The sequence below is a fragment of the Furipterus horrens genome, unplaced genomic scaffold, assembly GCF_987537825.1.
Source record: "Furipterus horrens unplaced genomic scaffold, mFurHor1.1.pri manual_scaffold_7, whole genome shotgun sequence".
Classification (NCBI taxonomy): Eukaryota; Metazoa; Chordata; class Mammalia; order Chiroptera; family Furipteridae; genus Furipterus; species Furipterus horrens.
In genome coordinates this window covers 132,896,013-133,013,247 of record NW_028327177.1, presented here as the reverse complement: position 1 = coordinate 133,013,247, position 117,235 = coordinate 132,896,013, and the positions used below count along the sequence as shown (strand labels likewise).

The 117,235-nt window shown below is 45.7% G+C and overlaps 1 protein-coding gene across 1 annotated transcript; it reads left to right on the top strand.

The window, feature by feature from the left end:
- Positions 1-12,059: 12,059 nt before the first annotated feature.
- TRANK1 (tetratricopeptide repeat and ankyrin repeat containing 1) lies at positions 12,060-83,752 on the top strand. Its single transcript, XM_090284478.1, has 23 exons — positions 12,060-12,245; positions 16,987-17,113; positions 21,856-22,006; positions 22,963-23,081; positions 25,385-25,468; positions 25,688-25,823; positions 27,612-27,743; positions 39,173-39,343; positions 46,584-46,745; positions 49,513-49,767; positions 51,278-51,454; positions 52,117-54,999; positions 57,601-57,800; positions 58,409-58,546; positions 62,842-62,988; positions 64,113-64,269; positions 67,059-67,147; positions 69,598-69,701; positions 69,810-69,942; positions 74,089-74,234; positions 78,018-81,061; positions 81,917-82,015; positions 83,151-83,752. The coding sequence occupies exons 1-23, from the start codon at positions 12,115-12,117 to the stop codon at positions 83,249-83,251; spliced, it is 8,886 nt and encodes a 2,961-aa protein (XP_090140604.1). The 5' UTR covers positions 12,060-12,114; the 3' UTR covers positions 83,252-83,752.
- The last annotated feature ends 33,483 nt before the right edge of the window (positions 83,753-117,235 follow it).

Here is a 117,235-nt window from a genome sequence, read left to right as displayed (position 1 = left end):
TTTTTCATTAATATTTTTCTTATTACCCTTGAAAAAGCTGTGTTTGTTCCCTCAGGCTGAACAGATACGGGTTATTTTATTCCTGTGTTAATTTTACCTATAAACATTAAATTGTAAAGCAGTGTGAATATAATTTACCACCCCAGGAGTCCTCTTTCTGCTTTTCTCCACATAGTGAAACGTTCCATTTATGATCTAGAATTTAACAAAAAACATGTTTTGAAATTCTGGTTGGTTGAGGAACAAGAGTGAGTCAGTCTGAGGTGAGTCAAGTCTTAATGTGAATACCCAGGAGAAGCTGGCTGTACCGAAAATTCTAAACAGTTATTCAGCAGGGATAAAACTGGAAGAGTAGAAGGAGACTATTTTAACCCCCTCTCAAATAAAATATCCGAGTTGCTTTATGACATCATGTCAGGGAATTTTCTTCACGCTTGCTTTACAAGGTGGTGCTTTGATTTCGCAGGTCTTTGCTCTGTTGGTGAAGGGAATAAGTAGAGAAACTTCATGTTCTGTGTTTATGGGGAGGCTCTGGAGCAATGAGCTCGTTTCTAGCTGTATCACCGGGGGCCCTAGACCGGATGCTGGGAGGAAACATGGCCGGGTTCACTCAGCACAACCGGCGACGCCACATTTTATCCAAAACACAGTGCAGAAGCAATTCCAAGAGAACTTAGTCCCTGACTGCAGGTCTTATTAATCTCTATGTGTTAGATGGTGTGCGGGATGGAAAGACGACAGGGTGCTCAGTGGCGGGAATGGGGTCGTGCAAGAAATGGGGACACTCAGTGCCTGGGCAGAGAGCCTGCACACCAGCATTTGGGGCAACAGCTCTCGTGTCTACCACTCGCACATACAAGGGATCAAAGGCTCCATTTCTCACTGAGTAGAACAACAGTATTTCAGGGGTCGCACCCACGTTACTATGCTACCGAGAACTGTACTCTTCCAGTAGAACTCCCTCAGTGTCGGCGATGTTCTGTACCTGTCCCCTCAGTGACCACTGAGCACTGCAAATGTGGCTTGAGTGACCGAGGCACCGAAGCTTTTGGTTGCACTTAGTTTTCATTGGTTTAGATTAAAATGTAAATAGCCAGGTGAATAAGGCGGGCGTCGGAATTCTCTCAATCCAGGGGCTCCCGCGTATTTTCCTGTGATTCCCACTCAGTGCCGGCTTCCTCGCCAGGCTGAACGTGTGGTGTCTAGATTCACAGCTTCGCTCCTACACTGGACAGCACCCCAAGTGACAGAGAGATGTGCTTCTGGAAGCTTATTCAGAAGAGTGAGAAAAAAATGTCCCCAGACACCTCCAACAGACATCTCTATAAGTTTCAAGGGCCAAAATGGAGTCCCACACCCAGTATTGAGCCAACCCCTGGCAGGGAGACAGGATTTCCTCATCAGAACCCCCTCGGGAACTAGGGGTGGAGTCAGCTTCCCATAGGGCTAGAGGCTCTGGGGGGAAGGGGAGGTACCAGAAACAACTCGGGTGCAGTTAGGTAGGAGGGTCCTCTTTAAGGCCCCCAGGATGGTTCATTGTAACAAAATGGGTAGTGTCCGAGCTTTCTGAGTTATACATACAGTTAAATGATGTTCAGGGCCAGCTTTCAAGTTTCTGCCGTTAAGAGCTTAGCCTGTTTTTAGTTTTTACTGTGACACCATGCTATCACTATAGAATCTAATGAGATCTTGTTAGCCACTTATTTGTAAAGCCTCTTTAGGAAATTTATTTCCTGAGCTCGTTATCATTTGTGTGCTGTTTCATTGAGTAACGGTCGTTGGGTATCCGGGTCAGAGTCCACCACTCTCCCTGCTATCAAGTAGTGATATTATTGCTTAAAAAAATGAGCTAAAGTGGGTCTGGCATGTGGTCGCCTGGTGGTTACTTATTAAAAACAAAACAAATAACCCTTTACTTTTAGGATTGGGTCTGTTTAGCTAATATCTTTATATAAAAGCACACATTCTCATTAATCATCAGGAAAATGCTAATTAAAACCAAAATGAGATAACACGTTGGTTAAAGTTAAAAACACTGATAGTACCTAATATTGACAGATGTTGGCAATTTATACTCCCAACAGTGCTATTGAAAGTATAAATTCGTCCAACCACCTGAAAAGCTGGTAGTATCTACAGGAACTATACAGTACCCTGTGGCCTAGGATTCCACCCCTGGGCTATGTACTCAAAAGAAATGCACACATATATTTGCTGGTAGACATATGCAAGAATGTTTATAGCAACTTTATTCATAATTACCTCAAACTAGAAACAACCCTATGTCCGTAAGTGGAATGTATAAATAAATTGTGGTATAAATCATGCAATAAAACTGCACAGCAAAAAGACAAACAAACATAGGTGAGTCTTACACATACACTCTTTAAGGAAAGAAACCAGACTTGAGAATTCCCACTGTGTGATTAGGAAGTACAAGAACAGACAAAACTAATCTGCAGTTTAGAGTTCAAAATAGTGATGAAGGTATGTTTATACAAGGCAGGGGCAAGAGGAAACCTTCTGGGACCTGGGAATGTGCTATATATTGATCTGAATGGGGGGTTTACATGGTTAACAATTCATTGATCTGAGCACCTAAGATTAGTGCAGGTTACGCACATTACTGTGTTTTACTTCACTGAAAAAATGTTAAAAGAAAAAAAATTGGGCCTTTCCAAGGTAATGAGTTAGGACCTCCCTGTTACATATATCTTTTCATTAATGTTGTATTTAATTGTTGATATACATTGTCTGGCAATTTGACTATAAGCCCAAATACATTATTTGCATAATGTCCTTTTTTTTTTTTTTTTTATGGTCATAGAAATTACTCTTTGAGTACTGTAAACCACTTCCACATGATGCCTCTGGAGGATGTTTTCCCCGCCTCAGCTTTATGGAAGTATAATTGACAAATAAAGTGGTTAGATATTTAAAGTGTACAATCTGATGATTTGATATACATATACATCGAGAAAGGATTTGGAGGATGGTTTCTTAAAAATAATTTTTAATTTTTCAATTACACTTGTCATACAATATTATATTAATTGCAGGTGTACAACATAGTGTACACCTGAAACTTACATATGTAACTTATGAAGTGATCACCCTGACTGAGGATGGGTTTTGATTGTCACTGCCTCAGTGGGCTCCGCAGTGGGCCGGACTTTATAAGTTAGTGTCTTGGCCACTGTCCCTTTCCTGGATATGCGTGCAGTCAGTGCCACCGTGAGACGAGGAGGTTTTGGTACCCTGAAGTATTTTGGGTATCTTGGCATAGCATAGCACACATAGAGAAAATAAATACTTTTGCTGTCAAAGTTACAGTAGAAGTACAAGTCTGGAAAATATCCTTCCTTTCTGGGTTTTTAGTTTGTTTTTTACTTTGTAAAAATTTTGATTGTGACGAAAATCACATAACACGAAAGTTGTCATTTGAGCCATTTTAAGTGTGCTGCTCAGTAATGTTACGTGTGTTCACATTGTTGAGCAACAGATTTCCAGAGCTCTTTCATCTTGCAAAACCAACACCCTGTCTTTATCAAACAGTAACTGCCTCCTTATCCCCCCAGCCTCTGGCAGCTGCCCACTTTCTGTAGGTGGCAACCGTTCTACTTTCTGTCTCTATGGATTTGACTCTTCTAGGTACCTCAGGGAAGCGGAATCCTACAGTGTTGGTCTCTCCGCGACCGGCTTATGTCATCTGGCTTATATATGCAGGATTTATCCACGTTGGCAGCCTGTGTCAGAATTTCCTTCCTTTTGAAGGCAGAATTCTGTTGGATGTGTCTTCCACGTTTTGTCTACCCATTTATCTGTAGATGGATCTTTTGTTTACTTGTTAACATTTCTTTATCCCTCAATTTCCGCTAGCGTGATGTTTTGTAACAATTTATTTTTCATTGTAGCCACCCTGCAACCATGTAACCTTTATTTTTCCTAATACAGTTCTCCCCCCCATGAAAATTTCACACCACAGATACATTATGTATCTGTTTGTAGATATATCTGTGTTTTGTACCTAAAAAGAATAAAAATTTTTACTCTAGAGCCATTTTTCACCCCTTTGGGGGACAATGTAGCTCTCGTGAGAGGGTATGCTATAGAGAAAATCACTTCCAGACTAACGCATATGGAGGGAGCCCCACATTTGCTAAAGATCCTGGTAATGAAAGAAATGGCACTTGAAGCCTCTCCCATCGTGTGTCCCACCCTTTAAACAGTCAAGCGAACAGAAAAAGGCAACATTCTGACTTTGGTTTGGTTGCAGTAGAGAAGTATCTTTTCCAGTCCTGGAGTAGGGACGGCGTCCTCTGTTCTAGATGCGAGGATGTGTCTCCTCCAATTGTTGCCATTGCTGGAACACTGTAAAGGGTTCATGACGCTACCTTTGGCTCGCAGGATATCGTTTCCTACAGACTGTATTTCTACTTGGTGTATATCCTTGACAGTCACAAGTGACCCATTCTCAGCCTTGCATGTATTTCCCCAAGTTATTTACGTCATAGAGCATATACAATAGCCCATAGATGCAGTGGCATCAGAATGGTTATTCTCAGAGGCAGAGGCAGATTTAACCGCGGGCGCACCGGGCACGTGCCCTGGGCCCTGACTTCTGAAGGGCCCCGCAAAACCCCAACTTTACACTTTTTTCTAATGACACCAAGTTTGGTTTCATATGTGCAATTTTTTATTTATTTAAAAATACGGTTAACATGTATTTTTATTTTCCTTGTCTCTTTTTTTTTAAGGGGCCCCAAATTTTCTTCTGCACCTGGGGCCTCAACTGACCTTAATTCGCCTCTGCTCAGAGGCTAGGCTGTGCGTGTGTGCGCGTGCGCGTGTGAAAGTTCTATATTGCATGCATTTGTATTTGAAAGCAAAGCTCCTATTTCTGTAATGCAAAGTAAACTTTGACTAAAAGCATTGAAAGTAGATTTTTCCTGCCCTTTACTCCCATGTAGTCCCATCAGCAACTCTTATTGACTCTGCCTCCTGAATTTGTTTTACGTTGGCCTATTTCTCTCCATCTGGCCTGCAGCCAGTGTAAGCCAGTTCTTGTTAATCCCCAGATTGAAACCCTCTAGTGCTGTCCAATATGGTAGCCGCTAGTCACACGTGGCTATGTCAGTTAAAATCAGTTAAAATTAAATAAAATGAAAAATTTAGTTCTTCAGTTGTACCAGCCATATTTCAAATGTATACTAAACCACAAAAGGCTAGTGGCTGCCGTATTGGATAGTACAGAATAGATCATTCGCGTCATCACAGAAAGTTGTAAAGGACAGTGCTCCTTTCCCAGTTGCATTTAAGATGAATTCCAAGACCTTCTGATGGAACCTCAAGATCCAAGACCCTCTATCTAATGCAGCCCTTACGTACTCCTCCAGCCTCGCTTCTGTCCTCTTCCCACCTGACAGTTCTTGAATGGTGAAGCTCAGAGTCTTTGTATATACTGTTTCCCTTGTTTGGGCACCATCTGTACTTTTCATTAAAAAAAAAAAAAATAAACTATTCTTTTTATTTTAAGAGAGAGCGGAAGGGAGGGAGAAAGAGAGAAAAACATCGATGTGGGAGGGAAACATCATTTGGTTGCTTCTCGTATGCACCCAACCGGGGACTAACCCACAAGCTAGGCATGTGCCCCCACCAGGAATTGAACCAGCCACCCTTAGCTTTGTGGGACGTTGCCCAGCCAACTGAGCCACGCTGATCAGGGCCTACCTGTACTTTTCACTGAGCTGACTCCTGACTTTCTGGATCTTAGTGTAAATGTCACTTCTAAGAGAAAACTGCCTTGCTCCCCACAATTCAGGTTGTATTCTCGTTTTGTATGCTATTTTTTTAAAAAACATTTACTCTTTCTGTTTTTAAAATTTTTATTTATTTATTTTTAAATAAATAAACTGGGGACCTGGTGCACAACCCAGGCAAGCGCCCTGACTGGGAATTGAACCAGCAACACTTTGGTTCGCAGGCTGGTGCCCAATCCACTGAGCCACACCAGTCAGGGCTATATATTTTCTTAACCATCTACTTTCTCGTCTTAGGAAAAATCTGTTAACTATAATATATGTGTGATTGTTTAATGTTCATCTCCCTAACAGACAATAAGTTTCTCAGAGATGGGGATAGTGGGTGTCCTTTCACAATCAACCCCCCAGTGCCCAGTACAGAGCTTAGCACAGGGTAGAAGCTATGGAATATTAAAATTGAGGTGCTTTGAAAGTTACGAATCTTTTTGAGAGGCACATGTATGTTGGGCGAGTGTGTGAAAATTTCATTAAAAGAGGCATAGATTTTAAAACAGTCAAGAGACCCTGTATATTAGGTAGATAGTTACTTATGATGTTTACTTTTTACTGGGAATATGAGTTTTTGGATATAAATTTTACAAGGCCAGTTCAGAGCTGGACTCGTCCACTGGTTTTAAAATCACCATGTTGGCTTTGGTGTTCTGTGTAGTTGGGGGTTCATGAGGCTATAAATTGGGGCAGAATAATTTCAAGTTGATAGACGAAGGAGAGTGGATGGACTGCAACAGCCCCGGGTTGATGGCAGGCTGATCAGAGAGCTGTGGTGAGGTGTCAGCATGGTCTCTTTTTCCTTGTTCTATTTTGACATCCAAGTAGGAAAGGTTTGGGCCTAATACTTCATACTTTTCCAGAGAACTTTTGATAGATTTTGAGAGAGTTGCCTAAGAAAATCCCTACTCCTCTCCTGCTTTTTCCTCCCTTTCCCCTAAGAAAAAGAAAAGAAAGAAAAGCAGAGAAAACAAATTGGAGTCCCCAGAATGAGCCTGACTTTGGATTCTTATTCTGGCTGACTTCCTGTGGGGCTTAGGAAGGAGTCGGTTTTAAGAATTGCTCTCTCTGGCCTCAGCTTGGAACTGCCTCTCCCCCCGAGCATTCCACAGTTGGTCTTGGATCATTGACTGTTTTTAGGGTCTTTTGGAAGGACTTTATTTTTAAAAACAACAACAAAAAAACAGAACACCAAAAACCCAAAAAGGAAACTAATTTGCTTTCAAGATTTCAAGTAGTACCCAAGCCTCCCTCTGCCCATTCCAGCTGCCCCGAGCCCACTCCTGTTGGCAGTGTTTTCTCTGTTCCTGTAAATCAGTTATATGATTTCATTTTCGTGTACACAATGAATAATAAAAACTACAACAACCTGGATCTGCTTTCCTTCAAACTCACTTGTGTCAAAATCTCAGTGCATTTGTATTTTTCTTACTTCTGCTTCTTTGGGTGTAGCTAGGCAGCCCGTGACACATCCCCAAAACTGGACCTTGAATTCTCGGAGGGGCGTAGTGAAACTGACTCAATGCTAACACTGCAGCTGTGAAAATGTCTCTTACTTATCTTTTGGCTTTTGCACCATTAGCAAAACCGAAAGTGCAGGGGAGTCAGTGCTCTGTGCCAGCCAAAATATCACGCACTGGAGTGATTTGATTGGGTTGTGACCTTTAGTCTGTGTCTTCGCCCTTCCGAGCAGAGCTGAGCTCTTCAAGTCAGGCCATCTACGTTGGATTCCAGCTCCGCCACTTTCTGTGTGACTGTAGTAAGTAGCGTAACCACTCCTTGCCTCAGTTTCCCTGTCTGTCAAATGGGGACACAATCATGCCTACTTTGTGGAGCTTTTTGCAAGAATAAAATCACTCAATGATGGAAAGCCCATAGTCAGTGCTCAAGCATATTGCCATTCTGTTAAATTATTACCACTTGTGTTTAATAACTTCATATTAAAAATAGGCCACCCAGTTGTTTAAAAAAAAAAAAAGACTCAGCAACTGAACACTCCGCGTTCTAAGGCAGGGATAAAGAGCATTCTTTCCTATAATAAGAACATAGCTGTCAATAAAACCTATTAAGAAGCAAAAAGCCTTCTGTGCAATTGGCAGTTCACTTTCCCCTGTGACATGTTGGTACCAACAAAAACCAGAAACATAAGTGCATGAATACATGTGATATTTTCCCATATAATCTTAAGAGCTCCCTCTTGTTTTCTAGAGGTGTATATAAAAACCCCAAAGACTCTGACGTGAATAGTTTTTATTATATTTGTAAGCCTAGTGCAGATGTTTTGTGTTTAAGTTCTTCAACACTGATTTAACAACATCGGTTAAGTGTTATTTAAAATAGTAATTAAAACAGTATGATATTGGTGTAAAAACATGCATATAGGTCAATGGAACAGAATAGAAAGCCCCAAAATAAATCCATGTGCACAGGGTCAATTAATATATGACAAAGGAGCCAAGATATACACTAGGGAAAAGGACAGTCTCTTCAATAAATGATACTGGGAAAACTGGACAACCACATGCAAAAGAATGAAACTTGACCACTGTCTTACCCCATACACAAAAATTAACTCAAAATGGGTTAAAGGCTTGAATGTAAGACATAAACCATAAAATTTCTAGAAGGATTTAGGCTCCTTCATATAGATCTTGGTGATGAGCATTAGAATCTTATACCAGAAAGAAAAGCAACAAAAGCAAAATAAGGAAATGGGACTACGTCACACTAAAAGGCTTCTGCACAGCAAAGGAAACCATCAACAAAATGAAAAGGCAACCTCCCGAATGGAGGAGTGAAAATATTTGCAAGTCATATATCTGATGAGGGGCAAATATCCAAAATATATGAAGGACCCATACAACTCAAAATCGGAAAAAACAATAATCTCATTTAAAAATGGACAGGACAGAATGTCTTATTTTTTTCCAAAGAAGACATAGAGTCAATAGGTACATAAAAAGGTTCTCAGTATCACTAATCATCAGGGACATGCAAATCAAAACCACAATGAGAGATCATCTGTTAGAATGGTGATTCTTAAACAGATAAGAAATAACAAGTGTTGACGAGGTGTGGAGAAAAGGGAACCCTCTTGCACTGTTTGCAGGAATATAAATCAGTGCAGCCACCAGAGAAGATAGTATGGAGATTCCTCAAAAAATTAAAAATAGAGCTACCACATGATCTAGCAATTCCATCTTTGGGTATTTATCCAAAGAAGAAAAAAACACTAACTCAAAAAGATGTGTGCACCCCCGTTCATTGCCGCATTAGTTACACTAGGCAAGATAGGGGAACGACTTAACTGTCCGTTGGTGGATGAACAGATAAAGAATATTATTCACCTATAAAAAAGAGTGAAATCTTGAAATTTGCGACTTGGATAGACCTCAAAAGCAAAGTAAAATAAGTCAGACAGAAAGACAAATACCATATAATCTCTTATATGTGGAATCTAAAACACACCAACCCAAGGTTATAGATACAGAAAATGAATTGGTGGTTGCCAGAGTTGGGGGTGGGGATTGGGAAAAATGGGTGAAGGGGGTATACATTTATTTTTAAGAACTGAAATGTAGCCGTGACTGCTGTGGCTCAGTGGGTTGGGCATCATCCTGTAAACCTAGGGGTCGCCAGTTGGATTACTGGGCAGGGCACATGCCTGGTTGCAGGCCAGGTTCCTGGTTATGGGCATGGGAGAGGCAATCAGTCCATAAGTCTCTCCTCTTTCTCCCTCCCTCCCCTTTTCTATAAATAAATAAAATATCTCTCTCTCTCTCTCAAAATAAGAAAACTTAAATGTAAAATAGCCACGTGGGGCTAGTGGCTTCTGTATTGGACCATACCAGCCTAGAGCAATTGGGGGGGGGGCGGATTTCTATTGAGCTAAGCTCACTCTGTGCATTATCGCTATTTCATTTAACTCCTAAGTCAGCCGCCTTTTGCTGATGAAGAAGCTCAGCAAGGTCGAGTTATTTGCCCACAGCTTCACAGCTAGGAAATGGCTGAGTGGGAACCAGGCAGGATGCTCTTATCACTATGAGATGAAGCCAAACCACAGGCAGGACCAGGTTAAAGACTGTAAAACAGTCCTTTGTAGTCTGATTATTAAGGCGGAACCTTGTAGAGCAATTGGAAGTTGGAAAAGTGAAAACCCTGCCTAATCCCAGTGGTGTGACTGTTAACAATATTGGCATGTTTTCAATACCTTACATGGTTCTAAAATGGAATTTTAGATTATACACCTTTTTATGTAGCTCGTATATTTTTATTTACTAACTTTGCCTATCATTAAATGTTCTTTTACAACATGATTAAAAAAATAACTGCATGGTGTTACACCACGTGGATATTCTACAACTGATTCTAATCCATTGCGCATTATGGAGCATTCAGGGTTATTTCTAGTTTACACTGCGGCAAACATCCACGGGCCTAAATCTATCCATGATACAGTATGTTTCCCCTGTAAGCAGAATATGACAGCACCCAACCCTTGGGGCCATTCTTTTAATTATTTCCCAATGATACCTTGTTTTAATTTTTTCTTGCTCACTGGTGAGGGGGATCCTTTTTATCTTCTCTTTATATATTTAGCCATTACTTGTAGTCTCTGTGAATTGTCTGTTTAGGATCTTACACATTTTGGTCAGGGTGTTGGTCTTTTCTTGTCATGGAAAAGTATTGACCAAAGAAGGCTTTTAACCATTTGTCAGTTGTTAATAGTGATTTCCTTTTTCTAGTTGCCCATTCATGGCCAGTTTCAAACATATGTATGGGACATATGGCTGACAATACTTGAAAGAGAGTATCTAGTCAATCGATTCTTTAATTTTTTTTCATGTTCTTAGTCATCTCTGTGTAAATGCAAGCCGTAAAATTGAGAGGTAGTTTCATGGAAGGCGTGGGTGGACTTTTGCCTTCTGACGTGTTTAAGGGTGTGCCTCATTCTGCTGCACTCTGCAACGCAGCACCGTTCAAAACAAAACAAAACAAAACAAACCAACCCATTTCCAATAAGCTCATACAGGCTTAAAATAAGCCACCACTTAGATCTGCGTGGGTCTGCCTTCCCTGACCAAAAACCCCTCACCGAGATTGGAAACAATAAAAACAATAAGAATTATATATCCAAGAACTGTGTTGGTCACTGAGACCCCCAATAGATTGAATGACCCCATAGGTACATGATATTTGCAAACACCTGAATCATCCTCATATTTAAGACCTTCTCCACCACTTTCCCCTCTTCTCTGCCATCTCTGGAGGAGGAAATCCTAAAGGACATCTCTGCCACGGTTCTTCTACTCCCCACCTCCCAGAGGCTCTCCAAGGCGGTCCCCCGAGGTCCTGATGTGGGTGGGGCCACAGTACCTCTCTCTGCCTATCCAGGCCACACCAGAGAGAATCAGGAAGAGGCAACCTCTGGGTCTGGTATCCAAATTTGTTACACCACAAATATTTAAGTACCCATTATATGCTAGACTATAGGGGTACACAATGAATTAAAACAGAAGTCATGGCCTGAAAGAAGCAAGTGTGTCTTGGGGAGCACATACAAGAAAGCAGGCAATGGCAAATTCAGGGACAAATCTCAGGGACAAATGCTCCGAGGCTTATTTTATAGTGTTTTAGGAAGGGAGGCGGGTGGGTGACGCAGTGACTGTGGCCCTGTGACTTAGTCCCTTGTGTGTTGTGGCCTTCAGAACTGCACCTCCCCCCGACCCCGACCCCCACCTTCTGAGTAGGACTATCAGCTGAGTTTTGCTTGTACCAATAGGCGATGGGATACCGTGGTCAAGAGCAGAAACCTGAATTTGGGGTCTGAACCCGGAATGCCATTAGCAGATCCTAAGGCAAGTGACACGAACCTCCTTGAGAACTGTTTCCAAATCTGAGTTGTGCGAACGATGACTCCTTATGGGCACGGCGAGGGGGAGATGAGAGTGCAATACAGTGCCAGTTACAGGAACTGCTGCCTCTTCTTGAACCAAACTACCTGCCGGCTTTATCTTGTGCAGGGAAGCAGCTACCTTGCTCAGTGCCGAGCAGATCATTAACACAGAATAAGTGGAATTTTCTGGCCTCTGTCCTGAGGTTAGAAAAGGACTGAGGAAGACATGACCTCGTCAGACCCTTTCTCGGGTCCCAGGGTGGTGAGGGGTGTTGTAAGGCTGTGCCCTGGACAGGTGGGCGGGGCCCGAGTGGACAGATTGCCTCTCCAGACTCAGCAGTGCAGATGTGAAAGGGGCCAGGCCTCCTGCAGGTCTGGCAGCGAGCCTTTCCTCTCTCTCCTCACAGGATGGACCCCATAGCTTACGCTGAGCTGTTGAAAGAATCTGGCAACCAAGTTTTTAGGAATGGGAACTTCTCTCTGGCCATCAGAAAGTATGATGAAGCCATTCAGGTTCTCCTGCATTTATTCCAGTGGGGGTAAGTGTTTGCATTTTCTTCCCGCCTTTTTTTCTTCCAAGTTAATGGGAATTCGGTTATGTTTTCTTGTCATTTCTCACCACATTGCCTAATTTCTGTTTTCTTTCTCCCTCACTTCCTGTTCTTCTCAATCTTGTCAGCTCAGAAACTGAACAGACAATGCTAGAGTAATAAGGGAAATAGAAAGTGAAACCTAGGGGACTGTTGATAAATATTACAAAGCTTTCGCTTCTGTCTGGTTATGGGATCAGAGTTTCTGGGATGACCAAAGTCCCCAAACTTCTTCGTTGTCATTCATTTCATTATCTTTTTTATTTTTATTTTTATTTATTGATTTGAGAAAGAGAAGGGTGGGGGAGATATCTGTTGTTCCACTTATTTCCACTTTCAGTGGTTAATTCTTGTATGTGCCCCAATTGGGAATCAAACCCATAACCTTGGTATATTGAGATGATGCTCTAACCAGCTGAGCTATGTGGCCAGGGCCATTTCATCTGCTTGAGTACCTTTGCCACTTACCCCCTGGCCACAGTGCACACCACTCAGGAACTGAGTCTCACCTCTTCCTCTATCCCTTCTACTCCTGGTAGACCTGTTCCCAAACATTTTAGTATCATGATAATGCTTAAATATTACGGAGGACTACAAAGAGCTTTTGTTTATGTAGGCTTTTAGCTGTTAATATAGTCTGTATCAGAACTTAAAACTGAAAGAAATTTAAAATATGTATTTATTCATCTACTTAAAATATCAATAAGAAATCCATTACATGTTAATATAAACATATTTTTTATATTTATATATTATTTATTTATTGTAGAGAGTGGGGAAGGAAGGGAGAAAGAGAGGGAGGGAAACATCAATGTGAGAAAGAAACATTGATCAGTTGCCTCTTGTATGCATCCCAACTGGGGACCAAACCCTCAACCTAGGCATGTGCCCTAGCTGAGAATTTAACTGGTGACCTTTCACTTTGCGGGATGATACCCAGCCAACTGACCCACACTGGTCAGGGCTAAGTAACATATTTTAAAGAAAAAATAACTATATTTTCCAAAGCAAACAATTTGGTGAGAACACTGGCACATTTTACATCTTTGCAAATCCCTTCTCAGTAGAAGATATCAGGCTTCTCACATCTGCTTTTGCATTAACCCTTTGAGTGCCATGCGTAATTCGAAATTTAGAGCAACATGAGAAAAATTATATCAATACATAATCTGAGGTACAGAGAAAGAGAATGAAACATAAAACACAAATTATTCCATTGCTATTTATTTACATTTATAGCCATCAAAAAAACAGTTGCTGAGAAAGACGCTGGCTCTTTTGGGGATATTTGTCAGCGTCACTCACAGAGATGTTGGCACTCAAAGGGTTAATCTGTTGTGAATCACATGTCATGTAGCCTCTGGAAAATCTCCTCAACACATGTGAGAGAATGAGTGTGAAAGAAGTATACCGTCTTAGTATTATTATTGTATTAGTTTCCTGTTGCTGCCGTAACAAGTTACCACAAACTTAGTGACTTAAAACAATACAGATTTATTATCTTACAGTTCTGGAGGTCAGAAATCAGAAATGAGTCTTAACAAGGCTAAAATCAAGGTACTGAGCAGGGCTGGTTCCTTGCAGAGGAAAATCCATTGTCTTGTCTTTTTGAACTTCGAGTGGTTGCCTGTTTTCCTTGGCTTGTGGCCCCTCCCTCTGTCTTCAAAGCACATCATTCCATTCCGTGTCCGTCATCACATCACCTTCTCTTCTGCTATAGCCCAGTTTCTCTCTGTCTCTCGTTCTCTCTCTCTGTCTCATAAAGATGCTTGTGATTTTATATAATCTCGTACAATCTCTTTTCAAGATTCATAAATTAAACACATCTCAAAGTCCCTTTCACCATAAAAAGGTAACATTATTTGGGGATCATTATTCAGTGTACATACTGCAATTGTGAAAATATTTTGACCTTGTAGGCCACCTGAAATTGTCTTGGGGACCTCCCAGAGGTTCCAGTAGAAGCAGAACTTGGCATTTGTGAGGTACATGCAGCCTAAACTTGTACTTAGAAATGGCACTGAATTAAAGTACTGAAACGTGGCTCCCTCCCCTACCTCCCTATTGCCATGGTGTCTACACTCTAGCTGGACTTGAGTTGAGTGTAATTGGCTTGAGCCTGTATTCCTGTCATTCTGCCCCCTTCTGGTTCAGCTCAGAACTGTGTCAGAGCTGGATTTAGAGCTCCTCACTCAGGGCAAAACGTCCAGCTTTCTTAAAGAGGTAGCATTGGAAAGTGGTTACGGCCATAGACTGACCCCACGCTGTGAGTGTTCATATCTCAGCCCCACCACTTGCTATCAGTGTGACTGCTGATGGGATTTCTGCCCAGAGTCTCACATGTCGCCTTTTGTGGACCTTTCCAACACTGTGTGTCTTGCCCATCACCTGCTTCCTGCCTTCCTGCTGACATAGGGATTTACAGAGCCAGTGTTCTCAGAAGGGGACTGGGAGAAGCAGGATGGGGCAGGGGATGACCCCAAGCAGGGATGTTGTCTCATCTGGAGTCCCCTTCAGCCTGATCCCCTCGGGGAACTTGGGAGTATGAGTTGTGCTGCAGAACTGGTCCTACTTCGGGGCAAGGGGGCTGACCTTTCGATTCCCGTGTTAGTCCCTCATTGGTTGTAGGCTGTCTGGCCCCTGGGAGTGGTCCTAGGGGGTGAGGCTGTATTAGTCTGCTAACAGAATACTGCAGACTGGTGGTTTAAACAGCAGGGATTTGTTTCTCAGTTTTGGAGACTGGGAAGCTGCTGGCCAGCTCAGTTCCTGGTAAGAACTCTTCCTGGTCTGCAGGTGGCCGGCCACCTTTTCACTGTGTCCTCGTATGGGGGAGAGGGAGAGCAAGGAAGGTCTCTGGTGTCTCTTGTTACAAGGGGATTAACTCCTTCATATACGCACCCCCCCCATCACCTCATTTAAACCTAATCACCTCCCCCCAACCCCCATCTCCAACACCATCATGTTGGGGGGCTAGGGCTTCAACATATGAATGGGGGTTGGGGCACAATTCAGTTCATAGCAGGAGCATAACTTCCCGTGGAGAGGCTGCTCCCCTTAGACTGAGGGTAAATCACTGGAGCCCCTACCTCTGCAGCCAACACTCGTTGCAGAGGGGGATGGCTGCTCTGGCCAGGGTCCCTGGGCTGGACACCAGGACATCTACTACACTTCAGGCACAGCTGCCTTGCCAGTCACCCACTGGGTGCCCCACTGCCTCTTCTGTGCTTCTGGGTCTCATCTATTGCCCTAGAGGGAGTGGTGGATGCTGAGAGAAGCCAGGCACACGAAGCATTGGGGTGGGGAAAGGAGGAGAGGGGATCTTTTTTCTTTGCTTTATTTTTGTGCTTATCTGCATCACATTACTTTTCTATAGTGGTTTGTATCATTTTCACCATTCAAAAATATTCCATGAAGAAGTGTAAGCCTTGCTTGCCCCTCCAACCTTACCCCATCCCATGTGTCTTAAATTCAAGGGCACCTGATCTGTTCACATATTGTGATATATATTGTGTTTTCCTTCTTCTGACCTGACTTTAGCACGAACCTTGCGGTTGTATTGCCGCAAGACCCAGTCAAGAGGGGCTGTGCCCTGCCGCACTTCAGAGGGACCCCTTTACCTTCCCCCGGCCGCACCCCCCTGTCCCCACAGGAAGGAGGCTGCGGGCCAGGGGCTTCATCCACTCAAGAGCCCTTCAATCCCCTTTGGCCCACTCCGTGGGCACTGGGACCCTGGAACTCCTGCCCATGAGTCCCGTTCCCAGGCTCTGCACAGGCTCCTACCTGTATCCATTCTTCTGAGGACTGGCCAAGGTCAAGGGTGTGGACAGAGCTTGGAATTGTGCCTCCTGCAAGGCAGGATGAAGGCGCAGATGGAGAGAGAGGGCAGAGTGGCAGGAACACAGGCCTGGCTTACCCTGCCCTGCCTCAGTGCCTGAGCTCATAAATTTGAACCTTGCCTTCCCGTTGTTATAAATTACGAGGGTAGAACCTATTTTATTGAGCAGTGTTAAGCTTGAGTGGTGGCCTTCACATATTTAGACAAGCACTGGAGTACTGAAATGGGGCTAATACAACGAAGGAACTGAATTTAAAATTTTATTTCATTTTAGTTAATTTGAATTTAAATAGCTACATGTGGCTAGTGGTTACTCCGCTGGGCAGTGCAGATTAGCCACCTGGGGTGTGGGCCTCTCTGCACTCTGGTTCTGGGTCCTGCCAACGTTAGGGCGGCCCCGCCAATATAACAGAACAGTGCTCGTCCCGTGCCTCTCACGGTAGGTCCGTGGGGATGGGGTGCTCACATGCCTGTGAAAGGCCCCTCCTGTGATAAGTGCTGCCTCCATTCAGCAGGAAGATGCATGTGCTGTGGTTCACACCACGTCTGGACTCTGCTAATGCTCAGTGGGCAGCTCCCATCCTCTCCATCCTTAGGAACAGTCACCACTTTTTCCAAGGTGACCATTAGTGGTCAATAGGGTAGTGGAGGCTTTGGGAGTGAGGAAGGACAGATCCGTGCCTTGCAAGCGCCCCAGGATCTACAAGGGTCAGCTCCGATAGGCACCACTGGGACATTTCCTGCTGAGACCTCATCAGGATGGCAGCAGCCAGCACCAAAATGGTGCCTTCAGTGACTGTTTTCTGTATTTGCAGGAAGACAGTTTTATGATCCCCAGCGTGTTCTTTCTCACAGAGTCCCCCCCAGGGAGCTGGCTGTGCTGCTGTGCAACAAATCCAATGCGTTTTACAACCTTGGGAAATGGAAGGAGGCGTTTGCAGCTGCCAAGGAATGTCTGGAGTGGGATCCATCCTACGTGAAGGTACGGTGCTGGGGGCAGCTGCCGCCTCCCTCCCCTGAGCCTGCCTCCATCCCTCCCTTCTTTTTGAAACAAGAGTGCTTCCCATTCAACTCTCTTTGATTTTCACACCGATGCCCGTGGGCATGCGAGTGGTACCCAGAGGAGAGTAACATCCATGATGGCCGAGTGTTGGAATGCCCTTGGAGAGGAGAGCAGGGCTGGGCCTCTCGGCAGGTGGAGCGCAGTGGAGATACTCTTGGAGCTCGTTTTGTCCTGAAGGAGTTACACCAGAATTCATAGTCTGTTCGTGTCCTTCACGGCTCCCAAGTTTCCTTTTAGCAAAGCTTTATTTCAGACGCAAGCTGGGTGGACGACATATGCCGATTCTTGAGGTAGCATTTCTTACAGTAGAAATAAGGCTCTCGGAGGGCTCAGGGAAGTTTGAGAGGTTAGTAAGACCCTTTCAGGTTGTTAACAAAGGTCAGTAAATAATTACTTGATTGTTTTTTCAGCTAAAATGCTTTAAGTGCCCTCTCTGCCAGGCACCTTCAAGTTCTTGGTGTCAAGGCAGACAAAAGAAGTGGAAGACACCATCCCAGACCTTGAGTAATTCACAGTCAGGCTGGGGAGAGGACAAGCATGTGCAGAATCAGAGGCCTTAGCTTACATTCTGGGACTGTCTGAGGCAGTAGACCCTGAAGTGTCAAAATAGCGAGATGGACAGATTATAGAGAGGCTCCCCGAGAAAGTGGGGGGAGCCCAGCCCTTTCCCCCTTGTGCTCGCTTGGACTGGTTTCAGACAGTTGGGATGAGTTACTTTTCCCTCTCTAAGCCTTCATTCCCCTACTGTAAAATGAGATGATACCTATGCCTTAGACTTGATTCAAGGATTAAGGACACGGGAAGTTTAGCTGTTGGCACTCAGTAAATAGGGGTCTGCCTTCTGTCCTCAGGGGTCTACATTTTGTGTACCACCGACTGCTAGAAACAACGCAGTGGGAAGTGGGCGGGGAGGTTCAGCCTGCAGATTATGCCAGCCTTGAGGGAGGGATTTGTGTATTTACAGTAAACCTCTTCTCATGGAGGGTGGATACTTCAGGAATTTTTGAGTATTTTTTGAAAATGGTAGTGCATTCCTGAGGAATTCTGCCCAAAGACTTTCTGGGATTTTCCCATCCCATTCTGCCCCTGGGGTAGGGTAGGGAGTATCTGGGGTCCACCTGCGTTCCTGATGTTGAGCCTTGGCAGTGGCAGGTGCGGGGCGGCCTGGATGATGCTCTGGGCTTTTCTTTGAGTGGCTACACCTGCAGCAGCCCCTGAGCAGAGCCACCAGGACCAATCCCCCATTTTTACTCAGAGCTTCTGGGTGTTTCTCTCTTTCTCCATTCTTTCCCTCTGCTCATTTCTCCCCCCGAGTGTTCCTCATAGTACAGGAAGAAAATGACCTTTTTCTTTACCCTCTTTTGGTTCAGTGGCTCAGGGTCCTGCAAATGTGCCTGATATGAGACAGACAAACAAGAGAAAAAGCAGACAGACTTTAAAAAATATATATTTTATCAATTATGCTATTACAGCTGTCCCAATTTTTCCCCCTTTGCCTCCACCCGGTACCCCCATTCCCTCTAGCAATCCCCCCCCCTTAGTTCATGTCCATGGGTCATGCATATAAGTTCTTTGGCTTCTCCATTTTCTGTATTATTCTTAACATCTTTCTATTTTGTACATACCAGTTATGCTTCTTGATCCCTGCACCGTTACCCTCACTCCCTCCCCACCCCCCGCCCCCCAGCTGATAACCCTCCACATGATCCCAATACCTATGATTCTTCTCCTGTTCTGGCTATTTGCTTAGTTTGCTTTTCAAATTCATTGTTGATAGTTGTGACTTTGTTGCCATTTTAATGTTCATAGTTTTGATCTTCTTCTTTTTCTTAAATAAATCCCTTTAACATTTTATGTAATAATGGCTTGGTGATGCTGAACTCCTTTAGCTTTACCTTGTCTGGGATGCACTTTATCTGCCCTTCCATTCTAAATGATAGCTTTGCTGGATAGAATAATCTAGGTTGTAGGTCCTTGATTTTCATCACTTTGAATACTTCTTGCCAGTCCCTTCTTGCCTGCAAAGTTTCTTTGAGATCAGCTGATAGTCTTACTGGAATGCCTTTGTAGATAACTCTCTGTTTTTCTCTTGCTGCTTTTAAGATTCTCTCTTTATCTGTAACCTTTGGCATTTTAATTATAGTGTGTCTTCATATGATCCTCTGGTTTAGGACTCTCTGTACTTCTTGGCCTTGTATATATATTTTCTTCACCAAAATCAGGAAAGTTTTTTTCACCGTTTTTCCAAATAAGTTTTCAATTTATTGCTTTTCCTCTTCTCCTTCTGGCATTCCTATCATTTGGATGTGGTTATGTTTGGAGATGTCCTAGAGGCTCCTGACACTATCCTTGTTTTGTTTTTTTTTTTGAATTATTTTTTCTTCTTGCTATTCTGATTGAATGACTATTTCTAATTTATGTTCCATATTGTTGACTTGAACCTCGGCTTCATCCCCTCCGCTGTTGGTTCCCTGTAGATTTTTCTTTATTTCACTTAGTGTAACCTTCATTTCTCCCTGGGTCTTTTTTATGCTGTTGCTGTACTCAGTGAGTTCTTTGAGCATCCTGATAACCAGCGTTTTGAACTGTGCTTCTAATAGTTGGTTATCTCCATTTCGTTTAGTTCTTTTTCTGGAGTTTTGATTTGTTCTTTCATTTGGGCCATGTTTCTTTGTCTCCTCTATTTGGCAGCCTCCCTCAGTTTGTTTCTGTGTATTAGGTCGAGCTGCTCTGACTCCCTGTCTTAGTAGTGTGGCCTATTGTGGAAAAGGCACCTGTAAATTGTGTGCAGCGAAGCCTTAGGTAGTTGCCAGGGTTGGGTAACCTGCTTCACTGTTTTGTGGCTCTGTATGTGGGGGGAGGCCTTGGGGAGGGAACAGTGCTGCTGCCTCGGTTCTGGAGGTTTGTCTCGCACTTGCCCTGTTTCCAGTCACTTCCCTTGCTCCCCATATACGTTGGTGCCCTTCCAGCTGTTGCCTGTCGCTGAATCCCGGGGTTGGGGTGGAGTGGGAGCATCAGCGTAAGTTCTAAGTCTGTGTGGGCCCTTTAAGAGGAGTCTCCTGAAAATCCAGCAGTTTCTTCCACCACCCCAACCCCCACTGGGCTGGGTGGTCTGATTTGGGGCTGGGACTCCTTGCTCCCCAGGTATCCCTCCTGATTTTTAGCCACCGCATGTGAATGTGTGACTGCCTCTTCCCCCCACCTCTCAGTCCATCTCTGTGTCTCCACCCCTCCTGCCTGTCTGGATGAATGTGGCTTCTTTAAACCCTTGGTTGTCAGGCTTCCATACAGCTAGATTATCTGCCAGTTCTGGGTGACATTTGTGTCGTGGTCTAGTTGTAATTTTTTTCTGTAGTTGTGCAGGGAGGCAAAGCACTTTTACCTACGCTGCCATCTTGACTGGAAGACTCATCAAAAAGCACACAGAGTTTATTTGATGTTAATTTTTACGTGACATGGGAGCCTTCTGAGAAGAGACGTGGGTAGGCTGAAGAGCTTATATGCCAATTTTAACAAAGAGAGATAAAATGTAGAGACACAAGAAGGCAGAGGACAGTGTTTTAAGGACTTTTAGGGGCTGCAAACTGTGGAGAAGTATGTATTCGGGGAAAGGAATGGAAGCCAAGGGCTATCTTAACGAGATTTGTTTCTGCAGGCGCATCTCAGTGCCGACTTTCTGTCTCCTACATGGCCATAAAAATTCCTCAGGGGAGGGGATTTATGCAGTCCTCCTTTCTCATATTTGGCGGTGGCATATTCAGAGCCTCCTCACCCCCCTCTAAAATAAAAATATGAGACTTAAATCTGAAGAAGTCAAAGAAACGGGAAATCTACCAGCTTTTCTGGTTAGGGGGAAAAAAAAACAACTCTTTTTCTTTTTGTGATTGTTATCTGAGGTTTAGACTTTGAAATGAAGGTTAAGGCAAATTAACAAATAATCAAAGATTTGGTTTTAAGTGGAACTTTAAGCGCCAGTGCAGTTGGGTGGTCAGAGGTGGGGGAAGGCAGTAAGCATCGTTTGGTTCTTACTCAAACCGCAGTACAGGATGCGAGGGGCCCTTTTGCATCACAGACCATTTTTCTGTATTACTCATTATAATTTTCCTCTCTCTACAGAAATACATTTTTTTTTCTTTTTTTTGGTCTCTGGTATATATTGCCTATGATGTGGAGCTCCATAAATCTCAATGCTTGTGATTGCAATTTTCCCCCCTACATACCCAGGGCAGATTCGGCCTCCTTTGATTGAAAGGATCAGGGAACAACCTCTGTGTTTACACGACAATCTCGTCCTTTCCCAGAACACTGGAGTGGTGGCATTTTTTTCATTCCTCTCTTCTTGCTTAGGCTGTGATGTGAAGCATGGGTAAATAAACCACCCAGATAATTGGAAGCAGCTCAGCTCCCTCCTGTCTCTGTATCAGATGCTAGATGCCATGTGCGTCATAGATTGGAAAGTGATTATTTTCTCAGCACTTAGATAATGGCAGGAAAAATGCGGCCCAGCATCTAACGTGGTCATCGTGTGTGCAGCACCTGCTAGAAATCCGTGTTTACCCAGAAGGGAGATTCTAGAGCTCATTCCCCATGGCATTAATCTTGCTCTTCCCTTCCGCAGAAGAGAGGGGGATTGTTAAGGTTTTCCTTTCTCGCCTTTCCAGGGATACTACCGAGCTGGCTATTCCTTGCTGCGGCTACTCCAGCACTATGATGCTGCTCGCATGTTTTTTGAGGGGCTTGAACTTTTGCAGGGCAGCAGCGATCAGACCCAGTTTGCCGATTTCCTTGTCGGAGTCTTCACCACTATGGGCAGTAAGTCTGACTTGAGGAACCCGATGACCTGTTCTTCCCATCCACTTCCTCATTGTCTTCTCTGCATCTTCTGAAAATCATTGTTTTGTCAGAAGCCAGGCTGGCCAAACAACTTCTCTTGGAGCCTGTCCCTTGAAGAAATCTGGACGGTTTGCATTCTTTCCCCATCATTAAGAGGGAGCAGTTAACAGGACTTCTGAGGGCCATGCATACCCTACTTTTCTACCAAAGTACTCCTGTTTGGAGCGGGAAAGTAAGCCCATGCCCAGTTTCTAAATTTTGAAAAATATACTTATGGGAATGTTGTACCCTTTCACATAATATATGATGGTTTTTGACATTTATTTATTGTTGGAAATTAATAACCCTGGATGAGGTGCCACGTTATTCTGTCTGGCCTGTCCCCTTGGATGTTCTTGTCATCCATGGGTCTGAGAAATGTGGGTCACAGGATCATGAGATGCAAGGTTGACAGGACACCAGGTTAGAAGAATATACGTCGATATGTTGATATGGGTTCCAGTCTTTATTTTTGTCATGAACTAGCAGCATGATATGCATTGGAGCCTGACTTCATCTGTGATAGTTTCTCATCTGTTGGGTGAGAATAGTACTTGTCATTTTTTTTCTTCAAGGAAGTGGATTTTGTAACTTCCCTTAAGCTTCCATTTTCTCCGTCATAAAGGGAGAGAATAGGCACTGGCCTCGTGGCTTGTTTGAGGGATTAAATATAAACACCTATCACAGGACTTGGTGACTAGAAAAGCTGAGTGAATGTTGGCTCACCTTACGCTAACGCCTAGGGGATTGCTTGTCACCCCAATTTAAAATGATTGCAACTTCATGTATATTTAATTTATCATGTGTCTATGTGCTGTCTTCATTGGAAGACCTTTTCCCAAATGTTGTAGACTTCCCCCAAGTTAAAGTATCTGAACTATGGAACTTTCTTTCAGGTGACCCTGTTGTGTTGCAAAGTTTCATGCCCTACTTTGATCACATTTTCACTACTGGATTCTCAACAGAAGTGTGGCAAGCTGTCATAGAAAAACTGGCAAAGAAAGGATTATGGCATGTAAGTAGAAGCAGACAGCTCCCTTGGGGGAAGAGCACATGCTACGTTAAATGGCTTTTCTCTGCTGGCCCTGGGGGATTGTCATTTATTATCTGTTTTATCTCTTATGCCAAAATAACTTTTTAACTCTAACATCATTAAAAATGGAAAGTCATTGAGATATATTAATTAGCTAGTTTACATTTTTAAAAAGTAATAGGAAGTATGCCCAGTTTGTGGCGCCCGCACTCCCTGGCCTGTGTTGCCATCATCATCCTCAAAGAAACGTGAGGTCCAAATGCGAATGGTGGCATGGAATGAGGAAAATAAACAATACATGTTAATCTTCCTGATCTTTGCACACCGCATTCGCCAGTGGGGGCCTACATGACCTGCTTGGGTAGCTTTACAGTACTGCTACCCAGAGGTAGCCTTGGGGGCATAGGACCCGAACCCAGAGCCAGGCACCCAGGGAATGGAGGAGCAGAGTGGCTGGTGAAACCTGGCTACAGCGTCACAGCGATGTCTCTGTGACCCCTAATCCTCCACTTTCTATTTTGGACTAACTACTTCCCCTCTCAGCCCTACTTCCTCATTTGTAAGTTGCAGGATATAAACCTCTTTCCTTGGGGTTCTGGTGAGGTTTAGAAATAAGGGACCATGAGCACCTAATAATAATATCAGCTAATGTTTATTCAGGGCTTACCATGTCCCAGGAACTGAGCTAAAGGACTTTCATAATACCTGGCATGTGCTGGGTGCCCACTGAATAGTAGTTATAGTTGATGGTGGCCTGTAAGCGCTCCTGAGAACAGGCTGGCCAACACTGGGAATGTCATTAGAAAGGGCCCACTGGGCTTTCTAAAGCTGGGAAGTCCAGGAAAGTCACCAAAGCAAGGGCAACCTGTCAGGACTCTAGAGCCAGGCAGGCTGACTGACTTTACAATACAGAACTCTTCACTCTGGGGGAAGGGCATGGATTCTATTGGAAATCTAATGAAATCGATGGAACTCTCTTTTCATACACACACAGTTATGGGTATAGTTTCAGGGTGTTCAGCCACTAGTTCCTGTAATAAAAGGTCTTGAGAAGACAGGCAGCCAGGAAAACCTAGGAATCCAGCCCAAGTGGCAGGTCCAATATCCTACTAGCAAATATTTAAAACAGAGGCGCTTATTTAAAAAAAACCCAGAACTGCCAGGCTAGCCATCAGGACTGTTAGAACTTCAGACCATCATCTTGAATTGAGTAGCAGCAGTGTGGCCTGTCTAGAGCAAGCCGGTAAGAGTGGGGACCAAACTGAAATAAACTGGAGGCAAATGTGGTTACAGGCTCAGTTAGTGGCAAAAGGACATGGGAGGGATGTTGATTTTGAGACCAGGCCTCCAGTCGTGGCCATACCAGAGCCTGGGACTCTTAGACCTGTTGACATGCCTGTGTGATCTCAGTAAAGGGCCTCTCAGCATGTGCTACCTGTGTGACCCAGGAAAACTAACTTAACCTCTCTGGGGTGCTGTTTCCTCAGGGGTTTCACAACTGGCTCTGAGAAAACAAAATTCCCGATTTATAGTGTTTGCCAATTTCTGTGGTGTAAACACCTCGACCATGGCCAATTCCAAGCTACTAACACAACTAACAGGACTTGGAGATGGGAAGAGAAGTGTGCAGTCAACTCTCACTATCTGCTGGGAGCCAGCTCCAGCCCACCACTCGGCGGGGTCTCATGGACCCCAAAGACTTGGTGCTTATGTGCCAAAGAACTAATGGGGATGTTTCCAAAGGACTAGATTGTTCTGCTTGCTCAGCGTTACGAACTCTGCCACTGTGCTCTCTGCAGTCCGGCATGACGCCCACTGCTCCTGTCCTCAGCACGCTTCCATGCGGAGAGAGTTTAACTCTGGGTAAGAACAAGAAGTTGGCCAGAGAGACTTTGATTCTCCTGTCTCGGGTTGAAAAGCTTGGCAGGTGGCTTTTAAAAAAGAGGGCCAGAGGGTGTTTTTTTTTTAAAAAGAAAAAAAGATTTTATTTATTTATTTTTAGAGATAGTGGAAGGGAGAAAGAAAGAGGCTGAGAAACATTGATGTGTGAGAGAAACATTGATGAGCTGCCTCTTGGCCCACCACCCAGTCGTGTGCCCTGACTGGGAACTGAACAGGCAACTTTGGGTTCGCAGGCTGGCGCAACAATCCACTGAACCACACCACCCAGGGCTGCTTTCTTCTTTTTTTGTTTGTTCGTTTTAAAGCTTAAGATAGCTTTTGCTTTAATAACCTCTGTGGAGAACATCATTATTCCCAACCTTTTCTTTTTCTCCCCTTGTCAGTCATTTCTACTTCTGTCAGCGAGAAAAGATCGGCTACCAAGAAATATCTATGTCCCAGACTTATCACTGAAAAGTCTCTTCGAGGTAAGGTGGCTTTTTGAAGTACATGACTTTACTTCAGGCTTGCATTTAGGACCTTCTTTCTCATCTGCCTACCTGCAAGTTTGTTATTTACGATAATATTATGTTCGGGCCACAACAAATCCAGGTTTTACCGATTCTGAACTGTATGGGTGAAGGAGTTTGAAGTTTCATATTGATATAGTGACTTCTGTGAGTGTTCCCGTGTGTTTTCTTTTCCAGAAATATGTCATTGGATTTTATGAGAAGATGGAACAGGTGCCCAAGTTAGTCCAGTGGCTCATCTCCATTGGTGCTAATATTGAGACTATAGGACCGTACCCCCTTCATGCCCTCATGCGGCTCTGTATCCAAGCAAGTGAGTCTTCTCCCAGTTACACACCCTCCCAGGGGCCCTTCCCGCTCAGAGCCCTGTCTCTCTGCTGAGCTCAAGCGCCAGCAGAACTTAGCCACCTGAATGGGGACCATTCAGATGTTTTGAATATTCAATGATTGATTATTCAGATGAACGAAGGCAGCAGGGACACAGCATCATTTTTATTTCTCTGGAGACCTACTAGCTACAGAAGGGCCAGACTGAAAGGATTCTGTGTTCTAGATAACTCCTGGCAGTAGGGTGGAGCCCTGGGACCCAAGGAGTGGAACAGGACAGACAGCCTTTGCTGGGCAGAGCTCCCTGGGGAGCTGTGCAAGTTCCTCCCTCCGGCAAAGGCACATGTGGCTTTTTTTTCCAGGTTCAGGGTTATTTTCTCTGTAGCCTGGAGAGCCGAGTGCTGGGGGGATGGGGTAGAATCCCAACAGAAACGCTGGCTTTTGCTGATACAGATTGCTTGTGGTCCTTTTAAAGGACTACTATTTCCATAAAATGTTTCTTTAAAAAATTTTATTACTAAACACACACACACACATTTTACACTTTGTATAGAAGCTTGTTAATCTTTTCCAAGCAGTTGTGGCATCACCGTGGGACATTTACCCACATCATTTTAGAGCCAGAAGGGGCCAAGAGAACTCGCCTAGACAGTATTCCTCTTCTAGGCTGTACCATCGCCCCAGGAGTGAGGACATGGAGATGCCCAAGGGTTTGAAGGCCTGGCACCCCATCTAGATTTGCCCTGCCGTTATTCACTTTATGTATTGGGGAACTTATAAGAGATTATGTTCTTACCCAGGGATTGGTGGATAAAACATCAAGTAAAGTTTCATTAAAAACCATCTAATCCAGTTTCCCAGTTTCAAATTAGGGATCTGGAGCCCAGAGAAGTGTGCCCCTGGTTATGAAAATTGGGCTTCCTCATTGTGGCTGTACTGGAGCTGTATTCACAGATAAGAACAAGTCTTCAAATTTATCCTCGATTCGTTTCTGAGAGGAAAACTCTGACATAGTGACAGGTGGTGTCCACCGAGTTGGCAGAAGTGTGTGGCTTTCCTTGATCCCAGGAGCTACACGGAAGGGAGCCTGGGAAAAGAATTTAAAACATATGTCCTGTTAATAGTCATGTAGTAGAGTCATCTATTCAGAGACACTGACTTGACAGGCACTGGTGGGCCCGGCCCGGTTTCTCTTTCCAACCAGTGTTCATCCCCACTTGCTGTGAGTATCGGAGGGTCCGGCAGAGAATTGCTCTTTGCCAACAGGCACCACATCCCCGAGAGGTTCTCCCTCAACCTCACCTTCCTCCCTGGGGGTATTGTGTAGGTCTCAACGGACTACCATGGGGGTACAGAACTAGGCAACTTCTGCCTGCAGGTGGGTCAACTCTGTGGTGCAGTTCACGCCCCAGAGCTCCCGTGGGATCAGACCAAAGCAGACTCAGCTGAGACCGCTGCTTGCCTCGTTCCCCAGCCCTGTCCTGCTCCCCGCCATCTCTGTCTCCCAAGTTCCCTCTCTCAATAAGTCACACAGCCAAGAATCTTTGTCTCAGGCTTCGCCTCTAGGGAATCTGACTTGAGTGCATTAGGAACAACTTTCTGAAACTCAGCCTTTCAATTCACAAACTCCTGTGTCTCCCACACCTGTGAGTGGTGAGTGGCAACATGAGCCAGGTTCCCCACTCAGTGCCCGCAGTGTGCTGCCCATTGATTTGCTCTGCTGGTTGTCTGTGTGCAGCGAAGAACATCAGTAACTCATCTTAATGCCCTTCAGGGGAAAACCATCTTTTCAGGTGGCTCATGGAGTACCAGCCGGAGTGGAAGGGCCGCGTCAACCAGAAGGACCAGGATGGCTGCACCGTCCTGCACGTGGTGGCCGCCCACTCCCCAGGATACCTCATCAAGCGTAAGTGGCGACACCGCAGTGGAGGGCGTGCTGAGGCTGGAGGACCTCAGGCATTGGAGAACCCACCCAACAGGCCATTACGTTTTACCCGTTCCATCCTGAGACGGGCTCAGGGGGTAAACTTTGCCTTGAGTTAAACATGATGGGGAGGGTCATCTGTAGACAGAGGAGGTGGGGCGGGAGAAGGAAGAATTGCTGGGCTCTGCACGCTCCCTCGGCTTTGAATGGCTTCTGCGGGGTCGACTGACTCGAGGACCTGGGGTTCCAGTTGCATTTGTTCCCGTCCTCATCACGTGGTTCCTCGGCGCTTTATTTTATGCCAAATCTGGGCTCCACAAGAGATAAATCGTGAACCAGATAACAGAGTCCTGCCTTCTTGGCACTTAGGCTCTAACACAGGAGTTGCAGCCTCCCATGCCCGCCAGGGCCAGCCAGGCCGCGGGCAGAAGTGGGGCCAGCACCCGGGAGGAGAAGCTGGCTCTTCGCAGACGCACCTGGGTGCCTGTGACACAGGAGGACCGTGCGCACTCCCTCTCAGCTCTGCGAAGTCTCTCGTTTTCCCGGAAGCTCTCATGGAGACAAGCATACTTCTTCTACTTAAAAAACAGGGGAGCTGGGATGATAAATGATCCGGAACTCTCAGCGCCAGTGGAAGGAAGGTGACAGGGAGCCACGGGGTGCTTGCGCCTGGTGTGGCTGCAGTCTGGCGCTGATCGTGGGAACCAGGCTGTGCTGCCATCTTCTGTGGGAAGAGATGTTAGAGGAGGGCTGGATTAAAAAAAATACATGTGAAAACTCATGATTATAAAATTTTGGCTTGAAATTGAACATGCCTGTGGACTAGACACAGCTTGAAGTCCTGCTGTTGGGGACCCTTGGTCTGGTGGGTCCTAGGAAATTGCAGTCTTCTCTCTTCAGTGTGACCCGCGGTCAGTCCAGTGAGGTTTGTTTCTCTCTCGTTACCCCCCACTGAACTGAGTCCCAGGAATCCACGTGTGGGGTGACCTGTGGATTTTTATTTTGAGCTTTATTGAAATATAATTCATATACCACAGAGTTCACCTGTTTAAAGTGTACAACTCAGTGCTTTTTGAATATATTCACAGACCTGTGTAATCATTAAAAGATTTTAGAACCTTTCATCACTCCAAAAAAAGAAACCCATATCCATTAGCAGTCACTCCTCATTTCCCCCCACCTCTTCTGCCCTAAGCATCCACTAATCTACTGTCTGTCTCTGTGGACTTACCTATTCTGGACATGTCATATAAATGGAGCCCTACAGGATGTGGTCCTTTGTGACTGGCTTCTTTCACTTAGCGCACTTTCATGGTTCATTCACGTTGTAGCGTAGCAGTGCTTCATTCCTTTTTATTGCCAAGTAATATTCCATCGTATGGGTATGTCTCATTTTATTTATCCACTCATCAGTTGGTGGACACTTGACTTGTTTCCACTTTTCAGCTATTATGAATAATGCTGCTATGGACATTTGTGTGTAAGTTTTTGTGTTAGAATATATTTTCATTTTTCTCAGGTATATACCTTAGAGCAGTACTGCTGGATCATATGGTAATTTTATGTTTAGCCTTCTAAGGATTCTGGAATTTTTCCAAAGTGACTACCCCATTTTACATTCCCACCAGCAATGTGTGAGGGTTCTAATTTTTCTATATCCTTTCAAGACTTGTTATTATATATCTTTTGATGTCCTACATATTTTAGTACTTTTTTAAAGACAGTGGTATCCTGGCAAATGTTTGACAACTGGGTCTTCAAAAAGAAAAGTCCTGAATTGTACTGTTGGCTAATTTCCCTGGTACAAATATTCCCATCATAGCTGATTTCAAGCTACCATCGTGATGTCATTGACCATGAAGCTGGGTAATGTGCAATAGCACACAATTATATTGCATTTTCACCACACAGATACATGTTAAGATACATGTGAATAAACCTCATCATAGGTAATAGCAAGATACAGGAAAATAATTAGAAAGAGATGAGTTTTGTTTTTAATATAATTTATTTGTTTAACTTTAAATAATTTAGTTGTAAGTAAATTATATTTTAAATATTTTCTTTATTTTATTTTTTTAATTTCTTTTTTTATTGTTGTTCTATTACAGTTGTCCCATTTTCCTCCCATTACTCTACCCTGCCATGCCCACCCCACCCCTCTCCCACAGTCAATCCCCACCATGTTGTCCATGTCCATGGGTCATTTATAGTAGTTCCTTGACTAGACCCTTCCCCTTCTTTTCCCCCTTCCACCTGGTCACTGCCAGTCTGTCCCTTTTTTCCATGCCTCTGGTTCTATTTTACTTGCTTGTTTTGTTCATTAGCTTCCTGTATTAGATGAGATCATATGGTGTTTGTCTGGCTTATTTCACTTAGCATAATATGCTCCAGTTCCATCCATGCTGTTGCAAAAGGTGGGAGTTCCTTTGGGAATTCTTTCTTTCTGCTGCGTAGTATTCCATTGTGTAAATGTACCACAGTTTTTTGATCCATTCATCCACTGATGGGCACTTAGGCTGTCTCCAGCAGTTGGAGAGTGTAAATAGTGAGTAAAATGGAATAAAAAGAACCTCTTTAACAAATGGTATTGGGAGAACTGGACAGGGAGAACAAACCATTGTGATCTGAAGAGATGCTTGATATAATTTCAATTTTCTTGAATTTGTTGAGGCTTGTTTTGTGTCCTATCAGGTGGTCTATGTTTGAAAATATTCCATGTGCATTTGAAGAGAATGTATATTTTGCTTCGTTGCAGTGATATCCCTATTGTTTCTTTGCCTGGATAACCTGTCCACTGTTGACAATGGGGTGTTAAAGACCCCTACTATGAGTGCATTGGTATCAATATCCTTCTTGAAGTCCTCCAAGATTTTCCTTAATTAGGTGCTCCTATGTTGGGTGCACATATGTTTACAAGGGTTATAATCTTCTTGATGGATCGTTCCCTTAAGTATTATGAAATGTCCTTCTTTTTTTCTTTTTGTGGACTTCATTATGAAATATATTTTGTCTGATATAAGTATTACTACCCCAGCTTTTTTTCCATGTCCATTTGCTTGACTTTTTTTTTTCCCATTCCTTCACTTTCAGTCTGTGTAGATCTTTTGTTCTGAGGTGGGTCTCTTGTATACAGCATATATGTGGGTCATGCTTTCTAATAATCCATTCAGCTACCCTGTGTATTTTAATTGGAGCATTTAATCCATTTACATTTATGGTTATTATTGATAGATTCTTATTCATTAAGATTTTTTCCCCCTTTGTACCTGTGTGTGTCTCTCTCTCTTTTTCTTCATCTTCTTAAAGCATCTCTTGCATTGCTGGTTTGGTGGAGATGTATTCTTTTAGCCTCCTTTGGTCTGCAAAACCCCTTATTTCACTTTCAATTTGAATGAGAGTCATACTCGGTAGAGTGATCTTGGTTGTAGGCCTTTGTTTTTCATTGCTTGGAATATTTTAGCCATTCCCTTCTGGCTTGTATTGTTTCTATTGAGAAATTTGCTGATAGCCTTATTGGAGCTCCCTTGTATATTATAAGCTGCTTCTCTCCTGCTGCCTTTAGAATTTTCTTTTATCTTTGAATTTTGCCATTTTAATTATGATGTGTCTTGGAGTGGACCTGTTTTAGGTTCATCTTCATTGGGATCCTCTGTGCTTCTTGGACTTACATGACTTTTTCTCTCATCAAGGTAGGGAAATTTTCTGTTGTTACTTTTCAAACAGGTTTCCTATCCTTTGTTCCTCTTCTTCTCCTTCAGGTATCCCTATGATACAGATATTATTGTGTTTCATGTTGTCCTGCAGTTCTCTTAAACCCTTTTCACTCTTTTTAAGTCTTTTTTTGTTTTCTACTTTTCCTTCAGCTTACTGATCCCATCCTCTGCTTCATCTAGCCTGCTTTTGATTCCTTCTACTTGTTTTTCAATTCAGAAATTGTATTCTTCACTTTTCTGTCTTTTTTAATACTGGTATTGTTTGCAGTAAGCTCACTGTAGCTTCCCTGGAGTTCTTTGTAGATTCCTTGGTTTTCTTAATAGTTTTCTCTGAGTTCACTGAGCTCATTGAGCTTCTGTATAACCATTATTTTGAATTCCAGTTTGCTTGCCTCTATTTTATTTTATTTTATTTTTTCAGTCCCCACCCAGTTGTCCATGTCCATAGGTCATTTACACATGTTCTTTGACTAGACCCTTCCCCTTCTTACCCCCTTCTCTCCCTCCTGCCTCCCCCCTTGTTACTGTTTATTCTCTGTTTACATACCTCTGGTTCAATTTTGCTCATTTGTTTGTATTGTTCATTAGTTTCCTGTAATAGGTGATAGCATACGGTATTTTTCTTTCATTGTCTGGCTTATTTCACTAAGCATACTTCTCTCTAGCCTCTATTTTATTTAGTACTCTTTCTGGGGATTCCTCCTTTCCTTTCAATTGGTGGGTGGTTCTTTGTTTCTCAATTTTGATGACTCATCTTGTTTGTTTCTACTTTTTAGATTGATCTGCTCTGACTTCCTATCTTTGTGGTGTTACTTTCTGTGGTAGAAGACCTGTGGGATTCAGGGGTTCAGTCTCCTTGACCTCCTGAACTTGATGCTCTTGGGATGCCTTTTATGCTATTTATTTGGGCTGTCTGATTGTTCTTGGGTTGTTGTGTTGCTCTTTGGTGGGTCTTTCCCTCTGGCTAGCTGACTGAGAATCAGTTTACCCACTACATCTTGTATACTGTTGCAGAGTTGCTGCCAAAAAACCCCCAAACAACCCAGGCAAGAAAACCACACCCACAAAAAAAATCCCACCCACAACCACACTATCAACAGCAAATGAGTGGATATTAATAAACATGTAAAGAGATTAAGACTATTATAAGAAAGGAAAAGTAGATAAGAGATGAATAATTGAAAGAAAAACTGTTTTTGAGAGGGGAGAAGGAGGAGCAATAAGAGTAGCAAGTAGGGACAAGGCCCTGAGAGAAAGAGAATAAAATTTACATCGTATATTAAAAAGGGAGAGAAGATGGCAGAATAAAATAAGAGGGGAAGTGTATAGAATTAGGTTTCATCAGAAGTTATAAAATATATATAGTGAGAGAGAGAAAAAAACAAGAAGAAGGAGAAGAAAAAGGAACCAAATTAGACATAGAAGAAGAAAAAGAAAAAAAGGAAACAAATTAGAGAAAAAGTTTCACCATAGCACTATCGACAACCAACAAGCTAAGATTAATGTAGATGGGATGGGAATAAGAGGGGGAAAAAGAAAGAAAGAAAAGCTTAAGAGATGTCTAGAGGAAAGGGAGGTGATTTTGAGATGATAGAGGGAGAAGGAATACCAGGCTAAGATGGAAAAACTCAAATTTAAAATGAAAGAAAGAAGAGGGAAAAAGTACAGATGGCGTAGGTGAGGGGGACTATAAGGTTTGAGATTTGAAATACCAAAATAGTAGAGATCTATGAATAAAATTGCAGAAATGCTGCAACTACCGCCATATCCACAACCAATGAGGAAAAATTGATCAAGGTAGAGAGAGAATAAGTGTATTTTATGACTAATGACAAGAAAAATGGTTTTGAGAGACTGGAGAGGGGAGAAATAGTAAGAGTGTGGAATGGAAATAAATTGTAGCGAGAGATAAGATATAATTTAAAACAAAAATAAGAGGAAATCAGATGGTAAAATGGAGTAAGAGAAGGGAGGAACAAAATATGATATTTGAATTAAACTATAATGTAAAAACTGGTAACTTAAAATGCACAAACTGGGAGGACAAGAAATCAATGGTAAAAAGTTTTGCAGGAGAGAAAATAACTCATGAAGAAAACCGCGGTAGAATTCGTCTCAGCAGTATCTGTTTTTTGCCACTTTGTTTTCTTTCTGGATCCGCCCCTGGTGACATCAGACTGTCTCCCAGGCTGGGCCTAGGCAGCCTGTTCCACACTACTGGAGCTCTACTTTCCGGGTCTGTGTCCTTCAGATGTTAATCTGTCCAATCTGTAACCAGTATTCAGGCTTAAGCACCTGGGATAGGGCCTAGGGCAGAATAATTCCAGCGGGCGGGGCGGGGCTATTGCTTTCCCTCTTGCTGATGCCAGTTGGACGGAGAGCTCTGTCTGAGCTAGACGTCTCTTGCAGTATGGAGGACGAGGAAGAACGGGGGGCCCATCAGCTGCTCCCCGAGCTCTCTCCTCAAAGCCAACACCCCAAATCCTTCTCAAGCGTCTCTAGTCCACGCTGCCCTCCGTCTGCCGGAGCCCAGGGTAAGTGGGTGCTAATGAAATTTTGCGCGTTGTTGCTTTTAAGACTCTCCCTGTGCCTCCGTCTCTCTCAGGCTGGCAACTGCCCCCCCCATCCCCGCCAACGCTCCCCCCCCACCCATGCTTTTCACTTTTCACAGCTGGGTGCTGTTTTACTCTCAGCTCTGATGTTGTAGGTTGGGGAGCCCAGCTTGGGATTTAGACCCCACACTTCTCCGGGGGAGCCCTCGGGGCCCTAAAATATTTAGCTAGCCCTCTCGGCTCTCTTCTGCACTCCGTGTTAGTCGCATTGTGGTGAAGTGGGTTTTTTTAGTCCGTGGTTATACGGCTTCTCTCCAGCTAGTGTTCAGTTGGTTATTCCAGACGATTTCGCCACAATTAAGTTGTAATTCCAGATTGGTCCTGGAAGGAGGTTAATATAGCTTCCACTTACTTCCCCGCCATTTTGGGTCCCCGAAATCTAAATAGTTGTTAATGATGGTTGTGTTTATCAACCAGCTTGCAACATTCCTGGACACCTAACAGTCGGTTCTTGTGAGCTGGTCTGAGCTGGTGCAGCACACTCCTGGGTTGAAGCTGTCGTTAGCCTAGTAATTGTGGGTTCAAGTCTGTGCTTCTAATCACTGTGTTGTCCTTACTCTACTGATGGATGTTAAAATGGTTTTCAGCTATTTTGTTACTAGAAACATTGCTCAGAGAACATTTTTCTACATCCATCTTTGTGAACTGGTACTCATGTCTCTATAGAATAAAAGTACAAATGTGCTTTTATGTCCTAGAAAAGTAATGGATACAGAAGGATTGCTCCAGTTAAGTGAAACTCCAGAAAACTCGGGTTGTAACCACAAAATCAAGCTCCCAACCTCCATTCCTCTCTCCCCACCTTGCGGAGCAAACTCCCCTCCCCCCGCTCTGTACCAGTCGCATTGTAGCGAAGCGGGTTCTTTTGTGTACAGAATCTGTACACTTTATTAATTTGGATAAACTCTGACTTTATTCAAATTTTAAATAGATTACATGAAAAAATCAAAAGGTACTAAAGGTCTATATTGAGAGTCTCTATCCTACATCTGCCCCTCAGCCGCCGAGGAACCAATATTATCAATATATTATGTTTTGTTCCACAAATATTTTATGTATCTACAGGTAAAAACATAGATATAGTTTTAAGATGTTAGCATATTGGTATGTATTTGGATTTTGAAAGCTACTGTTAATTTGAACCCCAGAGAGGTTGCCCCAGCAGTGTATGAGGTTTTCTCTGTCATGAATATATTTTTGGTACAGGGAGACTCAAGAACTCTCCAGATTCTTTAATGTGGCCTGAATTTTAAATCCACCATCTGAAATAACTGCAGCCTTGTAGGGCCTTAGGCGTCTTCAGTTCCGTTGGCACTTTGGTGGGTGCTGGTTGTTACGAGGGTCTCCTGGCTTGGGAGCAGTGGTTTTGAAAGACCTGGGGACAGAGTCTCAGGGGATCATGAGAGCCAGGCAGCAGTGGGACACAAAGCCTATAGATGGCCATCACCTCGAACTGAAAAATTGAGGACGGGTCGGGAGTAGTTGCATCTGTCTTAGTTATAAGCTACAGACATTCAAACTGGTTTAGGCAGAAAAGGGAAGAGTCCATTCTGGTCCGGGTGCCGCCAAGGATTCTTCAAGAATCGGTCTCATATCTGAACGCTGCCTTTTCTTTGTTAGGTTCTTTCTTAGACAGGTTTTTTTTCAGCAGAGACCACCAGACTCTTCAGGCTTATATTCTGCCATTTGGTCAATCTCAGCCAAAGGGAACGCCTCCCTCCCGCCCCCGTGCTCCCCCCCACCTCCCCTCACCCCCGCTCCCACGCTCCTCCCTCCCCCAGTGAACTAATCACTAGAGCCAGAAGGATGGAATGATCTTATTGGCCAAGTCCTGGTCAGGTGTTCACCCCTAGAGCGGGACAGTGGTGGAGGAAGTAGTGACAGGCATGTTTGTCTATTGTTCACTTATATCGAATCCGGGAGGCTGGGAATGGGGCAAAAGTGCTTTACCAAAGGAAAACTAGATTTTATAATCAGGAGAAGGGGGAATGGATGCTAGTCAAGTAAAAAAATTACAAGTGTAGTATGTCAATGGTCTTTGAATTTTGCGTTCTTATTCCCTTAAAGAATTTTAAAAACCTGTTTACTTCTTTACATGTTTTTAAGTTGACATCCAAAACTTTTAATCTGTAAGTCTAAATCGTTGTAAGAAAAGGTAATTTTCAGAATTTTGTACACATTGATATTTTTAAAGTAAAACTTATCTTACTCCTTTACGTGTATATATAATAGAATATAAATATACAACAATTGAATATCCCCTAATGTCCATTAAAAAATTTATGGATAAGCTCTTTAGTAGCCACTGTGAATTTTTATTCGTGTTTTCAGTTTATTTTATGAAAAGAAATTTGTCCTAATATATTTTATGCTTCGGAGTCTTAGTGTCATTCAGTGATACTGTCCTGGAACCAAAATACTCAAATAATTTTAAATTTCAAAATATTTCAGTGATTGTAATACTGTAAGACTTCATTTTTGGGGGATTGAATTATTTCTAAAATTACTACCACAGACACCAAAACACCAGAAACATATTAACAATTTTATAATGACTTATTAAAGATGATAATACAAATTTGGATTATAGAGTCTCTTCAAAAGCTCTTGGCAGGCACTAATATTTCCTTAGATGATACTGGAGGTCAGAGTTTTCACCTCATTTGGGACAGTACACTGAGGTAACTGCATTAATTTTCTAAGCTATGCAACCAACCATCACAAACTAAGTGATCTAAAACAACATCCATTTGTTAGCTCACAGTTCTATAGGTCAATAGACCAGAGTGATGTGACTGAGTTTTCTTTTCTGGGGGAGGTAGTCAACAGAGGCAGCTGCTTTAATATACATCTGAATACAGTATTTCAAACATAATTGGTATCTTAGTAAACAAGCCGTTTCATGATTTTTTTTACTGTTTGCAAAACATACTCCTGAACTTTTAATAAAAAGAACAAAAATGGAGAGAGATATGTTGCCACCTAGTGGCCAGGTCTAGGATTGCATCTCAGAATCTGGTGGCGGGGGCGGGGCGGGGCGGGGCGGGGCGGGGCGGGGCGGGGCGGGGCGGGGCGGGGGCGGGGATTGCCCCGCAAGGGGGAAGACAGGAATGGAGGTTGGAAGCTTCATTTTGTGGGTACAGCCAGAGTTTTCTGGAGTTTCACTTAATTGGAGCAATCCTTCTGTGTCCATCACTTTTCTAGGATATAAAAGCACTTTTTTTTTTTTTCTGGAAAATCTAACCTTGAGGTTACAAGCCCAGCTTTGGTCTAAACTGAGGATAAAGCTCCAGTGTGCACATATATTTCAGGTGACAGAGCTAGAGGGAATGTAGAAACACATACACGCACACAGTCAATTTGGTTTTTTGAAATCTACTTTGTATTTATGGAAAACTTTGAACTGAAGGCATATCTGAGAGATTTGCTTCCTTCAGAAAGATACCTATATTTTCATTAGTAGAATCAATGAGAAATGACTTTTCACAATGCCAGCCTTGGCCCCGAGGCTCAGCCGGCCCCTACTGCTATGTCCCAACACTTAAAGGGCCATTTAGTCCCACCACACGCCATACATTTGGGCAGTTTTTCTCAGTCACCCTCTGGGACAGCTGTGAAAAGGTATCCTGAGGCCAACTTCACAGAATACAAAGCTTGGGCTGCTAGAAAATGTCACTCTCCTGATGAGTGACAGGATGGGAATGGGGTTCTATCCCTCGTCCTCCCTAGAGGACAGAGAGCAGCTTCTCTTCTAGAAGATGGGCTTCCATGTGACTGCGTTTTCGCCTCAGTGTCTCCCTAAGTTAAAATCAGGTATTGGCTGGGACTGTGTTCTTACCTGGAGTTCCAGGCCTTCTTTTAAGTCCACATGGTTGTGGCAGAATTCAGTTACTTGTGGTTGTAGGACTGAGGTTTCCATTTCCTTGCTGGTTGTCAGCTTCTACAGACCACAACGTTTCTTGTCATGGGGCCCCTTCTATTTTCAGAGCCAGGAGGGGATACTTTCTTGTCCATCAGACCCTTCTTGTACTTTGAATCTTTGACCTCTATACCTTTGACCTTTAGGGTTCAAATGATTAGGTCAGGCCTACCTAGAAAATCTCTATCTTACGGGCAACTGCTTTGGGACCTTAATTACATTTTTGGAGTCTCATCACAGCAATACCTGGATTAGTATTTGATTGAAGAAATGGGAGAAAGTGTGCGTGCAGCAGGTGCTGGGAACCTAAAGTGTATCTTAGAATTCTCCCTACCACTGTAAGAGACTCAATGGGGAAGAAAAAAGTAGGACTTAAATTTTGCCTTATTTTTCTGAAGTGGAAGAAGGGTAGTTGTTATTGGGGAGATGGGAAAGGAGGACACCATGGGCAGGACAGCACCTGGAGTGCAGGTGACAGTCAAGGCAGTGAATTTTAGGGAAGCATGGGTGTGGAAGTGGGGTTCAGGTATTTATTCATCTCACCCTCTTTGCCCACATAAGTCTTCGTACCCCAGGGATACACCTGTTCCATTCTGAAAACTGTTGCATCTGTGAGCACAGAGACACCTTGACCTTGGCAAATAGATTAGTCAAAGCCACAGATGGAGCTGGCAGCCAGAGGGCAGGGGCTGGGAAGATGAAAACAGTGACAACAAAAAGACCCTGATGCGAGAGCAATTGCTACTTTCTTCTCCTGTCCCCAGACAGGCTTTTTTTTGTGGGGGGGAATATTTTGTTTCCTCTCTAGGGAATAAAGAAATCTGAAGTCACAGCTTGCTGTTATCCTTACAGCTACAACTGTTGCCTAGTAACCAGATTCCCCCTCTCCTTGCTTGTTGCCAAGGAGAGGGGAGAAAGGTATAGAGGAGTGCACTTCTAAACCTCTTAAATGCTGTTGTCATTCCCACTCCACACAGGACTCCTTGCTTCTGGGAGTTGGGTGCATTGCCCAAGGCCGGCAGTTCAAGATCTGTAAGCAGAGGGACCTTGGTCCGTTTGCCCTGGGCAGATCAAGCAGGAAACTGGGAGGATGAGCACTCATGGGGACATGTCCTTACGGAAGGAACCATGACAATGCCCCCTTTTCCTTCTGGCATGCCCTAGGACAAACAGAGGATGTGCAGATGCTGCTGCGCTTCGGGGCAGACCCCACCCTGCTGGACCGACACTCCCGGACTGCCGTGGATGTGCTGAAGAGGAATAAGAACTTCAAAGCCATCGAGAAAATCAATAGTCACTTGGAAAAGCTGGCTGCATGTTCTAAGGACCTATCAGGTACAGCTTCCAGTGAATTAACTTTTGGAGGGGGGGAGTAAAACTGGTTGTTTGATATTAGATACAAATTGGTTCATCTTTTCTTGTATATAAAGATAGAAATGAGATTCTTAATCTTTAGGAAACTTGTTTGCTTTATTTTTTTTTAGATAAAATGAGAAAACTTATTTAGAGAGTACCTGTGACATTCTGGGAACTTCGACAGGTTCACCTTTAGATACTGTGAGGGATTTTTTTTTTTTTTTAATACATGTATGCAGTAAAAAAGAAAAAGAAAGTCAAACAGAACAGTAGATAACAAAAATCATTCCTACTTTTCAAAAACAGACATTGCCAACAACTTATTTTACACTTATGCACTTATATATTAACTTCTGTTTCTACTTCTTGATTTATCAGTTTGGGACAGCATCCATTGACTGACTGCTGTATAAGATGAAGTACGGCAAGCCAGCCCATCTCGTTGAATTTTGTCTAATAATGTTATTGGTGTCATTTGCCTTCTGCTCCTTAACTCTAAGTTTTCTGTGCTTCACCTATAGATTGATTCTAAAACTTGAAAACCAGTAAATGGCATTGGCCGGGTAGGATGATTATGGAAATGTTACACTTTCTACAACTAGTAGCATGACTGGACCCATAGAAAAGAATGACCAAATGTCCTGAAAACTTTGCTCTTTAAATACTGTAATAACTATGTATGCCATCAGGTGGGTACTAGATGTTTTGGGGGGATTACTTTGTAAGTTACATAAATGTCTAACCACTATGCTGTACACCTGAAAGTAATAGACTGTTGAATGTCAATTGTAATTGAAAATTGAAAAAAAATAATTTAAGGTTTTATTTATTTATTTTTAGAGAAGGGAAGGGAGGGAGAAAGACAGGGAGAGAAACATCTATGTGTGGTTGTCTCTTTGCGCCCCCTACTGGGGACCTGGCCCGCAGCCCAGGCGCGTGCCCTGACTGGGAATTGAACCCGCAGCCCTTTGGTTCTCAGGCCTGTGCTCAATCCACTGAGTCACACCAGCCAGGGTGAAAAAAATTTTTAAATGTGACACTCTTAAGACATCCCAGTTTAATGAAGTATACATATACATTATTGCATATATGTGTAAAAATGCATGTACGCATATATACATTTTAGACTTTATGTAGACTTTTACTTAGATGTTATACTTCTTTCAGTTCTGTTACTCACCTGTGACTCTGGGGGATCATATTGTCTGTTTAGATTTCTCCCTTGTTCTACTAGCGCACCAGCTCAGGTTTTTCATGGAGCAGACATGGATACCAGACTTAGGGAGTTTGGGAAAAGTCTTTATTTTATCCTTTATTGGTTGATAATATGCCTAAATATAGGCATGGCATTTTGCTGATTCCAAGTTACACTTTTTCCCCCACGTTTTAACATCATTGACAGTGGAATGTGTTTCATAATCACTGACGTGCCCAGCCTTTTCTGGTGTGTCCGACAATCGTGGTATCTTAGATTTATGGCCTACGCTGCCAAACCTGGTTCCTCCCGGTTCCAAGGAACTGTTTTATGGTGTTCCAGCCCCCATTTGCCACTGATTCCATCTCATGTCCGTCTCATTTATTTTCCCTTCTAGGAATTTCTCTGTCCTTAGCGTCCTGAAATCTCCCCGGCATATGTCTAGGTATGGGTCTTTCTTCGTCCTTCTTGCTTGGCCCTTGTCAGTCCCCTTCAATCTCACTTTTTTAGCTCAGGGAAATGCTCGTCTGTCATCTTGTTCCCCTCCAGTGTCTCTTTGCCACTGTGATTAAACGGGTGAGCTTCCTGAATTTATGACACATGTCTCTCCTTTCCCTTAAGGCTTTCGATCTCCTGTTTTCTTCCCAGATCTTTAACTTGGTCTTCAGCTTTTTCTTTTATAACTCAGCTTCCCACTGCATTTTTTTAATTAGGAAGCTCAGTTTTAATTTAGAAGAACTTTTTCTTGTTCTCTCATTGTTTGTTATACATGGCAGTTTGTCCTCGTTTACATTTGCCACTTCTCCGATGCCATTTTACAATATTGAGATTTTTTTTTTTTTAAAGAACATCTTCCTCTCAGAATTATTTGTATTTCGTTTGGGGTCAGGTGGTCATTTTCTTATTTCTCTTGTGCTGTTGTTTTTCCTTAACTATCTCCTTACCATCGAATGAAAGACTAGACTGATTAATACTTGATAGCTGGCACGTGTGCAGGTACTGAAGTTATTTGGATGCTTCCCTAGGAACGGGTAAGTAGGTGGCAGGTTGCAGGCAGCCTGTGGGGTGCCGGGATGCTGGGGTGAGCGTGGGAGGCAGCCCGGGTCAGGAGAGTTTTACATGGAGGCAATTAAAACTGCTTTTCCCGTACCATCCCCGCTCATTCCCCATCTGTATTTTAATTTTCATTTATTTATCTAAAATGTCTTCCGTGGTTTCCGTGAGACCATGGGAATGAGGGGGATCGAATGTATTTACAGAGTCCCCTGTGTTTCATGGATGTTCTTTTAAAGCTGTGATACATCATGGGTAGTTTTTTAATGAACTCTATTTTAAGGAGTTGTTATGTTTTTCTGAGAGCTGGTATAATTAAATCATTGAGAAGTGCTTTCTGAGAGCCGTGTCTGTAATCTGTTTCAAAATGGTTTCTACGGTTTGAGGAACTGAATCTATCTTCGCCAATGAATTTCCAAGTTTTAAAATAACAAAAAACTACCACCAGTTAATGGTAGAAAGTGGCTGCTTTGTTTGCAAATGTATTTCTTAACTCTAATATCAATTCTTTGAATAATGTATATGTGTGTATGCATGTTATATTTAGTGTTATAGACTCCAGCACAAGTCATTCATTTTTATTTAGTTTTTAAAGTTTTGATATTTTGCGTTTCCTTGTATAATAGAATGTTTGAATATCTGCTGATCTTAAAATCATCTCTACTGAGACAGGGTCTCGCTCTCCCTTCCTCTCTCTGCTTCTTCACCAGGTTTGGAACCAAGAGGAAAGACTAGTCCCTAACCCTAGTCCCTTTTTCACTTATTAGAATTCACTCTCCTTGCTTGGCTGAAAAGCACCTGTAGGGGGAATGTGCCCATCCAGGACTGACTGGGTAGTTATGCATACAGCCGAGCCTGAAATCCCCAATACTCATTGGTGAACTTATAGCGTATTTGATTACTTTAGAGTTTTCCAGACCATTGACCAGGAAGGAAGGTTTCCTTGCTATGCTAGAGGAATATTGAATGATGTAGGAAAACATTGAGTCAAAAAAAACAAACAAAAACAAAAATAAACCCCACAAAAACAACAACAAAAAAAACCAAAGCAAAAAAAAAAACAAAAACAACAACAACACAAAAAACAAAAACAAAGCAAAAGAAACGGATAAAAATCAGAAAAGAGAAGGATGAAAATGATCAGGAAGACCTAGCAAGTGATGGTGTCTGTGAAGAGGGTGGCTTTTGCCTCTGGGTGAGAAATAAAGGGTCCTGCTGAAGATTTCTGCTTTCTCTAAACCAGAGCTTCCCGACTTGGAGGTGCACAAGAATCACAGGGAAGCCTGTTCAAATGCAGATTTTCATTCAGCCGGCTCAGGGCAGGACCCAAGCGTCTCACCGGCTGCCCCGGGGCGCCAGGGCCCCCCGTGAGGAGCAAGGCTTGACTCCGGACTGGTCAGGGTTATCACGTAACTGTCTCACTTGCCTCTTACGGCCACCACCAGATGGCAGCATGTCCATCTTCTCAGGCAGCTCATCTCTTAGTGCCAAGAACAAGATTGATTGATTGATTGGTTGATCGATCGATCGACCTCTCATTCACTAAGGCATGGCCTTTTAAGTGAGAACGAATCTGAAGCTTTTCTGTCTGGTTTTCCGGGGGAGCCAGCTGCTTTCTCTAGCCCAGCACCCAGGGTCCTGGGACCTTCTTCGTGTGTTGTTTCCCTCACAGTCGGAGCCTGTGACTCTGAGGCCTTGGTTTGTCATCTCTGCATCCCTCAGCACCACGACAGTGCCGTTTTCCGTGATTGCTGGCATGCAGCATTAAGGGAGGTCCGTGACATGGTTCTTCTTATTATTAGAAAATGTATTCTTTTTTTTTTTTAAAGAAAATTTACAAAATATGAGGGAGGAAAATAGAAAAAATATTCTCCATAAACTCGCCTACCCCCTGTAAGTTAATATATTTGTGATTTGGTTATTTAGTCTTATTTCTTGCATTTCTAGTTAAACATTTCTATATTTGCTTTTATAAAAGTGAGATGGTGATGTGCATATAAAATGATAAAATGTGTGTAATAAAACATACCAGTTTGTCTGAAAAACTTACCAGTTTTTTTTAGCTTGAAAGATTTGGGGCAAAAAGCAAAATCTCTTTTTGAAATGATTTATTTCTGTTTTCTAACATTTCTGAGCACTGTTGCAACTTTAGAAGATCCCTTTTAACTTTAATGTTTAATTTCAGATCTGTTAGTATATACCTACTAAACATGATCATTGTAGAAAGTTTGAAGAAATATAGTTTTATATAAAAACACAAATTTATTGTCATCACAGTTTGGCATATTTTCATCCAGTTTTTTTGTTGTTGTTACTTAGTACGTACATAGTTACCTTTTTTTAAAAAAATGTGATTATAATATATAAGCAATTTTGTATCCTGATGTCTCTTTTGCCTCTTATTAAGCTTATACAAAAAATTTTAAAAACCCAAACAAGTTCAGAGTAATAAACCCGTTACCCTTGCCTAGCCAGGGATACATCATCAGTGTTTGAGCACCGGTCCTTTTATGCATCCTCCTCTAGTGTCTTTCCTGACGTCTGGAACTTTCTCTGATCCATAACTGCCTTCTTAGCTACCCTGAACCACACAAGCCTGCATTTATTATTCAACTGCAGCTGATTACCTCTGTTGTCAAGCTTGGTCTATTTCTGTTCAACTTCAGGTAACTTTTATACTAAACTCGTTCCCCTGGTGGAAGAACAATGTCCCCAAAACCTCAGGTTTCCATCTGCCTGATCGTGAAGGAAGTTCCTCCTTTACCAAGGGCCCTGTTTTTCTGTATTGTGAGTTTGCAGTTTTCCTTGTTTTCCGAGTCCAGGGTGTTAGTCAGTCACTCTTACACCACACACACATGTTTTGTCTCAGAGTGGGCTTCTAGCATAGGGGATGGAGGTCTTCTTTGCCGAATGGCTTCCATTTCTTTTTCTCTACAGGATAGCACTAGGGTGGGTCTTGTTCTGGCTGGTACCTGAGGTCTCTGGATGGGAGAGCAATGCGCATTTGCCCCAGAAGGTGTGTGTGACTCTGGCGTTCTGGTTTGGTTTGTTGGAGGTGACCCAGCTGTGCATCAGAAGGCACAGCAGACGATGTCAGAGCTCTCCTTGGGTCGGCCCCCCTTTACCCTCGTTGTATGCTCCCTGACGCGGCTGTGCCTTCACTCTGAAAAGTCAGCACCTAAGGCTTGTTGGCAACAGCCTTTGGGCTTCTGCAGCCTGTGTCGCTCACGCTCCTTCCAACGAGAAGTGCCCAGGAAGCTACATCCTCCCCAGGCAGCTTGTAGCTAGTGACAGATAGATGTGAGAATTTGAAACGCTGGCCTTGGAGGGGGACAGCTGTGAGATGGCCCCTCCTCCAGAACTCCTCTGTGGGATCAGGAGAGGCTACCCTCTGTGGGACTCGGCCGGAGCTCAGGCTGGCCTGGCTCTCTGTCCCCGGCTGGTGGCCTCCTGGATAAATGACCTGCACACGAGTCCTGCGCTCAGGGTCTGCTGCTGGAAACCAGACTGGAGACAGGATGCTTTGTTACTTCTCTCCCTCTGTTAGAACAGGACACTGCCATTTATTGATCTCTTCACAACATGATGATGCCTGTGCTGTGGGCCAGACCCTTTCATCGGGTGTGACAACAGATGTCCAGTTCTGCTCCCCTAGCTGTTCAGTAAGGTTCCATTTTAACCAGGGGTGCCTTTTGAGTGTAGAATCTAATACCTGAAAATTAACATTTGCCCGTTCTCAGTGTCCCATCAGTGGATGTTTTCTAATCATAACAACTTTATCAAATAAGTCGAACCATGGGGATATTGTCTTTCCTTCTTTGGCCAGAGAGATGGCTCCTTGCTCTTGGCTTTTTCTGCTTGCCATTAAGACACATGGGTGGTTGTCATGTACAGCAGTCCCCCTTTACCCGCAGGGGATACATTCCAAGACCCCCAGTGGATGCCTGAAACCACAGATAATACTGATCCCTATATATACTGTTTTTTGTCCTATACATACATTCCTCTGATAAAGTTTAATTTATAAATTGGGCACAGTAAGAGGTTAGCAATAATAATAAAAAAGAACAATTATAAAAATATACTATAATAAAAGTCATGTGAATGTGGTCGATCTGTCTCTCTGCAACCGAGACGGCTGCTAAGTGACTGATGAGCAGGGGGCATATACGTGTGGAGACACTGGACAAAGCGATGATTCATGTCCCAGGCAGGAGTCGCAGATGGTGTGAGATTTCCCCATGCTACTCAGAGCGGCATGTGACTTAAAACTTACGGATTGTTTATTTCTGGAATTTCCCATCTAATATTTTTGGATCGTGGTTGATGGTGGGTAACTGAAACTGTGGAAAGTGAAACCGTGGATAAGAGGGGACGGCTGTAGATGGACGTTGCTGTGGCACTAAATCATCCCCCTTCTGTCACTTCCCTGTTATATCTGTTACCCACTGCTGCATAACAGATCACCCCAAAACTTAGTAGCTTATAATCCTGCAGGTCAGGAGTTGAGGCAGGGCTGTTCTCACAGCCTTAACTGAACTCCTTCAAGTGTCTGCAGTCTTGCTGATCTTGGCCAAGCTCTTTTACATCTGTGGGGCCTCCACTTGGCAGCTGGGCTGATTCATCTTTGTTCTATGCTGCCTCATCCTCCAGAAGCCAGTCTGGACCCATTCACTTGGCAGAAGCCAGTGTCCCGAGGGAGTGAATAGAACCAAACAAGGCCTCTTGAGGCCTAAGCTCAGATCTGGCACAAAAATCACATCCACTGCATTCTACTGGTCATCACTAGTCATGAAGCCAGGCCAGAATCAAGACTGGGGAGGGGAATGGGCTCCGCCTCTTGGTGGGAGGAGCTGCAAAGTCACATGGCAAAGCATGTGTGTACTTGGAGCGGTAGAGAATTGTAATTTTTGCAGTCTCCCACAGCTGTGACCTCTGTGTTCAGAAGCATCACCTGGTGGTGTTTTGCAGGACTGAGCCATGGCGATGGACCCATTAGTGATGGTGACATTTTCCGCAAGACCACTGCGCAGCTGGTGAAGTTCATGAACTCAGGAAACCGGTTACTGCATAAAAACTTTCTGAAGCAAGATATAGTTCAGAAGTTCTTGCGCCTCCTTTCTACTCTGCAAGGTAATTTTTCTCACAGATTCAATTATGGGAAAAGTGTTTTATGCTCATTAAAACTCTTCAAATATCTTTTAGAAATGGATTTAAAAATGTAATGATCTGCATGTAAAACATTCAAAAAGCACAGAACACCAGTTATCTATCAGTGAAAAGTCTGTCATCTACACATGAACTTCAGCCCCCAAATCCCATCCCCGAGGCAACCTCCATGACTAGGTTTTCATGTCCCCTCCTAGAATTACTCTTTGCTTAGACTCTCTTTCCAAAATGACCACAGATGTTTCTCTCTAGTATAGATTTTGGCTAACATTGAGGCATACAGTTATTGTAGAATTGAGTATTAATATTAAATTTTATTTTATTATGGGGAAATCAGGGAAGTTCCAGAAAAGAACTCTAGATGACAGACTTTAGATAATAAGGGAAGATTCTAGAAATCCTAAGTAGGTGAAATTTAGTTTTTAAGATTGACAGTCCACATGGGCTACAAAGCATTCACTTGGATCATTCTTAGGGCTGAGATTTCTCAGTTTTACAGAAAACACAGGAAGGCATGGCCAGAGCACCCAAAATGCTCTTCAGGGTGTGCAGCCGGCCTTAGTGTTGAATCTTAACTCTACCACTTACCAGATCTTTGACCTTGGGCCAATTACTTCTTTATACTTCAGTTTCTTCCTCTCTGGCTGAGGCATTAACCTTGTGAGATGATAGATGTCAAGCACTTAGTCCAGTATCTTGCCCATAAAATGCAGGTTGGGTGGAGGTGAGGCAAGATTGCCAGAATGACCTTTCTTGGATATGAGGGGGTCACAGATAAACAGCACACCTGAGACTCTGGGATGGGGCTTCCTGGTGTAGGACCTAGTGCATATAGGCTGATTCTGTGCAACTGTTTCAAGGGATCCTTTGGCCTTTGGACTTGATGTCCTTCAATCCATGACCCATGAAGACTGTGCTCATTGATACTTAGGGTTGTAAGCACAAAATATTGGTGTTTGGTAAGCATCTAAGAGGCTGCAAGATGGGAGTGCTACTACCTGCCTGCCTTTCATGCCCATGGTCTGTGCTCCTGTGTTTTCTCTGTTTCTTTGTGGGGATTGTATATACTGGCATGGTTCCTCTTTCTCTCTCGTTGGCTAGGCCTCTCTATCTGTTTCTTTATGTTCCTTACTCTTCCTGTCTTTCCTGAAGGTCTTTCCTCAGCTCTATTCTAGCAGCTGCAATCCATCCCATGCTTTTGAAATTTTTTTCTCTCTTTACTTTTCCCCTTTCTCTTCTTTACTTTTCCCCTTTCTCTTCTTTGTCTCCTTAATTGGAGACTATTTCTGTTGGAAGTAGCAGACAGACTCAAACTGGCTTAAACCAGCTAAAAAGGTGACATTTTTGACAATCATAAGAGGAATGCGATGCTAGTGTCAGGTATAGCTGGCTCCAGGGACCTAACCGCGGTCAGCAGGACCCAGTAGCTCCCATCTTTCAACCCAGCTGTCCCCTAGTTGGCTTTCATTTCACACTCTGTGGGGACAAAATCCAGGTCTCTAACCATTAACTTTGTCCAGAGTTTCTGGATCCATGGACTCGTCTCTCTCTGATTTGTTTGAACAAAAAGTCATTCATTTTTGGTCACAGTGTGTACCTTTGAACCAATCAATGTCTGTGGTCAGGGAGATGCAGAGTCCCAGCTGGCTTAGACCCAAATCCAGTGCTGCCCCCGTCCCTGCCACGTGGAATGGGGAGTGCTGGCGGATGGGAGAGCGCACTTACTGGGAGACAAGGGCATAGATTCTGGGGCACAAAAATCGCTACTGTCTGTTATAAGAGTTTGTATTTTACACTTCTGTTTTGCTGATTCCTGTTAAGATGATAAGATAGGCCTCTACTGCACTTTTTTTCTTGTTTTCAGATGGTTATTTTAAATATTAAAGTGCATATCCATTTTAGAAAACTTAGGAAAAAGATGGGAAGCAAAAATGAGCAAATACACCTCACATTGCTCTCATTTAAGTAACCCTGATTTTTTCCCCTGCTTTTCTTACTGATAGAATTGCCAGGCAAAATACAGAATGCCGTGTGAATTATAATTTCAGATAAACAATGAATATAGTGTTAGTATACATATGTCCCAAATATTGCACGAGACCTACTAATGCTGAAAAGGTATGTTGTTTATCTGAAATTCAAATTTCACTGTCGTCCTGGATTTTTATTTGCGAAATCTGGCAACTTACTTGCTAAGGATCTCTTTAAAGTCTTCCACACCTAAGCTACACCAGCATCACAAACTAGGATAACCATTATCCTGTCCCTAAATCAGATGGAAACCCCTGTGCCTCCAGATACAAAATTAAGAACAGAGGGTTAAACCATCCTCTCACCATTTACCTTTAATTATTCTGTAGTAGCTCCCTGTATTTGTGTTCCTTCAGCTGGACAAACTCTTTATATTACGCAGCATTGAAGCCAGGCCCTTGCCCTTTGACCTTAATAGACTGTCCTCACCCAAGTATTCTTCCTTAAGATAAAGCCAAAAGCCTGCTCCCCTCCTGGACCAGGCTCTGCTCTCCCGGGGGTATTTCTACCTCCCCGAGAAGCTTTGTGAGTGCTTAAGTAGCCTGCCAAGGTAATTCCTTACTTGTTTATAGTTTCTCCAGTGCTTAAAACTACTGGTTAGTAACTTGTGTTAATTATACATATATGTGTTAAGCTGTAGTTGGGGACGGAAACCATATGAATCTTGTTTTGGAATGTGGTGTGTTCTTATTTTTGAAAGAAATCCCTCCTGACCTGGTCTGTGACATTAGTCGCGACTGTGCCAACACCTTCCTGAAGTTTTTACTGGAAAAACAGAAATGGGCCGAGGTGCTCCTGCTGCTGACCCGCAAAGTCAGTGGGGAGCCCCCGCTCGGTGACTGCCTCATCAAAGACTGCGACCTCTCCGACCTCGACCTCTGCACCCTCATCCCCCAGCTCAGCGCCTGGGACCAGCGCAGGACACAGCTCCTGGGCTGCCTGATAGACAGTGGAGGTGAGAAGGCCGAGATGCTGTGTGTCTCCCGTGGGAGTTCAGGCCACTGCCTGTCGTGGGGCCTTGCACTTGACCTTGACTCCTTTCAATTCTGCTCTCTTCTGCTTCTCCGTATCTTCTCATCTTGAAACAGGGAGGCGAGCCAGTGGGTGTTGTCCTCTAGGAACCCTACATTTCTGTGAATTACCATGACCTCTGTTGTTTTCTGTTTCTTGTGTGAGAAACTTCAGGGACGCGGAGGGGGTCCTGGGCCCTACTTCAGCCCACAGGGGTCCCTTCTTCCTGGCCTCCAGCGGGACTTTTCCCTGCTCTGCATCTGCTGTGTGGGGCCCTGTCAGCTCTGGCATTCTTTGCTAATCAACACATTGGGATCAGAGATGCTTGTTTTTAAAGAAATAGTCAAATAATTGGGGGGTGGAAACATCTGCCGTTTTCATCAGCATGGCCGTATGTATGTCTGGAGTATGCAGATATCTTGCTGGATTGGAGTTTATTTTAAAATTAATTTGGAAAAACCAACCTATTCTGCCCCCACCCCCCGCCCCAATAACGCCATTGTGGCCTTGGACAAGCTGTTTGTACCTTCACCCCCTCACTTATAAAAGGGGAATGATAGTAGCCCCTCTTTCTTAGGGATGTTTTGAGTTAAGTGAGTTCATGTAATGGTTCTTGGAAGAGCACCTTGGCCATGGGTTTTCTGCTTGCTTTGCCATTTAAGGGAAGTGATGATGATACGTTGGTCCTTGGCTCTCAAAAGCGCCATCCCGAGCCCTCAGGCATTGGTGCTACCCACAGATTTCAGAGGTGCATGGAATGAGTGCCTCCTATAATTTATTTCTTCAAAGCTATTTCTTGTATGGAGTGTTACTCCCTTTGCCCGCAAACTGTGGCTCTTTCAGAACCCCAGCGTTATTTCTGAGTCACCAGCCACTTACGGAGCCCCTCCCTGGGGTCAGGCACGGGGGGCCAAGGACAGAGAGTGAACGCGTGGCCGCAGGAGTTACAGGCAGGAGGGGGCTGCAGGGCCACAGTGGGTGGAGGCTGGGGAGCCCACAGTGCAGAGGGGAGGCGTGCACTGAGCGAAAGGAAGGTACGTGGAGGGAAGGTGGCAACTGACGGGAAATAAGCATTCTCAGGAAGAATCTTTGTAGAAACAAAGGCTGTAGGAAGTGGTACTTTGTCCTGATCACTGACTGTGTGGTAGGTGCACAGTCAGGCAAGCACCAGCTTACAGGCCCTGTCCCCACTTCCCATCAGCGCTTATGCTGGGGTCCATGGTCCTGTGGTGGCAGAGGCAAGTCCCATGGGCGGGACTCTTGAAGGAGTTGGGCTTTCACTCCCAGGGCCTTTGCCTCCCAGGAGGTGGTAGGAGGGCCTCAGGAGTCGGGTGAGCGTCAGCTCTTCCCCAGGAGAAAATGGCAGAGGTGGTCCTGCCCTCCCCAGGGAAGCCGGGCTGCACCTCTTCCCATGAATGTAACTCATGGATGCCCTTCCCCTCTGCTTCCCCCAGCGTTGCCGGAGGGTCTCCAGGACAGCCCAGAGAGACCACTTGTCACGTGCCTGAAACATGGAGACTTCGAGCTGGCTTTTCTTCTCCTGACCAAGGGTGCAGACCCCCACAGCGTTTCTCTCATGGAAGGCGATACTCCTCTGCATGCAGCCCTCCACATCTTTTTAGACATCAATGGTAGGCGTCTGTTGTTTTCACTGGTCTTTGCCTTGAGGAGGAGGCTGGGTGTTAGAACTGATGCTCTGTATTGTTTTTTTTTTTTTTTTTTTTCCTATTGGGAAAACCAATGATCTGGAAAAAGCCTATTCTTGGCACGGCCTGCCCATAGCTTGACAGGAAGGAGTAACCATCGTGTTGAATAATCAGGGTGGGTTGATTGAGGAGGATTAAGTTTCCAAGTTGGCTGTCCATAGCTAACAAATACTTCTTATTTATTTACACCATTTTCAAGAGTCCTGACATAAAAGAACTTACTGGGATGTTATAAGGTTATCTCACGGTTTCTCATCCTTGGCACTGCTGACATTTGGGCGGGACCATTCTTTGTGGTGGGGGCCATCCTGTGCCCTGTAGGGTGTTCAGCAGCATCCCTGACCCCCACCCACCAGGCCAGATGCCAGTAGTATCTCCCAAGTTGTGACAATCAAAAATGTCCCCAGACATCGTCAGGTGTCTCTTGGGGAGCAGGTTGCCTCTGGTTGAGAACCACAGAGTTATCCAGCGCTTAGGGGAGTTAGTTGGTCTGAGACACACCTGGCCGGTATCGCTCTTAAATCCAGGGGCCTCTCTTCCCGAGAAGAGCGGCTCCACACTCACAGGGTTTTGTTTGTGTCTTTCAGCTGACATCGGTTTTAACTTCCTCAACCACCTGTTGGATCTCTTCTGGTCCAACCCCACCGAATTTGACTACCTCAACCCCAACATTCAGGACAGCCACGGGAACACACTGATGCACATCCTCTTCCAGAGGGGCATGCTGAAGCGCATGAAGAAGCTGTTAGACCTGCTGGCGAAGTTCGACATCAACTTCAACCTGAAGAACAAAGAAGGCAAAGACGCGCGTCACCGGATTAAGAAGAACGACGCTCTGCTCTTGGCCTGGAACAAAGCTCTGGCGGAGAGCCGGCGGAGGAGCCGGCAGGACCCGGCTGCCCACCTGGGGAAGTTCCCGAGGTCTGCGTCTCAGCTCAAGTCCCAGGGCTCATCCAAGTCACTGCCATGCGGTGGCACTGACAGAGGCCTGCCGGAAGGAGCCATGGTCCCTGACAGCTGGGAGAGTCTTCTGGATGCCCAGATGCCAAGGCAGGGGCCCGTAGCGGTCAGGCCCTGCTCTCACCGAGACCGCCTTGCGCAGGCCATCGGGGTTCTGATTGAGCAGCTGGAATTGGAGATGTCCCTCCCAGAGGACTGTCCTCAGGCCTCCAAGCCTCTGGAGAAAAGTGCTGGTGCAGGAGTGAAGAAGGACATGACTGAGCACGCCCTGGGGGGCGGGGGCTCTGACTGTAGTGGGAATGACCCTGCTGTCCCTGAGGCTGGGGTTGAACATGCTCCGGTGGGCCCCGAGGCCTTGCAGCTCATTCCTGCTGGTCGCAGAGTCAGGGATGACAGTGGCGACCGGGAGGCCCAGGAGGAGCCCGAGGCCTGCTTCCAGGACTTTGAGGACATGACATGGGAGATCGAGTGCACTTCAGAAGTGCTGAAGAAGCTGTCCAGTAAAGTGATGACCAAGGTCATGAAGAAGAAAATCATCCTAACTATCCAGCAGCTGGGGAATGGCGAGTGGACCCAGGGCTTGCAGAAGCGGCTGAAGCACCTGAAAGGAGGCATCCAGCTCTTTGAAGCCAAGCTGGACAAAGGAGCCCGGATGCTGTGGGAGCTCGCCATCGACTTCTCCCCGCGATGCAGCGAGAGCCCGGAGAAGCTCATCGCCATGGAGCGGAACCCGCACTCCGTGGGCAAGTCAGGGCAGGTCTATACAGAAATCATCCGGATCTGGGACATTGTCTTAGATCACTGCAAACTGTCGGACTCCATCAGGGCCATCTGCAGCGCCTACAACCGGGGCTTGTCCTGCATCCTGCGGAAGAAGCTAAAGGGCATCAACAAGAGCCAGGTGTCGGCCAACATGAAGATCCGAAAGCGGATACCCCGCTGCTACGTGGAGGACACAGAGGCAGAGAGGGGCCGGGAGCACGTGGAGCTCGAGTACTTCCCCCCGGCCAGCGCAGTGCAGACCGAGTACAACATCATGAAGTTCCACAGCTTCAGCACGGACATGGCCTTCAACATCCTCAAGGACATGACGGCAACAGTGGAGTACCCCTTCCGCGTGGGCGAGCTGGAGTACGCCGTGATCCACCTCAACCCCAGCCCGCTGGAGCCCATCATCCTGATCGGGCGGAGCGGCACTGGGAAGACAACCTGCTGCTTGTACAGGCTGTGGAAGAAGTTCCAGATCTACTGGGAAAAAGCCGAGCAGGCGGGAAGCCCGCTGCTGGCCAGACAGATCTGGCTGAGGAGGAAGCTGGAAACGGAACCCAGAAACGAGGATTCAGATGAGGAGGAAGAGGAGAAGACAGAGGCCGAGGAAGAGGAAGGTGCCGTCGGGATGGAGATGGTGGCGAGGGCAGATGAGGAGCAGGAGTGTGGAGCCTGTGCAGGGGCAGCCTGTGAGGAGTCCGAGGAACTCTGTGCAGGAGCAGAAGCATGTGCCCCAGATTGTCCCGAGCAGCTGGAGCATTTCCACCAGATCTTCGTGACCAAGAACCATGTCCTGTGCCAGGAGGTGCAGAGAAATTTCATTGAACTGTCCAAGTCCACCAAGGCCACCAGTCACTACAAACCACTGGACCCCAATGTGCACACGCTCCAGGATGTGAGGGACGAGAACTTTCCTCTCTTTGTCACTTCCAAGCAGCTGTTGCTCCTGCTTGACGCCTCTCTGCCCAAACCCTTTTTCCTGAGAAATGAAGACGGCAGCTTGAAAAGAACCATCTTTGGGTGGTCCACCCAGGAAGAGTCAACCATCCCCAGTTGGCAGGAGGATGAAGAGGAGGCTGAGGCAGACGGGGACAACGGTGAGGAGGACAAAGTTGCAGAAGCGCGTTTGTGTGACATAGACCCACGGGTATTTGTGACATTTGAGGTGTTCACCAATGAAATATGGCCCAGAATGAACAAAGGGAAAACCTCCTACAACCCTGCACTGATTTGGAAAGAAATAAAGTCTTTTTTGAAGGGATCTTTTGAGGCCCTCAACAGCCCCCAGGGGAGACTCACTGAAGAAGAGTATAAGAAATTAGGGAGGAAGCGGTCCCCTAATTTCAAGGAAGACCGAAGTGAGATCTACAGCCTCTTCTGCCTGTATCAGCAGATCAAGTCTCAGAAAGGTTATTTTGATGAAGAAGATGTTCTGTTCAACCTGTCCCAGAGGCTGTCGAAGCTCAAGGTGCTTCCGTGGTCCATCCATGAGCTCTATGGTGATGAAATTCAGGACTTCACCCAGGCTGAGCTTGTGCTGCTGATGAAATGCATCAATGACCCCAATGCCATGTTCCTCACCGGGGACACTGCCCAGAGCATCATGAAGGGCGTGGCCTTCCGCTTCAGCGATCTGCGCTCTCTGTTCCACTACGCCAGCAAAAACGCCTTGGACAAGCAGTGTGCCGTCCGGAAGCCCAAGAAGATCCACCAGCTGTACCAGAACTACAGGTCCCATTCGGGTATGTCCAGGGCTCAGGCTTGCCTACAGGAGAGGTGCTTGGGAACCGACCTCAGGCTGCTTTTGTAGCTGCAGTACAGATAGTCTTTTGGAGTTTGTTAGTAAGGAAATACCCACACAGGCAAGAGGTCTTAGAATTTCTGCCCCCACTCATTCTTAGGTTGATAATCAAGCTGTGGTTGAGTGGAAATGGACCGTTAAGTAATTACATCTTTGGGGGCTTGAAAACATTTCAGGAGAACATTTAAACTGCTGGAGAACTTTGAGTAGAGCAAAGCACTTTGGAAGCACCTGCTTGTGTAATGTAAGGTAATGCACGAATTGTAAGTTACTAATGCTGAAAATAGCTTTTCTGTTAAGGAGAGGCCAAAAAACAGGAGTGGAAGGTGGTGGAGATAGCACAGACTTGGGTACTTTGACCTTGTGTCTCAGCTGTACCCCATCTCTGTGCCAGGCATGATGCCAGGAGTCTTCATCTAGCACCTGTGCCTCATCCTCAGCCCCTGAAGTAGGCATCACTCCCGTTTTACAGAGAAGGAAAGCGAGTCACAGGGTGTTTAAACAACATGACACCAAGGCTCCAGAATACTACTTCATGGTTTATAGAATGTTCCCAAATTCACCTCCCGTGTCCTGTATGTGTCCACGACTAATATACAATATTATTTTCCATGTTTAGAAACTCTATTTAATGGGATCACTCCACACATAACTTGTTGCAACTTTGTATTTCTTTTTAACATCGTGTTTTGGGATTTCTGCATGTCGATAATGTGGAGCCGTAGTCCATGCATTTCTAACTTGTTAGAATTCCATTTTGTGCCTATAACCCAATTTGCTGTCCATTTTCCAAGGAGGGACATCAGGTTCCTGCCAGTTATTTACTGTGACTCTCAATCCTGGAGTGAATTAACTTTCGATGTTGGCCATTCATAGCTGACACAACCTTTCCCTTTATTCACACCATTTAAAGGATCTTGACATAAAAGACTTTCTGGAATGTTATAAGGTTGTTTCAGGGTTTCTCAGCCTTGGCACTCTGTAACCCTTCTGTGATCGAATTTCACTTTTTTTCTGTGTAGAGAAGCAGTAGTGCTGATACCGTCTACTGCATAAAGCATCCTCTCCTTTGATTTGTCTGCTCTTGTATAATTAATATCACACCATTTATGGCAGTCATCAAACTTTTTCAATGACTCTTTGTAACTTGGACTGGAATTTCGTTGAATTCATTGCACTTTGGGAAGAAGTCAGCTTTTACATAATTATGACTTTTGAGCCATGACATATTTCTCTATTCAGGTCTTCTTTTAACACTTTCAATAATATTTTATAATTTCCCCCAGACATTTTCACAGCTGTTAGATTCATCCCAGGTACCTTATACGATTTGTTACTATCCTGGCTGCCCTTTCTTTTTTTCTCATTTGTTTTTTTACATTTTCTAATCAGTTCTTAATAGTATAGGGGAATGATGTTCTTGTATGTTGATCTGGTATCTAAGAGTCTTGTTGAATATTCTGACTTTTGGATTTTAGCATTTTTCTACAGATAACAACAGTTTTTATCTTCTTTTACCTACTTGTTATTTCTTTTTCCAATTGATTTTCTTAGATTCAGCTATTTCCACTTAAGCTCACAATTTCTTTATATCATATACTTTTAATAAGTATCGATAGTAAAATTTCCCCTTACTGTTTGATAATAGCAATGGGGAGCTATAAGCCCATTTCACAGTCATCTACCAAGAATACAGTGTTCTGTGTGGTGCTAGGCAAAGGGCACATGCGCTTAAGAGCAATGGGGACACCTGGCATGATCTGTGTTCAGTCCCGCTTCCAATCCTGTCACTTGAAGGTGTTCACTGACTCCGAGGACCCAAGTCCCTGTTCGTTAAAGTAGATTATCTGGTCCGTCTCACTGGGCAGTCGGAGGACAGAACAGGATGATTTTTGTGAGGGTGCCTGCTATGTGGCAGTACTCCATCAGCATCCCTGTCATTGTTTCTTCAGAGCCTAGACAAAACATGGAGCCCAGGGAGAAATCTCTTTAGAAAAATCTTTTCGTCAACTCTGACAGTTTTTCTTGGTCCAGTCCTCTCACCGCTGGATATAAACCTGGGGGGAAAGGGCGATGGAGGCCTTGTCTGCGGCCCCAGCTAACATCCAGCACTGCTGTTACCATGGCAACGTTGTCTCCAGCGCTCTAAGCACCAATGAGAGGGGGCAGGATAGGTCTCGTTTCCTTACTGTACTAGCCTTTTATATTAGCATTCTAACCGCCCTAGTTGTTCAGATTACATTTCTGCCTTGACTCTTCTTTATGAGGCAATTTTCCCTGATATGAATATAGGTCAGGAATTAGATCCCACAGAACCTTCTTAGCACAGCAGCACATCTTTTCCTTCATCCACTGTACCTGAAACAGTACGGCTCAGGGACAAAGTGTCAATCTAATGAGAACTGGAAATTGGCTTGCAATTATATAAACTATCAGGGCCAGTACTGCCTCTCAGGGAAGAAAAAAAGAACAAAAAAAGAAAAACCCAAGCCACATTGTCATGTTGTTCGGTAACTGCCACGTGTTATCTGTTTTATCCCAGGAATCCTCAATCTGGCATCAGGAGTGGTGGATTTACTTCAGTTCTATTTCCCAGAATCTTTCGATCGTCTTCCCAGGGATTCTGGCCTCTTTGATGGTCCCAAACCAACTGTCCTGGAGTCTTGTAGTGTCAGCGACTTGGCAATTCTGCTACGAGGGAACAAGAGGAAAACCCAGCCCATTGAATTTGGGGCCCACCAGGTGAGCTTCTCTGGATTCTATGTTTTGAAATAAAAGGTAGTTTGTGATTGAAAAAAAGATGTGAGAGGCTAAATTATTTTATGAGGTAGGATTCAATAGTCCTTCTGCTCTAATGGGTAAGTTTCAGAGATGGGGGAATGACTAATTGCTAATAATATTTCCACTAGCCTGGCTGACCAAGTAAATTGCCTGTAGTGATAATGTGAGTAACAGAACCTAAAAATGAGCTCATATGCTTTGAGTTCTAAACTCCACTGTACTCGCTTTCTTTGAAAGCCCTGCATGCAAATCAGCTTCCAGAACCTTCCACAATGAGTATGTCATTGCCATTCCTTAAGTACATTCCTTTTCTATTGACTATGCTGGTCACTTCTCATTAATAACATCACCTGCCCCTATGGAAACCGACTGAGCTTTACCACGTTTATTTCACATTATTTGATGTTTTCTTCTCTCCTCTCTCCGTTTTTTTTTTTTTTTTTTTAAACAACTTTTTTGAATTTATTGGGTGACGTTGGTTAATATAATTAGATGCATTTCTGGTATACAATTCTATAATACATCATCGTATACTGTATTGTGTGTTCACATCCCTTTTCTTTTTCTAGGTGATCCTTGTAGCCAATGAAATGGCCAAGGAGAAGATTCCAGAAGAGCTGGGGTTAGCGCTTGTACTAACAGTTTATGAAGCCAAAGGCTTAGAATTTGACGATGTCCTCCTTTACAACTTTTTTACTGATTCTGAGGTATGTCATACTGACTACTTTTCAACAGCGCATGTATATGTATGAGTTTCACTTCCACACCGGGAAAGAGAATTCGGAACTGAGTAGAAGAGAGTTTGTCACAGGTGCCTGTTCTGTGTTGGAGCATCAGCCGTTTGGTGTGGGGTTTGAGTGTTTGATGTGGGGTTTGACAATGGCCGTGGGTTGTCTCACACTGTGTTATGGGCTGGTTCTCCCCCTGGCCTGCCCTTTCCTGTTCTCTTGTATTCACCTTCTTCTAAATGCCTGGTACCCAAGTGCCAGCTCTGGTTTTCACTAGCTACTGTTATCCTTGACTCCCAAGGATGCTCAAGTTGGAGTGAGCTCTAAGGAGAGCTTTACAAATGAAGGCAAGGTTAGCAGTGTCCACCCAATGAGGACAGAAGTGGGCAAGGTCAGTCCATAGAAAGAGACAACTCCAGGAAGACAGATGAGGCTTGGCTCCTGCCCACTGGATCAGGTAATGCGGGGGACGAGAACAGCTGCCCTGCCTGGGAGCTCCCTTCTGGCATGGCTTCACCACCACTGCTTGCCACCCATGCAGACAATGGCAGCAAAAGTGTCCCCAGACTGACCCCCCAGTGACCTTGTGTCAGCTCATTGCTTTGACCTGATGGTCTTTCTCCCCAAACTCAGTGCATTATTGGCAGAGCCACTAACTCCAGACCATTGTCCTTGGTTTTCTAACCACTGATTTCTCCTCACCGCTGTCTTTTGGTGGGGACTCAGGCTGGCTGCTGACTGTGCTGTGGGGTCTCCTTTGGGGACTTAGCTGGCTGTGGCCTGGTCCCTGTTGCAGACGTCCCACTGCACATGCTGCATGCTTGAAGAGGCTGTTTTTCATAGCCAAGTTGGGAGCACTATTAGCTTTGACACCTTAAAATCTGCCCCAGAATTGACCCGTTACACGGAGTCCTTATTTTTTGTGTGATCTTTGAAAAAATGTCATGTTTGACTTGAAATACCTATGACTAACATTGCTTCAGGTGCTTTACAGTTTATGAAATACCTTTTGAGTGCATTGTCTCACTTTATCTTCCACCAACCCTCTGAGGTTGTCTGTATTTTTATTACCCTCATGATGTAGATAAGGCTAAGGGTCATGGAAATAAAATAAATTGCCTGTAGTGATCATGTGAGTGGCAGAACCTAAAAATGAGCACATATGCTTTGAGTTCTAAATTCCTCTGTACTCGCTTTCTTTTAAAGCCCTGCATGCAAATCAGCTTCTAGAACCTTCCACAATGAGCATATCATTGCGATACCTTAAGTACATTCCTGTACTATTGACTTTGGCTAATACAATCAGATGTGCTCTCATTAACCCTGGAAACAATTTTAATCTCTGAGGACTAACTTTTTTTTCTCATAATACATCCATTGGTCATGGTTGGACTGAGGCTCTCCTAAAGAGGAAGGGGTAAGACTTCATTGTTCCTGTCCTTTATTAAGTGCCAGTTGTGTGCTTGTACCAGTAAGAAGCTCAAGGAGCTCTGGACTTATGGATCTGTAACTTGTGGTCGCCTCTGTGAAAAAAAATGCAGGGATTGTCTCACCTCAATCCTGGAAATGACAAGGGCCCAGATGCCTTAACTCTATGCTCCCGCCAGTGGCTCAGTGAGTTGCATGAAATTAAAGCAGTCACAAATTGAATCTTTTGGTAACATCCACTTCCTCCTACGTACACAATAAGACTTACAGAAAGCCCTCTGCTGTGGTGCTTTCCAGGGCACCAGGCAATGCAATTATGTGTCCCTGGTACAAAGCACACTGTCAATCTATTATTTACAGCTTCAAGACCCCAAAGTGTCAGTTAGCAAATGAGAGGCAATGCTTTCATCAAAGCAGAGGAAAGACAGAGATCACATAAGTCCCTGGTCGCCTGTGGGCTGGCTGCCCATGTGGGGCTTCTTTCGGGGTGACTGGCAGAAGGCTGTTGAATAGTAATTGCCATTTGAGGTGGGGAAACTCTGGAGAGCTCCTCTCCATCCCTGGCCCCTTATTCCAGTCCCCAAACACACACCCTAGTTTATGTTTCTGGCAGGCACTCTCTTTGCAGCACCTGTCACTTGGGTGTGCGTGCATGAGTGCATACGGGGGTTCTTGTTGCCCTGGTTTGTGATCGTTTTCTCTAGAGGATTTACTGTTACCTCTTCAGCCACAGGTCATCAGGGCCATCTTCTGAGATGGAGACGGACCCAGGGAATGTTAGTTACACCAAGTCCTTTTCTTTAGGATTTTGCCTCATTTGGGGAAGGGGCAGTCATTCTCCCAGTCACCCCCAAACAGTCCTCCTATGGGGACTCAGAAGGGTGCCTGCCATTTCCAGTCTGCCCCAGTGGGGAGTCCTTTCCTTCACACTCATGTGCAAACCAGACAGGAAGGACTTGGGAAACCACAGCTTTTGCGGGTTGCTGAACTAACCTAGAGGTCAGGCCCGCAACGGGAGGCTTGGCAGTAGACACTAAGCCTTGTTCCTGCACCATATTTAATTCCAACAGAAGAAGCTGGAAGATTTCAGTGCTTCTTGCTCTATTGCCAGAAGTGCTGCAGGCCTGTGTCTTTGTGCACAAATACACGTACTCACTCCTAAAGGGCTTGGTCTTGAAAGTCCAATGTGTTTTATTCGTGGAAACAGTCAGTCATGTGCTACAGGAGCAGCTTTTCTTCTCGATTCAGCAGTCCTGAAATACACTGCACTTCACTAGCCCTTCCAAGGCCATCCCATCTGCACCTCATGCTGTCTGCTAGAGGGTCCTCTCAGACGTCAAGCACTTCTGTCTTTTGCCTGCTCTCCTTGGCAAACAATTGAGTTGTGTAAACAGCTTTACAAAGAGGATAGTCAGAATATGTCCTGGAGATGTTTAACGTCCAACTATTTACATCATTACAAGATGCACACCTCTTTTCAGAACCTGGAGATTAATTTCATAATTGGTTCCTAGCATAACCACTTTTATTGAATAGATAGTGTTTAAAGCACTTGACCTAATATTATATGATTTAAGTTTTGGAGTAACCTAAAGGAGGTAATGAATGATATCTTCTCCATTGTTTCATCCTCCTTGAAAAAGATACCTAAGTGGCAAGTAGTGCTATTTTAGGAATAGAAAAGTAAAGTCCAGGAGAGTTAATGAGCTCCTCTCAAAAGACAGAGTAAAGTATGAAATCGAAAATTTGATTGGAATTCTGGACTCTACTGTATGTGATCTGGGTACTTAAGCTTCCCCAGTACTGCCATCCATGGCCCCGTGGCCCAAAGCCAGCCCACAGACTATTTTTGTATGGCTTGTGGGCTAAGAATGGTTTATACATCTTAAAATGGTTTAAAAAGATTAAAAGGAAAGTAATAATCCATGGCACAGGAAAATTATAGTAAAATCCACTTTAGTTTTGAGAAGTTCACTTTACTGGAACACACCATGCCCAATCACTTACAGGTCGGCCATGGCTGCTTTTGCACTGCAGTTGCAGAGTTGAGCCATTGCAAGAGAGACCATAGGGCCCACAAAGCCAAAAATATTTATTCTCTTACCCTTGAGAGAAAGTGTTTGCCCACAGTCAGTGTGGTTTTGTGGTTTGAGTTTGGATAAAGGGAAAAATAGCTAACCTAACTATTTATCAGGCATAGTATTAGACAGTTGCCATTGATGATCTCCTTTTATTTTCCCAACAAACTTGGGCAGTTCTATCGCCCTCATTTCATAGAGCAGGAAAATGAGACCTAGAAGAGACAAATGATTCGTCCAAGGTCATATAGCCGTAAGTGAAAGAACTGACTGACGTAGGAATTTGTTCCGTCTGACCTCAGCATCTACCTTGCACAACGTACCCCACAGCTCTGGAATATCCTTCCATTTTTGGTTGAATAATTTAGTTAGAAAATTCTACGTCATGTGTTTTAGCAGCTGACCCAAAGTGGTATCTCTTAAGCATGTAGTGAAATGGGATGAGGACACTGGGTTCCTTCCTTCACGCTGCTTGTCAAAATTCTTCCAACAAGAACCCCTTGGGCCCTTAGCATTCCTCTGGAAAAGGGGACATGTACTAGCTTCTCACCTGTCTTGACCAAGTTGCTGGGGGATATTTCCTGTGCCTCCTGAGTCCTGCCCCACCATCCCGAGGCCATAGGATGGCCCCCTTCTCACAGCTGGGGCTGAAGCCCTGGTCCCCCCGGCTAGGAAAAGGGGGACTCAGTCCTCCAAGAGGCCCGGGGAGGCTGTGTGATGAGTTCAAAAGCGTATTCCATTGACCTTGAATTTGTCATTGCTGTTCAGGCTTACAAGGAGTGGAAGATCATTTCCACCTTTACACCTCCGTCATCTGACTCCCGAGAGGAAAACCGGCCGCTGATTGACGTGCCCCTGGAGAGACCCAGCTCTTCTCAGGGTCGGCCTGTTGTGGTGAATCCAGAAATGTACAAGGTGAGTTTCTGCCATTTGTCCACACACTTCTTTGACAGGGAGTCAGTGAACGGGGCTTGGGCGAGGAGATGAGGTTAAAGATAGAGGCTTGTGCGAGGCTCAGCGCGGATCTCAGCGATGGCCAGCTCCCTTGTTTCAACAGAGAGCTGGGCTTGGTGGGCAGGGCACTGTCTGAAAGTGAGAGGGGTGGGTCATACCTTTCCTTCCTCTTGAGAACACGGCTCTATTCAGAAATTTTGACGTTGCTGTTGGGGAGCTCAGAAGTGAAGCCCAGACTATCGTTAGTGGAGACCATTGCGCAGTAACCCTGAGTGTTAAGGGGGCCAGCTTTCCTTGCCCCTCACACCCCAGCTACATCACCAAGGAGGGGGCCAGAGCTAAAAAGTTCTATGGAGTTCTCGGCGGAGAAGGGTAGATGGGGAACTCGAGACTCGAGTGAGGGAGGCATCACAGAAAATTGAACCAGCAAAACCAAAAATTTTAGGACCAAGTAGTCTCCTAGTTTTATGTCTCATTTCACAACTGGAATAACAGTTACCAGGTTATTTCTGTAACTGCCTCGAAGGCTCTGCGGAAATGGAAGTTAAGTCACTGCCAAGCTTTGCAAACTTTTAGGTAGCCACAAATCGGTAGTTTTCTTGAAATGTGCACTACTTAATCAAGTGGGCTGTCCCTGTGTCCAGGTCCTAACCACCTTATAGCCACAGTGCTCAGTCACGGGGTAGGTCATGAGTAATTTAGTACTAGAGCTATGGCAGAAGTATGGGACTGGTTTCATTTAAAAAATATATATAAGTTACAGTAATTGTGTGAGATATAACCATTGGGGTAAACCGAGTGGAAGTTACATGGGACCTCTTGTACCATCTTTGTTACTCCCTGTGAATCAATTTGAGAGAGAAAATTACCACAAAGTCAAGGGTGATCCTGATCTAATAATGGTGCACTGCCTGCTAGAGCTCTACTCATCCGTGCTGAGCTCCCCATGTCTTCATGGCCTGCGCTGTGTGTCTCTGTAATTTACTTTCTGTATTTCTCCAAAATGAGAGTAAGCCCACAGAAGCACGTCGCCTTATAGCTCCGGACATGAGGCTCATTGTCTTTGTCCTCAATGTCGCCTTCAGCTCCTCAACGGAGAGCTGAAGCAGCTGTACACGGCCATCACCCGGGCTCGCGCCAACCTCTGGATCTTCGACGAAAACCCAGAGAAGCGGGCTCCTGCTTTCAGATACTTCATTAGAAGAGACTTTGTCCAAGTTGTGAAGACAGATGAAAATAAAGGTAAGATCTCACTGAAGTCTTCTGGCTGCAGGGTAGAAAGCCTGTTACTCTCAACTGGTGTAGTTTTTGAAATCTCTGTCTATTCTTCTGAGAAATAAGTTCATATTAATTGGTAAGGCATGCTGGACAGTGTGGTTGTAATGGGATAGGGAGGGGTTAATTCCTTTAGGGTAGATCTTTTGTGTTTTTCTTTAACAGTGAGGGTCATGGTCAAGAAGGTAGGCTCAGTTGGGAGAACACAAATTGCTGTGGGCTTTTGGATAGCTGATTGGGAATATGTATTAAAATAAACAATGAGCATATCTTTGATCCAGTAATTCCGCCCTAGGAATCTAGAGATGTTCATGTATATAAAACCTCAGGGATACATGAGCAGGAGGGCTCATCATAGCCATTTATAACTAAAAGAAACCAAAAACGACCCACATGCCCCTCAGTGTGAAACTGTTCACAGTGACGCCTCTGGCCCTAAGTAGGACCGGTGGGTGCGGCAATGTGGGCGCCTTTTACTTTTCGCCTTTATATCCTTCTGGGCTGTTAGCGGTGGTTTTTTGTTTTTTTTTTTTTAAATAATTTACTTATTTGTTTGTTTGTTGTTTTATTTATTTATTTATTTTTTAGAGAGAGGGGAAAGGAGAAAGAGAGGGAGAGAAACATCACTGTGTGGTTGCCTCTCACTCGCGCCCCCAACTGGGGACCTGACGTGCAACCTAGTCATGTGCCCTGACTGGGAATCGAACCAGTGACACTTGGTTCTCAGGCCGATGCTCAATCCACTGAGCCACAGCAGCCAGAAGCAGTGCTTTTTTAAAAAAATCATTTCTGTGTATTGTTTTCATAATTTACAAAGACGAGTTAATTTAAAAAATGGAGTGAAGGTTTCCCAATAGGGTAGCCAGGGTAGAAAAATAAGCAGCCCTTCATGAAGGGGAAAATTGTAGTCTTTCTTGTGGGTTAGCAGTTGAGCTGGCTTCTCCAGGTCTTAGTTAATTTCTCCAAGGGCAGGGAAAGCACAGGGCCCGGCTGCTGTACAGGGGTGTTTGCTGGTTTCCTGAGCAGGTCTCAGTTTGTTTTATGCAGGCTGTTTCTGGTTACAGCCAATGGCTCAGTTGGGAACCGGGATTAGATGTTCTATTCCTGGGCCCTGTCTGTTGCGGAATAGCGGGAAATGTCGAAGACCTGGGGTTAACCCAGTGTCTTACTAGAATTCTCCTCCTGTGTAGCCCTATGACCTCGTTCGGGCTCCACTCTCTCTCCCTGGGCCTTCACTTCCTCATCTAAAATGAGAACAAGTACGTTGGCCTACTGTGCTCACTCTTAACCTTTCCTGCACGACTTTGAGTCTCAAAATCTGTTCAGGCACCCATTATAAGAGACCATCAAGATGGGCAGTTTTTAAATTTTAAAGTGAAAAAGCATTACAATTTATTTTGTCCTGGTAGCATTAAGAATACAAGAAAAGCACAGTTGTAATTGTGTTATAAGTTGCACATGGTAAAATATTGGAGAACATCTGTTCCCACTGTGCAGGAGAGCTTGGGATGAGTGTAGAGACTGTGCAGTTTGGGTCTCTTCAACACGGTGCCAGCAGAGTTCACTGGCCCTCTGCTGAGAAACTGCTGAGCTTTGCTGTGGGGATGAAATGTCCCCAGGGCACTCATAGTGGAGTCAGAACAAGATGCTGTGGAGGCATCTTTGCACACAGTTCTGCAGGTCGTGGCAGAGCGCCTGCCGGGAGGGGTCAGGCTGCAAGCCTAACGTGCGTTTTTGCACCTTCTGAACAGAGCCGGCCTGTCTGCCTTGCTCCCCCATTGATATCCGTCATCTGGCATATCCCTGACCCCTTCCGCTCAGATTTGGCTGTCAGCCTTGTCCTGCTAGTCACTGTCATTTATGTACTTGATGAAGCTGTGGCTCAGACCTGCAGAGTGTCGCCCACTGCTGGTGATGCTCAGGGGGCCGGGGGAGGGGGAGCTGATGCAGTCAGCAGCAGGCCAGTGAGGAGAACAGGTGGGTCTGACAGTGGGTGGCTTTAATATCTGTCCACCTGCAGGAGCGTCGGATTGCTCACTTCATGAGGGCCATATCTGCACGTTTGGAAACTTGTAAAACCCTGTCTCCTTGTCCCTTGCTAGGGCCCCGACAACCGAGTTTGCTAAAAACTACTGGTTTGGGATTTTTCAAGGAGGAATTAGAAATGCTGTCTTCTAATTCATAGCCATAGAAAAGGAAGGTAGAGCCAAGTTCAAAAATAAAACAGCATCTTTTCTCACTCCTACATCCTCCTTCCAAAAGCCCCAACAGCCTGGCCTGGTAAGCTATTGTATATCTATAAGTGAGTGCTAGACAGACAACACAGAGGTATTAGTTTGCTAGCACTGCTGTAACAAAATGCCACAGACAGGGTGGCTTCCACAACCGAAAAGTATTTTCTCACAGTTCTGAAGGCTACAAGTTCAAGATCAAGCTGTCAGCAAGTTTGGCTTCTTTTGAGGTCCCTATCCATGGCTTCCAGATGGCCTGTGCTCTGTGTGAGCCTTTGATATCTCTGTGTGTGTGTGAATCTCCTTTTCTTATAAGGACACCAGTCGGATTGGATCAGGGCTCCCCAGAGCAGCCTCATTTAGGCCCTATTTCCAGAGACAGTCACATTCTAAGGTGCCAGGGGTTAAGGCTTCAACATTTAAATTTTCAGAGGGCAGAGAGCAGGCACAGAATTCACCCCATAAGAACAGGTTTAAGCAAACAAATGCCCAGAGAAGCAACTTAACTTTTCTTTTCCGTTTTAGACTTTGATGACAGCATGTTTGTGAAGACCTCCACCCCCGAGGAGTGGATTGCGCAAGGGGAATACTATGCAAAACACCAGTGCTGGAAGGTAAGGGACTGGACTAGGAGCCAGGAGTGAGGTCTTTGGATCAGTGGCCTCATCAGGCCTCACAGGAAGGTGTCCCCCATCATAGTTTGCACCAGGCCAGGGCGAGGGTCATGCTGCGTGTGCCACTCCTTCTGAAACATCAGGTCACCCCTTGATGCGGAGAGGTCCCTGTTGTGCTCCTTCCTCAACGCAGCCATGACAACCATTCCTTTTGGCCAAGTGCCGGCACATGCTGATACAAAAACGGAAGGTCTTTGCCCCACTGAGGAACATTTCTAGTTACTGTCTTTCCCTCCTGTGTTCTGTGCTTAAACGCTTTTGCTGTAATCATGTGGCATTTTCAAAGAGTAACAGATTGGTCCTCTTGGCTTTTTAAAAAGTTGATCAGACATAGATTTCACTGCCAGTCTGAGTCTGGTGGGCATAGGTTAAGCGTTTTCACTAGTCAGAGCTGACTAATTTCCAGCCACAAGCTCGTCTTAGTGAGCCTGATCCATCTTCTTCCAAGAAACGTTATCGCGGGTAGTTCTCTTGAAATAGTGGAACCAACTCAAAGAGCCCCATCCCTTTCCCCACAGTCAGTGTCCCCACATATCACGTGGTCTCGGGTGGGGCACCATGGCACGTGTGTCTGCCCTGATGACGCGTTAATGATGTCTTCACCTGTGGGTCACAAACACCTTCAGCTCAGCCAAGTCAACATGGGAGCCAGTCTCATTCCATTTCTTTGTCCCTGGGTTATCTGCCACTTGTCAGAGGTGTCCCCCTCATGGTCGCATGATGGCTGCAGCAATGCCAACAGTCTCATGTCCCTCAGCAGCAGCCCAAGCAGGAAGGAAGGGCAGACACTTTCTTCTCATCGGTCCCTCTCTCTTTTTTTTTGTCATGAAGTCCCCCATGGACTCCATGCATCTCATTGGTCGCTACTAGGTCACATGCCCATGGCTGGTTGTAAGGGAGTCTGGGAGAGCAATCCCGCCTGGCACACAGGTTCTGCCATCGGACGAGAAAGGGAGGAGTGGGTGCTGTGGGTAACTGACCAACAATGTCAGCCAATGGGCGTGACCGCACAGAAATGCACGTTTCCCTGAGATTAGAGCCCCCAGGCACCTGGAGCTCCCCATGCTTACAGGTGCAGGCAGTGCTTCCTGAGAGAACACCTGCAGCTGGGTGTTGGGCAGAGCACCTTTTCCTTCCCGTGCTCATGCTAGGCTTTGGTCCACCTCCCCCACTGTGACCGGGGAAGGGCCTGCAGTTTCTCTTGGTACTCCCGAACAAATGTTTTGAGACAGCAGTTTCTCTGAAGAGCTTGTCCTGCTGCTTTAAAGACCCTTTCATAAGGAGTTCTTGGAGTTGGACCCGAGTCAAGGCACTGGGAAGCGATGAGGGCAGTGAAGACGCGAGTCAGAACTTCCTGGAGACCGCTATGCAGGTGTCCTCCACCTGATGTGCCCAGGGAGGGAAGTCAAGGAGCTCCCTTTTCCCCAGTTCTTAGGCAAATTTTGTTTCCTGTGGCAGGGAAGATGGCTTAAGTCTACTGCAAGTAACTCAGTCTGGGGTTCACCTTTTTCTGCATAACAACCCCAAAACTTAGTGGCTTCAGACAAGTCACTTCTGTAGCTCACAGATCTGTGGGTTGGCAAAGCTGAGTCCGGCTGAGTCTTAGCTGGGGGACTCACGTGTCTGAACTCAGCTGCCAGTTGGTAAGTGGGGTTGCTTCCGGGGGTTGCCTGGCTCTTGGCTCGGGTGATGGGGGTGAGTGGGGTTCCTAATCACGTGCGCTCAGCCTCCGGCAGGATAACCCATGCTTGTTCACATGATGCCTGAGCAGGGTCCGGAGAGGACAGCAGAGGCGCAAGTCCTCTTGGGGCCCAGTCTGGTTCAGCGTCACTTCTGCTGTGCTCTGCTGGCCAAGCAAGTCACAGCTCAGATCAGCGTGGAGGGGGGAAAGGCAGCCTTTGCGATGGGAGAAGGTGTAGGGTTATTTGGTAAAGGAGCGTGGACAGGTACAGGGAGGAGTGAGGACTGTGGCCACCCTTGAATCCATCCTAAGGGTTAAGAAAACAGAATTTGCACTGTTGGGTGTGCTTGGAAAGTATTTCCTTAAATATGTCGTATTTTGCAGCAGAAGTTAACACAGCTCCAGAACTTGATTCACTGCCCATCCTTGTAACTGCAAAGAAATGTTGAATACTTGGCTATTGTTATAAAACCAAGATTTTTTTTTTTTTTTTTTTGGAGAGGGTTAGGGAGAGAAGGGAGGGTAATATGGGCAGCAGGTATGGGTATAAACTGGAAAACTATACATTGGGCTTCATCGTTGGAGGCTGTTTTTCTTAGCTTACCTGCACCTCCCTGCTCCGCCCTCTCTGATTGCCTGGGGTGCTTCAATGTGTCTGTTGGTCACCGCCATTACCTTGTGGGGAATCAACACCTTTTGCCTCTTCCAGGTTGCAGCCAAGTGCTACCAAAAAGGAGGTGCCTTTGAGAAGGAGAAACTGGCGCTGGCCCACAACACTGCCCTGAACATGAAATCCAAGAAAGTCAGCCCCAAGTAAGTCTCGGGTCATCTCAGGTTTGCTTTGGTGAGATCAGCAGGTAACGATATGGGCATTAGGTCAGCATCCCATGGAAACTCTGTTTTGTTTCCCCCCTCTCCCAGGGAAAAGCAAGTGGAATACTTGGAACTGGCTAAGACCTATTTGGAATGCAATGAGCCAAAGCTGTCCCTTAAGTGTCTGAGCTACGCCAAGGAGTTCCAGCTCTCTGCTCAGCTGTGCGAGAGACTGGGCAAGGTACGGCCCAGCCCGTGGCTGCTCCTGGGAGAACCAGGCTCCCTCAGGCAGACTGGGGGGAGGGCCTGCCTCTGCTTGCTTCAGAAAGGGTCTCCAGTTCTCCAAAGAGGTTGGCCCTGTCGACTCTAGGGTAGCCTTTCTTTCTCTACTTGTGCAGAGCTGGAACAGCTCGAGACTCGTGTGTGTGTGTGTGTGTGTGTGTGTGTGTGTGTGTTCGTTCAGGTCTGTGGGAATGTTTGACACCTGATATTAACCATGGGGAGGCCAAATGTTCAAATCAAAGGGAAGACGGACTTCAGAATATTCCTTCTCTTTCTCAATGTTCACAACCTGGGGTCGGCCTGGGTGAATGGCTTGGCATTTGCATGGTGGTTTTTCTGTGTTCCCCGTAATTGCTCTAGATCTGCACCAACCATTCTGGCAACTGCTAGCCACATGGGGCTATTGACTTTAAAATTTAAGTTAATTAGAACATAGGAAAATTAAAAATTTATTTCCTTCACCTCACTAGCCACGTCTCAAGTGCTTGTTGTCACAGAACATTCCGTCCTCACAGAAAGCTCTGTTGGACAGAGCTGCTAGTCCTGAGCACAGTGACTCATAGAGTGGTCAGCAGGCTGGTAGGGGGCCACACGCTATTATTTTTCTCCAATAGGGTTAACCCAGAAGTTGAAAGTAAGCAGTTAGACATTCTTACAGCAGTCCACCTTTGCTGTGACATCCAAGTGGTGATCATTTTCTTAGTGATCGTTTTGTACATAAAACACTGTATTTGTTTCAGGTGTCCAGCACACAGTGACTTGTATGTAGTGTGAGATGATCACCATAATACGTTTAATGTAATCCCCACACATGGTTATAATTTTTTTCTTGTGATGACAACTTTCAGGATTTACTTACTTCCTTAGCAACTTTCAAACATACGAGACTGTAGTCACCATGCTGGACGTTACACGACTCATTTTAACGTGTCAGTTATGATGGACTGGACGTGTAAAACCATCTGGTCCTTGACCACAGGGAACACGAGAGGTGGTGCTCTTCAGCGCCCAGGTGTGACTGCCGTATTTCCCTGGGGGCTTTGTGACCCTCCAGGAGGGAGGTGAGCTCCCATGTCTGTATGTGAAATGTAGTAACTCCTGGATCCTCAGAGCATCCCGGGCATCAGGTGGTGTGGTGTGGGACCTACTGGGAAGTTTGAAGCGTGGCCTCGATGCTGCCTGCCCTGCCTGCCCCATGTTTGTTACGGGATATGACTGCTAGGAGGTGGGAGATGGGGATGAGAGAGGGATTTCTGTGTGGGTGGGAGTTTTGGGTCCTGCGATTCCAGCAACTGGAATAGTTTCCAATCTCTCTGTGTCCCTTAGTTCCTTAGTGCCCCTTTCTCCAGTCTCTGATGCCACCAGGCGATGACAACTACAGGCCTAAGGCCATTGCTTTCCCTTTCTTGCCTGCCAGTGCCTGTTATGACCGAGCCAGAGCCCCCTTCTTTATCTGCTCACCTTGCCTTCCCCAGCCTGCTGTGCCCTGCCTGTGAAAGTAGGGGTGGGGGTGGGGCAGGAGGCCATCAGCATGCCCACATTCCCTTCTCCAGGACGTCAGTGCCTTCAGAGAGGTACATGCCACCCTGTACCTCTTCCCTTCCACTGCCACAGGCCTGACCAGTACATTCTAGGAGCTCCAAGCCCCACCCAGGGAAGAGTCTTCCTCTCCTTTCTTTTTTTTTTTTTTGCTCAGGCCCCTCTCTGAAAGGGAATTCTACCCTTGTCCAGCTTCAGGCCTCTTGGGTCCTCCCATCAAACTAACCAACCAGCCTGGCTCAAATTGACCAGCTCGGCAGGGGCCTTTGGGAAAATTCTGAAGGCAAATCCCCTCCCTCTTCCCAGCCCCCACCTGCACGCTGCCCTGGGAGGAAATGAAGGGCTGTGGGATTTCTGTCCAGGGGTCCCTCGGCCTGCCTCATTTCTCTCTCCAGAAAGTAGCATTGGTTTCCCTGGAAACCTTTCCAAGCCTGCGCTCTGGATGGCGGTGGGACCCCCCCCCACACACACACACACAGAGCAGAGCCGCCTAGTAGGGAGCTGCCTCTTAGAGCCACCCCCTCTTCTCTCTCCAGTTGGGTGCACTGGTTTTGGGGTTTACTGATGTAGCAAGATGAGTCTCAGAGCTCCCTGGTCTGTGGGGTCTCTGGGCACAGAAGAGCCTCACACCTGAATCTGTGTATCTGTTGGCCCTTCGTGTACCTTGTCTTGTTAAGTAAAACCCAGCTAAGATGTGTCAGAGGGCCTGGCGTGTGTATTTTATTTTGTTTCATTTTGATTTTCTTTTCTCTTTGGGCCTCAGGGGCACCAAGTGGAGCTATGAAGTTAAATATTCAGCAAGTCCATGGGCCCCTGCTGTGTGCCGGGCACTGTGGGTGCTCAGCAAGCAGGAGGCGAGAGCGCAGGGCCGCTGTCTCTGCAGAGCTGCCCTCTCTGGTGTAGGGGCGGGGGGAGATGAGAGATAAGCCAGTAGTATATAAGACGCCAGCGATGGCGAGGGCTTGGTGAGGGGACATAGGGTGACAGGGGCAGTGGGGAGCTGGCGTTTGAGCAGAGACTTTGAGAGCAACTGCCGGAGGGCACCGCAGGCAAGAGGCCACAAGGTGGGGATGTGTGGGCGAGTGTGAGGAACAGCAAGGAAGCCATCTGGCCGAAGCAGAGTGAGCGGGGTAGAAATGGTAAAGTGAGCGGGGCGCGGGGAGAAGGGGCAGGAACAAGTCAGGCAGGGCCTCGGAGCCCGTGGTCGAGACGGGACGTTGTTCACGTGTGGGGTGGGGGGGGTCAGTGGAGGGTTTGGATGGGCGGACTGACATGAAGCTAATTATTTGGATGCTCTGTCAAGAGGTCTGTCGGCAGCAAGCATAGAAGCAGAAACATCAGGAGTCTCGTGGTGGCTGAGGCAGAGATACGTGGCATGGATCGCCGCAACGGTGACGGAGGCGGTGGGAGGAGGCGGTTGTGTCTGGGAAATGTTGGGAGAGCCAAGCACACAGTGGGGACCGATGTCCTGATGGTTGCAAATCTGATGGGTGGATCTCACTGTGGTTTTAATTTGCATTTCTCTGATTATTAGTGAGGCTGTGCACCTTCAGTTATTTGTTCATCATTTAAGTTTCCCCCACTCCGAACTGCCAGTGTTTATCCTTGATGTAGTTTTCTTTTGTGTGTTAGTCTTGTGTGTGTGTGTGTACGCGTGTGTGCATGTGTGTGTGGTTGCAGGGATCCATTTTATGTTCCAGACCTGCCTCGTGTAGTGCAGTAGCCACTAGCCACATGTGGCAATCAAAATTAGTTACAATTAAGCCCTGGCTGCTGTGGCTCAGTGGATTGAGCGTCGGCCTGCGAGCCAAGTGTCGCTGGTTCGATTCCCAGTCAGGGCACATGACTAGGTTGCACGTCAAGTCCCCAGTTGGGGGCGCGAGTGAGAGGCAACCACACAGTGATGTTTCTCTCCCTCTCTTTCTCCTTTCCCCTCTCTCTAAAAATAAATAAATAAATAAATAAATAAATAATAAAAAAAAATTAGTTACAATTAAATGAAATAAAAAATCAGTTCCTCGGTTACACAAGCCCCATTTCCTCTGCTCTCCATTCACACGTGACGACGGGCCACCATCTTGGATGGCACAGATACGGAGCATTTCCATCTCCGCAGAGGGGTCCATTGGACGGGGCTGAGCTAGACATTAGTGTCTGTCTTCTCTCTGTTAACTACGTTGCACGGGTCCTATGTTGAGCAGTTTTGATGCAATCAAACCCTTCAGTGTCTCCCCTGAGGTCTGTTTTGTTGAAGACCTTCTTTACCTTCCAAGTCACAGCGTAGTCTCATACGTTTTCCTCCATTAGCTTTTCACAATTAGAGCTTTAACCCATCTGGAGCTTAAGTTTGTGTCTGGTGTCTGGTATGAAGTTGGATTTAACTTTATTTTTCTCCCTATAAAGAATTAGTTTTTCTCACATTACCTCTGTGTTAGTGTTTTTCACTGGATTCTAACAAATAGAAAGACATATGGACATTTTCTTTATTATTGAAGGTGTTTGTTTATTTTTAAGATAAATGTTATGTTCTGAATACTCTTAAGAGGCAAATTTTACTCTGTCTTAGATAAGAGATGCCGCCTATTTCTATAAGCGAAGCCAGTGCTACCAAGATGCTTTCAGATGCTTTGAGCAGATTCAGGAATTTGACCTCGCACTCAAAATGTACTGTCAAGAGGAGCTTTATGAAGAAGCTGCTATTGCCGTGGAAAAGTAGGTGGTTTTATTCTCTCCCTCCCCGCCCCTGCTCTCTGGGGGCAGCCTTCCCCGGGAGGTGTTATCCTGCTCTTCCATAGTGGCTAGACCATGTCACCCTTCTTCCACTTGAGTGGTGGCCTCGGTGTTGGGTCAGGAGCTCCTTGACAGCAGGACTCTGTCTTCTCTGCTCTCTTTATGAACTTTAACACAGTGTCATGAAGAGGAGGGGCTGAAGAAGATGTTACAAGTGTGTATATAAAATGCATAGCAATTTTGTGCTTAATTCTGTCCTTTTACCTTTGCCTACTGAGTTGACAATTTCTCTGATGTGTGGCTACATAACAGTAAGAGCACTAGTGGACAGCCAGGATCTTGCCTCATTGTGATCTACCGGCAGATGCTTAGCCATGTACACACACATACATGTGTGTGATATGTATGTGCACATAGCCTCAGTTGTCGGACACATCTGTTTAATATGTGACCCAGTGGAGGCCTCCTTGAGCCTTTAGCCTGGTTGATATTCCAAAGGAAAGTGGTGATGGGAGGGGTTAAATGTTGACAAGGAGCCTAGAAGCAGCATGTGGTTGATGTCCCCCATAGACCTCCCTGGTAGGAGACAGCTAGAATTAGAGTCTGTTGTTCTGCATTTCTGTTCAGCAAGGATTTGAGTCCCTTCTAGGTTCCTGAAAAAGTAGGCTATGGGTTGGTTCCATATCTTTTTTACTTTGTAGCAAATTATACATGCGATGAAATGAACATAATTAACCATAAAAGACATTCAAACTTTAGATTTTAATTTTTAAGTTTGCTTTTTTTAAAGTATAACCTATGTTTTTTTTAAAGAGTGCACATAATTTTCACCAGAAATACACTTGCATCACCAGCACCCAGATAAAGAAATTGAGTTTTATTTTTGGAAATGGAAAAGTAGGTGTCCAGGGCCTGGTTGGTAACTGAGCATATTCCTTTATGCAGGTCTCTGATGCCATTATGAATGTGAGGTACAAAATGGTGTGTATTAGTCAGTTCAGGATGCTGTAACAAGATGCCATAGACTGGGTGGCTTAAGCAATAGAAATTTATTTTCTCATAGTTTTGGAGGCTAGAAGTCCAAGATCAAGGCCAAATGGGTTACTGATAAGAGCTCCCTTCCTGGCTTGCAGGGGATGGCCTTGTTACAGTGCCCTTTCTTTGGTGCTTACACATGGAGGGCAGGAAGGAGGGGGAGTACACCCACTCTCTGGTGTCTCCTCTTATAAGGACAGGTATCCTGTCAGATCAGGACTCCACCCTTATGACCTCACTTAATATATGTATGTGTGTGTATATTTATGACACTGATAATTCAGAAGGAAATCTATTTTATTTATTTACATCTTTGATTGGTGTATGTGGCATTTTTCTTATCAGGTTACAGAAATAGTGCACTACTTGAAACTATACTTCTATTTGCCCAAATTTGATCACTATACTTTAGTGTACCATAAACAGTACATTTGAGTTTTATGGCTACTGTCTGGTTCCTGAACGTGCTAAGCTTAGCAGGATTGCACTGTGATGATCATTGATTTGTATCTGACAGATTTTATGGGTTTGAAAACAACTTGGATAATGATAATGCGTGACCTGGTATATATATATCTGGAATTTGCCTTTCTATTATTTCAGTTTCTCTGGGCAACTCTGAATAATTCTGGGCTCCCTTTTATAGTCAGTCCTTAGTTGAGTGGAGCTGTTATGGATGTGCCAAGTCTTCTTTCCTTCTGCTGAGCATCCTCATTGTCTTTAACTATTTCATATTATCCTGGATTTTAAGGCTTTTTCTGTCTCTGGCCTCTCTTCATGATCTGCTCTAGCTGAATGTGTGTTAACAAACACACATATTATATGTTACTTAATATTGCATTTGTCTTTTTCTGTGTTCACATTACAAACATATTCTTGGCTCATATAGACCTGCTGTACTAGATCTCCCAGAGAAGGAAAACTCTGACTCCAAAAAACCTCCGCTGCCTTGCGGCATACCTCTTCAGGGGAAAGGCTAAGGGAGTAAACCCCGACAGAAAATCCGGAGCCGGAGTCCCTAAGGCGGTTTGACGTTGTAGTCAACACCAGCAACTCCTGCGGCGCACCTGAAGCCAAGCTGTATTGACTCCGTCTTTCCCTTGGGTCCTTCAGCTGCGAAGAGAGGGGGGTCTGCTGCATGGGCAACAGCAGACCCTCCATATCACCCTGCCCAGGCTCTGTAGCTTCAGCTTCACTGGAGAGGACACTCCAGCGTCATCGCAAGATGTCGATTCAACACGGGAGGAGACAGATACCATGTCACTCCCGAGTCGGACTGCACAGCCATTCTCGGCGGTGCAGATAGACTCTTAAGAAGCTACACCATCGTCTCTCGAGACGGACGGCTGCCAACGACGACGATGACGAATCTTAATTACTTCCTTGGAGGCCCTGTCTCCAAATACAATCACACTGGGGATTCAGGCTTCCACATAGGAATTTGGGGGGACACAAACTATCAGTCCCTAACAGGGTGCCAGCTGTGACATTTATTGGGTACCCAGTTGTCAGGGTGCTGTACAGTGGTGTTGTAAGTAATGGCCCTGGCTGATTCCCTTGTGAGTTCACATGACAAAACTGATTGAGAGGTTTTTTTTTAATACTTCAAATACTTTCAATTATTTATTTAACCTCTGTTCTCTTTGTAGAAGAGCATTGAAATAATCATAGATTTTTTTGCGGAACTTTTTCCTCCCCAATTTCTCATTACCTTGTTTATTTTTTTCAGCTTTATTGAGGTATACAACTGAGTTTTTAATGATGCGTTGAGTTCAGATCTAAGTGTTGTCTGAGTCACTGGAGCCTCTCGCTAGGCTTATCTGAGTGTTCTTGGAACATTGTGCATACTGGATAGAGAGTTCAGTTGCTCAATGACCTGACTGAAAATACATTGAGGACATTTTAGATTTGAAAAGAAAATACCTAGGTATTTCCTTAAACTTGCTGAAACCATTCCTACCCCATCAGCCAGTGCGCTCATGAGAAGTATATTCCCTTCCTTCCTCTCCATTTACACCTCTTCACGGGGGGTCTGTGGCGCTAGGAGTCTGATGTTTGTAGGATAACCTGGGCACGTCTCTGGTCATGAGGAAGTGTATTTTGTCCTGTGAGAGTTCAAAAGTAAGCATGTTTTAATGGATTGTTCCAATGCCTTGAAATTGGCAGTGTGGACTGTGTACCAACTTTGACCAGCAGAACAAAAGGGAGCCCTTCAGAGCCTCATTAACCCTGCACTGACTCAGCCCCACACAGACTGACAAAGAGAGACAGCACAGGCTGGCTAATCAGAGGAAGACTAATGTAATCGCTGGGGTGTGCAGCCCTGTCTGCATCCTCTCTCAATCAAACTGAACGGGGTTTTATACCCAAAAGGACGATCATGCTTTTATGAAAGTTGAAGTGATTTATTTTTTAAGAATAATTTTGACTCTGCATAACTTTTGCCCTAGAGACTGACTTTCAAACTTACTCCAACTTGCCTGGGTTGCAGCTCTTGCTATATTTCACAGTGATTAAACACTAATGCTTGGTGCTTTTGGAGAATAAAGAATTCATTTTATCATTGTAAAATGAAGCATTTATAAAGAAGCTGCATAAGTTGAGGTCCTATTTTGCAATTTATGTCTACATGTGGGAATTTTCCTTAAGTTGCTCCGTGCTGTATTTTGGAGGAAGTGTTCTGTTGGTGGGGTGATAATGAGTTACCATTTGCGCCATCTGTCATTGCAGGTATGAAGAAATGCTAAAGGCCAAGACCCTTCCCATGTCCAAGCTCTCCTATTCAGCTGGTCAGTTTTACTTGGAAGCCGCAGCAAAGTACCTGAGTGCAAATAAGATCAAGGAGATGATGGCTGTCCTCTCGAAGATAGACGTAGATGACCAGCTGGTGTTCCTGAAGTCTCGGAAGCGACTAGCAGAAGCCGCAGACCTGCTGAACAGGGAAGGTCGGAGGGAAGAGGCTGCCTTGCTGATGAAGCAACATGGCTGCCTTCTGGAGGCTGCCAGGCTCACTGCCAACAAGAACTTCCAGGCCTCGTGTTTGCTGGAGGCTGCCCGCCTCAACGTGGCCAGGGATTCAGATGTGGAACATACCAAGGCCATTCTGAGAGAAGCCCTTGACCTCTGCTATCAAACCAAGCAGATGTCCGGCATCGCTGAGGCCCAGTTTCTGCTGGGGGCAATCCTGAAAGACTTTCACAGGCTCAGGGATGCCTTCGTCCGGTTTGACACCCTCAACCACTCAGCTGGTGTCGTGGAAGCCCTCTACGAAGCCACCAGCCAGTGCGACGCTGACCATCAGAAGGTTCTGGCCCTGGCTTCGGGGGGCTTGGAGGTCCTCCTCAATTTGGTCAAGGCTCTCAAGAGAGTGACCAACAATGCTGAGAAGGATATGGTCAAATCTTGCTTTGAGTTTTTTGGGATTTCCCAAGTGGATGCCAAGTATTGCCAGATAGCTCAGAATGACCCTGGACCTGTTTTAAAAATAATTTTTGACCTGGACTTGAACTTGAGAGAGAAGAAAACAAAAGACCATTTCTTGATAATGACTGACCAAGTGAAATTAGCCCTAAACAAACACCTCTTGAACAGGCTGTGCCAGATCACAGAGAGCCTGCTTGGGAAGACCTACCCGGGCATCTGCATGAGGTTTATTGTTGGCTTGGAATGTAAAGATGACAACTGTGAAGATTACCACAGACCTCTGCGGCGTTGTGAGGCCAAGTGTTTGATTCAGTCAAAAATGCACCAGGTAGCCATCAACGGGTTGCTTTTGGAAGCCAAAAAAGTATTCCCTAAAATCTTAGCTGAAGAACTTGAAAGAATCGATCGCATTTTGTCTACAGATGTGTATGGCCACTGCAGATCCTTTCTGAATGTCCTGTTCCCTAAGCATTTCCATCAGCGAGTGTTGTCAGAAAACCCCATGGCATGCAAAGAAATCCTCAAACCACATTACAAATTCTTCCGATCCTACAGGTTTGCTCTGAAAGAGTACATCTATTTTCTGTTCCAAAACGAAAGGGCACGAAGCCGCCGGGAGTCCACAGACCTGTGGCTGAGCGCCATGCATGCTTTCCTGCTCTCTTCCAACTACCCGGAGGAGTTTGAAAAGCTGCTGCACCAGGAGGAAGACAACTACTATAGGGAACTCAAAGCTCTCGAGTCTGAAAAAGAGGAGGGGGCTGGGGTGAGAGGCAGCAGGGTGAAAGGAATAGAAGGGAAATTCGGCATGCTGGCGCCCAACAAGGACGATGAGAGTACTGAGAAGACCCACCTGTGCTTTATCCGGCTACTGGAGAACTGCATCGACCAGTTCTATGTGTACAGGGACCCAGAAAACTTCAAGAGGTTCTTTTTCCGTTTCATGAATGTCCTTGTCAAGCGGTGCAAAGAACCGCTCATCCCCAACATTGGGAACACAGTGGCCCTGCTGGAGTTCCAGTTCATGCACTGCGGGGTGGTCCTGGCCCGCCTCCGGAAGAACACCATCCTGTGCCTCCCCAAGAGCTACATCGCGCTCTTGCACTACTGGGAGTTTCTGTTCAGCAGGAAGGACAAGGAGCTCAGAGACATGTTCTCCATCATTCAGGAATACAAGCCGAAGGATGTGACAAGAGCCATTCAGGATTTCCGGTTCCACCTCTCCTACCTCGTCAAGGTGCTATGCGGCTCCGAGAATGTGAACTTCAACGTCCTGCTCGATGCCTTCGGGGACATCGACTACGTGGTCTCCGGCGAGGCGGAGCGGACCCTGGTGCTGTGCCTGGTGATGCTGGTGAATGCCGAGCAGATCCTGCTGTCGTTCTGCAAGCCTCTTCTGTACGGCCACTTCCAGGAGATTGAGGCGAGGCTGCGGCTCATGAGCATGAACTACCCCGACCAGGTTCCCGAGAGGCTCCAGAGAGTGGTGAAGCGGGTGCTGGTAGCGGCCAATGTCAAATCTGTGGCTGAGGCGCTGCAAGACCTGCTCTTCGAGCGGGATGAAGAGTTCCTGATGGACTGTCACTGGTGGTGGGACAGCAGCCACAACAAGGGGGTCCATGGTCTCTATCACGAGGAAGTCAAACTAAACCGCCTGCTCTGTGTGGAGCCCATGGACTACTTTTCCGACCCCGAGTATGAGTTTGTTGAGGACGAGATGGAGGAGCTGGCGTTAGAAGACCGAGACCACCTCCTCGCCACCATCCTGTCCCAGAAGCAGTGGAAGGCTTCCATCCAGCGGAAGTTGAGGAGAGCGTGCCTGGTGGTGTCCCTGTGCATCAGCTGGAGGAGAAGCGTGAGTGCCCAGGCGAGGGGCCCCAGGGAGGAGCCCGGCGAGCCTGGGACCGGGATCTTCAAAAAGGCCGACATCGACCGAACCCAGTGCGACCTGTGTGGAGTGAAGTTCACCCGAGGTCCTGAGAATTATTTCAGCCCCAGTAAAGCCTTTGAGGGAGAGACTTCAGAGGCTGCGGCCCTTCTGGAGGCTGAGCTGGATGGCAAGGAAGATCAGGAGAGGAATAGCGAGTCTTATGAGCAGCACGTTGTCCTAGAAGGCCACCAGAGGCAGCAGATGGCCTACCAGAAGTACTTCAACTATTTCCACGAGGAGGTGGACCCCGCCATTGCCGAAGGCCAGCTGGTGGTGCAGGACATTGAGCAGAGCGTGTGGATTCGCAATCACCGGGGCTCCAAAGAGCACAGCCACATTCTGCAGAGGAAGGTCCAGGAGAACATCAAGAAGGTTGCGGATGCGGTGGAGGACCTCTACAGGCAGAAGGCCTGGGCCAGAGGTGAGGGACCTTTGGAAACGGGGCCCACGTGGTGTTAGAACCTGGGCCTGAGGACACACGTCAGAGCCAAGTCCTGTGTGTCTTGATGTCTGGCTTGGGGTGATGGGAGTTGGCATTTGCAGAAACACAGGTAGGGACTGTGTATTCTCAGATTAGAGCAAAGCTCCCTGGTTTGGACCACCCTTTCCCCAATTGAAACTTTCTGATTATTCAGGGCCAGGATGGTTCCCCTTGCAGTACAGACAAGAAAAGGGCTTGCTAACTAGTTCTATGGAGACGATATAGGGGGAGTGTGTAAAGTCTTAAGGAAACTCTTGAAGCTTCTGATTCATTCAGCAATCAATCCTGACCACCCACTCTGTACTAAGATCTGGGGGTGCGTAGCTGGTCTCTTCCCTTCAGGAGGGTTCTTAAACCATACCCAGGGTGAGCCTTTAATGATAAGAATTCTAATGTGGTCTTGGAATCAGATTTCCTCTAACTTCCTTATTAGCTACTTCTTAGCGACACTCAGTGAAGGTTTTATTCCCTATAAAATTAGTGAAATTGCATATTTTAGTATCATTCTATAATCCAGACACTGCGATTTGACGTTTAATGACACTTTGAACAAAGCTTCCTTGAAAGGCTTGCTATTGGCAGTCTCTGCAGACACAGGGTCATGGTGTCAGGCTAGCATTTCTTTGTCGTCTGCGCTCCTGGTGGCAGAAGGCGGCTGTGGGTCCTTACCCTGTCATTCTCAGGGGAAGCACAGAGACAAGGTCTTGGGAGGCAGGGGCTTTGGGTTTTGTCCTGGGGGCTCGAGGCCCAGTGGCGGCCCCTTCACTCAGAGCCCTTGTTCTTTGGTTCCCACAGCGGAGGAGGTGATGGCCCGGCTTGCCAGCGCTCTGATCCTGCTGGTCCAGGATGCGAGGGAGTGGCTGAAGAGAAGAGAGCTCCACTTGAAGGAGGAAGGTGAGGAGTCCTTTATCCTAGGACAATGCTCTGGGTCCCGTGGCTCTCGGTTCTGGCAACTGCCAGGTCAGTCCGAAGTGGGGCTGCATATGGTGTCAACAGTGACTGCTCGCTGTCCCAGAGCATCGCCCTGCTGAGTCAGATTATTACCACGTAGTGTGTGAGTTTCTCCAGCTGACCGGGAGGGCGTTATTCTGGGCTCACGTTAGTTGCTTTTTCAAAAAACCTTTGGCCACTCAAGAGCTGTTATAATACTGTGATGTTCAGTCACTACCTGTGCTCAAAACAGTGACCCTCAAGTATACACAAAGTGTTGCAAAGCCCTTTCTGACAAATATGGGTGCATGTAAGCTAATGATTATTTATTGAGTTTTTAGTATGTATCAGTGCCGTTCTGGGTGTGGGGATATAAAACAAACACATCTGTGAACAAAACAAACAAAATCACTAGGGCAACTTGCATGCGTCTTCCTACAGAGCATTAAGGGCTTGTGTGGAGTGACTCAGGTTTCTCTCCTGACAGTTATCTCGCCAAGTTCTATTTGATCTGGAGAGTCTTCTCTCCTGCCCATTCCAGCTGCTGCCCCCTCCCTGCCTGGCTTCATTTCTCCTTACTCTGAGTATTTCACTCACTCCAGGTGGCCTTCCTGTGAGTCCTTTAAATCCAAACGCTACTGGAAAATCCAGACCCCAGAGCTGGGGAACCTTTGAGGAGACTTGGCTCAAATGTCTGTGCCAATAAAAAATTTGGGACTGTGATTTTTGTTATTGTTTCAAAAGGAAGGTAACCGATATATCAACTCAAGTGGGTGGTGGAGTTTAGGTTTTGTTTGATTTCTTTCATTTAAAGGGCCTCTAAGATAAGGCTGGAGGAGCCAGCCTATAGGAGAACTTAATTCTAGAGAAGCGTGTTTACTGTGGGTTTGGCTCATCCTGGGGAGCAGCATCAGTACTTGGAGAAAACTCCCCCTCTCTGACACCTGGTGGAAGGAAGGCCTTTTCCCACTTAATTGAAAATAACAGTTACAGAGATATTAGGTTTTACTAGGATGTTATATTTTGCCTTGGAGTGGGGGAAAAAAATCACCATTCTACATGTTTCTTTTTGTTGTTGTTTCGTTTGCTTTTTAAATAGGTATCCTTCAGGAAGACGATTACGAAAACGAAGCCGAGGACTTTGGCGAGCTCCGTCCCAGACGGCGTCCACGGAAAAGTGGGAAGCAAAGGAAATACTAAGGGCCACACTGCTGCCGCCACCAAAACCTTCAGAACATTCCATCCAGACGTAGCATTCTGCGTGCTGGGGCAGAAGAGAGAAGGATATCAGTTAGCATAAAAAAGTAGGGGAGTATAGCAACCTCTTTGCTTTTGGTTCTCGCTGCTTCTCTTTCCCTGGTGGCTTAGGGACTGACTGCTCCCTCGGAGCGGGGTCCTCTGTTGCTTTCTCGTTTCCAGTCTCGCATAGTACACCTGTCCGATGTGAGGAGCCATCACTGTGGGGACTCCTCAGCCCAAAGCCCCCAAGTCCTCTGGTCCGAAACCTTCACGACAGGCGTCAGTAGAAGGGACTCCCCTCTACCCAGAGGGGCCGCTGCCCTGGACCAGGAAATCCCTCCTTGGATTCGCTCATCTCCTTTCACACAGCTGCACCAAGATCTGTGTGTGCCTGGGTCGGTGCGGGGCCTGCCGCCGGCCACCTCTGACCCCGGGCCACGCTGTGGTCATCTCTGAGCCTACTTGGAGCGTAGTTTGTTTCCTTATACACGTTAGTCTTTTCTCTCTGTGGCAGCCTCTCTGCCCTCCGTCACCTCCATGCCACCCACCCCCCCCAAATCATCAGCTACCTGTGCAGGTCACGGTTAGACTACCTCAGAATGTAGTCAAGAATCCCCCCCAGTGTGCTTTGGGGGGCCAGCTACAGGACCTTCCCCCTTGAAAGACAGGCTGGGGGGCGTTGCTGGGGGCTTCCCAGCCTGCCTCGCCAAGGTGGTCCTAAGTCTGCCTTGGCTCTGGTACAGACATTTCAAAAAGTGTTCCGTATGTCGCTTTGTGTGTCTAGTCCCCTCGGTCCTCCCTGGCAAGTTTGTCACCGTAGCTTAGGTTGACATTTGGATGAGTTTTCTGCCACGGAGCTCACCACGGTGGGGCCAGGACCTGCAGCAGTGCAGACGAGGGACACGTGGACAGGGCAGGAACCCGTGGTTCAGTGCCAATCGCAGGGACAGGGCTGTGAATCACTGCCCGGGGCTGGGAGGCCCCGAGAGAGGAGGGCTGGGGTGGGTCTGCTTGCAGGAGGCCACTGCTTCCTGCCCCCACCCCACTGGGCCCGCGGCCATCTGCGGCGTGCCACCTGAGAAGCCTTCACCCCCTCTCATGACCACTGCCCACCATTCCCCAGCCCCTCAGCTCAGCCTGGCATGAAAGGTCAGGTTCCCCTCGGCCATTCCATGTTGTCATCATAACAGACCCGGCTTCTTCCCACGTTGCTGCTGCTTTTGCTGCTTCTGGTTTTCTCTTCCCCGTCTTTCTAAATGGCTCTATTTCCTTGAAGTGTTTATGTTTCTAATTTTTATTACTTATGTTTATAAGTTTTATTGCAGGTGGGGGTTTTTGTTTTTTGTTTTTTTATGAACTTCACTTGGCAGAAAAAAAAAGTAAAAAAAAAAAAACCTATCAAATCTTGCTGTATTATCACATTTTTATAAAGTTAAATCATTTCTCTTACATGCTGCTATCCATCTGTTTATTTCTGGTCTCCGCTCAGAGAGTAACGGGGTAAATCTTGGGGCTGGCGCTTCTGGTCAGCAGGTTGATGCTGATCAGGATGGAGCTTGCTGAACCCCTGAAGTTGAGGCAGGGACAGAGGGAAGCACAGCCCAGGACTTGCAGCTGGTCGCGGCGGCTCCTTCCCACCTGGATGCTCCTGAGCACGCGGGGTGTGGACTGTATACAGCTTCTCAGTGCCAGCTGTTGGGGCTGCCCCCTAACAAGAACATTGTCCTGGGAGGCAGGGGACCTGGAGTGGAATCCTCGTCCTGCCCCCGATGAGCCATGTAACCTGGGGTGAGTCACATGTCAGTGCTCCCTGTGCCTAAATGCGGCCCCACCCTCGGGGGCTCATGAGCCGGTGTGGGGGAGAGATGGGGACAGGGAAAGGCAGCATGATGGGAATGTGGGTCCCACGGGGAGGTAGCAGCAGCATTCACATAACCAGGCCGGGCCTCGGTTTCCCCGTTTGGGAAATGAGTGGGCTAGGATTTCTTCCTGCCGTGCTGCAGAGGGGTCCTGTAGGTTGTTGCCATGGGGTTGAACACCCTTGGGTCTTGGTTGTGTGTTCTCAGGGCTCGCTTGCGCTGGGCGAGCAGGACAGCTGGGTCTAAGAAAGCCAAGTGTCCTCTGGCCCTATGCTTCAAGGTCCAGGGGCTCAGGCCTGCGGACGACAATCCTGCTACCTTCCAGATCGGCACTGTGAGGAAGAACTGCCTCGCGAGACCTGCTCCCAGGCATCCCTGCCCTCAGCTCATAAGCGTCTTTAGAGTGTGGGTGTGTGGGGACTGTGGGAAGAAAATGGGACTTAGCAGCAGAATCCGTAATTCCCATCCACGACCTGAGTCCTGAGACCTGGTCCCGTGGCGGGCACTTTGGTGTCCCAGGCCTTGCCTGGAAGTCCAGCAAGAGGGTGTGTGTGTCAGCGATCCCCAAGGCCACTGTCAGGTTCAGCGATTCACAAGGAGCGTTCACAGAACTCGGCGCAGGGCTTTGCTCCTGGTTCTGATTTATTGCAGCAAGAGTGCACCAAGCAGCACCGGCAAAGGGAAAAGGCACACGGGCAAAGCCTGGAGGATACCAGGTGCGGGCTTCTGAGGGTCCTTTCCCAGTGGAGTCACACAGGAAACGCTGGAGTCCCCAGCAACAAGCGTGACAACACGCCAGTGGTGCCGGTCAGAAAACTTACCAGAGACTCAGAGCTCAGGGTTTTTACTGGGCGCGGGTCACATAGGCCTCTCTGCCCCGCACATATGAGGCTGGCCACCAAGTTCGTTTGGTTTTTTTCTGTCTGGCTCTAGTCGCACTTAGTTGTCTTTAACTTCTTTCGAAACAATTTTGTTAGGTTGTATCGTGACAGCTGTCACAGCAGTGTGCATTTAAAAAACGTATCAAAATCAGTGAATTTTAATATTGAAGATGGAAGAAAATACGCAACATTTTTTGGCATATTATGCTTTATTTCAAGAAAGGTAGCACGCAACTGAAATGCGAAAAAAGATGAGTGCAGTGTCTTGAGAAGGTGCTGTGACTGATCGAACATGTCAGAAGTGCTTTGCGAACTGTCCTGCTGGAGATTCTTGCTGGACGATGCTCCACGGTCGGGTAGACCCGTTGAAGTCGATAGTGATCAAATCAAGACATTCATTGAGAACAATCAACATTATACCACACAGGAGATAGCTGACATACTCAAAATATCCAAATCTATAAAGTCATTGGTGAAAATGAAAAGAAAATGTCTTTTATTATTCGGAGAAAACTAAATGGCCTTTTTGGCCAACCCGGTACCAAAGTCCCCGAGTCTCAGATGAACAGTAGATGTCCAGCATAAGCCACATCATTTGTACAAAGCACTGCAGCACTGAGAGCTCCCGTTATTAGTCCTGGGAATGGCAGGAACCCTCCTGAAACCCAAGTACCCTGACACCTGCCAAGGGCCACCCTAGGAAGCAGGCCTTTCAGAAGACGGCAGTCGGGCCTGCTGTGTTAGAACTCTTTTCTGCCCCCAAGTGGGAGCTCTGTCCCGATCACCCTGTTGGTTTGCCTTCCGGGTCCCCCCGTGTGTCCAGCTGCAGCAGTTCATCTTCTGAAGTCCATAGTGAACAACCAACCTTTTCCCGATTGTCTGGGACATTTATTCTACTTCTTTGCAGCCATTGCAAACCCTTCTGCTGTTTGGGTCCCTTGGGGCCTGCTGGGAAACGGGACAGCGCCTGATGCCTCTGGGGGCTGTCCCCTCCCTCCTTGCACTGTCACAGATACACGTTGTCCCAACCTTTCTTAGCCGAGAGTCCTCATCCTCCTGAAATTCTCTCTGGGGACAAGAGTCCAGTCTTTGAATGACCGAAGGGAAGAAGGGCACGGACATGAGAGAGAACGGCACCCCCCAGCTCTGCGCCGGCCCCTCAGCACCTCACCAAACTGCTGGAGGGGAAGCTGAAGTCTAGTTGCTGTTTCCTCCTCTGGGTTGCAAGGCCAGTCTGGGTCAGGGCGGGGACCCGGGCCTGGGTGTCCTGGTGTGGGCCAGCACTCCTTCCACTGAGGACTCACACCCGAGGTCAGCAGCAGGTGGCGGCAGATGTGACGCTGCCCGGTCCTGGGTCTGGCCTCCAAGAGGGCTGGCAGCTTCCCTTTTCTTCAGGGTATCGTAGCTGCCTTGTGGGACTCGGACCATCCTTCACCACACCGAGGAGGTCCGAGCCAGCCAGGCAGAGAGGCCACGCGGAGAAGCTACTCAGGCGCCGTTCTCATGAGTGGTGACTTCTTAGAAGTTTCAGCCCAGGTGCCCCCTCAGTGAGGCCACGTCAGTGACCCAATCTGATGCCACCACCAGCTAAGACCTGGCGAGCCCAAATTTCTGGCCCCCAAGGATAGGGAGAATGAATTAAGAAAGCATTATTCCTTTAAGCTGCTAAGTTTTGGAGTGGTTCATTATACAGGAATAGACCCCTGAAACAAGGGCCTCCTCTGTGACAGGTGCTGTTAGACACGTTGTATCTGTGGTGTCTTACAACTGCCCACAACACAGTGATAACCACTAACTTATATGTGTGCAAAGTGAGGGGTTTGCCTGAGGTCAGTGAGCAGAGCTCCCTGTTACTCCCATCTGCCTTCGGAAGGAAAGGGCGTTGGCCACCTCCCCTGTTCCCCTGGCCCAACGGGGGCCCTAGTGCCCTGATACCTAGGACCCTAGCACCCTGAGAGGTCCCAGAACCCATCCCTGCAACCAACCATTTGTCATCTTAGCTACCTCTCTTATGGACCCTGACATCTAACTGCCCGTGCAGGGCTCCATGTGGCACTGTGGAGACTTGGTTGCCAGGGCAACCGGCGGACAGAGTTACTCTGACCAATGCTAATGGGGTTCTCTGCGCTCAGCTCCTGGCGCTGGTTCCCCGAGGATACTGGCAGCCAACACTGCCTGCTGTCACATAAGGGCTGGTCTGCCCCTCACATTCGTGGGGCTTGGGGTGTGAATACCACAAGAGAACTCTCCCCCATCCCTTCTCTTCCCACTCACCCTTTGCTTTATCCTGCACCAAAAAGAGCTTCCATTGCTTGAGTGTGGACGGTCCAGCCTCACATGCAAGCTCACTATATACCTGTACCCCCTTCTCCCCAAACAGCCACCCCTCATGGGCAAGGAAGAGGTTCAAGGATAATTGGGGTGGGGGTGGGGGCTCTCGGGTATTGGAATGGGATCTGGAGGGGGCCATGGATATGTGCTTTTCGCAGGTTTGGGCACAGTATTTAGCTAACAACACAGCATTGTGCCACTTTTCCCCTCCGGCATCTATCTCCTGCAGGCTCCGTGCAGGACAGGATTTCAGCATCATGGATTCTCCAGCCATGACAACATCTCAACGCTTCTGACACAGCGCGCGCTCTCTCCCTGGCCTTCTCCAGCAGGGCGATCTGGGCTCTGGGATGCCTTGAATGTTTTCCTGATCAATGCCATGTAATTGCCAGAAATCGGTGTCCCAGGGGTCATCCTCAAGTTTATGATGCAGAGGATGGGCAAATCAAGGCAGTTGGTAACTGCTCTCCCTTCAGCCACAAATATCTTTTCTAAGCAATTGCGACTCGCTTTGGATCCTGTCCATCTAATGGGGTTTCAGAGAGTCTGGCTGTAGAGATCAAGGTCAAATGGGCAGCACGTGGAGGCATCTCCACACCCAGCAAGCCCCGCAGTGGCCCAGAGGTTCAGAGGCCATGGAAGCCTCCTTGTTTAAACCCATAGAGTGGTGTTCTTTCCCCAGCTGAGACACAGGTCTGCCGTGGACAGCAGACAGCTGATCCTCCCTCCTACCTACCGCCCAGGAAAATGCGTCCCCTGCTCTGCTCGCTAAGGGGGAGGGAGAGGCTGTCAGCAAGGTAGCAGGTGCTCTTTAGGTGGGTTGTTTAGAAACCTGCCTCCTGGTGCTGCAGGATGCCAACCCTATTCAGAATTCTAGGTTCTCTGCTTAGAATCCATGATCTTACCCCCTGGCTGGTGTGGCTCAGTGGATTGAGCGTCGGCCTGCGAGCTAAGTGTCGCTGGTTCGATCTTCCAGTCAGGGCACATCAGAGAAGGAAAACTCTGACTCCAAAAAACCTCCGCTGCCTTGCGGCATACCTCTTCAGGGGAAAGGCTAAGGGAGTAAACCCCGACAGAAAGTCCGGAGCCGGAGTCCCTAAGGCGGTTTGACGTTGTAGTCAACACCGGCAACTCCTGCGGCGCACCTGAAGCCAAGCTGTATTGACTCCGTCTTTCCCTTGGACCCTTCAGCTGCGAAGAGAGGGGGGGTCTGCTGCATGGGCAACAGCAGACCCTCCATATCACCCCGCCCAGGCTCTGTAGCTTCAGCTTCACTGGAGAGGACACTCCAGCGTCATCTCAAGATGTCGATTCAACACGGGAGGAGACAGATACCGTGTCACTCCCGAGTCGGACTGCACAGCCATTCTCGGCGGTGCAGATAGACTCTTAAGAAGATACACCATCGTCTCTCGAGATGGACGGCTGCCGACGACCCTCCTCAGTGGTGTGGTCTGAAAACCCAATAGGACTTCTCTGTGGGATAGCTTGCCCTGGGGAAACAGTGCTTTCCTCACAGTATCTTTGAAATGAGCCGTAAGATTGAAATGAGCTTCTCATACCGGGAATTCAGAGACATTACTTTAAGTCTCTGAAGAACAAAGTCAATGAACAAACAAAACAGAAACAAATTTATAGATACAGAGACTATTTTGTTGGGTGCCTGATGGGAGGGGGCTGGAAGAATGGGTAAGAAAGGGGATGGGATTAAACTGTACAAATTGGCAGTTATAAAAACGTCCCTGGGATGTCAAGTACAGGATAGAATATATAGTCAGTAATATTGTAATAACTATGTATGGTGTCAGAAGGGTCCTAAGACTTGTTGGCGGGATCACTTTGTATGTTATATAAATAGCTAATCACTATGTTGTACACCTAAAACTAATATAATATTGTATGTCAACTTATTGAAAAAATATATTTTTTTAATTAAGAAAACAAGACACAATGAAGAGACTGTACGAACAATGCAATCTTTTTTTTTTTTTTTTGGTTTTTCCATTACAGTTGTCCCCTTTTCCCCTAAAACAATGCAATCTTAACGTACATATTGGTGGGGAGCGTTCAGAAGTGGACAATGGGGGAAAAAATACCCATCTCTGAGACCATTTGGGAGTTTATAAAATGGAAATAAAGACACAAGCTTGTAGCTTGGCTGTATTATCATTACTCTCCCGCCCCTGCCTCTCTTCCATAGATGGACCAAGAATGCGACAAGATTTCAGGCAGAGATCTGTTTTCAGCGCAGGAAGGGGTGGTCACAAGCAATGAAGAGCCCTGGGGACAAAGCTGGGTCAGCTTTTGTGTGCCCTTTATGGAGGTGGGGACATTTCTAAGAGGGCTTTGTTCCCAGGGACCCAACCTTCTTTTAGAGACTGAGAATATTTTTAACCCAAGTTTTAGGGATTCTGCAAGACAGCTGTTTCAGGGAAATATGTAGGCCAGTCTGTGATGTTTGGAGTCATCGTTTTAAGGTTAGGGAGTGGGATGGGGGAAGAGAGCAAGAATAACTCTGGAGCTTCCAGAGGCGGTGTCCCCAGAGAGAGCTACACCTGCAACCAAAGTTACTTTTTGTGGCCACTCTTGCGGGTCTGGAGGGGCTAAGCAGATGAACGTCCCTTTGTTCCACTGCAAGTTGAGTGTCCATTTCTGCCCTCTTTCAGTCCCCATTTACCATCACCAAGTCACGATGGAAGGATGGACAATGCCTAGGTTGGGAGAAGGGCACACTCACGCTGCAGTGGGAGCCAAAGCAGCGAGGCCCTTCAGAGGTCATGTGCCCGATACCTATTCAAATGAGAAAACAGACTCACATTTGAACTTGGCACTCCCACTTCTTAGTTTATTATTATACTTAATGGTGATAAAACACTCATAACATACATTTTACTCTCTTAACCTTTTTCTGCACGTACAGCTCAGTAGTAAGTACATTCACGTTGTTGTACAACTAATCTCCAGAATGTTTTTATCTTACAAAACGGAAACTATGTACCCATTGGACAATCTTCGTTTGCCCTTTCCACAGCCCCTGGCCACCATCATTTTACTTCCTGTCTCTGTGATTTTAACTGCTCTAGGTATCTTCTATAAATGGGTTCATGTGGTAGATGTCTTTTTGCAACTAGCTTATTTCACAAAGAATAATGTCCGCAAGGTTCACCCACATTGTAACATGTGGCAGAATTTCCTTTCTTAGGCTAATATTCAATTGTATATATATCACCAGCATTCCTATTTATATAGATTTATATTTGAGAAACAGTCCTATAAATGCCCAAATAAATGTTCACTTCAAAAGTGTCTGGGAGAGTCCAAAGTGAAGGCAACTCAACTGTTCAGCAGGTATGTGGCTGAATACCATGAATACAGTTCAGGTCTTGGAAAGATCCTGTGTCATTATGAAAATACGGCAAAGATCAATTGCTTACTGAAAATTGAAGCTAAAGAGAAGGCTCTAAGGTTCCATTCATTCTTGCCAAATTAAAAAATTAACTCCAAGTTGTCGGGGTGGTGACCTTGAGTATTCTATAGACTTAGAATTTTAAAAATAGTCTGGAGTATATTTGTAGTCACAAAAAATAATGAATATATTTTTAGATATCAAACTGGAGAGGTGCAGGAGGGCACATATTTGTGACTTGATGAGCTGCTCAGAGATGAACATGCTCCACCCATTCAGGAGTTACAAAGCCATATTAAGAGGTAGTGTTGTGTGCTCCATGGCAAAGATAACCCAGCAGGACAGAATGCTCTTCTAGACGCCCTTTCAGGTCCTATCCAAGTCTAGCCTGGCCCTCTGCTTCTCATCTACCTGCTGCCCATGGAACTGGTGTGTCTTTGCAGCCAGATATGACAAGAGGGAGCCTAGCTTCCAAGGTTGTCCCTCATTTACACCTGGAACTTTATCACCTGATCCTTGGAGAACCTTTCCTGCTCCCTGAGAGCATTCTTGCCCTGGAGTCTCTCAAGTGATGATATCCTCCCACTACCTTCCCTGGCTCCTTTCCTAAGCTACAAGACACACTCGTATAACCATGGGACTGGAGAGAATGCTATAGGAGCCACAGTAGTAACCACTGTCATTTAGTGAAAGGGTACTTCAGCGCTGGCTCATGCAGCTACCACCCCAGTGAGTACTCACAAAGACCCTGTGGGGGAGCTGTTGTGATCACGCCCCTTGTGCAGATGGACATGAAGGCCCTGAGAGCTCTCTCCAGCCCTGTCTCTCAGGGCTGCCCCCTGCAGCAGTGGCCCGTCACAGCTAAGCTTGTTTGAACTGAACAGAGAGAGAGAGGGTGGAAGTTTTCACAAGAATAAAAATGTTTTTTTCATCTTCTACTCCACCATCTTCCTCCTCCCTTCAGGTGTGTTATTTTTATTTTTATTTGTTTTCCAGGCAGATGCCAGCATGTTTCGTTTCCTGGAGTCCTTTGGCTATGTTAATTGCTGACTTGCAGGTGCTAATTTGGTGGCAGGAAGGATGTAGGAGCATGTGTCTGTTGCTGGGCACCAAGTCCCCTTTCGTGGATGAGAGCTACAAGGGTAAGCCCAGCATCAGGGGTTCTTCCCCACCATGTCACTGGTCTTGTCAGCCCGGGAGTGGGACACCTGGGACAATACAGGGCCGGCCACATCCCAGAAAGGGAAAGGGTCTCTCACACGGCATGTTTCAATTTCACAACGGAGGAGACAGAACAGGCTGGGGTGGTGACTTTTTGAGCTTTATTCAGAATTTTGGGTCAGAGCTTGGAGAAAACACTCGACTCCTCCCACTGGGGCTGTGAGGTGTCGGATCCCTCCGATCCCTCGGATGAAAGGGAGAGGGCGCGGTCTGCTGTCCTGCCATTTGCATGTATGCCTGATGCCGAGCACCTGAGCCTGGGACCCAGCTGCAGGTTTGCTCCCCTTGATCCTCAGTTCTCTGGGTTCATCACAGCTCAGCTCTTAGGAACCCAAGTCAGCTTAGAGTTTTCAGGGAGACCTGGGTTTCCAACTCAAGTACTTTCCTAGAAGAACTTTGATCTTTTCTCCTGTCAATGGCTTTCAAACAATATTTTTAAAGCAGCACTAATCCTATTAGAAGAGACTTAGACGCTGCCTTTGCTGGGCTGTCAGGCTGTTGGCGCCGGAGGCCATGGCCTGGGCCCTAAGGGCACAGCTGGTGAGCAGGCAGGACACAGCCCGGAGAAGGGACAGGTATCTCTGTGTGTGCCTATGCATGCGTGTGTGTGTGTGTGTGCATGTGTGTGTGTGGGGGGGTGGTGGCTGGGGCATGGGGAAGAGGGTGTAAGCGGCTGAATTCCTCATCCCTTCTGTTTCTTCTTTGCATTTAATCCAAAGGAAAACAATGCACAGGCTGTGGCGGGGGTGTCCAGGTGGAATTAAGTCATGACAGCTGGGTCCAGAGGAACTGCAATCCACAACTAAGTTTGGGAAGCAGCCTTTGCCAAAGAACTAACACTGTTTTGTCTACCCTTGTTCCAGGAGGTATTTTAGAAAAGAAATTGGGAGCATATAGTCTAAAAGGGTGTACAGATCCTTCCCTCATCCTGCACTGATGGGAGTGGGTGTGGGTGTGGGGGTTCTGGCAGGGTCGGGTTGGGGACGCCCTGCGCAGTGGGGAGGGGATGCCTATTTGGCTTAAGGACAGGAGAACTGAGACCTTCTTGACTAGGGCCATCACCCCACTAGCAACAACCAGGTGGATTTTTGCTCAGCCCACTATTAACAGAGTGCAGGCAGACCTCAGATTATTGTGCTTCACAGGTGTTAGTGGTGGTTTTTTCTTTTCTTTTCTTTTTTCTTTTATAAATTGAGGGCAAGACCCTCTGCCAGAAAAAATGATTACAACTTGCTTTATTATGGTGATCTGGAACCAGACCCACCGTATCTCGGAGACATGCCTGTTACCTGGCTGAGGGGGCTTCAGGAACAGAAATAAAAATGTATTTTCTCCCAGTGCTGGAGGCTGGAGTCCAAGATCAAGAGGTTGGCAGTTTGTTTTTTCCTGAGACCTCTCTCCTCAGTTCTTAGATGGCCCTTCACCCTGTGTCTTGTCATGTTCTTCCCTCCCTACATGTCTCTGTGTCCTAATTCCTTGTCTTACAAGGACACCAGTCACATTGGATTAGGGCCCATTCTAATAACCTCATTTTATTGTGTTGGCCAAAAAGTCCATCTGCTAGGGAGCAGGGTATCACCCTAGCATGTGGCTTCCATGCCTCTATCACAGCACTTCAGAGCAGAAGGTGGAATAGAACTATAGTGCCCCTGCCTGCTTTCTTGTAGCAGTCACTGGCCATGTGTGTTGAATCAAATTAAAATTAGTTAAAATGAACTATAATTGAAACTCCAGCTTCTCAGTCACACTAGCCACGCTGTGGTTCTGTAGTGCGCCCCACAAGGAAGACCGTTTTCAGTGCCACAGAGAGTTCTATAGGACATCACTGCTCTACAGCAAGAGCTCCTCTGTGCCTGTCCTGGCATTAAGCATGGGACCTGACCAGCATGGCTCAGTTGGTTGGGAATCATCCCTCAAAGCGGAAGGTCAGCAGTTCGATTCCTGGTGAGGGCACATGTCTGGATTGCTGGTTTGGTCCCTGGTCAGGGTGCATATGATATGACAGGCAATCAATCGATCAATGTTTCTCTTCTCTCTCACATCAATATTTCTCTCCTTCTCTTTCTCCCTCCCTTAGCCTTTCTCTAAAAATAAATTAATAAAAAACATCTTTTTAAAAAACATGGGGCTTGACCCATAGTACATGCTCAATAAATGTTTGTTGAATTCAGTTAGACATATGTTTTAGTGCAGTGGTTCTCAACCTTCCTAATGCCGTGACCCTTTAATACAGTTTCTCATGTTGTGGTGACCCCCAACCATAACTAAAGCAGAGTGATTAATCACAAAAACAATATGTAATTATATGTGTTTTTCGATGGTCTTAGGCGACCCCTGTGAAAGGGTCGTCCGACCCCCAAAGGGGTCACGACCCACAGGTTGATAACCGCTGTTTTAGAGGGACTGAGAGAACCAGAGGACCATTAAAAAGAAAAAATTTTCAGGGCCCTTCAACCAGATTTGCAGTCTTCCAGAGTGAACTGGCAGCTGCCCCTGAAGGGCAGAAGGATGGGGAGAGAGGATGGGCAGGCCCAGAAATGAATACCTACTACTTGCCAGGCCTGAGGTACAGCCCCAGATTTGTTGGGGCTGGTGGGGTGTGTGTACAGGTGTAGCCAATTGCTGTTCTTGACACATTTTCTTCTACAGGTGAGCTACATTCCTGGCTCACAGCTCAGCACAGAATCAGGGCCAATGGGGTGCACTCGAGGGGGTGCACCTGCAACTGTCCTAATGTTTGGGCACGGCCCCCTGTGGTCCCGTCCCACTGGGCTGCCTGGGCCTGTCCTGCCAGTCCCCAGGCAGGTCACCGAGGGCCAGGCCACCCTTACCTGGCATGGGGAGACTAGAAAAAATGCAGGGAGGCCCATGCAGAGAGAGAAGAGCGAGGCACCTGGCCTTTTTCCAGCTCAAATATGGGGCTGTGTGTCAGGCTTAGCTTTCAACAGAGGCACCTCCCTTGTGGTGACAGTGAGCTAGTTTCTCTGGGAAACCCCGTCTTCAGCTCCGCTGACAGCCAGTAGGGGGCTCTGAGCTCTGTCAGGCTCAAATCGAGAAGGGAATCACCCCTCCTTCAAACTCTGTTGACTTCCCGTAGGTGCCCCCAGGAATGCCTATCACAAGATGATTCTGACACCTGGGATTCAATCTATTTCTGGTTTAAAAATGGTCACTCAGACCCTTTTCTTTTAAGAATGCTCCTGAGCTCTTTCAGCATAGCAATCATGGCGTCCGAGTGGAGCGCCCACAAACCGGCATTTGGAACCAAGTGTCCCATGGCTCTCGTCGTAGCCAAGCTTTCCGGCAACCTTGGGAGGCAGGCGATGCCCACTGTGCAGATGCAGAGACTGAGCGCAGAGAGGGTAAGCTGCCCACCGTGCCTTCTCCTCGGCACTCTCTGCGCCCGGCTCTGCCCCTCGCTGGCGCAGTATAAACACTAGGAATGCTATTTGCTGTCGTGCCATGACCTTGATGGCTCTCGGACTTGTCCTTCCTGCCAGTGCACGCATCTGGGATGTGCTACAGCATTGGGTACCACTGACTCCTGCAGCTCCAGGTGAACTTTTTTAACCTGTCCCACCACACCCAGCATCATCAGCCCTAAGTGGCCCTAAGTGGCACCCAGCACAGATGCCTCTAAAGAAAGATGACAACTGTCAGGCAGGGCTTGCAAGCTCCTTGCTGCCTCCCACCCTCTCTGAGCTGGGCAGGGCCTCTCCACCCTGGGCAGGGCCTTCATTGCTTCCTTCCTCTCTCTCTTTGCAGCCAAGAAAATCATGCTCCTACTCACTTTCTTACCTAAGAGACACCCCCTGCCTCATCTGGCCTGTGCTCCCTACCGTCTCCAATTTTTCCTTCCCTCCTCTCCTGTGGTAGATGTAGTTTCCAAAATCTGGCACCACCACATTTCCAGTCCTGCGTGCCCAACCTGCACTTGGACACCCCTCATCAAGAGATAAGTCCATTTTCTCACCCCTTGAACTGGGCGGCACTTTGTTTGTTCCTTAAAGAACAGAATATAGCAGAAGAAAAACTGCATTGGATTTCCAAGGCTAGGTCATGAAAAGTGATATGGCTTCTGCCTGGCTCTCTCTCTTGGAGAGCCCAGCCACCATGTTGCAAGGAAGCCCAAGTAGCCATTGGGAGAGGCCCTGTGTTCCAGCCAATAGCCCCAGCTGAGATCTCAGCCAATAGCTGGCATCGCCACTAGACATGTGAGTAAGCAAACCTCTAGGTGATTTTAGCTTCTAGCCCTTGCCCTCTGTGATGCCAAATGGAGTAGAGACAGGATATGCTCGCTGAGACCTACTCAAATTGTAGACCTGTAAGCAAAATAAATTTGTCGTTTCAGGCCACTATGTTCTGGGGTAGTTTGCTATGCAGCCATAGTAACTGGAACACCCCAGTGGATTTTCAATTCCAATAATTAATAATAATTAATGCATCCCTTTTCTGATCTACCCCTCCCCCGCCGCACCCCCACCCACCCCACAGCCTTTCCTCCCAAGCTTTTAGGCTGGTCTCTTTGCTCCAACTGTTATATCGCATCTCAGGCAGCAGCAACTAAGACATTTGCCTGTTAGCCTCTAAGTGTTTTCAACAAATGCCCGCCAGAACCCCTGCCTCTGGCTGCTACTTAGTACATATCCTATAGGATCAAGTCCATAAGACCACAGGGTATATGACCTTGTGTATTGTAGTTTTGAAAGCTACTGTCTTGATCCAGTTTTGAGGTCCTGGCCAGAGGCTGGTAAGTTCTCCTTCCTAAAGAGCCAGTCAGGTTCGCATGCCCTCACCTCCTTATCAGGTGTTCACATTCGGGGCCATTATACACCTGCCCTAGCGTCCCAGGGCCAGAGAACAAAATAAAACCAGGAGAACAATGTCTCATGATGTGGAGAACGTAGGTCACAAGGTAGAAATTATATAAAGGCAACGAATAGAAATTTTGGAGTTGAAAGGACAACTGAACAATGAAAGTGACGCCTGGACACATCATAATCAGACTGACACAAGGGCCAATGTGCTGAACGGGTGGGCGGACATGAGAGAGAAATGGAATTATGTTCCCGAAACAAGATTTGCTTGGTCTCAGGCTAAGCGTTGTTGCTGCTGACATTATTCTTTTTGAATGGGTCTTGTCTTTTTCCGTGGACCGAGAGTTAGGACTGCTGCCCCTGCCCCTCCCAAGTGCTTCTCTTTGCCTCTTCCTTCAAGGGCCTGTTGGGCGAGACCGTCCGGGCAGGAAGATGCTCTGAATGCGAGCTGTCTTTGCTTACCTGGGTTCTGTGCTCTCTGCCAGGTTTACCTGTGGCATGTCTGGGTTGCCTGGCAACGGGGCTCAGATGACAACAATCTGCTAAAATGGCAGAGGGATCCACCCCTGCTCTCCAAGGTGTTTCTCTTCTTCCCTGGGAAGATGAGGACTGTAGTCTTCAGGTGCCAAGACCATGCAAGGCCAGAAGCAATAGAGAGATTCACCCTTTCTAGCTCCTTGGTCACCTTCTGTCACAGCTTTCTGTTTTATTCGCCTCCTAGGATTTACCACAATTAGACGGTGTCTCGTGTTCTTGTTTTCTTCTTTATTATCTGTTGTTTTCCTTTGGAATGTCAATTCCCGGAGAGTTGGAATTTTGTCTATTTTATCCACCCCTGCAGCTTCAGCCCCTAGAGCAGTGCCTGTCCCTCTTAACCAGAAAAAACGAAAGCTCATTATTGGAGTCAGTGTTGGATCCCTAGGTCAGTATCAGCCCAGAGAGGACACCAAAGGAAGTTACATAACAAACCTTACTCACTGGCCCTTATCTACACTTAGTTCCTCCCTACATTTGCCTCCCACAATTTGCTGCCCCAAGAAACTCAAAAGCCCTTTCCTTTGTTCTGTCACTTCTCTAGAAATTTCTTCTTCTTTTTTTAGGATGCTATATAAACCCAAGTCTAACCGTCCCTTTGAGATACTCATCACTGAGTGCTCCCCTGCGTGTGAGAGATGCCTGTGTTAATAAACATCTGCTTGCTTTCCTCTTGTTAATTTGTCTCTTGTTAGCCTAATTGGCAGCGCCCCAGGGGAGAACCTAGGATGGGTAGAGAAGGATTTTTTCTTTTCTGCCTGACAACAGCAATCCTAAACTATAATGTGTTGGGAAAATAGATTAAAAACAGAATCCTCTTCTGACCCAGAAATCCTCACCACAAAGGTGGTAGAAAAAGGAAACACTTTCATTATTGTATGATCAGAATGTGATTGAATAAATCAGCACAGGCAATCCCATGAGCCATTGCAGAGACGGAAATAAATCACACCCCTTTTTATAGCCAAGCAGTCGTGACACACCTGTTTTCAAGATAAATGATAACTAGTCCTCAAGAAAGGAGACTTGACGGCACCTTTGGTTGAACATATTTGTCCTAACAGACATGGTCACTGGGGAGGCCCCTTGTGTTGGCTTTACTGGAGGAGAAACACACTTCTCAAATATTTATCACAGGAGATAGTTTTGCAAAGTGGAGCAAGATATCCATGGAACTTAGCCTCTTCCCCTCCCACAGGAATTGGGAGGCAGGGGTGCTACCTCCTTTGACATTTGCATTTCAAAAAGATGGCTCCCAGGTTAGTGAGGAAACATTCCTGAGTTGTGAGACTGGCAGGGGGCTTATTCAGCCATTATAGAGATACATACATTTGCAAAAGACAAAGGAATTGTGAAAGAAAAAGAGGAGTTGGGGGGAGAAGTCTCTCGCCTTATTTTCAACAGGGAGAATTAAGCCGCTTCTACAAAAATTGTAACTGCCCTTACGAATGTCACAAACTTGGTTTGGGCCACCTTGAAGATCTGCCTCAAACCACTTGATCCCAGACCCAAACCCTATAAAATCTGTGCCTGATGTTCTGCTGAGTTGCTCTTGGGAAGATGTCCCGGCGACAGTCTTCCTTATTGCAGTCAGTTTAATTACAGTGATTTTGCTTGCTGATCAGGTTAATCTGGTAGTGTGTACTGGGAAGTCTATATAGACACTGCATTCCATAGTCTGTCATCAAGGCCTTTGGGTCCACCTTCCAAGTGTCTTCAGTGTGCCTTTTCCTTCCAAGGGTCTTCAGTGGATCTTTTCCTTGTCCCAATCCCTTGGGTCCTTCCCCTTAGCCCTTCCCTTGCACACCATAGCCTGTATTCTTTATTCTTTTAGTCCAAACTCTCCTTTATATAACTGCCAAGGGATATTGTTTTCTGAAATAAAGCTCAGGTCTAGTCACAGGCCTCTGTGGGTTCTCAGCACAAACCGAAATACCTGTGACAGGCTTTAATTGTCATCTCCCATTATCCTGATGGCCCTCCCATCCACAGCACATCTTTCCATCCCTCTGCATGTGCTGGTCCTTCAGTTTGAAAGGCCTTCATCATTACCCTAAAGATTATTGTTCAATGGAAAATTATTCTGACACTTGTTCAAATGGCAAGGAAGACTTAATTCGAGACTATTACAATAGGGGCACTGTAACAGGGGAGAGAGATTAGGCTTAACTCAGAATATAACAAGGACAAGTGAGGATTTATGGCCAACAAACAGAGTACCGGAGTCGGGGGATAGAAAATTACTCAAAGGAGACATGAAAGGTAGGGGGATTTCGCTAAACTGAACTCACAGGACTCATGCTGAAGGTACATCAATGACTTATACATCAGTGGTGGGGAACAAGGGACTTGATCAGAAAGCAAGGGTGGTCAGATATGAAGGGGGATGGGAGTCTTACTGACACGACTTTGCAGGATTTTCATTCAGACTGGACTGGGTAGACCAAAGACAGGAGGCGAGACAATGTCAAGGCCTGGCTGAAAAGAGGGCTCGGAGGAGCCTGACTAAAGTCTGGTTAAGGAAAGAGTCTTCTTCATTACTGAATATGATGGTGAAAAAATCAGCGTAGATGCTACCGCTGCAGTCATTGCTGATCAATTATGGCACTTTTCCTCCTGAGTCCAGACATGGTTTCTGAATCCTTCTCAGGGGCATTACATAGTAATCAGTGTTTCTAATAAGATTGAACCTATTTGCTAAGAGCATGGACTCTGAGGCCAGCCTGCCTGAATCCAAATTCAGACTTCACTACTGAGTAGCTACATGAGTTAGGCAAGCTAATTAGCCTCTTTGTGCTTCTGGTTCCTCATGGGTAAATTGCGGGTGGTACTGGTACCTCCTTCTAGGGTTGTAGTGAGGACTGAGGTAATATAGACATATTTAAAGTACTTAGAATAATGCCTAGTACCTAGTAAGTGCCGGATGATGACAGTGATGATGATGATGGAATTAGAGGCGAAGAAACTGAGACCAAGTCGTTGGAAGAGCCTAGATTGATGAGTTGGGGCTCCTTCCCATGCCTGACTATTCCCAGACTGCCTTGTTAAGCAGGGGTTCTGAGCAGGGCCCTGGGCAGTGAGGGAGAAGTGGTCCCCATGCTGTGGGGACAGTTAATATAGTCAGGGACTGGCATATAAACACAGTGAAAGAAAATCATTAAATCATACCAGGAAGATACACCAAGAAAGGATCCTGCTTTCTGCCCAGTCTCAATCTCTTCCCCTTCCAGGAAACATTTTTTTCAGACTAAAGTCTCTGGATCCAATGTAGTCATTTGTCATTTAATAATAAAAGTGCATCTGTATTTCCTCATACCCTGCTCCTGTGGACTTCCAGGTCCCATATTTGTCTCCTGACATCTGGGTATGCAACCTGTCCTGTCCCTTGCTGCTCGGGGTCTGCCTATCATTCCTCTGCCCTTGGAGCTCACCCAAGGTGGCCCTAGCATGGGATGACTCTTTCCACCACGATATTGAGTTCCCCTCAAGGGAGAAGCAGACTCCCAGATTGATCCAGAAGGATCTCTCTAGGAAAATATGCAGGTGATATAGGGAACTGGGCCTGCAGGTATAACTGCTACTAACTACCCTGACCTCTAACTTCCTATATTAGTTTTGCCTAGTTTACCCTTTATATAAATGGAATCAGACAGTGGGTACCCTTTTGCATCTGGCTTCTTTTATTCAATGGCATGTGTGAGATTCATTCATATTGTGCCTTGTGGTTGTAAATCACTCATTTTCATGATGTACAGTATTCTCTCACTTATCATGGGTATTATGTTCTAGACGCCCCCCACCGGTGATAGCTGACAATCCGTGAAGTAGGAACCTTACATTTATTTTAGTATTTATATATATTTTAAGGCTTTATAAACCCTTCCCATACACTTATAAACCATTCCCAGTCCCTTATTAACCTTTCCCACTCCCTTATTAACCTTTTCCACTTTTGTAAACACTACTTATGTTCTTAAACATATTCTACACTCCTAAACCTACATAACTTTAACAACATACGTATACAATACCGCGAAGTCCTGCGATACAGCAAAAAACCCACGATAAATAATTAAATATAATATTTTTAAAAATCCTGCGATACAGTGAGACCGCGATAAGTGAACCGCGATATAGAGAGGGACTGCTGTATAGTACTTCATTGTGTGAATGTATCCCCATCTATATAATGCACTCTCCCATTGACGGGCATTTGGTCAGTCTGTAGTTTGTGAGCGATTATAAATAGTATGGCTTACAGACATTTTTGTCCATATCTTTGGGTGAACATATGTACATAACTTCTGTACTTCTAGGAGTAGAATGGGGTTTGCATATGGTCATTTTTAGTAGATACTGCCAAATGATTTTCCAAATATGGTTTAATTGCTATTGATTTTTTTCTTCAATTTAAAAAATTGGGGTAAAGTGAACATAAATTAAAATTTACTGTACCCACCATTTTAAATACAGAGTTCAATGATGTGAAATGCATTCACAATATTGTACAACCATCACCGTCATGTATGTCTATAACTTTTCATTTTGTGAAACTAAAACTCTATACCCATTAAACAATAGCTCTCCATTTCCTCCTCCCCATAACTGATTTTTATGTTTATGTTTCTGAAAACCATGATGAACTTTGCTATTTATTCTAATAGTTGATTCTGTTATGTTTCTGTTCATGTAACCATCCCTTTCACTGAAAAAATTCAGATCAGGGCATAGGGACACTTTTGTGTCCCTCTGTGATTTGGGGTGTTCATTATAGAATTTGCATGAGAATTACCTCATTTTTCAGTCACCCACCAGGCTTTTATTCAGCGCTGAATCGACCATACTTTAGATTTGTGTGAGGAAGTAAAGCCTCACTAAGAATACTCTTGCCTTTGTCTCAACGTGTATTTCCTTCAAGCTCTCTGCCATTTTTCCATTTTTCTGTTTGTTTTCTGATCTCCACAGTGCTGCTGTTTTCTATGCAGCTGATAAAAGTGTGGTGGGGGGAAACTGGCATTTATTAAATGTCAACTCACTATGAGGCATTATACAAGGTACATTCCCAGGGTGTCTGCTATACTAAACAAACAGCTCATATTTTTTTTTAAATTCCAACTGCTAATTTTAAGTTTTGTAGCTGGGCTTGTTCTTCTCACTATTGATCATTTTTAAGTAAAAGAATGTCTGAAGCTCAGTGCCACCAATTCCATAATATCAAACAAAGCCCTCCTTACAAGAAACCGGCTCTCCGGAAAGAATACACGGCCTTTCTTCTCCTGCCTCTCAGGAAGTATAGTCTATATGTGGCGAAATTCACCCTTTTTTCATGTACAGTCCTGTGACTTTTGGCAAATGTATTTGATTATATAACCACCACCACAATCAAGATACAAACTGTTTTCATTATCCTGAAACATTCCTTCATACCCTTTGTAGTCAACTTCTTTCCTCCATGCCTGTCTTGTATTTGATTTCTGTTCCTCTAGTTTTGTCTCTTCCAGAATGCCATAGAAATAAAAGTCATTCACCTGTGGTTTTGGGGTCCAACTTCCTTTATTTAGCATCATGATCGGAGCATCGGCCATGTGGTTGCACATGTAGTTCATTCCATTGTAGTAGAATTCCACTGTATGAATGGACCCTAGTGAATGTATCCATTTACCACTTGATGGACAGTTGGGTGTTCCGAGCTTGGGGTGATTAGCAATAAAGCTGTTATAAATGTTCAAGAGCAGGTCTTCGTAGTTCTCATTTCCCTTGGGTGAATACCTAAGAGTGAGATGGCTGGGTCATACAGAAAGTGTGTGTTTAACTTCCTAAGAAATTGACTGTTTTCCAAACTGGCTGAAACACTTTGCACGCTCATCAGCAACACGTGACAGCTCTGGGTGTCCTGCGTTCCTATCAGCATCTGAGAGTGTCAGTTTTTACAAATTTTAGTTATGCTCATCGGCGTGTCTCCCTCATATGGCTCCCCCTCCCACTGCCCTTGCAGAGGGAGGAGAGGACAGAGAGGTGCTGGGGCTACTGTAAGACATCTTTGCGGCCCCGAGTGTGGCAGGCGCAAGAGGCTGACTCCTCTTCTTGCAGGGCACCTTTGGGGTAAAGCCTCCACCCCTGGGGATCCCGTAGTTCTCTCTAACCAGGTGAAGGCCTCTTGATTATAGCTGCTAATTCCTGGTTTCTCAAGATCAGCCAAGATAATGGAGGTCAGGCCCCTGGCACAACGTTAGACTATCAAGCAGCAGTCTCAGCTCCTTCAGTGCTAAATTCTGCTTGTCCTTCCAGGGTGGCCTCTTAGACGATACCTATTGCAACCCACAGACTGGCTCAGTCTTGTGCACAGCCCTAAACTCAGCCCTCAAGAAATACTCTCAAATTCTTTGCTCAGACAGGCTTTGAGAGTATTGAATCATTCCACTAGAGTGTCATCTCTCCTCTATCCACTTCATCCAGCCTATCTCTTGCCCTGTCCCTTTGCCCCATGTCTCCCTAACTGTAGGGTAGTGAGGTTTCTGAAGCCCCTCTTTATTTTCTCAAAGCAAAATGAAGAGTACCACCTACATTTACTTTCAGGAGCGACTCTCAACATCATTCTTCTTAAAGACATACCCTTCAATCATACTGTTTATAAGTTGATGTAAGAGACATTCCAAAGGTCATGCAATCCCTTTTGGGATCTCTACTTTGAAAGAACAGAGTGTTCTTCTTCAGTTCGATTTGATACCTGATATTTATCACCTTGGGACCTCATTCCCAACTTCCATTTCAACATTCTGTCATAGAATATAACTTCTGTTAATCCCAAAGGCAAACTTGCAATGCCCTGTAAAGGTCATCAGCTGGGCAAAGTGCTCAAGAAGGGCCCATTCTGGGGGGACAGTGTGGTCTGTATGGGGGGCTGAGGGGAATGTGGGAGCAGGACACAAGGGTGGGGTGGGGTTGGCAGGGTCAAGAAATGGCTCCAAGATGGAAGAGGGTGGGACCTCAGGACCCCAAACTGAGTGAGAAGCCTCCGGCCCTTGTTCTGCTAAACCCACTGAGGGAGGGGCCTGATTTATCAGTGACTTTAAGCTGACACGTGAACAAAGAGCAAATGCTGGCTTGATGAGGTGCTGGAAATAAGCATCCGAGGCTGAGGTACTGCTTGGGCACAGACCCTGAGACGGAGGAAAACTTGACTGAGTCTTCCATGCAGGGGCTCTAGGCTGTGAGGACCTTTGCAGTTACCCGCAGAGCAAGGGAAGCCATCTGCAGATCTGAAGCGGGGGACAGCCATTGAAGAAAAGTCCAAGAATATACAAAATATGGACCCATGCTTCTCTGAACGAAGGGCAGTGTTTGCTGAATTATGAAAGGTGAGTAGGCGTTAGATGGGGTAGAGCAGGCGTGTGAGAAAGGTCTAGGCCAGGGGTTGGCAAAGTTTCTCTATAAAGGACCAGAGAGTAAATATTTTCAATTTTGTGGGCCATGCAGTCTCTGCTGCGGTTGTACTACCAGAGCAGCTATAGACAATATATATGTGAATGGACTTGGCTGTGACTGATAAAACTCTATTTACAAAAACAAGTGGCAGAGAGGAATGGCCTATGGGCTGGCCATAGTTTGCTAACCACTATTCTAGGCCCAGGGAGCTGCAGGAGCAAGACCACTGAAGGGGGAAGGAATGTGCTACCATCAAGGAACTGATTCAAGGTCAGAGTGCCGGGAGTCAACACGCAAGCCGGTGAGTGGTTTGAAAGAAGGGTGGAGATTTAGGCAGGCGCTAGATGACTTACGATCTTGCAGCCCACATGAAAAATTTGGGATTTTCTCTTAAATAATTTTTATTTAACTACACGCACACATGGAAGGGTGCACATAAGTGCATAGCTTGCTGAAGTTTTCATAAACTGGATATCCATATTATCAGCACCCAGATCAGAAAACAGGACATTATCAGAAACCAGCAAGGACTCCCCTTGCACCTGCCTCCAGTCTGCACCCCTCCTTCCAAGGATAAGCATGATCTTGACTTTCAACAATGTCTATTTGTTTGCCTGATTTTGTACATTACATATAAATGAGGTTATATAATATATACTCTGGTATCTGGCTTCTTTCACTCAAAATGACATGCACAAGATTCATCCATTGTAGTTGTACCTGTAGATTGTTCATTCTTATTGCGTGAATGCACCACAATTGGTCCATCCATTGTAATGTGTGCGAGTGTTGGGGGCTTTCTAGTTTGGGGCTGTTACAAGCTGTGGGGAACATTTGAGACCATGTCTAGGTAAATATGCATTTCTGTTGGCAGGATGCACTTGATGGCATAATTGCAGGGTCACAGGGTGGATGGATGTTTAACTTTAGCAGATACAGTAAAACTGTTTTCCTAAGCGGTGGCATCATTTCACAGTAAGAGACTGTCAGTCTCTCTCCATACTCACCCATACTGGGTGTTTTGCAGCTTTTTAATTTTAGCTGTTTTGTGTGTTTTGCAGTGCTATCTTGTTGTGTTTTTAATTTGCATTTTCAGAGGAGTAAACAGGGGAGCATCTTTTCAAACGTTTACTGGCCATTGAAGACTTGCTTTTTGCAAGAGCATGACACAGCCACATTTTCATTCTAAGAAACCCTCTTGACACAGCCACATTTTCATTCTAAGAAACCCTCTTCAGCCTCGGGTGTGGACTAGCTGGGAGAGAGCAAGGTTCTAAGCGGGGGCACAAATTAGGAGCTGATGGCAGCCATTCAGGCAGGAATGGGACAATAGCTTGCACTGGGGGAGATGTGGATGGATCTGGTGCTTCAGAGGTAATATCAGGACTCAGTGATGAAGTAGTGCAGGTGCTGAGAGAGAGGGGTATAAAAATTATAGCTATAATGGTGAATCCATCATCCCTTTCTATTCTGTATTTAGGTTGCTATTATTAGACACATTTTCTTTAAGATTTTTTTTGTTACTTTCCAAAGACTGAAAAAACAAATTTTAATTGGACTAAAGAAACACCTTTCAACTGTGTTTCAAAAAGACACACAATTCAATTACATACAGTAATTGAAAATGATCTTCTTATTACTCATCTTTTATTTGACTTTTCTCATTCTCTAGGGTTTCTAAATTTTTAATTTTCAGATGACTCAGAGATGAAACCACGCAAGGACCTAGATAAATATTACCTCAGTGGTGAGAGAATTCTCAGAAGCACAGAGACCTTTAGAGATGATAACCTTAAATAAAACTTCTTCCCCTCACATGTTGCATTTCAGTACCATTTCTTTTTCCCTGAATCCCTTTTCTAAGGTTCTGGGCATTGCATGTAGAAATCTGTAGACAGATCCCTTTAAGTCACTTAGCTGGGTATAAACTTGGACCCTATTTCCTCATTGTTTTCTGCATTTAGATTGGAAACTGCACTGTTGCTAAATAAAGAGTAGACTCACAAATGAAACATGTGGTTTCTTGTGAACAGTTTCCCTAAGTCTATGCTCCGAGTAAAATCAGAAGGAATCAGGTAAATAATATTTCCATATATAACAACAAAAAATGGGAAATACACTATAATTTCAAAACAAGCATTACATACTCACATACTCACAGCAAAAAACATCAGCCAAACAGTGGGATCCAAAGACGTGTTATTATCATGAAAACCAGTTATTGAGTCAGATGAAACATATTGCATGATTTACAATATGAACTATATTCTCATGGGTAATTACTGTTTAGTCCTGGCTTTGTATTGGAATGGCTTCAGTGTTATCCATCAGTCCTTTTATTATAACTTTTTAAATTCATTCCTTGTTGCTGGATTTATCACTGTGTGGCTTCTTGGAGAGTCGCTTCATCTGATTCATTTTTGACATAGGCACAATTTCCTTATAGCTTGCTGTGAGGAACAAATAACACAATTCCCACAAAGTGAGCCGCACAGAGCTTGGCACATGATAGGTGCTCTGTAACTGAGGTTCTAAGAACCAAGGTGACACCTTCTTAAAGTTCAAGGTGTAGGAGGTGCCGTCTTTTGGGAACCAAGTCTTCTGTCAGTGTGTGTCATTTGCTTTCATTTTTTTTTTTCAGAGCATTTTTTCATTGCCAACAATTTCCCTTTGCACTGTCCAAGTTCTGTTTTCCTAAAGACTAAGGTGTAAACTGTCTGTTCCCGCACGTGCTCAGTGGTCACAGCGTTGCCCTCTCGTAGAGATCTCTCAGGAGCTGGGGCACCGAGTTCTGCAGATGTGAAATAATCAAACAAACCCCACCCATTCTTTTAAACAAAAGTCATCATGCTGTCATGCTGTGAAATTATATAATTATTAGTTTTGCTTTGTTAGATAATTGTGCTTTTTAAACGCTTTCCTGAAAATAGCTTTAAAAAAAACTATGCGCCCTATTTTTGCTGAAACGTAGGGAGAATTTGAGGGGAGATTTTTTTTTCCCTCCAATTTTCCTGTTGCTAAAATACTGCAACAACCAACCTTATGAAAAATGAACCAGAACAAAGTTAGGATTTTTTTTTTTTATTCTTACTTTCTTCTTTGATACATAAGAGGCTGTTTTATCTCCTGGGGTCTCATGTTCTCCACCCACTCTCAGTGTTAGTGGCATGGTCTCAAGATTCATGGAACACTTGCAAAATTCTTGAAATTACAGCCCAGGAAGGTTCCACAGAAGTGGGCAAGGCAAAGAGAAGGACTACACACAGAGGACAGTGGCAGGCCAGTCCCAGCCACGACTGCCTCTTTCATACCGCCACAGTGTCTGTGCCGCGGCGCTTATCTGTTTTTAACATGCTTATTTGGGAATTTAATTCATTTTTTAAAAATTTAGACCACTCCTGGGGGTACAGATCACACAATGTACCAAGTTCAAAATATCACCATTTAAAAATATTACAAAGCATCCTATTCGAATGTCAACACTAATAACGATAGTTTTAGATTATGAAGGAGAACAGTATTTTTTTTCACTGGGGTGTCTATCTCTGCTTGCTTGAACAACAGGTCAGGCTCACTCTATCTCTTGCGCTTTTCTGGTCTAATTCCTTATTTTCACTAAAGCACAATTGTTGGCACGCAGGATACCAGCCGGTGTTTGGTCGCTCTGTGAGTTGCTTTGGGTATTCGAATTGGGGTTTCACCCAGAAATTATGGAGCAATTAATTTCTTACTGAAGACTCAGCTCAAAGTCTGTTCGGTCAATGGTTACAGTGCACTCAGAGCCCAGGGAGGTGAATGTTTGAACTCAGAAGAGAACGCTACCTGCATTCCTGCTCTGCACTTGGTGCCTTGGCCCAGGGAAGACTTTCTTCATGGTTTGGCGCATTGTTAGAATGTGGCTTTTAAACTTGCTCACTAGTATGACATTGATTCCTTTCTCTGATGAATGAAGAAAATAAAGAAAAGTCCTACCCACTGATGGAGCCATTTGTGCCACAGCTCTAACTGCCAATGTAATTTGAATACTTTGGCTTCGGTTGTGTTTACCATTGTGATGTATCAGCTTTGAGGTTATGACCTCAGCCTCTCTGAGGTACTATGTCACTGTCACTTGCCACTCAGAATCATAGAATAGGTCTTTTTTTTTTTACATTATCAGTAACACGAAAAAAAAATTTCAGTCTCACCCTCATCTCCATAATTTAACGTAAGCACGCTTCTTCTCGACTGTAATCATGCCAGAGTGTGGCAAAAGTGGAGTCGTTCTTGTTGTTCAGTTCTTCTCGCAGCTGCTGACCAGGCACATGCTAAGTGGCCGCGATGTAACCATGTCTATGATTTTCATTGGCTCCTTTGACTTGGTACCAGAGGCCTGCTGTTGACCACTGGCTGCTCTCTTTCAACGGTGCATATGGGTTGGCCCAAGGGAGCAGGCCCTCGACTGTGTGCAAATATTCTTTTTCCTTCAGGTGTGGCCGATGCCCCACAGCCCTGACCTCAACGCTAGTTTTCCAGTTTACAGCCCAGCTGGATTTTCAGAGCATGAAAATCATTGAACGCTTCTCCATCATCCATGTGCCATGCAGGTATCAAGAGCTGAATTACACAAACTTCCATTTAAAAAGTAAATCCCTGGGATGTAATAATGCACAGCACAGGGAATCTAGTCAATAATACGACAATAACTTTGTACAGTGACAGATGGTGTCTATACTTAACGTGGTGATCACATTGTAAGGTGTGCAAATGTTGGATTACTATGTTTACACCTGAAACTAAGATAGTGTATGTATATTAGTTATAATATGTTAGTTATGGCAAACTAATATTGTATGTTGACTATAATTTAAAAAAATGAGTTGGATTATATTTTGTAGTACATTGTCCAAACCTAAGCTGTAGTAACTTCTATCATATACACAGACACATAATACAGATTTCTCTTTCTTGTTGTGTCCATTCTTTTAAACATTACACAAAAAAGGTCATATTGAAAAATAATGACACCCAAGTTAGAGACTGTGACAAAGTGACGGTATATAACTTATCATAGTCTGGGGGGTTCTATGCCCCCAGAATTATGTTTGATGTGATGGTTAATAGACCTTTAAAGGTCATCTAGATAAGAGAAAAACTGAGTTGGTTTGAGGAATTGTTTCCAATTTCATGAGCAAGCCATCTTCTGACATTGGGTCTACAGTCTATACATCATGCATATACTTGCAGACCCCTGCCCTGGAGCACATCCTTCAGCTAAATATTATAACCAGGAAAAGGTCCGTTCACTTTGTCTGTTTGACTTTGAGGACAGCACCCATATCCAAGGTGACTTCGATTCCTTAGTTAACATTAAGATGAACAGGGAGAATTTATATGTCAACTGGATCATTGATAAATTTATTTTAAATATTTATGTAAAAGAATTTGAGGCCCTAATTTAGGAATTTCTTTATAGCATTCTCAGTTTCAGTGTGGCCCTTACATAGGTATGAACTGTTCATACATTTGCAAATGTGAATGGCTTTTGTAGGCCTGCATGTCTTTTCTGCAGTCTTAGGACTGGATAGCATTTACTTCTTATCTCTCTCTCTCTCTCTCTCTTTTTTTTTAAGGAAAGTTTGGCAATTCAAAGAGATCACATGTATTTTTGTACTGTAGTCTAGCTTTTTCAGTTTTAGACCCAGTTCAGTTTTCTAGCTACTGCATCTAATTATAGGCAGTGTTTTGAAAAATGCTGAGGAAGTTTTAAAAGTAACATAGTATTGTATCGTATGATACTTGAAATCTTGCCCTGAATCTACAACTCTACTGCAAGGGCTTGAGGATGTCTTGGACTTTCCCTTCATTACTGTTCCATGCTTGAGAGTTGATTCGTAGTTTTGCAGATGCGTTTGTTTTTATTGCTGTAATACAGAAACAATGATCTGCATCTTGCTTGTACAGCACCGAGTGCCATATTTTTGGGCATCAGGACGGCCCAGATGGCAATTTCAGCAGAAACTGGAAATAAATGGATTCATTTGAAAGCAAGAGCTTGTATCCAGGAAGGTACCATCTTTTGATACATTTGTTACATCACGTCTAGGCACCTCTGACACACAGTTGTCTGAAGGAGAGTGAGAAGATAGGTTACATGCATTAAGGACATTCACAAGAAACCCTGTATTTTAGCTTAGGCAGTAGTTTTGACTTCTTCCTTTCTGAAACCTTTCACTAGGGTGGATTCGGGTCATACATGGTGAGCCTTTCACAGCAGACGGAGACATCTGGGTTGACTTCAGGTAGATAAGAATCACTGGCTGCATAGGATGTGCCGGTGACGGGGTCAGTTGTCAGAGCCGGGGAGAGATCAGATTGACCGAGAAGCAGTCACTTCAAACACCCTACTTTCTCTGCGTAGGGAGGGCAGGATGGTTAGGGTTTGAATCATGGCTTGGCAGCTTACTCACTGTGAGGAGGCTGCACAGGGGCAGATGGAGCAGTGGAGGGGAGAGATGGTGGCCAAGACAAAGCAAGGAACTTGCAGTAGCTGGAGCCCTGAGTACCCGTGGGGGAACGGCATAGGGGAAGGGTTAACTGGTAGGCAAGACCAGAAGTTGAAGGGCCTTGAAAATCATTCTAAGGGCCTTAGCTTTTAATTCGCAGGGGTCCTACAGACACTTGTAGATTTTCAGGGCAAATATTATGTGATCAGAGAGAGCACTATTGAGAATGGTTTCCTTGTCTCCAGTAAGGCTGACGATGGAAAGGAGGGGTGTAGGAATGTGGCGGAGGAGATGCTTGCATGGTCAGGATGGGACTGTGGACAGGGCAGTGGCAGGGAAATGGGAGGGGAATGAGGGGAGAGCAGCGGATTGAGAATGGAGTTGACATTAATTTCTGGGCTGTGACTGAATTAAATAAGACTAAGAATCCAATAGGAGGAAGAGATTTTGGGGCAAAGATGAGGGACTGTGTTTTTGATACGTGCCTATGAGAGAGAGGTCTGGGAGGTGCTGTCAAGTAGGCCACGGAGCTGGATTTTGAAAAAGAGGAGATGAAATTGGTCTGAAGTTAAAACCAATAGCTTGGATGAGGTCACCCAGGGAGAGTTTACCAAAGACAAGAATAAATCCCTAAGAAATAGCACTGTAAGAACTGGATGAAAGGAAGAGACCCACAACATGGTAAAAACATGTTTGCTTTAAGAAGGTGGGCTAGATTCAAAAGCCACGGGATTCGTGGAGGTCAGGAGGGGAGAGAGTGTCCAGATTGGCTGGCTACACGCTGCGGTGAGAGGAATATACAACTGGAACTGAGCTGTGCTCACTGAGTCTGGCCCAGAAGAGGGCCTTAGCAATGCAGTTAGAGCAGCGGCGCAGAAACGTAGGAAAGGAGGGGGGCTGCGGCAGGTGTGAGGAGCTCTGCAGCAGATGCGGGTAAAAATGGGGACTGTGAAGTGGTCTCTGCAGAGGTCTACCTGGGGAAAGAGGGAGAGAGAGGCTGACAGCTGGGGCTCGCAGGCACCTAGAAACGTTCTATCAGTGCGACGGGAAGAAATGTCAAGTGTCCAGGAAGAAAATACACCACAGATTTGTTAGGAGAGTGATCTGTACAAGATTCTGAAGTTTTCTCCTTCCCCCAGATCTCAATCTGGAGTCACCCTGGGTAATGCTGAGAAGCAGACATTTCTCTCAAAGGCTCCATCACCCCCTTTGCTAGTGTCCCTTCCAAGTCTCTCCTAAAAAAAAAAAAAAAAATACAGAGTGGTCTCCTACCCAGGCTTGATCTCCTGGAAATGCTTCTAGCGCCTTCCTCAACAAAAGCCTGCCTGGTGTCCTGGATATGTCTGTCACTTTCTTCCATAAGTAATTTCCCCTCCTGGCCTGAAATGTCCTATGCAGAGAGGCAGTCATTCCAGCCCTCTAGCTTCTACTTCTATTCTATCCATACTTCCTCTAGCCCTTTCCCACAGAGCCATCACCGTGTGCACCAGGGATAGACACCTAACCCAAAGCAGCCCATCCCGTGGTTGGCCAGTGGTTTAAATAGACTGGTCAGAATAAATAAACTGGGCTGAATCTATTCTCTCTCTGGAGAAACTGGATTCTGAGATGTAGCAATTGTGGAGGACATTTGAGTCGTCACGAGGTGGTGGCCCATTTGCTTTTGGATGTCTGAGTTTCTTCAAATAGCCTTAAAATATCCGGTGCTCCCTGCCACTTGAACTACTTGAGTGAAATTCTGCTCCCTTGCAACCAGAGCAGCTCAGACACGTTAATGAGACCTCTAGGGCTTGTTCTCCCCCCTTTCGCTATGCTAACTGAGTTGCTAGTTAAGTGGTCACACTAAACGTGATGTTCCTTTCGTTTTACTTTTAAATGATCGCAACTGTGTATGTCAATGTTTCTCTTACTATGACCTTCGTAGCGGGTTGCAGCTCAGGTCTGCTGCAGGTTTCTCCACATTTTTCCAGGATAGGCAGCTACCTGGGCTATTGATAGGAGCCTTCAAGGGCGAATCAAACCATGGGAGTGTGTTCCAACCCTCTGCTCACATTATGTCCAATAACATCTTATTGTCCGAAGTCAGGAGTCTGAAATCAAGGTTAGGGAAGTACATGCCATGTACCATAAAGGGTGGTTGCCTGATTCTATTAAGGGAGATAGAGTGAAGAGTTGAAAGTAATAATCCATTATGTCTGAAACCCGGGACCAGAGAAGAAGGTTGAGAGAGACAAAGGAGACTGTGGCTGAGGAGCTCAGCTGGTTAGAGCATCATCCTGATATGCCAAGGTTGTGGGTCGATCCCCGGTCAGGGTACATCCAAGAAGCAGCCAATGACTGCATAAATAAGTGGAACAACAAATGGATCTCTCTCTTTCTCTCTCTCATCTAATTGAGAGAGAGAGAGAAAGGGGGGGGGAGTGCCCCTATTAACACCATTAGCATCTTTACACAGCACATCTAAAACTCCGACACAACACTTCCAATTCTATTTCATTGGCAAGAAACTTCATATAGCCATTCCTGGCTGCAAGGGAGACTGGGAAACCTATTCCTCAGGTTGCAGTGTGCTCAGCTCAAAATCAGGATCTGTTACTAGGTCACAAGGAGAGAATAGGTATTTGAGTAGGCACCTAGCAATTTCTTCCAAGATGCATTGTGTTTATCCCTCAGTGTTGTGAGGAAACCTGGTTACTTAAGGTGTTCATTGTAATTGTTTAAAGTATGTAGCTAATCAGCATGCAAATGATTACCTAGCCAATAATTAACCACTGCTGGACTGCTGCTGTTGCAAAAAAACTGTTTTCTCTTCCACAAAATTAAACCATTTCCTAAAGCAATTTCTTTACATTTTATTTACTCCTAAAATATAAATGGGAGGGTCGGGGAGAGTGGCTGTAAAGGATTCTAAAAAGAAAGTATTTAAGTACATGAGGGGCACTTACCCCAACAGCAAATTCCAGACATGGCGGTCACAGCAGACCCTCCATATCACCCTGCCCAGGCTCTGTAGCTTCAGCGTCATCGCAAGATGTCGATTCAACACGGGAGGAGACAGATACCGTGTCACTCCCGAGTCGGACTGCACAGCCATTTTCGGCGGTGCAGATGGACTCTTAAGAAGCTACACCATCGTCTCTCGAGACGGACGGCTGCCGACGATGTTCCAAGACCCCCAATGGACGCCTGAAACTGCAGATAACACCAAATCCTATATAGACTACGTCTTCCTATACATACATAAGTTCTGATAAAGTTTAATTTATAAATCAGGCCCAGTAAGAGATCAACACCAATAACTGATAAGAATAGAACACTTATAACAATACACTGTAATAAAAGTTATGTGAATGGCTTTGGGGGACCATTATTAAGTCAAATAAGGCTGACTTGAACACAAGTGCTGTGAAACCATAGCAGTTGATCTGATAACCACGCTGGCTACTAAGTAACTAATGGGAGCCAAGTGTATCTATATAGTGTGGTTAACGCTGGGCCAAGGGATGCTTTATGTCCCCAGGGGGACGGAGTGGGAGAGTGTCAGGTTTCATCACGCTACTCAGAGCAGTGCCCGATTTAAAACTTACTAATTGTTTATTTCTGGAATTTTCCATTTAATATTTTTAGACTACGGTGGATGGCGGGTAATTGGAATCATGGGACGTAGACCCATGGATAAAGGGGACTGCCGTAGGCTTTTTCTCATTGTTACCTGGTCAGGGAGGCCTTCCTTAAAATAACAACACTCCCCATTTCTTGATCTCTTCATTATTTGCCACCACTTCCCACCACCACCACTAGAAGGTGAGTGAGCTGGAGACAGGTCATTTGTCACTTGTTCACTGTTGGTGACCTGGAATCGCTGAAAATGGTCCTTGGTGATCATGTCAAGCCATCAAACCCGCTGGGAGCGGAAGTCTCTTTTCACACAGTGGCTTCAGGAGGCTGCTGCACCCATTTGTGACCCCGAGGGAAGAATCTGCGAAGAAGAGGCAGGATGTTGAAAGTGTCGGCGTGGAGACCTGGGAAGAGAGATCCCTGAGAAGCTGTAGCAACACCCAGCAGCCTCCTTTTAGACTTAATTTAGCGTGAGAAAGAGAAAGACTCTTGTCGCCTGAGAGCTGGCCTGGTACTATCAGCTCAGTCTTGCTGTTCTGTTGTATGGAACAACTTCACAGAGGCAACGTCAAGACCACTGCTGTGGTCCTGTCAGTGGACATGGGGAAGGGTGGGCATGGCTTTTCCTGTGAGCTCTTCACTTCTCCCATGGGGGTCCGGGGAGCCAGTTGAGAATATGGTGTCGTTCCCCGTTCCCGCCCCTACCCCCATCTCTGCCGCTGTGGTTTACAGACCTGGGGGGTCTACAAATACGAGGATTAGGCAGGTGGTGCCGGGCAGGGGTATAGGGGGTGTAACAGTGCAAGGGGCACTGGGCGGCCTTTAGGTGGTGCCAGGAAGACACGAGGCTGGAGGGACGTTTTGCAGCCTGTGTCTTTGAGGCCACGGTGTGGACCAGAGTGGGAGCAGGTCTTTAAATCTGGGAGAGGCAGCAAGGGTGCAGGGCAGCTGCTGGATCTGGAGTGGGTGCGACAGTAGCGGGGACGGGGTCGGAGGAAAGGACTGGTGAGGGAAGTCTGGACTCTGCCAGGAGGGGCGAAGATTGCTGGGGTGCTGGGGACGTTTTTGGTCTGCGAAAAACAGAGAACGTGGGCGAGGCGCACGGTCAAAACCCGACCCCGCCTGGCTCCGAGGTGGGCAGGACCGGGAAGAAGTGAGGAAAGGCTGGACCCAGCGGGGCGGTGAGGGGCGGGGCTGCTTGCTGATGGGTCCCCGGGGGCCACCTCTAGCCACTCACTGGCAAAGTAGTGGGTGTGAGCTCACATAAAGCCCGGCCCGCCTTCTCTCCAGGGCCCCCAGCGGCGCGCACTGCGAGCCCAGCGCAGAGGGAGGGAGCTGCGGCAGGCGCGCGGTTGCTAAGCCCAGCGC

Coding starts and splice junctions, on each gene's coding strand:
- TRANK1 (XM_090284478.1), top strand. CDS start 12,115: ATGGACCCCATAGCTTACGCTGAGCTGTTGAAAGAATCTGGCAACCAA. Junction 62,989..64,112: donor TGAATCCAGAAATGTACAAG/GTGAGTTTCTGC, acceptor TGTCGCCTTCAG/CTCCTCAACGGAGAGCTGAA. Junction 64,270..67,058: donor GAAGACAGATGAAAATAAAG/GTAAGATCTCAC, acceptor TTTCCGTTTTAG/ACTTTGATGACAGCATGTTT.